Below are 144,179 nucleotides of genomic sequence, written 5' to 3'. Positions count from 1 at the left end.
ATCCCATTACGAAAACAGTTTCATGTGGATTTGTCATTAAAACAAAAACACCCTGTGTTTATTCATCACCGGAAACAATGATTAAATAACTTTAATTACACCTTGAAGGTTTAACTCAAACCAATCTTGTTGATGGGATAAGAAAGAACCCCTCCTGTGTTAATAACCAAAACCAACCTAGAGTTGTGTTTTTTTAAATAGTAATCATAATTTGTTTATTAGGTTTGATGTATTGAATATTATAGACATGTTTTTGTGAAAATAAAAGCAAATATAGACTACATTTAATGGAAAGGTTGCATTAAGATGGCATTAAGAAGCTTTCTGCGATTGTATGTTAGATTTCAATTAGCATTTTTGTTTAAATTAAACTACTATTCAAATATCCTAGTGCTTTGTGCTACAGGTAGTTATCAATTTTCTATTAAATTCCCAAGACGTTAAAGTGATGAACTGTGATTAAAGGCTCCATGAATTAACTCATAAACATACTTGGGAACTTCCCAGGGGTGGTACCCGTAGCTCCCCTTCTCCTGAGAGTATAACACATTTTCCCACAAGGGTTGCCAGATCAGATCTTGTCATTTATAGTTACATTTAGGTTACAGAAAGAATAGAAAGAGCCTACATTTTACCCAGGTAATTCTCTCTATTTTGGTGGACATATTAAGCTATTCATAGACACCTTGTGGTAGTAGTAGTACCATAATCCAATTCGCCATATGATTTACCCCCAAAATCCAAACCAAATATTAAAAGTGATGAAAAAATGAAATCATTTTCTTAAAAGCTCCCACCCACTTAGTAAATCTAATACATGTGGTTGTACATATATGTAGGGTGCACACTCAGTCCACATAGGTGACAGTACTCAATATTATACAGTTTAGGCACTGGCGTGGGACAAGAATGTCTGGCTTGCAATCTCCTTTCTATTTTATCCCAAAGGTGTTTTATGGGGTTGAGGTCAGGGATATGTGAGGCCAGTCAAGTTCTTCTACACCAAACTCATCCAACTATGTCTTTATGGATCTTGCTTTGTGAACTGGGCACAGTCATGCTGGAAAAGAAAAGGGTCTTCCCCAAACTGCACCCACAAAGTTGGAAGCATAACATTGTCCAAAATGTCTTGGTATGCTGAAGGAAAGCCGTCCCAGAAGAGTGGAAGCTGTTATACCTGCAAAAGGGGCCCCAACTACATATTAATGTCTGTGTTTAGAATGCAATGTCATAAATGTCCTTGTTGGTGTAATGGTCCCAATACTTTTGTCCATATAGTATATATACGAGATGTAGCTCTCGCCTCAATCTTGTCATATCTGTCTAATCATTCTTTCCGTCATCTTCACCTTTTCCACATTTGTGTTGGTGTCCCTGTTGGATCAGTCCTTTGGCCCTCTGCTTTTTTCTCTTTACACTTTATCCCTTGGAAAAATAATCAACTTATATGGCTTCCATATCACCTATATGATCACGATACTCAAATCTACCTGTCTCTCTCTGATATTTCTTCTTATTTCACGTTACCAGCTGCTTGTCTGCTATTTCTACTTGGATTTCACAACACTACCTGCAACTCAATCTCTTGAAAACTGAACTCATTATCTTCTGCACCTCCCTCTCCACCCCAGTACCTGAAATCTCAGTCTTTATTAACAACATGACTATCTCTCCTACTAACTAGACCCCATGCCTTTCACCTTCATCCTTCACATTCAATCCCTCACCAGATCCTGAAGTTTCCATCTTAAAAAATCGGAAGAAATAATCATTTATATCCTGGGACTACAAAGCTGAGCCACCTTTCCCCATGCTATACCCATACGTAACGTTTTAACACATACATTGCTTATTTTATTCTGTTAACGAAGTACGTTGCTAGGTTCTAAAAACATCTGGGACTAAGGTCCATTAGCTATCTAGAAACCTAGAATCCAGGGACAGCCAGTGACATACATGCACACGTGGAGTATTCATTGCACAATGAATGCACATGGATATTCTGGGCTACCACTAACGCAGCCATTTGAAGAAGACAAAGGGGCTGGCAGCCAGGGCTTTAGCTTAGCATCAATACACATTTCTTTATTGACTGTATATTTCTGTGTATTCACATTCATTGCATCTTGTAATTTATTTGTTGTGTTTGAAGCTTTATTTTGGTTGCTTTATAGTGAAAACAAGCAAACAAACAAAATTCTTTCTACAGTTTGCTAAAGCAAAACACACTTTTTGGGGAATAATCAAGGAGAAAAATCCACTACAATAGCATTTGTAAGAGTTGGGGAATGTTCTAGATTGTGGAATACCAATTAGGAATGGAACTTCCTGAAATCAGAAGGCCATATGAACAAAAGAGGAGCTGCTACAAAAATGTATATTTTGACATATTTACTTTAAATCCTAATAATCATTATATAAATCAGATGTGAGTAAAATTTGGCCGGTCTGCTGAAATTTAAGTGTTCAGCCTGTCTTGCCTATTGATAGATTATCTTTCTTCTTACCGCATTTGCTCGATTATAAGACGACCCTGATTATAAGACGACCCCCCAAAATCTGAATATTAACTTAGGAAAAAAAGAAAAAGCCTGAATATAAGACGACCCTAAAGGAAAAAAGTTTTACCAGTAAATGTTAATTCATGTAAACTATTTTTTTAAATAAAAGCTATGATTGAGAAAAATATTTTTTTTGTTTTTATTTCCTTGTATTTTCCAACCTGTCCCCCAGTTACGCACATCTGCCCCCAGGCTTGCCACACCAATATGGCACTGTGGCCCATGATATGCCTTTTAACCCTCTATATGCCACTGTGCCCCATGGTATGCCTTTTGACCCCCTATGTGCCACTCTGCCTCCAGAAATGCCTTATACCCCTATATCCCATTCTGGCATTTAGGGGGTTAAAATGCATATTATGGGGCAGAGTGGCATATAGGGAGGTATAAGGCATTCCAGGAGGCAGTGGCATTAAGGGAGTTAAAAGGCATTGTATAGAGCACTCTATAAGGCATTTCAGGAGGCAGAGTGCTCTATTAAATGCCCCCTTAACGCCACTCTGCTTCCTGAAATGCCTTATAACTCCCTATATGCCACTCTGCCCCATAATATGCCTTTTAACCCCCTAAGTGCCAGAGTGGCATATAGGGGTATAAGGCATTCCAGAAATGCCCTATGTCCCCCATTTAACACACACACGCACACACACTTACCGGTGCTTCCAAATTCCTGCTGTATTGCCGGGGCAGCGGGTTGACGTCTCCTTCCGCTGCAGCCGGAAGGAGGTGGAGTTGGCAGCGGGGGGTTGTCTGCGTCCGTCGCGGATACCTTTCCCGGCTGTCAGAGATCAGAGTTCCGGCACCTGTGCGGGGAACTCTGATTTCTGACAGTCGGGGAAGGTATCCGCGACGGACGCAGACAACCCCCGCTGCTAGCCACACCTCCTTCCGGCTGCAGCGGACGTTGTCTACGCGGATCGCGTAGACGTCAACCCGCTGCCCCGGCAATACAGCAGGAAGCACCGGTAAGTAAGTGTGGGGGGGGGAGACAGGAGGATCCAGGTCCCCTGCAGCGGTGCGGGGGATCTGGATCTTAGTCTCATAATCAGACCTCTATTTGAGGTCTGATTAGAAGACGACCCCGATTAGAAGACGAGGGGTATTTTTCAGAGCATTTGCTCTGAAAAAAACCTCGTCTTATAATCGAGCAAATACGGTAATTTCCCTTTGTAGGGTCAACGCCCAATGAACTGTATACTTAGACACGTTGCATGCCTGCACAGACAAGGCAAGAGGCACACAGTACCCAACATATTTTTCAAAAGAGCTTCCTGTTAATTTATCAGATCCTATGCAAGAAACCTCTACACTTTCAGTATACAAGCAAGAAAATTATTTTACTTTCATTCCATGACACTGTTCAATTAAAATTTAATTTTATTAAATTCTTCTTTATTATTATAAAGAATTATTATTATTATTTATTGATTTATAGCGCAATCATACTCCACAGTGATGTACAATAAGATTTGCACCTCAGTTTTACTGTAACACCTTGAGGTGATCAAAAAGTTCTAATTCTGATTTTTTTAAAAAAATCAGTATCACCCCCTCTTTTTTTAAATGTTTTATTCAGCTAGAATCATTTAGGGAGTCTATAAAAGAAACATATATAGGAAAGAAATGAAAGTTTGAGAATAATAATGCTACACAATAATACTATATACAGCGGTAACCGGGGCTGGACTAGCAATGACGAGGCGGCCCTGGCACTTTAAGGCCGGTGGCTATCTGATTATGTAAATGCAATTGGATAGGCTCATGTAGCATGCAACTGGGCATATCCTCCCGGCAGCCACACGTTGCTGCAGACGATCTGCCACTAGAAAGGGTAGATTGGGTGTGTATGGGCACTGTCAGGCAGCGCCCCATTGGACATTTGCCTGGTATTCCAGGTTGTCAGTCCGGGCCTGTTGGTAACCAATCTTTACCCAAACATCAAAATTAAATAAATAAACCCCATCGTAAATTAAATAATCAAATGTTCCTTAAGTGTAAATTACAGGAATATGTTGCTTCGTGATTAATTGACTTTATAAGGATGCATACATTTTAGTTTTGTCATTGGTCATGGATGATTATTGAAAGCTACGTAAATTCATATCTTAATTTGTATACACATAATATATCACTATTAAAACAATGGCTTTTTTCAGTTATGCAGCTGTTGTTGAACGGGAATATACAGTATGGAAGCTCATTTTAAGCTCCTGTTTCCGTAAATTAAATTGTCGTGTTATATACTGCTTGCTATATTTCCCCATTGTACAGCCCTGCGTAATATGATGGCACAATATAAAATAATACATATTAATAATATGAGGACTATTCTAAGAAAACCTTTTTTTGATGTGAAGCTCCAGAAAGTCTGTTTGATCTTAAAAGTAAAGCATTTGTCATTATCCAGTAGCTGAAGTTAGATATGACAGACCGACTTTAAAATCTATCAAACTGATTCGAATTGGAGTCAAAGATCACCAAACAATTTTCAGAATGAGGAACAAAAATGTATATAAGCAGTAAGCAGGCTGGAAGAAGGCTAACACCATTCTTAGGTTGGGTACAATAAATCAACATTCAGTTTAGTCAGTAATGGAGTTTGAAATAGCAAAAATGTTAAATGAACCAGTAAGAATTACCCTAAAATATCACTTATTTAAGTTCAGGTGTCAATTACAAAAGAGCGTAACTGCTACATAAAGTCTTACTGCAGCCTTTGTTCCATATTAAATATGACTATTATCTATAGGTACATATTATTCTCCGGATTTTACCATGTGATATTTGGCAGTTTGGTTACTTGGGATGCAGGGCCATATTGAACAGTAAAAAGGTGTTTTAAAAGTAAAAGGGTGTCAAATGAGTACAAAGATGGTTTCAATGATAATATTTTGCAAAAAAAAATAGTTACTGCCATTCCAGTAGCATCCTGTTATTATGATATTTTAGCAAGGTAACATGATCTCTTTTTCTGACAATCTTTTGGATCTGTGGATATTTTGATCTTTATCTCTATCAAGCCCAGACTGGCTTGTACCAGTTCCCGCCAGTCACTTACCTTTAGAGCTGCTCATCCAGCCCCTTAGTGTGCAGGCATATGCTGCGACAATGTAACAGTGTAACACGCAGCCACGTGAATACAGCAGATGACCATATTTTCAGTCGGGGGGCTGCATTTATGCCCCAATATTTGTAGTTCTAATTTTGTCCAGAGAGGGGCAGTACACACATCTGCACTTTCTTTAACCCCTTAATGACAAAGCCCGTACATGTACGGGCTCAAAATGCATTGTTTTCAATGGGTTTAGGGACCACCCATAGTCCTTAAGGGGTTAATGCTTACAGTAGTACTCAACTCATACTTCATTTGTTATTAGATTAGCTTGCAATTAGCAGTGGCCTATTTTGTCCTAGGATAACAAGGCCTAGAACAGCCCACCTGGTGGGGACTCCATTGGGCCAATCATCCTATTGGACAAATGGCCTCCCTCGTGTACCACAACTCTCAATAAGCAATTTGAGAAAATTAGAGACTTTTCCTGGTCCTGGCCCAATTATACTCAAGAGGGCTATGCTGACTTATGTAGTAACTTTTCTGTGCCACCTCTGGAGGAGAGGACGAAGCAGAAGTCCAGAAAAGGAGAAGAGTAAACAATGCATGGATGATATAACTGTGCGGTATAAGCCTACATCTTTATGTGAATAATGAATAAACCAAGACATGACGTGCGTCTTTGTGACAACAAAGGAGCTTCTTGTGTAGCGTGCTATTTGGTTGGAGAAAGGCCTTCACTGTTCTTAGTAAGGAATATATTACTGTGTATGTCAGTATTATACCAACTATTGCAATGTAGTCGTATGCTGGTACAGCTGTAGCCCCTTAACCTTACTATCTGTTTACAGAGAGCTCCAAATTGAAACCATAAACTGTTATTGTTATATACATTTCTTAACACTACTGCAAATATTAGGGGAAGTGTAAAACTATGTAAGAAAAAACAGTAATGGAACATGACATTTTTCTTTATTAATCGGACATTTTTACTCCTGAATGTGTTTTGTTATCATAATCCAAGTCACACACGGCAGCTCTACTGCTGCCAATATTCCTTCCTATAATCCCTCTGTGCACCGTTTACTGATAAAATGGATCAGATGCATTTTGATATTTGTTATTTTGTACATGGCAAACAACTCTAAAAAAAGGCTTTGAATCCTTCATAATACACAAATTGTAGCTTGAGCTATGAAACATTACTGATAACCACAAATGAGAATTCCACTTACAGATAAAGTAGATGCAGTTCAATATTATATAAAATAATCACTTTATTGGCAAATGGAACTAGGGACAAAGGGAGACAGACCAGAGATCCATTACAGGTTATTTCAGCTGCATCTAATAACATCTAATGAAAATGGTTCTCTGCAAAAACAGTTTAACATTCAGATCTAGGTGCTAATTGAAGGTTTACATTACATTGTTTAGCTTTACTATAACTCAAAATGGTGTTGCTAGCAGTGGTGTATTCTTGGCAAGGCCAACTAGGCTCACGCCTTGGATGCCAGGTCTATACTGTAGAGGCAGCTTCCCCTCTGCCGCATGACAGGGATCGCCCAATCACAGTGTCCCTGTAACACCACTAGTCAATGGGCCAGTTAAAAGATAGATCCCTAATCTCCCCAACTGGCTCATTAACACTATGGAGGGCTGCGCCGAGTCAGTACAGTCCTCTATAGTTTCTTTCTGCGGATGGGGTAAAAAGTTTGGCCAAATACACAACTGGCTGAGTAATGGAACAGATCCTGGATACTGGGCTCATTAACGTGGATAATAAATAATCATGTTACTGTGGAGTTTTGCCCAGAGGTATTCTAGAAGACCTTTTTTCACATGTTTTTGCTCTACTTTCTTTTGTAGCCTTTGTGACTACTGTGAGTTTTAAATGCATATGTGTGCTAGTGTGCTTTATATACCATGAGCAATCAATTTGCAATCTTTAAACATGAATATCACCATGGTATGTTAAGTCTATTAAACTACACTTACCTAAAGCATCCCTTTATTTATAGTCTACTTCTGCCACCTAATGGACAATGATGTGTATTACACTTCACCTTAATTTAAGCATCTTACTATATCTGATCTTTGAAATTTTGTGGTGGGATACCTGCACCCTGTTTCTTGTTGTGTGATAGACTTTCTTTTTGTAAAATGTGATTTTGATTTGGCAGTAACGTAACTTCTATCCATTTATATTACCATAATACCTTATAAACAATTCTCATATTTAATTGTAGTTATAATTATAAATCATCAAATACTATCTTGCTAACCTATTAGATCATTATTTTATTATTACAAATGAATGTTATTATGGGTTGAAATTCAAATTTGTTTCTTCTGCTTTTACACCGTGTAGGAGACAAAGTAGTTGTATGTAAAGTAAAAACTTTTCACACATATATTTTCCTTTTCAAAAAAGGCCTTGCCCTTTCACAACATACTCTTTTGAATTATACCAAGTTAAATATACGTTAACTTGTAGGCCCCCTCTCATGTCTCGAATAACTCTAACATTTAGAAGCTGATTAAGTGAAGAATATTCAATAAGGATTTGATTGAAGGAGGTGTTGATATTGTCACAACCAAACCTATAGCCTTTATCTGTTATTCATCTTTATATGGGTTGGCTGAAAAGCAAACACGTCCAATAACGTCAGTCTTTTAGAGATATTATTAATTATTTTTTTTCCTGACGAAGGCAACCCAAATCCATATTTTCCTGGTGGTTCAAATTCATTAATGACTCCAAGGACAGTTTATTTAATCCTTGGATTAACAACAATTTCATTCAGAATCAGGATTCATGTATGCCCTCTCATTCAAAAAACTTTTAAAAGCACTTAAACAGCACATCTATTCATAACTTGTAATGAATTTCACAGACTAATAATCTTATCTACTCATATCTTGAGTGACAGACCTTTAGACTGAGGAGATATATTATCCTGTCTGTTTTTCTAATTATACAGAGCAGAAAATAAGACTTCTATCCTACAGTCAGACTCCCCGGAGGATGGATCAAATATTTGTCAGAAGGCTGTGCAACTGCAAGCTGTAATTCAGGAAGACTTAGAACATGGTTGGGGTCACCATGGATGTAAAACTAGATACATGAGCACAAATCAGTCCATCTATTTTATCTATTTTACACAAGAAAGCTTGATTCTTAACTTTATATATATATATATATATATATATATATATATATATATATATATATATAAAGTAAAGAATCAAGCTTTATTGATATATATATATATATATGTTCAATTATGAATGTATTATATTTCGGGAGTTTTGTAAAGGAAGAACACCATATAGCTCATTCAGGTTGTATTCAGTCCCAGAAATCGCTCACAATGGTGTTGTTGAATTCTGTTTTCCAGTTCAGATTGAAATTATGAAAAATCATAATCTTCATTTCCCTAAGTAAAGTTTAAATGCTAACCTTTCGTGTGCTGCTGCATAGTTTTATCTGTGGGAGGCATGTGCTTTTTCCAGTCAGATTAAGTTAGTGTCTTTTTAATTAAAACAAGGTATGTGGCTGCATTCCTGATTGTGAATCTTAATTGTAATCTGTTTTGTGTTCATGGATTTGTATACCACGTTAGCTTGGTTTTATTCATTGCGATGTATTCATAAGATCCCTAAAAAGAGCTTTCTTTTCCCTAAAAAAGGGAAAGGGAAAAGATCCCTAAAAAAGGGGTTAATGCATCAAAATGTGCCCAAACCTCAAGCAATTGAATTATAATTTTACACAACCCAGGTTTTTAGATGTCGATCTATTCAAACATGAACATTAAGCTATATTAAGCTATTTTCACATTAAATATTCTGGGATGTCATATGGAAAGTCCTCTTCTGTTTAAGTCTTCTCATTCAATAAGACAGCTGCATACTTTCTTTGCTATTACAAATTACGTGGCTTCTTTATACATATCTAAGAGGAAAAGATGCATCTGTTTCATCATTGAGTAGAATGGCTATTTTGTATTTTTCTTCACAGCTATAACATGCTATATTTCTTGACCTTTATTAATTGATAATCAGCATTCTGCTAATAACACAATTTTGACACCCGAGCAGCGCCATTTCAAATTATGACACATACACATTGGCAAGGGCATAAATATAATACCCGTAGCCGTCAGCAACAATACCTGAACAGGTCAGTGTATAGACAAAATAGTTACCTGGCACACAAACTTTGTATATAGATGTATATAGATGAATGCATGCTGTCCAAGCCATTTCATAAAGTGAATTTCACCATAATTGCAAATGATCATGTGTTTATCACCGGTCATCGTGGTATAATCTACATGTCTGGCTGTTTATTTTGTTGATACCCCTGAAATACTGGACACACATTTCATAGTGAAATTACCCTACCTCTTTACCTCTATGTCAACCTGTCTTCCTTTTGGTATTGGTGAACTCCTTGCTTGGTCAAACTTAACTAAATCTCTGAATTTTCTTTGTAGATAGATTTTTTTATTGTTTTGCTATCGTAAAGTTGAAACCATGGAATTGTTTTGACTTGAGGATAACACACAGTGCTGTATACAGTCATTTCTTTTAGTATACTATAACTATCTGTCTAGTATGCACACTCATGTACATGTACAAGCAGTCTTCAAAGTCGGGTGCATCCCGTGCAATAATATAGATATCTTTTCCAACAAGTGAAATGGAAAAGTAAGGAAAATACTTATTCTTCACATGTTTTACTGATCCTTATTGTAGGTAGCACCCCATTTATTCTATGTCTGGAAATAAAATCTTGAAAATAATCTACTGTTTTGGCAGTTTCTTTAGATGATTTCACATTTTGTTTTGCAGAATGATCACTGTGGGATATTCTATTCCTTAATACCATAATTAATATTCTCACTGAATATCTTTTCATTTCATTTCAAATTGCCAAATAATGACATCCAAAATAATGTCTACTGTGTAAGATGATTGCAACACTACACATTTAACATGTTCCCATCACTGGCCGAGCCAATGTCCACTTGAAGAGATTAAGCCGCTTCAATGAACAACCACATTTGCAGACTGTGTATAAAAATTGTTCCCATTAACGTGATAATTGACTTTTGGGTTGTTCCTGGCATCCAGTACAAAACGAACAAATGGCTTGTATCTCAAAATAGTGTGAATATGTGGCTCACTTATGTTCATGTTATGCAGAAAAGAAACACAAGATGTCAATTTTGTACAAAATAAGTCAGTGTTTTCATAACTAATACCTTGGACATGTCTGGTAACAAAAAGGTACAATAACAATTACCTGCAGATATCACGGGTACCAGGGATAGGCACGCACATTATTCATGGTGGATTTTATTAAAGATACTAGACTCTGTGATGGACACTATCAAGACACACACACATATACACTTGCCCTTATGCAAGCCTGGCCATACACATATATTCACACTTGCACTTATACACAAATATCCCAACATACATTTTCCCTTACAGACACACTTGCCGTAACATACAAACTTTCCTTCACACACAATTTTAAAATACAAAACACACATACTCATTACTCATATTTTCTTTTTCTTGTTTGTATCTCTCACTTTCTTTTCTTTGTCTCTCTCTCTTCCCTTTCCTTCTCTCCCTTCCCTTTCTTTCCTTCCCTCTCTCCTTACTATTTGCGATAATCATTTGTGGCCCTGTGGTGGAAATGTTAGGTCTGTTCATATTCTGGTGTTCAACATCAATAGCCGCTGCACCTCACACTCTCTTCATTTTGGTACAGTTAGAAAGAGACACGGATCCTGCCAGCACAGGCAGTGCAATGGACACCACAAATTGTAGTGATGAACACCACTGTCTGGGTACAGACACCTTGCTGACATCTCAGTGGTACCAGCTTGAAGATCCCACTTCTGCACCAAGTAGCCTTGTTGAAGCACTACCACTGGCAAATTCCAGCCTAGAGCAACTAGACCTACATATTCATGCTAACCCACAAAACACAGGCACATTCATGCTAACACATGCACACTTATACACTCTCACTCTAACATACATATATACTCACTCCCTTCCTTACTCTCTCATCCTCTCGCTACCACGCTCTCTCTTACCCTCTTACGCACACACTTTTACATACAAGCTCACATACATACATACCCACTCCCTCGCTTACCCTCTCAACCTCTCACTAACTCACTCTCACCTCTTTACTCCAGCTGTCTTTCTAGCTGCTTGATTTTACTGCAGGGTCATGTAACTTGGTTTGTTCCTGCCTCACCGGACCGTTCCAAAATTCTTCTTTGTGAACTGGGAAGGTGATGGATAAGTGGATCAGCCTCCCAGAAGAAGTATTAGAGGCTATAAAAAAGTGAAGGAATTTAAACATACATGGGATAGGCAGATGGCTCAAGAATTTAAGCCAATACTGAGGACTGATTAATGATTAAGCCTTTACAGTAGATTAAACAGGCAGACTAGATGGGGCGGGTAGGTCTTATTTGCAGTTTCTGCAGGTGCACAGAGAGATTAGAGGAGACCATGTGTAACGGGTTCACCAAGAGAGCTTTAGTAACTCCCAGAGATCACCCAGATGTATCCCCCTGTTGTCCCCGGAATCACTTCCAGCACCAGTCAGCATGCATACCTTGGAACCCTGCTATGTGTAGCCAATAAGTAGACACAACTACCTTGAATTGAGTACAGCAGGAATGAACAGTTTATTGGTGTAAAACATAGACTCATATATCCACAGAACGGCATTAACATAAATTAACAGATACATGTATACAACCCAACCTTTACTTACCCTAGCAGCAATCCTATTGATTGTATTAGTTACATAATAGAGTTCCTACCTGTGCTGTCTTTGTTTGACAGCCAGGCTGGAGCCATCTCTGAGTATCTTGGGGCCCTGTATGACAGGGCAAGGACAATGATAGAGGGGATATTGCAAGGTACTCGTAGAGGTGTGGGACATGGATGCAAAAGGGTTGGTGGGAGGCTTCAGGGTTGGAAGGGGCATGGGGTTTAAAGGAGTAAGACTGGGAAAGTTGTTAGAAGGTAAATAAGTAGAGGAAAAAGAGTTATGGAAAAAGGGAAAATTACATGAGTAGGCAGGTCAGGGAAAAGGCCTGTTGGTGGGTGTGACAAAAAAATGCCAGGACCAGTCTACTTCCTCCCAGAGTTTACCATGATTTATAAAAATGGAGGGAGCACTAATTTGGATATCCATAAATTACATTTAATCCTACTTTAGGATGCAATAATAAAAATATTTACTGAACAATATGTTGTAACATTGTTACCAATAACGAAACTGATTTAATTTTATAGAATAGAAAAATATATACATATACACAAATAACATGACAGGTAAGGATTAGGCAAGGATACATAATATTTTACAATGTAGGTTGTAATGGCTTATTTTGGATGAAACTAAAACTTAAAGTTACTTTAAACAATAATAACTATGATGTCTAAAAAAAAGAGGATGAGATCTTATAAGGTGTTTGAACTTCAGTGTTTTTATGTACATAATTGATATTAACTGTGAGAACAACCTGTGATTAAACCAGAAAGACCAGTTGGATGGTTTTGGGGCCAACTGTGAATTAAGTAAACCTAATCCTCTTTGTTATTGCTAGTTTACTTCAACTTTTTTGAGGGTGGTGTGGCACATTACCTGAGGAGCCACCACGCCACATGGGACGTGCAATGGTTGTCTGTGTTGCAACAGCTCAGACATTCATAGATTTTACCGCTCATGGACAAGCCAGGGGAGATTGGGGGTCTTTACAACTGACCAATGATCCTCACTGCCTGTGGGACAGTGGACCAGCTCGGTGGAAAGTGCCACAAAACTAGATGGTTGGAAGGTATGAAGTTCCTTTTTATATCTTGCCACTGATGCAGGTAAAGAGGACTAAATGCTACACGTTGAATTAAAGATTTAGCGCTGGATAACTATAGAGGAATGAATTGACATTCAGTTAGCATCAGTACCTGGAATAACAAATATGTTTTAGTATTAACAAGACTGAGACTAAATTTTTAGGTTTCCCTGCCCTATAACACTGTCTCATAGAAACAACCCTAGAAAGCCTTTTAAAGGGCCACGCTTGTGTTAGCGATTATGGAAACTGCTGTCAATGCAATAAACTATAAAAAATATCATGGAAAATGAAGAAGATTAGCCTCAACAGCTGCTTGCTTTCAGATCTAAATCTTCAAAAGGAAGAAACTTGCATTTTTTTTCTACTTCACCAAGCAATAGAAAAAAAAATCCTATAGGGAACATTTTGAATCTGTAATCAGAACATATAATAGCCTCATTCTCATGTAGCATAAATTATAAGCAATTAGTTGGCTTTCTTTGCTTCACAATCTGCATGATCTAGAATGTATAAAATGTTTTCAGTTTAACTCACTAACTAAAGCTGTCAGTGGGGACCACATTGCTTTGACAGCTGATTTGGGGTTAAATGAACTGAATAAGAACGATAATGCTTTTTCTTTCTCTTTTTTGTCAGATTTTCTAGATGTCATCATGGAAGTTGTATATATCTGCTCTGATGGTTCATCAGTGTTAGACAATAGCTTTTGAATGTGTTAAACTGGGACATGTTTGTTAGCATTTCTTTCGTTTTGTTCCTGTAACTCTGTTCTAGTCAATTACTAAAGCAAGACTTCAAAGTCAGAACAAGGTATTTCTGTTTTGCTGCTAGGAATGTGTAAACATGCTTGAAAAAGCCTAAGCTGCATGAATAAATGTGTTTTAATGTGTGTTTTTGTGAGCATGATGGAAGGGCTGGCATCTCACCTTGCATGAGATGAGCAGGATTTCAAGGATAATTTCTGTAACGCACCATAGAAAAATCAAATCCTTTGATTCAGGACTGAAAATCAGACACACTATTGAGTGGGCATGTATGTGCGTTCTAGGTAATACAGGGAACAAAAAAATAGCCCTGATATCAAACCAAAATGTTTTCATTGCTACTGCAATTTTTAATTGCCAGATGCATGCATTGCTGTGCAAACATTGTTCCTAAGAACAAGCAAACATATTACTCCCACCATACTCATGTTGGAGTCATGTTGGAGTCAAATGTCTTGGTGTCCCAATGGTTCCACTTAGGCAACCCCTGCTCAGCCTCACTCTTGTCTCACCTCTGCCCCTGGGCTATGTGGCTTTTCCACATATAGTATTATGACACGTTCAAATCTGATATTACAGCAAACTAATTTTAATTTAAATAGAACTTTACTCTTATGGGACTGTTACAGAATTTTTTTTTATAAATCTGTATTACGATGCACATTTACAAATACACAACAGCACAGCAAAAGGGATGATTTTTTAAAAAAATGTATTTTGCAAAAAAACCTTCATTTATTTGGCTTTCCCATCCTTCTCCCAATAGAATAAAAAATAACTCATTTCAAAATCCTGTTGAATACAAATATTTTCCTTCACTATCAGTTATCCACAGGCAAAACACACCAATGTTGGTGAAGTAAATGCAAATATATAAATAATCATGAAAATACAAACATTTTAACAACCATTTCATTTTTTCTTTTACACAGAACATTAGCAGAACCGTATTAGGCTGCTAAACGCTGATGGTTTAAATCCCCTACATTGTGACTATAAATTTGATTTCTCCTTATATAGTTTCAGTGGAAATATTCTATGGCTGTTCAGTTGACATTACTTTTTTTTAACCTAGAAATTTAGTATTTATCAGCTGAAACAATGAATCTAGAAAAAAACATATCAATCATTCTTTATCAACAGCAAAAAGGTCAGACGCAGGGACTTATTTTCTTTCTGGGAAACGTCAGAATTATATTTCATGGTCATCAGGAGAAGACATAGTAAGGTATAAGAGCATTTTTGTGGGTTTCTTTTGAAATTACTTTGGTCATACGTGCAGAGTGTGACAAAAAACATTACTATTAAAAGATGTCTTGTGTACAAGACATTAACAGTGTCAGGGAGTTCCTGCTTCCTGGATTAGAATTTCCTAAGGAATGATTAGTTAGTGTTATGATATATTGGCAGCCAGGGAACAGGAAAAGTTGGATTGAAGTAAAAATCTAAAGCAAGATAAGAGTAAGTGGCAGAACCTTGGACTGAGAAACGCAGTTCAAACAACAGCTGCGGTTAGACAATATAAATTTAAAAGAAAATTTAAATTACTGTTGTTTTGTATCTTCTGTTAAGCATTGGGTACACAATTCTTGTTGTCTCTTGGAGCTGCTAGCTCTCAGACTTACCAATAGGCTCTTTTTCTATTTCCCTTGCCATGTCTGTGCCCCATTGGTGCAGATCTACATAAAGAATTCTAGAAAAAGATTTGTGCCTTGAATTGCAATGCAGGTAGTCTTAGGGCTTCTACAAATCTAAGGGACCATGCACCACTAAACCTTTAAGGGGAATTAAAATACTTATCTGGAAAATATAGGAAGTTGTGAGTTTGGTGCCTCCTTGTGGTACTTTGCAGTATTACAAGTAACCACAATGGGTTTTCTTTAGGCCAGAAGGCGTATTTATTACCTCAATAGAGGTTCCAGACATGGGTTAGAACTTGTCTTTGTGGTACACTGGCCCTTTAACACAGCACAAACTAAAAATGAACATCAAACAAACAAAAACCTATGCGAAGAACTTACTAAACAGGGCCAATGCCAAGCAATAACAAGTATTCAGCTAGTCTAAGCACAGAAAAAATAACATTGAATTTACACACAAAAATAAAGCCAGCCACCATGTGTACGTCTCTGAGGTGGCCCACCTCTAATGCTTGCAGAGCTTCCTCTTTTAAAATCACTGACTATACTCTTCCACTTTGTATACCTGATGGTTTGTTTTAACCTGTTACTTACCGGTGGTTATGATAGTGGTTATGCACAACTTCCTCTTTACATATATCTCCTGCCACAAAAGTATATTCTGAATGACATATTAGAGGCAGTTCATTAGTATTAGTGGTGTTCATGTCAGTGTTCATGTCTGTAATATAATCTGTCAAAAACATGACATCTAACTGTTTACCATTGTTTCCACTTAATTAAGCCGATTGTCAAAGTATCTAAGACAAAAAAAGACTTGGATATAAATAGCATATGTAATCTTAGCGATCTCCATTTTAAAATACATTTTTTATGGTTATTCATATATTTTGGTTAATTTAAGTAATCATTTTGTATTGGCAATTTGTAGAAAGTAATCCCCAAGATATTTCCTCTTTCTTGAGCAGTTTGATAAACAACCCTAATTAATAAATATAAGAATGCAAAGCACATGCTTCATCCTCAATATAGCTGTCATGTTATTTAAAACAGGCAAATTGCTGTAAGGCACAGAGCACATTAAATATCTGCTCTAATTAGCTATATGTATTATAATTACATTTTCTATAGCTTTCTGTTAAGAAAGGTAATGGGGTGTAGGCCTCTGCCTTAGGCTTAATACAGAAAAAAAACCTTATTAAGACCATCATTTGGTTATTGGACCAACCCAATTATCATCTTATTTTCTCCTAGAAAAACACTGACTTTTGATCTCCAGCAAACAAAAACAAAAGAATGAAAACAAAAGACTTAAATGTCATCAAGTTATATTTTCAATGAATAAAAGCCCATTTCTTTGATGTTTCTAGGGAAAAAGCTTCCATCTAGAAAGCATGGTGGACAACAATTTTTTAAAAAAGTACCAGGTTATATGTTATTTATTTCTATGGAAGATCCACCACCTCATTTGCCTACTTTCCATTCTTATGAAAAAACAAACAAGCAAACATACAAAAACGGTAAAGTGGCCTAACCTTCACCCTCTTTTTAATACTAATGCCTCTAGCTATACAGCCCATAAACCTTCTTGGTTTTTTTCAGACAGTTTGTTGCATTATCATGCAGACTACAGGAATTCATGTAGGAGGGTTACGTTATAGTATGGGTAGAAGAACTGGAATATCTCTGCCACCAGAGAATATCATTACGTTTCAGCCTATTACCTGCATCACTGGTGTATGACAGGCAGTAAGGCAGATATCTTGTCACAAATGGGTTCCCATGCTATCACATAACACAAGTTACTGCTCTCTTGTGCATCCTTAATTTTGAGGATGAAGGATATGCAGAGGTGACTGTGCCACCCACTGAACCTACCACAAATGGCAGTCGATTTATGTAAAATTTAATTTATTTTTCCCGAAAGGAAAAACAGGGTTAAACATAACAATAATATACAATTGAGGTAATGTCACTAACATAACAATATACTAATAATTGAACTAAGTTAAAAAGAGTCTACAGCTGTAGTTTCCAAAAACATGTATATCAGACAATGCTTAGTTAAACTGATGAAATTATTTTTATTTGAAATGGCAGACGGTTTATTGTAAAAAAAAAAAAATAATTACCTGGAAATTAGCCTGCTTTGCCGCTGAATACTGTTACATCGATTGGGATTAAAACACCTGATATTTTGTTGGGCGATTCTCTTCCTGCTGTTGCATGTCGAATGCCGTTGACTCTTCATAATACATAGTTTTGTGACATTTTTAATATCAACCTCACCTAAAACTCACAGTTTAATAAATCTTAACAGCTGGTTATTTTTTAATTATTTATTTAACTATATAAGTGTGGCTGGCCCATCACAATGAGTGGCTCTCTTACATGGTGTGTAATATAACCTAAAGCCTTCTAGACTGTAATCTTATTTGAACAGGGCCCTCCTTAACTCTTGTTTGTATAAATCCAAATTGTTATGTTAAAATGAGATTACATAAAATACAACAATTAATTAAATTCAAATTAATGATACAGACACTAGGACAAACAATATTATTTGTGTACACAAAAGCAAACCAAACTAAAAATGGTTCGGCAAATGGAGATAAGTTAGAGGTACTAGGGTGTCAAAGAGAGAAGGGAAAGGAGAACAGGTGGGAGAGGGAGAAAAGGAGGAGGTTAAAAATAATTCTATAATTAATTCTGTACTCTGTAAATCTGTGTAAATGACTTGGGTCCTTATTGTGTTTTTTTAAGAATTGGCTGTTTTTTGTCAAGCATCTACCAATATTACCATTGTACAGTCCTGTGCGATATGATGGCACTATATAAATCAATAATAATAACATGTGTTATGGTAATGAAGCCAGGTTTGCCATATTATACTTGTTATTTTACTTTATGTTAAATAACAGTTAAAGGTATCAAGAACAAGCAGAACCAAACACAAATGAACATTGGTGCAGCTTCCTTAGTCCTGGGGTCCACCACATCTTCAAATCGAAGTCACAAGAAATTATAGATAACAACAGAACATTATGAATTTGTATCAGTTGATTACAGGGGCCATTGATCCTCAATGTATGAAATATTAAAATATTAATGAAAACTGTCTTATTTTGCTCCTGGCAGACATCGGAGAATGATAATCAATGGAAAGATGTCAGAATCAACTCATTTCCCTTTGGCCATTAGTTGTTTTAGGGAACAAATGAAAACACGTTTATTTCTCTTATATTTGAGACAATTCTCATTTATGACAGCAAGCCTTTACTGTGCCATGGGTTATTGGAATTTCACACATGTCAATTACTTTCAGAAGCAGTCAATGGATAGACATAGTACCTCAATAAATATTAAGACTTTATAAATATAGATATGACTGTTTATATTTGTGATATTTGTTCTGCAATCTGTTTGCATTGGACAAATGTATTTTGCTGGATGTTTTCATATTCATGATTTTCCCCTGAGATGCTCACAAGGCAATATTAGTTTAGACTACTGGAGCAAAAATAGGTCAGATGGTGGACAAGTAACTAGTTAAGGAACAAGACTAATGGCAATAAGAGGGAGGGTATATTGAGAGAGACATTTTAAGGAGAATCATTTATATTGAGCAATTTGGTATTAGTTCAGAGGTGGTCATGTTGCAGAATATGGTGGCTAAGAATTTAGGGGATCCAGGTATGATGTTATGTAGATGATTTGACATGTAGATGTCAGACATGATAGAATATTACTCTGATCACAGGAAGAAAGTAGTTTATTATTCGTATAACTACTTAAGATTCAGCTGTTTAAAGTAAATACTGGTCAGAAGATAGTTGATCACAGATAATCTTTTCTGATTTAAGACATATGTTGATGAGGAGCATCATCATGTCAGCTTTTTATGAATTGTTACCTTTGTGTGTGCCAAATTTTCTGAGGTGGTTACTTCAATGTTACATAAAAATCTTTCCAAGTCTTCTTCTGATGCAAAGGTTAGCTTACTTTACATCACATTGTGATTGATGTAAAGTAAGCTAGTAAAGGGTAAATTCAATAGATGTAGCCTGAAATTACTAAATGGCTTTGGAGTAAACACAACAAAGTGATCATGGTGCAAGCTTTTCAAAAAGAACCTGTAACCATCATGTTTGATACGGAAGCAGAATCGCTTTTATACAAAACCCCAGTGTACTTAATGCGGTCACTGTGATTTTCTTTAGTTTGTATTGTTAGTAACATGTACATTAACAGGCAGCTTAAAAGTAATTAAATTACTCAAGAAGTAAAATGTCATAAAATGAAATTGTCATTTCAAACACATGCACAATGAAAACAGATCCATAAGAAAATCTGTGTCCGACACATGCAATACATATAACCATATTCATTTGTTCTTTCTTTTGTAGCAAAAAAATCAAGCTACAAAGTTTAAAAATATTAAACAATGTCAACCAAGAGGAAGTGATTCTGGTGAAAATCATACTCTGAGTACAATAAACAGGTAGTAAATGTTTAAACATTGTAAAACTCTTTACCACCTTCACCTTTAACACTCAACCCTTCCTTCTTGCAACTACCACAAGGTGGCAACGATGAGGATTTGTATTGCTTTGGATCCATCTGGAGACCCTTTTTAAGGTGACATGAATGTTTATAACATGCTCTCTTCCATCATCATAGAGTTACATTAAAAATGAGTTTTCTACTTTAAAGGGAACTCTCACAATGTTTATTACTAGGATCAGGTTAAAAATGAGTTCTCAAAATATAGTACTGTTTTCTTTTTTAAACATTTCTAGTTTATGCATAATATGTTTTAAGGCATTCACTGCATCTTAACATATTCCAGCTGTGTTATCTAATATATTAAGGAAACACCTTGATTCCTTCTTCCTTCTGGTAATGACTCTGGTAACCTGACTAATTAAGTTTTTGGAGATAAGTATTTAATTGTTTAATTAGAATTGCCAGAAAGAATCAGCTCAATGTGTTGTTTGGGCAGGGAAAGTAAACCAAAATATCCTACTGCCTAAAATTGCAGCATCCAGATCTACAAATGAAGGAAGTTTATTGTAACAAAATGAACCAAAAACACTTTTATGCAGTGAAAAACTACATTACTATATGCAGCACTGTATTTACCAGAAAAATACATTTTTTTCATGGAACTTCTCATTTAAGAACCCAGGTCTTGAGCAAGTCTCCTTGCAAGGCAGGTCTTCTTGCATGAATATCAAGCTCTCTTTTGTCCACAACTGCACAAAAGCCTTTTGAGAGCTTTTGCATGATGATAAGCAATGGGAGATGCTTTCAGTTGAATCTGGCTTTCAACCACATATTGATTTTGTCTAACATATTAGCTTTGTGTGTCATTCTCTGCTATTTATATAAATTGGAATTGCAGTTCTATTAAATTACCTTACTTTGATCATTATACTTAATTTACTAGGCTTCAGATTTTAGGTTGAAATCATCAACAAATTATTTACTGCCTTTTCAGTCTCATTTTTGGAACAAAAGGTTAACACCAATAATTAAGTAATCTGTCCAACAGCTAACTTTCAAGAAGCATTGGACAAATTAGTAATGAGATAACATACTTGACAAAAGCTATGAATTTTAATTAGATATTCCTTTTATTTCTGTTTAATATTTTGGATTTAGTGTAGCTTTTTTATTTTGCATTTTAAGTAACTACCTACTGGATAAAATATTCAGGAAGAACATCTTCTATGCAACCTGTATTTAAAAGTAGTGGGGAGTAACCTGATAAGGTATGGATTGTAGAACCAAGGTGACCTTTGTTATAAACATTTTCTATAAATATGTGGAATAAATGAATAGCTACCCTTCTGTATCTTTTCAACCATACTCATGCACCCAGTACCACCACAAATGTTGTCACCTGTTTCCAAGAAAAACAAAGCTCTTCTTTTCAGGCTTGGTCTGCAAATTCTGGTCTGTCATTTTAGTTATATTGGTCCTGATATGTTTGTAGCTATTGCAGCAGTTTAAAGTTCCATATACAGTATAGGTTTATAATGATTAAATAGTAGTTATGGTTAACAGTTTTATTAAATATTTATACTGTATTAACATCACAATACCTTATCTGCTCATTCTCTTATTTCGGCTATGAATACTATTTGAAATTACCATGCATTGCTCAAGGATCCACAGAGTACCTGCTACTAGATAACTAAATATCATTTAGATTCTTTATCGTATATATGAATTCAGAAGATATACCATATTTGCTCAATTATAAGATGAACCATCAGTTTGCATGATAACAGACTTCATAAATAATAAAGATAGACTGCAAGAGACACAAACAGGAAATAAAATATTTTTATTGAATATTTGTTGAATATGTTAAGATTTTTAACAACAATCAGAAAACTCTACTGTGGGGTTCACTACACAAAGTGAAACTAAATTGTAACCACTTCATCAAAAATGAAGGTAAACACAGCAAACTTTTGTTAGCTCGCGGGTCACGAGCAATATGGCAAGAGAAAACACCCGAACATTTCTACAAGATACAAGAGAAAAACTCACACATAGAAACACTCAAGCAGGCAGTAAGTGTACACAAAGGCAACTAGGATTTCTACAGCATCAGATTCTAAGACTTCACACAGCTTTGTCCAAAAGGTAGATGTGGCATTTTTTGTGTGGATAAAACCATATGTTCAATGGGTGGTATAAATTACTGTTTTATAATACAATTAGGCAGTATGGGGAAAAAACTACATAACCTTTTATCATGTACCTAAAGCATTATGAGCCTGCATTTTGAACATATCTTTTAGACATGTAAACAAAGAATAAATAAATAAATAGATAAATAAAATGAGAAACAAAATAAACTGAAATAGTATGGTGTGTTTTGGTCAGTTTGAACTATTTTAAATTAATATCACCTTACTATTTCAGATTATGCAGCATACAAGTGTAAAACCTGTTCTACTTTATTGTGCCTTTTTCTATAAAACCCAGGATCTGAAAAAAGAAGGATATTACTAAGACCTTTGATGTGATTTACAATCATACTTTATGTCAAGGTATGTAATAATAATAATGTATAATTAATGTCACCACATTTTTTCATATTCAATATTTTACCAGTAAATTCCTGAAATCAAAGTAAACTGGCTTTAGTCTTGAGGGTGGTTTATGAACATTATTGATATCATCTGTAGAATGCTTGGTGTTAGTAACAACCTTCTTTGAAAGTATTTCAAACACTTATGATACATTAAGGGTCTGATATAATGCCCTGGATATTTTCATGTTTTTTCCCTCATTAACATGATAAACCACTTCAGAAATCTGTGTCATTTCATGTCACGTGCACATGTTACATTGATGATGGTAATTTCAGGTAGTGTCACTTGAGGCCTGGTGATCATATGTTACAATAGTGCTAGGGAATTCACTTGTACTTTTGCTGTTATTAGACTACTTCCTAAAGTCCTCTTTAAGCCTGAACAGCTAAAGGGGATTGGAATCATGGAATCATAGTCCAAAGTCAGTCGAAGAATCCCCATGCTAGAAGGCTATATACATATATATATATATATATATATATATATATATATATATATATATATATATATATATGTATATTGTTACCATACAATGTTGATTGATATACAGAGAATCTGGGGATACGATTGCACAGTGCTTAATGAATTGCTGTGTGATCTACCTATTCTACATAACCAGATTCTGGCATAGCTCCCAGTTTCAAATTGGTCCATTGTAACCTTTTTTTGTGCTATGCTCTCCTTCAGCAGTGCAGTAGAAAGAGATGGCAGTATTAGTACAATATCACTATAGAATTGATTGCTATTCACTGAGAGAACTAAGTTTCATCTAAGCACACACGGCAGTCACAGTGATACACAGAGCAGTCTTTGAAGACTCTTATGGAATGACTAATAGCTTCATAATAGTGCCATTTACTACATTATAACATTGAAAACATTTAAAAACTCCTCCTGAAATGAGCATATAATATACATAAGAGGGTGCTCCAGTTTGCTAGCACTTGTTCTTTGTTTTATACCTTTTTTAAAGGACAAATTAAAACTTATTATACAAATATTATATAAAAAAGGTCACTAGCTGTTTTGGCTTACTTGAAGTGCATTCAGAATTATGGCTAAATCAGTTTATTCTTTATATATTGGGTCACAATACTGTTTGTTAACTATGAAAACGTAGGTGTGTAAGAACTGCACAATGCCTTGTTAACAATGTTCAGTATGCCTTACAACCTGTCCGTATAACAAGATATCTTTATACTTTGAGATACAACAGATACACACGTAGAAGATATGCGATGTGAAATTACGCAGACACCTCACACAATTTACATTGTATCTAAAGCTAAAATTCACAGAAATAGTTGGCTTATGAGTGATTGCTGTTATTACAAAAGCTAACCTTGTGTGCCATTAACAGTAATCCTGTAGTCAGTCATCCCTAACCTTACTACAATCTGTATATTGTGGTAAAAGGTCATTGCCCTTCAATGTTCCTTCACCTCCTCTGATCTAAAAATGCCACATTTTTAGTCTTCATTACTATGCATTTCACATGCCGACTAGCGACTGCGTATGTTTGTGTCTTTTGAGGTCAGTCACTTACTTACCATATCAGTCACCTCTGAAATAAGTCTACAAATGTGAACTGATTTCCTCTCTCGACTGAACATGTGAAATCCGTCAGTTCATTGATATGTTCCTGGTCAGATTTAAGTTGTCCTTTAAGATATCAGTACAACTTTACTAGTGCCTTATACGTTGGAATTTCTTCTGGAATGTGGACGATACAATAGTTAACCTGTAATATATTCTTAATTCTCATATATTTAGTCAATTTACATCATTTAAAATAGAACATCTTATTAAAATCACCTAAGTATACACATATTAAGAAACGTTAACGACATACAAATACACAGACTAGAAATAAATGTTGGCATACTGGTATATACAAGGGTGTGGTCATAACAAATTGAGTCATGCTCTATCTACACATCATATTGCTTAAAAGAATATAAAGAGGGCAATTGTCTGATGCACAATAAGTTTTCTTTTCTTAGGGAAGTCATAAGGACGTTTAAGTTTGTGCAAAGAAAATGAATAGGTACGAATGACCTGGATCAGGAATGCATGGTAAGACATGAAAGGACCCATACTACTGAGGTATTTACATTTACTGGCTAAGGACCACTATGTGGGCAACTGCAAATAGGTTTTGCTTTATTTCTTGACCCCAAGCATTACGTCTACTTCCTCCTCGGGTGCTAAAGTGTGCCACTGTGCAATGGGTCGCCTTGGGTTGGCCAACATATCTGACCAATGCCGGAGTTCCGCTCCGGTGCTGTTGTAGCCCACAAACACTTTTCCAATAGCATCATTTTTGCCGATCTTGTCATAGTCCAAAACAGTTACAACAATTTGCACTTTCTGAAAAAAAAAAGAAAGAAGCAGATACATGGAGTAAGTAACATTAATAAAAAAACTTCTCATAATACAACAACAACAAAAAAAACCCAAGCAAATAATAGAACTACAGAAAAATAAAATGGGCACTTTACTATTTTCTGTTTTCTTTTAGTTAACATCATTTCTCACAATTTCAAATTAAAATGTACAGATATATATACTTCTAGTATACGTTCTTTCTGAAATGTCTGATCACTTCTGATATTATTAGTATTATTGCTAAATACTGGTTTATTGATTCATTTAAAAATGTTTTTGTATTTAGATTTTTCAACAAATTCACCTCCCTATATACTTTCCCTGTCCTTGAAAATGTAATGAATATAATGATTACCACAGTCTAAATGGTTAACCATGAAATGGGCAAACTAGATTGGTCTAATGTTTCTAAGTTTTTATGAACCATGTTCAAGAGGCGCTGAAAATTTTTTAATTGAAATGGACTTATTTCACATTTTTTTCCCATTGTAAGTATTTTCATGTAATATACAATGTAGTTATATGTATGTATCAAAAGTCAAAATCCAGAAACGAAATTGTCAGTGTTGCTTTCTTAGGGTCATAAATATTAATAAAGTGATGCAACAATTATTCCCCAGAGGTTGTGCGTTAACGCTAAGACCTAAAAGGGTTCAGTTGATTGGATAATAAAGGAGACCTGTCACCATCGTAGCATTTTGCATAACTAAATTAATGTATTCAAACTATCTTTACCTCAGGGAAGCTCAGAACTGTTGAAGATCTATATATTTAAGATACAAATATGCAATATATATGTATATTAGAAACCCACCATACATGTATACCATGGGAGCAAGTCCTCTTAACTTCCATTTCTCAGAATCTGTATTGTCATGGAACGTGAAAACGTCCATTGCAATTAGATTTCTTGTTTTTAGTTCAGTCCTCCTTGAACACCTTACTATGGTTTAACATTTGGACTTTATGGTAATCACTATATGTATTAACTTTTCAAAGGATAAAAAGTACATTTTTCTTGAAAAAAAAATCTAAAAAAACAACAACTGTTTTCATTACTATTTTAAATATAGAGAGATCTCTTTCTTTATTAAATGTAGAGAAAAATGACAGCTCATAAAAATAATTCATAAAGTAACAAAATCTCTGAGCTGCCCATGTGGGGACAAGAGAAGGTTGTGCTAATTCTGGTTGAATGTAGGCACATATATATCTGCAAAATTCACATCACATTGCTATTCACTGCCAAGCAGATTATGATAAGGCAAATTAACTGTCAAACGTGATGTGCAGAAGAGAGGTAAAATCTAATTTACTCTTATCCACATAACCTTTGTCAGGACACTCATATTGTTGGGATTTTTTTAATAGAACCATTACGGTTCCCTCACATAATGTCACTTATGACTTTCTGCCGTAAGGTTTAACACTCTATAATGACACATTATGGAAGTCAATGTGAAAGAGAGTATAACGAGAAAGAGACCTTACTGTGTGGTAACCAATAAGTAAATAATCCCAATATATCTGTGAAATTAAGTAGACCCTTTTTTACATTCTTTGCTATTTTATCAATGTAAGGTCTACATTTTAAACTTGTGTTGTGTTGTTAGAATCTAGAAATTATTTTTTAGGAATATGGTTCCGTGTGCTAATTACTTCACACATACAATGTACTGTTTGCACAGTCTGGGGTTTTAAATTACCTGAATTTGTTCAAATGGTACTTCAAAGCTGAATGACTCATTGTAGTAAGGATTGAGAGTATTCTTTTTAATAGTGGTCTTCTTTTTCTTCAGCCTCTTGCCATTTTGCATCAGATGAATTTTCACATAGGGATCTGAAAAGAGGATTTAGATTTAATTAGATACAAGTACACTAAATTCTGAGGTCTATAAAATGCATTTAACATTCCCTTCAAATGTCAGTGCATGGCTGATTATTCAGAATTTCAACCCAATGCCAAAAGGAATGTTCTAACACTATATGGTTTAAAATGTAAGTATACGTTTATTTGTAATAATCGTAATTGGATAAATCACATTGTTTTTCATATTGGAGCTTGTTATTTACATTATACAGTATATGTAGTGACATCATAAACACAATTGAGTATGACATCAATATTGCCTGCCCTTACAAAGGCCATTTTGGTAGTCTGCTTTTCTATGTAGATATTAAATATTTTCACTTGCTTAACATGGGATGGTAGCCACAATTTATGGGTTTTTTTTGTTGTTTTGGGGGACTTTTGGGATAAATCCCATACCTTATACATCTTTCCGTTTGATAATAAATTCTAGTGTGTATATCTCTACCTTCCTTTCACATTACATCATAATGGCTTCCCTTTTTTTTGTTTTTTAACAATAAAAGCAATGCTGACCATATTCCCCTCTACTAAATAGTTAATATGGTGAAGGTATGTTGGAGTGAGAGTTGTGTTAAAGAAAGTTAATACAAAAGGCATTGTTAATTTTCAGATATTTCTGTAAGAAGCAAAGGGTAAACACTGCATGAAAATGCTATATGAAATTGAAAAATTTTGGAATTTTTGAAATGTACAACAATGGTCCACAATATCATGAAATGGTACACAAAAGTGCTACTTATTCTACATAAGCTTGTTTCTTGAACCTTTTTTGTTATGGAAAAGCACAGGAAATTTCTAGACCTAAAATAAATCATGATTTTACATTATTCATGTGGAACAGAGGAAATCTCAGGCACAGACAAATTCTTATGGTTATGTGGAATACAGCTTTTCCAGTACATTTGCAATCCCATAAAAGGCAACTTGTTCTGATCCTCCTTGTGTCGTCAGTCAACCTGATGTACTTATTGGTAAAAATAAAAGCTTTTAACTATTATGTCATGTACACGATGCAATGCTATTTCCCTAAAGTTATTTCTGTTTTGTAACTACTGTTATGCTGTTCATATAAAATAAGATCACCATCTATCTTTCTCTTCATCAATACAATTGTCACGAATAAAGATTGAGGGACATTTAAAGATTATAAACACAGTTGTAGGTAATATTCTTCGACGTGCTTCTACATTTTGTTGCCAGAGGAACACTAAGCTATGCCTAGCCAGGCAGTGGAAATCTGAAAAGTCTCCAAAAGTGATGGATGTTTCGGAAAATTTGTAGGGACACAGGTACAAGGAGGACATGTCTCATACCCTATTTAATACACAACGTATTCATGATAAGACATGGGCAGTGTATCTGTTTTCCAACGCATATTGCCCTTTATTTGGTGGTAGAGTGAGGTAACATACCGTATTTGCTCGATTATAAGACGACCCTGATTATAAGACGACCCCCCAAAATCTGAATATTAACTTAGGAAAAAAAGAAAAAGCCTGAATATAAGACGACCCTAAAGGAAAAAAGTTTTACCAGTAAATGTTAATTCATGTAAACTATTTTTTTTAATAAAAGCTATGATTGAGAAAAATATTTTTTTTGTTTTTATTTCTTGTATTTTCCAACCTGTCCCCCAGTTACGCACATCTGCCCCCAGGCTTGCCACTCCAATATGGCACTGTGGCCCATGATATGCCTTTTAACCCTCTATATGCCACTGTGCCCCATGGTATGCCTTTTGACCCCCTATGTGCCACTCTGCCTCCAGAAATGCCTTATACCCCTATATGCCACTCTGCCTCCAGAAATGCCTTATACCCCTATATCCCATTCTGGCATTTAGGGGGTTAAAATGCATATTATGGGGCAGAGTGGCATATAGGGAGGTATAAGGCATTTCAGGAGGCAGAGTGGCATTAAGGGAGTTAAAAGGCATTGTATAGAGCACTCTGCCTCCAGAAATGCCTTATACCCCTATATGCCACTCTGGCATTTAGGGGGTTAAAATGCATATTATGGGGCAGAGTGGCATATAGGTGTATAAGGCATTTCAGGAGGCAGAGTGCTCTATTAAATGCGCCCTTAACGCCACTCCAGAAATGCCCTATGCCCCCATTTAACACACACACACACACACACACACACACACACCCTATACCCCCATTTAACTAACACACACACACACACTCTCCCCTCCCCTCCCCTCTCAGCCCTCTCTTACCGGTGCTTCCAGCCGGGGCAGCGGGTTGACGTCGCCTTCTGCTGCAGCCGGAAGGAGGTGGAGTTGGCAGCGGGGGTTGTCTGCGTCCGTCGCGTATACTTTCCCCGGCTGTCAGAGATCAGAGTTCCCCGCACCGGTGCGGGGAACTCTGATCTCTGACAGTCGGGGAAGGTTTGCGCGACGGACGCAGACAACCCCCGCTGCTAGCCACACCTCCTTCCGGCTGCAGCGGACGTTGTCTACGCGGATCGCGTAGACGTCAACCCGCTGCCCCGGCAATACAACAGGAAGCACCGGTAAGTGTGTGTATGATGGGGGGGGGGGTGAGACAGGAGGATCCAGGTCCCCTGCAGCGGTGCGGGGGATCTGGATCTTAGTCTCCTAATCAGACTCTATTTGAGGTCTGATTAGAAGACGACCCCGATTAGAAGACGAGGGGTATTTTTCAGAGCATTTGCTCTGAAAAAAACCTCGTCTTATAATCGAGCAAATACGGTAATAGGGTGACTGAAAATTGAGGGTGACCTCCTTTGTTCATCAGGAAGAGCCCCCTGGCCATTAACAACAATAATAATTTGCCTCCTGGAATGGTCACACAAAAGAGCCTTCTGGAAATTGGAGGAATGAGGGAGAGGCTGTCCCTGTGGTGTGTGCTGTGGCTCCCTCCTTTTGCAGAAGTACTCCAAGAGACTAGAGTATTACAGACAGATTTGCAGAGAAAGAGAAGCGTTTCTTCACATCTCTTTGTCCGTGAACCTGGGGAGATGGTGTGCACAGAGGCTCCATCCTTTTGAGGAAGCGCTGTAGGAGGCCTGGTTAACAGAGTTGAAACTGGGGAGAAGCAGACAAAGAAAGAAGACCAAGAAGAACAAGAAAAGGCAAGAGAAAAGGTGGAGCTGCGGAAAAGGAGAAAGGGAAACGGAAGTGGTCGGCGGAGAAGGTAGCAAAACTTTGAGAGAGTGAGCAAGACTTCTGGGGGCCCATTTCCCCCCAGAAAATGTCAAAAATAACCACTGCTTTATAATGTTAAATCAATTTAATTCTACTATCTCTCACTTGGCAGTTATTGTACCTGCTTCATTATGTGTTCCTAACACATAATTTAGCATTTTCTTTTGGGGCGCCTTCAGCAAACAGAAATGTGCCCTGAACCCTCAGCATTTAAAGGGTTAAATCTGTGACTAGAATACCATGGGCATTGCAATCTTTCTGTACATTGTGCTACTGTTTTTTTCTGAGAAGGCATATGATACTAATTAATTTAATGGCAAAATTTACTTACAGGTATCATACTGTTCACGCAGCTAAACCTCTTTTCCTACACTAATCATCTCCCATGTTGTTGTTTTTGAAATCCCTAATTAAACTGTTATAACCACCAGATTTGTTTCAAAGATTTGTTTCTGACAAATAGTACAATGGTAATAAAGGTTAGTAAAATTCATAGCTGACCCTCAACGTTTTTTCGGAAAAGATAAACTTGTTTCACAGTGGTGGATTCACAAATAAAAAACAAGGCAGAATGTAGCAATGTATACAAGTAGTCTTTAGTATCTTAAATCAAGCCTGCCAACCACATATTTTTACATATACATTTACTTATAATAAAGCTAGCACAGTGCATAGGTGAAATTTCACTATTACACTCCATGATACACACAAAAACACTTATACAGTCACTCACTCATCCACTCTTTCATTTACACAATTCCTTCACACAATTATTCATTCTCTCACTCATTCACACAAATCATTTACACATATTCGTTAATGCATTCTCACAATTCATTCTCACAATTCCTCCACACATTAATTCATTCATTATTTTATTCATTCACACAATTTATCCGCACATTAATCTATACTCTCACACATTCACGCAATTCAGCCACACATTAGTTCATTTATTCTCTCATGGATTCACTCAATTAATCCACACACCAATTCCTTCCTTCTCTCACTGATTTACACAATTCATCCACACACCAATTCCTTCCTTCTCTCACTGATTCACACAATTCATCCACACACCAATTCATTATCTCATCCATTCCCACAATTCATCCACACATTACTTAATTCATTATTTTACTCATTCTCACTCTTCAATCTTTATTTCAATATTCTTACTACCCCCCCTTAAGGAGACTAAGGGGGCAAAGCGGTCGCTGAAAACATTTTTATGTGCGACCACTCCGCGCCCGGCTCTCTCCTCCTTTCCCTGCTGCCTGGGTGCTGTGCACCCCGTGCACCCACCTCGGCTCGGCCCTGGCTTAGGTGATGGGACGACTGCATGCCATGGTGCCCTGTGCGGCGGCACAACTCACTCACGACACACCCCAAAGGCCGGCCCTGGTAGCAATGGTACAATAATAATCTTAAATTGGTATACAAACCACATAAATACCAAACAAGCTGTCCCTTAATAGGTTTTTTATAGCTTGAATCATAGAAAATAAATGTTATAGTAAAAATGCCCCCATAATCCAGCACATGGTAAATCAAATTTGAGACAAATATATTCTTTTTAAAGTATGTTTCTGAAGAAGTTTGCTTGGGATTGTGTACAGAGTTATAAAAAGAAAGACAACTGGTATTTTTCTGAATAAATAGAGCAGCATTGCTAAGATTAGTCAAGGGGAAAAAAAAAACACGTTAACATTCCAACCATGATTGCTGAACAGGTCCATAATTATGAGAAGGCACTAATTTGAAAGCCTCCATTTCACTTACAATTAACCAAGATATCAGCTAATTATCTGAAGATGAACAATTGTCCTGCTTATCAACAGAGTAAAAATAGAAAGTAATACAAACAGCAAACTGCATATTTTTCTAGTTAAAGTTAGACGAGTTCATTTCGGGAATAATAAAAATACATCATAACATATGGTTGGGGAAAGCTAGCTAGTAATATGTCAAAATACTTATGAGAGGGGATGTACGATCATATCTAATACTGAAAGGCAAAACTGGAACAGTTTGTTTTGATGGAATATTTCAGATGATTACAGCAAATGTAGCTTGGATACCGTCATAGGTGTAGACACAGACTGCAGTATAGCCAATCAGCACCCAATACACATAACTGGGAAACAGGGCTGGACTGGGGACGATTAAGCAACCCTGACACTTTAAGACCAGGGGCCACTAATTGACGTACGTGCAGCCATTGGCTTATACCTGGGAACTCTCAGGGTTTTGCCTGGAGACACCAAGTGAAGCACTACTTCTCCAGGACACTAGAGGGAAACTCAAGAGTTCTTACCTAGACATAGCCAGCCCTGATAAAATCTCTTAGTTCCTTCTTTAGAGGAAAGTATGCAGTATGGAAGAGCATGATGGCTAATTGTACTTATCCAAATGGTAGTATAATATTAAATCCATTGATAATGCTTTATCTTACATCATATATCCAAAACCATGTACATTTTTAGAATTTTAACATGTTTGAAAAAACTTTTCTTTGAATCTATGAATAAAGAACAATAAATAGAAAAAAATATGTCTCTGGTTACAGTTTGTTTCTGATTTTTTTCTTCTTCAGTGTAAGAGGATTGAAAAAGAATGCTTTACTGCCTATTTAAAATTACCACATTTATTTACAACGCAAAGGAAATTACCAATCAAAAAGTTATCTGTAGTCGACAAAAGAAACGAATAAGATGAAGTTCTGATTTGATGAAACAATTTTAGTGCAGCATACTTTAATCAAAGAAGTCACATCCTTCCATGTTACAGAACTAGGAGTCAAAATAAAGGAAGTAGTTCTTTCTGATTACATTTTTAGTTGAACATTCTTGATGCCTCGGTAACAACATCACGTACAATAAAGAGATAAGCATCAAGGCTTGTTGTCTACAGAAAATGATTCAACTTTTTTTGCAAAAAACAAATATATATATATATATATATATATATATATATACAGTATATATATTGTAAGAAATATTATTTGTCACATTTTCCATTTGTTTATTTAGCTGATAAGATAGTTTGGTGATGCAAAATACAGAGTAAATCAAGAGTTACTAATCAGTTAAAAAAATCACTTATGTAGAATTTTTTTTATATTATTGTGTGGATTGAAGGCTTCATAATTTAACACCGCTTGGTTGATTAGCTATAACTTTTTCTGCGGTTCTACTTTACAGAATCATAAAGAAACTATAGGGATACATTATCCTACTGATTAAGACATATTACATCTCTGTGGTTCCTATCTCTTGCGTTTTCTGTTGACTATTAGCTTTTCCACTAGATAAAGCAAGACCATAGAGTCATTTATGTTGTAGCATTGATAGTGAGAAAAGGTAAGTATATATATATATATATATATATATATATATATATATATATATATATATGCTCAGATACTTATGAATGTGCAGCAATGACTGTGTCCATTTCATAAAATAAAAAACCCTGCATATTACAAGTTATACCCCCATTTTACCAGATAACATTTCATTTTAAGATATGTTGTGATGGTTATATATATATAGTGAATTGCTTCTAGAGCCGATGTATTTTTTTTCCAAGAAACTGCTGAAATAATAATGTGACAGTGTAATTAGCATATCCACACATTTAATTTTAAGCACAGCCGTTTATCATCCAGGGATTCACGGACCTGAATTCATAACGACAGTATGCAGCCAAAGCTTGGTTTGAGCTGCAGGCGCCGAGGCATGTGACTATGGGATGGATCTTTTTTGTTATTGCGTTGATAGTACACAGTTGGAATAGAGACATATTGTCTTGTAATATTTTATTATACTTATCTGTTACTTCTAGTTCTGTTACAGTGACTCTGCTTGCATTCCCATGATCGACTCCCCCATGGGAAACAGATGTTTACTTAAAACAGGGGTGAGCTTAGTGTTATTTATGCCTGGGTGCAGTGTTTCTTTGCCCCCCCAACTAACACACAACTTTGTTCAAATCTACTAGCCCTAACATCATACAATAACGCACAATCACTCTAACACTATACACATACATATATACACTTTAGCCCCTTTGATGACTGTTATGGAAAATGTTCAGACCCTTTTAAGATGGTAGCCTTTCATGTATATAGTTCAATTCTAGGTTTGTTAAAAACATAAAAAAAAGATTTATTTGCAGGACTTTAGACAAAGTAGGTTAATAGGATGGGTGCATAGAGATTGTAAAGCAATCAGAGATTGTGGTCTGCTCTGGCTAAAGAAAAAATAAAATCAACAATTTAAAGTTATGGCCTAAATAAATTTTAGAATTGAGGAATCCAGAGGGGCAATGATAGACAGAGAATATACAGGTGACAGTTTTATCTATGAATGTGTGTTAAGTGCATTTCTTGATTGTCGAGAAAGGAGAACATGCCTTGACCGTAGCACAACAGAATCTTAATGATGTCTCTGCTTAGTTGTCAAGTCTATTACATTGTAAGTCATAGTTGGTTAGGTTCCATACTAAACTGGTATGGCCATAGAATGGTAACTTTCAGCGTAGCTAGGAAAGTCATGGCCAAATGTAGCAGATATGGAAATATATTTTCAGAGGTTCTAAAATGTGGATTTCTGAATTTGCTGGGCTTTAAAAGGTTTTGCAATAAATGAGTGCAAAAAACCCCAACAAATCAAGTCACGCTCCATATTTTTCCTTCATGTCACATTTTCATATATCTTCGTGCTTAATACCTCACTGATTATGTTTAATTTATTTTATGCAAATACAGTGAATAACAACACCCCCCCCCCCAAAAAAAAAGATAAGAGCTACATGTCACTCAGGGCTGAAGTAAACTTTTGCAGAAACATACAAGCTTGGTTTTTGTGCTTTTAGTTTTCAGTCCTTTATTGGTAAAAATATGCATGCTGTCCGTCCTGATGGATTCATTTTTCTTCTATTCTTCCAGCAGAGATATATACTTCTGAACGAAGAGAAAGCATTTATTGCTACCATATTAGGAAATTAGTCTGCACAGCATAAGTCCCTAGCAGTTAGATGATAATCAGCAGGGAAACTGCTATGTCTGTAAGCTCAATGAGCAAAGACGCGACCTACGGTACAATCGACAGGTTGCAGAATGCTACTTTATCACATGCATCTAGCCATGCCGAACTGCTACGATAAGATTAGGCTCCATACTCTGTAACTGCTATGTGGGAAAAAAAGTCATTTGCCTTCATATATTTACACCTGAAATTATCATTAACAGGAAAAGTGTTTCATATACAAAAGATCTTCATTTTTACTATGTAAATGTTATTCTTCATAATTATTACTATTATTTAAGCTGATTTTTCTGTGCTTACCATACTATATTCTGTTTTATGGGGATGTGGATACCTTTCTCCTTAAGAAGTATTTTATACAGTATGCATATATGGGGCATATTATAGGGTGAGAGTTCTTGTTTTTTTTATTTAATAAATGTTGCTCTTAGTTTTGCGGAAACACATTTTTTTTGGTTGTAAAAACTGTTAAATTAATTTTTCTGTAAGAGGTGGTATAAAATGAGACTGTTACAACAGATTACAATAAATAAGAGTGTAAGAAAGGATGCAGTCAGCCTTTTAGGGAGAAGAAAGGTGACCAACTATTAGGGGAAAATGTAAGATGTATTGTGATGTATAATTTAAACTCTTACATATATTATTTCAGTTTTAAAACTCTTACAATGTAATTGGTGAAGAGAAGGGTATTAAGAGACACATTTGTTCATTTTATATAAAACCTCCCCTGCCACATGTGTATGATAATATCATTTAGCTCAACGCACATTTCCATATGCTGTCTTGGGAGGATTACAAAATATTTGAACATTGTATAAAACGATACAAACTTGCAATTGCATAATAGAAAACATAATACAAATGAACCACAATCTAATCACGCTCATTTGCAGTACAAAATGTTGCTAATTTACACCTTGCATATTATTTAGAACATACAATGGAACTAAATTTAAATTTACCATAATCTGCCTGAAGTCTTATCATTTTAAACAGCTCTTTTTAAATCCCCAATGCCGAGTGCAAATCTATTGTCTTGATGGCTCTGGTGGAAATAAAGTCTGCAGTGATTTCTTTCTTTCATGCATCTGAATGCTTAGCACTGCTCTGAACAAAGGTTTCTAATAAGCAGAAAATTTTCCATACATTATTCAAAGCTTGAAAATTAAGCATTCATATTGTTAACTGCTGCGCATGCAACCATTCCCTAAAGTGTTTTAGATTTGATTTTCCTTTTAACCCTGCCACCCCAAAATCATACACGACACATCATCAGTAGTCTACTACAACACTATTGTTGAAGGCAGTCTTGAGTTGAAGAAGTGCTGCAACACTCATCATCTTCAGTCAACAAGGAAAACAGACATTCTGGTCCAGTGAATATCTGCTTCAAAGGGCTTTTGGTCTACAAGCAGTGGAGCGGTATCTGGCCATACCTGCTACCCACCCAGGTTCTGCCTACTCAAGATGCATCATTGACTACTTCCCACCCACTAAAGGCTAGCTCCTAAATACAGCTAGCCCCACACCCTGCATAAAGTCACTTGTCAGAAGAGAGGGAGCAAACTCTATTACGTACATGGTACTTAGCACCATGTACATAATAGAGTTTGCCTATCTGTACCCCTGCCTAGTGTCACCTATGCTCTGTACACTTTGACCAACCAAAGCACTATTAAAACCCACATGCATACAAAAATGGGATCAAACGAAGATAATGCCTACCATTCTTTTTAAGTATCACAATGCCAAACTATATACAAAAGAATGATGGTCACGGGGGCATCAGTGAAATCAAAGTGTATATCAGAGGGAAATGCCAAAAAATAGTAGGACACCAGCAGACCAAGATTACCCTGACCTCAAATATAGATGTCCAGAAATCGTATACTGTTATTGATGTATTTATACTGATTAGCAGTTGTGGAGTATTTTTTACTATGGACAAGGTCAATGATGACTCAACTAGAGGTGCACAGGGAGCAGCACTGTCTTTTGCCAGGGACTCAATATTATGCTCTAAAACAATTCAGTCTACATCCCAAATGCGTGTTTCTATAGAAATACCGACCCTTCAAGCTATGTGACTTACACTTACCTAAAAGTTCATAGCGATATTACGTATATCTTTCCATTACATATTAATAGCTGAGGAAATGTATTGACTTTTGTGATTTGACTAGATATACTGTAGTGCCAACAATTCTGCAAATGCACATATTTCTAAACAGAAATGTTATAGAAGCACTCACGAAAAAACTACATTTAAAACTAATTAAAATCATAAAAGTTGAATCCCTCATTATTAACCACTGCAGTATATTACCAGACAACAGGAGAGGATGGTTGTAACAGCTCTCTTAAAGCTAAATAAGCTAGATACACAAATTAGCATCATTATCGCCAGTATATTTTAATAAGAAAGTATTTTATCATTTAATTGAATATAATGGGTTTTTATGTTGTATGTTACACACCGTATAGGTCATGGAGCAAAGAAATCCCATCTTCTGGGTGTTAGTTAGCATCTTTTGTAATACAGTATTATTTATAGGTGATTAGGAAACTTATCCCACAAAAAATATGTAACAAGGTTTGTCTATTTCACACATAACAGCCTAATGTAAAACATTGTGAATATGTTAAACTAATCTATGCTTATCTGTCTCTGTAGCAGAATCTGTTGGTTTTGTCCTTGTCCCAATTAGTTGGTAGCACAACGTTGGTTGGTCATTATGAGACAGCATGCAATTAGCTACCAATATGGCATTACATAAAAAATAATTAATAATTGCAACATTGCTGCTCTCACTACAACTAATAACACAGGGATATTATGTGTTTGGGCTGTTTGCCAAATCAGATCCGTTATATATGACATATTTCGTTGTATGCATTTTTTTTTCTTGGAAACACGCCCTAGAGGTGGGTCTAGTTTTTTAATATAAATTTTACTGCAATAATTAAGCAAAGAAAGCAGTAGTTGTATTTTTTCTTGGCGGATAAAAGTCCATTGGCATCTGCATGTTCACTTATCCATACACAATACATCTTATTAGGCACATGTTCATAAAATAATAACAAAAAAAATAAGAAGTCATGATTCATGTGTAGAGATGTGCCTCATAATTCCTTGGACCCTAGACTGCTAAATATTTAATATAATGCATTCCTACTAAATTCTTATGAACACATTCTCTATTGAATTCATGTGAACAAAACTTGACAGCCCCCTTAGTTTTTCAATTTTGTACCTAATACTGGCTTGCTTTATAGCCCCAAATTTTCTTGTATAAAAACCTTTTTATTTTTTGTTACCAATGTTATGTTATTTTGTTGCCTTACAATTGCTACGAATAATATAAGCTTAACATAAAAGTTCAGAAAGGGTTTATATTTCAAACTCAGTAATTTATTGTTTGGAAAAATATAATCTCTCCCTGAAAGAATGTGTACTCTTTCTTCTTATTGATCGACCACAGACTTGATATAGAATATTGCTTTTAGCATTTACAGGGCAAAACCACGATATATAGTGCGTGTCCTGTTCCATTTAGCTGTTCTATTATTTCCACAATGTGTGCTGACAGTTCACTGTGCTGTTTTATTTTTCGTCCCTACAGAATTAACGGTTTCCAATTATGTTCTTTTTTTTCTCAACATGGTCGACATTATGCAGCCACATTATGGAGAAACAAACCACGAATCAAAGTAAAAATATCAATATCTTCTCTCACCAGACATTAAACTGGATAGCTTGAGAGGATAACTTTGCAATTAGCAGTCAAGAAAGACTTTAGGCTGCATAATAAATGGGCCTATTCTGTGGCATACTATCAGTATGCAAAAGATTAAGCAATTTCCTGTGTGATGGGAGAAAAACACAATTTTACTTGGAAATTTGATTGTACACCCTAATAAAATATGCCTGGAAATCATTCCAAAGAACGTAAACATTCGCATTACACTATGATTTTATTTTTATTAGTACTGCATCTATGAGCACCAAAAGTTATTTTTACTAGGATTACCAAGATTGGGATATCTAGTTTTCTCAATATCATACTTCCTTTATGACTTAATTTTTTTTTTGAAAAATCCAATATATTAAATGCCATCATTTAATATTATGTCAGGATTCCGTTATCTAGGCCATACTTATATTACTGTACGACTCTGTCATTAAATCTTATTACTTTGATCATTCAAACTCTTATTATTCCCTTAGGCATTATATTTTCTAGATAAGTAACGACCTAGAACTAAATAACATAATAGAGCTGTGTCCTAGCCACTGACCCTAAACTTCACAGAGAGTAACTGACTTTTTATGTAATTGGAACAATCTCTACGCTAGACCTAAAGATCTTTCCACATATTCATCAGCTTCATTAATAAGCATTTTGTCTGTGTCAGCTATAAGTATTCTTTCTTTTCCTGACACCGTTATTAGGCCATCACTAATATCAACGCCATGAGTAGACGTTAAAGATACACAAAGTCCATACTACTGCTGAGTTAATCTAACGTGGTCGTTTCACTAATGGTGAAAGTTTTAAGCATTTATTTCATTCATTTACAATCACGCATAAACATATTTTGCTTTGATTCAAACAGTTTCATTTTAAAGGTATTTTTTGCAGGTGGTATGCTGTCCAATGGTTTGAATAATTCTGTATAATTTACCACCATGTATAGCTAGAGAGGATATGCAAAACACCACCCATTGAGTAAATAGTATGAGTGAGAACTAGCACTGCTTTAATCAAGCTGGGTTGTGGAAAAAAAACTGCCACATTCATCAGCACAAATACATTCTGTCATTAGAATAATTGCACTGTAACAGGGAACATTTACTGTTCCTACAATGCCAGCATTTCAGGGCTTATTTCTGACTCAAAAGAACACAAAGCCACAGCGGTTATAGCAACAATGAAGTACATTTTAGCACTCAGACGTTTACTGGGGAATGCAGCATATTTCCTTAAATGAACCTATCAGTATTAATGAGAAAAAAACTGAAATGGAATGTTCTTTGTGTCGAATGAATTAACATAAATAATGTTTATTTAATCAATAAAATAATTTTGCATTCTGAAGGAAGTTAAAACTAATACCAGATAACATTTAGAACATTTTACATTTTAGTGTGGGACAAAGTAAAATGTATTTAGTTCATGCAGAACTGCACACTTCTATAAACTGATAATAAAGAAAAGTGACTAGTCGGGAAATTAGTAGGACATGGGGTAGGGTGGCAGCTGCCCATGGCGCCACAAGGTCAGAGGACAGCCTAAGACTAGTCTAAGAATTGAGCCCTCTGGTAGCAATGCCTTTGTTTCCCCTTCTGATTACAGAGGCAAATGTGATGTCAGCTCTAGGCAGGACCTTTAACCCTACTCCAGGAAAAGAGGCTCTGGAAAAGTGAATATTTATAACTTGAATGACGTTAACAAGAAAAAGAGGCATCTCTCCATATCTATTATGAGAAATATTATATGTTCTTACCCAATGGTAAAGGTATTGAGAGGAAAGAAAATGTATGTAGTTCAGAATTTTAGCAGTGGCACTGGGCAGGGAGAAGTTGAAATCCCTACAATTACTTTATCATACTTTTGACAAGGACACTTGGCAAAATTTTTATGTTCTTTACTTTTCAGAGAGAAAAATATGAAGTTTTGAAAGCTTTCTACATTAAGATTCATTTCCTTTGACCTCTGATGTCAATGCGCTGGAAGGTACTTTAAGGTCCTCTGTGTGAAGTAAAGGTTATGTCATTTTTCTACACGTCTTCCAGTGCTTAGTTTGTAAAGTAAATAAAAATGAACCATTTATACTGTGATTACTCCTGCTGTCTGTGTTTTTTTGCCAACTTGCTGTAGCTAGGTTTAGGATAATGAACATATACCATGTGCCGAACAGAACAGAACATTTCAAAACATGTCGCCACTTTCCAGAATATCAGGGATCTATCTATATATTTCGTTTTTGGCAAAGAAACTGAAATGATTTGTCCTCTCCCTATTTTCTGAGTCATTGGTTTCTATTATTCGGCTTACAGTTGAAATGTTCTACAAACTTGAGCTTAAGCCTTAGCAATTTGTCGTTCTAGTTAGGATTTCCCCAGAATGACTTATTTTTTTCCGAAACATATTGTAGGTTTTTATCTTTCTCTGATGTGTTTGAATTTTTTTTTAAATACCTGCAAATCGCCAATGTGTTTTCATTGCTTTTAAAAATACCTGAGGTATCTTTTTTCATTAATGTTACCATGCGCCCTACATTTACCTAAGGAGAAAATGTATTTAACCCCTTAAGGACCGGGCTCATTTTTCGTTTGGTACCCTGTGGGACCGAGGCTGTTTTGACACTTTTGTGGTGCTTGTGTTCAGCTGTAATTTTCTCATCACCCATTCAGTGTACCCACATAAGTTATATATTGTTTTTTTCAGGACAAGATGGGCTTTCTTCAGATACCATTATTTTGATCGTATCATCTTATTTACTATAAAAAAAAATAAAAAAAACATGGTGAAAAATTGAAAAAAACCCACATTTTATGACTTTTATTTGAAAAATCTTTTACTCACCTAAAAAGCAAGTAAAAAAACTAGCTAAATAGATTCTACTACTTGTCCTGAGTTTAGAAATACCCAATGTTTTTATGTTTTTTTGCTGTTTTTTGTAAGTTATAGGGCAATAAGTACAAGCAGCGTTTTATGATTTCCAAATCTTTTTTAACAAATCTGGTCAGTCTGCCTCCATCTCCTCTTTGGAACATCTTTGAAGCCGGTTAACTCAATCTAACCCTGTCAAACCATATATTTTTGAAAGCTAGACACCCCAGGGTATTCCAAATGCTGTTATTTTAACCCTTTCCATGCACCAATTATAGAACTACACTTTGTCAAACTTTGTAATAGTAATTTTTTTTAATTTTTTTTTCACACAAATTGTACTTTAGTTATAGATATACAGGTTCTGGTATATGTCACTGTCAAACAACCCCCCAATGTGTGTTCAGGAACATCTCCTGAGTGCAGTGCCACATTTGGGAAGTGCTCTTTTTTTCTCCATTTTGTTCAGTCTGTACCTATGCCCTATCTTTGAGCTCGGCCACTCCAATTTACCCCATCAGCCATTTTTTTTATATATTAGACACCCCTTGGGTATTTGAAGTGCTTTTATTTTAACTCTTTGTTGAGATTTTTGAGAAATTTTAGCACTTGCTCAAAATAATAAACTTTATTTTTTTATTTTATTTTATTTTTTTAATACTTATATTTTTTTTACACATTTTGCTGGTACTGGATGGTTCATCAAGTGACATCACTGCATAGTTATTTTTAAATGTTAGCATTTTTTTTTTTTCCATTTTTTTATTTTTTTTATTTTTTTTTTTGAATATTTTACTAATCACATAGTGATTAGAAAGCTGGGTTCCATTGACTTGCTTGGTTGAATGCAGTACCTGTATTCAACCTGCAAGTGGAGCCAGAGTTCTCTAGAGGGTCAGGAGACCGTCTAGCAAACTCTTTCTTCTTTATTATTTTTTTTCCCGGGCCGCCGCCATCTTGTTGATGGCAAAGATCACCGGCAGCTGCGGCTGTGACCGCTCTCCGGAGCGGTCACAGCCCATCCAAAGGTAAGTGTTTGGTGTTGCTGGATGCCTCCTGATCGAGGCATTCCAGCGACACCATTTAAGTTTAGGAGGCGATCGTTGATCGCCTCCTAAACGCTTTTAAAACGGGCGTCCGCCGCCATACAATGTATGGCGGCTGTTGACGCCCCGGGGAGGGGCCAGACATGGCCCCCGATGCCGATCTCGGCATTACTGAATGCCTCGACATCGAGGCATTACAGTTATGCCGTTTAAGCGAAGAAAGTGATCGTTGAACACTTTCTAAGCTTATTTAATTTTTTGACGGTTCAGGACCGTCAAAGGTCATTTAGTGACCTTCCTGTCATGACGGTCCTGAACCGGCAAAGGTCGCGAAGGGGTTAAATCTTCATTTACATCATGCAAAGTCATGAGAGTGTTTGATGTCTACGGTTGTACTAGTCTTGCTCAGTATGAAAAACAAACATAATACAGGCATACCCCTATTTAAGGACATTCACTTTAAGGATGCTGGCGAGTAAGGACATAGTTGCATCACAACCATTCCCCTGTTCACATAGGCAGACATAACATCATGAAGCCAACACAGTTTGTGTTTTAAGTGTCTTTCGTGGTGTTTTTTTAGTGTATTTTGAGTGTTTTGTGTGTTTTGATGGCAATGACCCGATGAATGCAGTGCAGTACATGCATTGATACGTGCTTCACATTAAGTGCATTTTTGTTTTACATACATGCTCTGGACCCCATTGTATACGTTAATGTGGGGTATGCCTGTATCTCTCAAAATAAGCTGCAATTAACAATGATTAAACCATTAAATTCATAAGGTAGTTGAACTTGGAATATTAATGAGATTTTGTCGTGATAAAATAAAAAGAGATCTTTCTGGCATGAACACATGTGATTTCTTGATGGAAAAGGTAGATGGTCATCTGAGGTTACTTGGTATTGAAATGTATATAAAAGAAACAAAGGAAAAAGTTAGCATTTTTCAAAACCCTGCTTTAACTGGCATTTTGAAAAATTTTTTATCCGCCATTAATTTATCCTAGTACTATCATGGTACCCGCAATTGAGCAATAGGATATAAGGGCAGGAGGGTAGGTAAAGGGCAAGTGAGTAATTATACGATTAGGCACCCAAATGCAAAAGAAACTGCCACACTTGGCAAGAGCAGGGACATGTAGGATACAAATGTCAAAACATACAATTAGGAAGCCTAAAATAATATCTTGATCGAAAAACATTTCTGAGAAAAATCACAAAATTTGGTATTGTTTGTGGAACTATTGAACATATTTTAGTAGAGCCTGGGGAGATGCAGGAAGCACCATTTGACCATTGGTTGCTAGGTTGACATGACTCCTTTTAATTGTTTCTATCCAAACTGCATATTATAAACATAACCCAGTCTGTCCTAGTACCTCGAGTCACCATTAACATGAGATGAATGGTAGACAGACCAGAGAACTTTTTTTTCCCTAAAATGATCCATATATCTTGCAAAGCATTATAGAATTGTTAATTTAAATATGTATTTCATGACGGTTTGCAACTAAAATTGCAAGTTTGACCTATTTCTAAAATAAAACAGAATGTGATATTTTAGATCCAGAGCTGATAATGTGAGTCTTATTGTGATATGCGAGAAATAAAAAGCATTGTTAGCTAGCTTTGCTGTACACACTGGTGATTTTAATCATTCATTTCTGAAAACCTCACATCACTGTTTCCATTAAAAATATTCAGAAATAGCTTTTATAGCTAGTTCTACAACTGCCAAGTAAATTAAAGAAGTATATTTCTCTGGACTGGGATTCTGGGGGCATCCTTGTGTCTAGCATAACTACTGCAACTCTCTTAGATGGAACTATTATTTCATTACCCCAGGCACACTATATTCCATTTGGAAGTACTACATTGCTGCTTGTTTTGTATTGTATATTTCAAGAATATATCCACAAAACAAAGATGTATGTATAAAGTGTTCACATAAGAAATCTTTCACACTGCTGTTTGGAGTCAAATTCAGACAACTCGGCATAGAAACATCTTCCCTTGGCTGGAAAAAAATGTCCACATGACTACAATGTGATGTGTGTAATTGGACCTGCTAATTTAATCTGTGTTGGATGGCTACACATCTAAGTAGTAAAAGCTTTTCTATCCCATCCATATTTAATTAGAATGTCCACATTACTGGGTCTGGAGATCAAAAGAGGCTTTTGTTTGTGCCACATTTGTCTGTGATGATGCTCTGCCCGCTTCTTAGGGAAAATAACCAACTTGTATTTAATTAGCAAATCTATGCATTTTGGATATATATATATATATATATATATATATATATAGAGAGAGAGAGAGAGAGAGAGAGAGAGAGAGAGAGAGAGAGAGGGCGGGGGGTTAACACACACACACATATCCTGTACATAAATATTTGCACCAATATCTGTATAATATATATATATGCACATGGTGCATGCATTAACACACATATATCCTGTAACTAGATCACAGACATGAAAGCCTAATTAGTAAGACTGAATAAACACCATACTACGGGTTTAAGTATGAAAGGGATAGTCATGTGCATTTGTTTTAAAATTTGGTTTACTAGCCCCTGCTACTGTATTAAGTGAGAAGTGTTTCACACTTAATACTGCACATGAGAAGAGTAGGAGCTCATTACAAGGGTAGGAGTACAAGCAACTAAAACTGCCTTCTTATTCTGTTTATGTGATCCTGCACGTTTATGGAAGGGTGATCACAAGGATCCAAGCATTGGCTTAGCTCAATGCTTGTTTGGCTTATGTTCGATGATCTTATCACAGCAGGATAGCCCTTATCTGCAGGAAGCATTTATACATATTTGGAAATTCTGTAGGGTTGGCTTTGGGAACAACAGCTTATTATTGGGACTCTAGAGTAGCCACCCATCTTCTGGTACATTGAGTGGCATAAGGTTTCTGTCACATTAGTTTATTAATCTTATTCTGTCAATTCTAGTTTTGTCATACCCTTTGAATGTATGTATTGTAATACATGTATCTTTGGTACTGTATAAATAAAAGATAATAATAGAAACATCACTTAAACATTGGAAGTAAAATGCCCGGAATGTAAGTGTACAGTAATCGCAATTATATGCAGAAGAACTTTTGTTTCAAACTTGATTAAAAACCATGCTGACCTTGATGATTAAACCGTATGCCTGATAAGCACCAGTGGTACTTTCAGTACACTATGTTGTGTTTTTTCATAATTAACATCACTCTATGTGGCTGACAATGTGTATAGGTTTTTCAGAAAGTCTTATCAGCTACCTGGTACTTTGCATACCATTACCCTCTATAATCCTCCTCGATTTAAAACTCTAATTAACTTTTTAAAGTGTTATATTCTTGATAGGAAAAATATAGTTGTGCATGGATTCCCATGCACGGAATGTATTACAGTTCAACAAAATAATTTAACAAACTATTTAAAAGTGTTTTTTTACTTTTCAGATCCAGCAATGTGCCATTATTCCAACCTAATATATGGTCAAACAGGAAAAACTGTAGAAAACATATAACACTTGTACTTGTACTGAAAAATTTACAATAAAAACAAAACTAAAAGAAAACATATAACATATAAATTCCCCCTTAAGTAGTACAGAACAAACTTATGTCAATTGGGGTCAAGTGGGTTGCTCCTGTAAGATCTATACATCTGCTAATAATTGAGTTGCCACAATGTACATTTTTTAGCTTTTTAAATTGTACTCATGTTATGTTTGCATGACAGGAGCCCTTTAAATATCTGTCACTGTTACCAGTTCTCTGTCATCAATAATACAAACCCCACCTTAAAGCAGGCTCTCTAATTGTCTCTAATTTTGTCAAGTCAATTTGCTGCTCATGCACACTAAGACTTACAGCCTAATTTTAGTAGAGGCTAATTATGCCTGTGAAAATTCTATTTACATATCTCTTTTTTTGTCGCAAGCAGGCAGGCACACATTTTTAGATATGTGCTACGAATACAAAAGATTTATCTTGTGGCTTTGGAGAAGAGATCTTTGGATATTTTCTTTTTATTTGCTCAGTGATAAAATGATAAAGAAAATTGGCTCCTCTTTTTTTTATATAAAGTGCTAAAGAAAAAATAAATCCCTCCTTAAAGTAGTGAACCATTACAGTAAATATGTACTAGCTAATCTCTTGAACCCTAAGAAAATGTTCAACCAAGGCAAAGCCATGGAAAAGAATGAAGGGCAAGAGTGTATAAAAAACATAGGACAGGAATGACCACCCCTAGGCTTTGAAAGCCACATACAGGCCAGTATTTTTGGATTTGCCTGCGCAAGCATTTATAGCCCAATGAAAATTATTAAAATGATTAAATGACTTGAGTTAAAAGTAAGGTTTTACTAAAAATGTGGCCTGTTTGTGGCCCTCGAGAGCTTGGAGTTCCCTGCCATAGGGATTTATTTTCCAAACAGCAAGTTTAAATGCATTGTGAAGGGTCTAACTTAGTATGAGAAGTACCAAGATGGACGAAGATAAACTTGTTTCGTTAATTTGTAAATTATCACCTCAAATCACTATATTTAAGTGAACAGCATAGTCCTGCAACACAGGGTCAATGATGAAATGATTTATGAAACTATTGGCTGTTCTATAAACAAAGAAAAAGCAAGTTTGCAAACAATGCACAGTTAGATGATTCAATGCAATTAAAACATAATGATCCCATGCTTTGGCTGAACTGTTGGAATTTCTAATGAGGTAAAAACAGACTCCTATGAATATTACCTAAAATTTACCAGTTAAACGGTTAAGGTAACCTTATGTTTAATTGCCTGGATGATAATATGAAAGGTTGTTCTTTTATTGTAACTTTTGTCTCTTTTACCTTACATACGGGCTTTAATGCATATGATTGCAGAGTGGACCCTTTAAACTATTCCTCCCTCCATGCATTATTCCTTCCCCCAGGTGCCCACATGGTATACTCAATGTCAGTCAGTTCCAGCACCGGCTTATGTAAGATTTACAGGGGGAGTAGTCTACTGCGTAAATGACAAGAAAGTACTCACACTGATTTTAAACAGCCAATCAGTGGTGTGGATACAGTACCAGGGAAAGGAGCTGCAACTTCTCCTTAAGGTATGTAATTATTGTTTAACAGGTTGAAGAATGCATATTAAAGTTTACAGGTGGCCCACCTATGTTACACCAACTTCTGTATACCAACTGCCCGCCCCTCGCAAAATATAACTGGAGCTAGCCCCCATATGTAGTTAACCCTGCCCCCTGAGAAAGCAGCCAACCATGAAACACAGATGCATTAACCTTTCAAGGAACCTAACAGTAAAATAATGTGTATCTCTTTTTTCCTTCAACATGACTAAACGCCCGTTTTTTTGGGACAACGCTCATGATTACCGTAAATCCAAGTCCTCGGGTGGCAAAAAAAGCCAACCATCTGTTATCCAGTATTTACTACATCCAATTTATTTTGGCTTGTTACCAAGTACTGAAAACACATATTAGTTAGCATTCAGACTCCGCTTGTGTTATATTTGAAATGTCAGTTTAGTGTTCCATTAAAAAAACAAACAATCATATATCTCCCAAGAGCCCTTTACATTTTAAAGCAAATCTGATAAAAATGTAACTTAGCTTCTTATATCCAGCTAGCAATCTGTTCTCCCAGACATTGTGTCTCTTGTGTGAGATTATTTAGACATAGAGTTATGTCAGGGTGAATCTAAAGAGACTCCAAGGCATTCTTGGAAGATATGTGTCCTAGGATTCTCTGGTACAAGCCCACTGGGGTCAGAGTATTATTTATTTTCGTAAACTATTAGCATTCAAATATGCCAGAAACCCCCCCGCCCCCCCAAAAAAGAAACAACACTGTAAACATGAAAAACTATATACGAATGCCCAAGAGCAAAGAAAACTCCTGTGCAAATAGCAGGGATGCTGGCCTTCTGTCGGATGTTATGTTGTCTCTTCAAATCAAAAGCTAATATAATCTGCTGAAACATTTTCCAAAAACTCCGATAATTTGTATGATACAAGCCAAACATTTTCTTTATGTGATTGACTCCAGGATTCCAGCTTCACGCAGAGTGCTCTTAGTTTCTGTAATATAATTCTTTAAGGCTGAATTAGCTGATAGTGGAGTCTTTTTTTTCTAAGAAAGACTTCATGTTATCTTTTCACATGTGCTTTCAGGCTACAGGAGTACTTAGATTTGCTAACCTTACAGCACAACAGAATAAATCCATTCAATAAAAAAAACCAGAACGCACAATGCTTATTTTTCAATATTTAAATATTCAAAACATCTGGTGTATTCTACGGCGTAAATGCTATGTGGTTATACTGTAGATTATGATGGGGTTCTAATTTTAAAATAACTAGATTAAGAGCGGTTCACAGAATAAAAATGAAGTCGTTGAAACAAAATGTTACTGGAATTTTGTCATGGGAAAAGATGCACATCCGTATAAACACTTAAATAGGTCACATTCATAACTGCAGTAGTAATGAGGTTTAGTGACGCATTACAATAATCCTTTCAAATACCACATTACATTAACTGCTTTGAAAAGATGTTGAAATTTGTCAAAAAAAAAATGAAACAATGAAATAATATAATTGCGTGCTATTAAAATATAAAAACTGTAGGGTATTTGTAAATATTTTATTTATTGTAAAGGCATTTGTAGAGATCAGTATATAGATATGGGATCTCTAGTTTGACAGGTAGATAAAACGTGACAGACCATCACAGTCATTTTCTTTAGCTAATTGCAAAACAGATTACTTTATTTAAATTGAAAACCTATTCTTAATAGATAATTGTGAAACCATGGGCAAATACACATACAGAGAGGACTTCTTTATTCTTGATTCTGCATTTTATGTTTATATTGCTTTACATTATTAACACACCTGGGAACCTCACAGCCCCTGGAACTCTTCCTTTCACCTTTATAGTGAGGCGGGAAATGGGTATTTGTAAAAATAAAAATTTCCTGTACATGTCTAGCCCCCAAAATAGTTGAAAGTGGCACAGAATAGGGGTGGTCAAACATAGCTTCCACACTCCGAGGTTCATGACACTGACCCAGAAGGTCACACAGTTTGCTGCATATCTGATATACACTCTTTGGGAGTCTGACCATACCCTTTTTTTCTTTTGTAGTGTCCCTATTTGGCCATTTTCTAGTAGTATGTAAGGAAAGCTCTCTGTGGTCACAACAGTATTCTAGTAGAGATATCTGCAAAATGTTGACCTACCATGACTGGACCAGGGATTATTGATCTATGGAACCTACATCACATGATGGAAGAAAAGGTCCAGGATGTGACATAGCAAGCATTAACATCGTAATAACATAATTTTAAACAGATAACATGTGCTTTCTTAATTGACACATCAGTTTATCAGAACCAGGGTTCTAAAACTCAGGATATCCCAAACTCCAAACAAGCATCTCAATTAGCAATTCACTGAACTACTTGTTTTCAGGCAAGAATACCATAAGTCCTGATCTGTGTTTGGCCTTCGAGAGCTGGAGATGTGCACTCCTGCTTTAAGCAGAAACTGTACAACATTCACAAAATCATCTCGCATCTAAGTGCATTATACACAACATTTTACAAATTGTATTAGGCTTATATGAAAGAATTTGCATTTCAATATTTATCTGTAGAAGACATTGAAATATAATTCTATCTTAGAATAAATAGATAAATGCTGAACTGTGTGTGTATGCGTGTGTATGTGTTGAAATCTATATTTCAGTGTAGCAATTGACTGCCTCGACTAGCTTTATTGATCTGAATGTATTTTACACTACTGAAAAGTTGCTTACAACAGGATCCGCTGCGATCTGCAGTATGCCAACTAATATCAGTGTGTTGACACAATGGGTGGTGGAAGCTCTGACATGGTAGGCAGTTTCAGTTCTGTAAATATAAACATGGTGCAATGAGACTTTGGGTTTGCTGTTTTCCAAGCATTGCCTGGATTAATTTTGAATATTTGTATGGGCAATATATGCTATCCGTACTAATTAGGCTGAAATTTATATGAGATTCAAAGCCCAGTGTCTACAGTACTATCAATGTAAATACAATGTTTGTAATGGACTCTACAATTAATAATCAGGGCTGGATTTCCTACTAAGCAGATCATATACACATGCCAAGAGCACTGTGATGGGGTTTAACACAAGCGCCATCTAGTAAAACTCAAGACCCTTTGACCACCTGCCAGAGCCCCCACAATGTTGCTTTAATGTTTTTAGTGGGGACCTTTAGGGATGTGTGGAGAGGGCAACTGGTCTGTTTCTAAAGATCCATTTTTATTATTTTGTTTCAGAATCTCACCACTGGTAGTAATATTTCAGTTTAAGACTACAATTAATCAGAATCAATAAAAAAAAAAGATTCATATAATTAAATAGGAACCATAATACTATAGCAATTGGCAATATGGCAACTCAATAACTTTATTAGTCAGCATAAATCAAAGCTTGTGTATAGAATCATGTCACACACACACTTTTTTATGTATGTGTAAATATACATTTATATGCAGGCTTTGAAAAATTACATTAAAAAATATGGTCAACAAAAAATGGTGTTTAGTGTTTCCAAACATAAACTTGACATTACAATCTGCTCTGATCAGAGATAAAATCCATTCTTTCTATATCCTATGCTTTATTTTTTGCAACAATGTCTGTTTATGTGGAGACATTTAACCTCCAGCCATACAATTCCTATGCTGTTCAATTCCAAGCGTTTGGTTCATCACATGATTTTCCTTTTGGATCATTTTACTATCCCCAGGTATCATACACAAGCTTCATTTCTTTTAACTTTCCTTTTTTTCACCAAAAAAAAATTTGCAACCTCTTCTACTGCTATTAAAGTGCCTAAAGGGAACACTTGATCAAAGGCCTCAGCTACTCTTCTGTTGATCTTAGCACTTTCTCCTTAATGAAAACTGAAAAGCATGCCTTTTCAAGAGTGTTATATTTGAAGTTTTTGATCTACCAATCACAGTAAGTGAGCAGAAAAAAGGCAAAGCCTGCACTTTGTTTTATTCTATATGTGCCTCACCCATTTAGTCTTTTGAGCTTAATTCTCTTCTCCATGTTGGTAAGGTGGGGCACTTGAGAGTTATCTCATCGTATGCTTAGTTCTCTGTCTTAGCTCAGTTTTATTTTCAATATGGTTTAGATACATATGTTTTAAATAGTTCATGGAATAGTCTTTGTGGGCTTTCATGAACTGGTGGCAAGGTGAAATCTAATGGTCATTAGATGGAACCCAATCAGTACTTGTTTACCACAGGCACAGATTATACATTTGTTGCATGGTTGTAACTCTAAATGCATCATCTACAGTCTTAAAGAACAAGAAGATACCAGTGTGGCCTAACAGGATGAGCTTTTAAAACATTTTTATTTTGTATTTACTAATGAATTTTAATTAAGCAAACCTAATTATATAAAATGGTGATGCCACTTACCTGACAAGCCACCAACATCCATCTTTTTTAGGTTCTTTGCCTCTAGAATAACAACTGTCAGTTTGCCAGCCGTGGGTACATAACGGAGGGAGAAGCAGATGTCACCCAGTTTCTCTTGCTGAGAAAACATATCAAACAGTAAATCAATGAGGACGTTGGGAATTAAATGCTTTTTAATAGTGATTATCATTATAGATAGATTCCTCTTCTACGAAAATTTACATGATTACATTTATAGTCACTTTTTACCTAGATCTACATAATGGCCCATAATACATCCTTCTTTGGAATGTAGACTTAGATCACTTTTCTTGTATTGTTTTGTAAGTTTTGTTTAAAGCAATAGGAATTAGAAATACTGGAATTCACAAGCCAGTTCCCCTTCTCGAGAATGAACCTCGAACATATGTTACATATATAAGTAAAATCATCAGGTACATAATGTACAAAATGTAATTAACCCCATTTTCAGCCCATAATAGTTTTGCAACTTTCCCATAGTTTAAAGCTACTATAAATGCCAAAGAAGTTGCAGAAGATATTTGTATACATATTTGATTTGAATTGTTCCTCTCATGAAAAAGAGTTTAACATTTTTTCAAATAAGTATGTTATAGGCCTCCCTGGATTCAAAAATGTTATGAAGTAGAGAGTAAAGGTCTCTGGTGATCTAATTAGCTCACATAGGTATCTGGTGGATACCATGACATACACTTCATCTGGCCCTGTAAATATATATTATTTATGTGGGTACATTTCTTTGATCATTAAATTATAATTTTAATGTAGTCTTTGATGATTCCTTACATGCTAATCACAGACACAGCATTAACCTTCTCTTTAAGAGTATTTAACTGACACTAAGCTATGGTAACTTCTCCTTAACACGATCTTGAAGATTGTGATTACACTCAACAAATTGATTTCTACATGATCAAGTTTTATTGTGTTACACTGAAACAAATAAACATTATTTTAATGGAAATCAGAAGCCAATGATATTTATCTTTAAACTTAAGTACATCATCAATGGACAATAAAAAAAGATATATAAATGGCAACTGCCACCCAAGACTGATCCAAAATTGTTCACAAAAGGCCTGTCCAGGTCGGATCAGACTTTTGTGAACAATTTTGGACCGGCCCAAGGAGGCAGGAACAAAGTGGTGTCACAAAAAGCGATGTGACATGACCCTGCAGCCAGGGCCGGACTGGCCCACCGTGATACCGGGAAATTTCCCGGTGGGCCGGAAGGTCCGTGGGCTGGGCGGCCGGCAGACTTACCATGAAGACAGCCGCTGAGCGGCTGCAAATGGCAATGAACGCCTCCCTCGGTGCCAGGGGCGGGCTGGGCAGGGGGGCAATTGCCCCCCAGGCTTCCCGAAATCTAATCAAAGCGGCCGCTGGGCGCTGATGCGGCCGGCCGGCATCAGCACCCAGCAGCCGTGTGCGATGGCCGTCTAGTGATGGGAGCAGTGTGAGGGGTGAAAGCTCCGCCCCCTCGCACTGACCTTTCACCCCTCACGCTGCTCCCATCACTATGCGGCCATCAGATTTCTGGGAATGTAATCTGAACGGCCGGTGCGTGCTGATGCCGCCGGCCGGCTCTGCTTTAATACTTTTTTTTACTTTATATGGCAAGCCGATCCAGCTTACCATATAAATAAAAAAAAGTGTTAAAGTAGCTCCGGCCGGCGGCATCAGCACGCACCGGCCGTTTAGATTACATTCCCAGCAGTCTGATGGCTGCATAGTGATGGGAGCAGCGTGAGGTGGAAGCTCCGCCCCCTCGCACTCAGACTGCTGCAGCACCGGATGTCAGGTCAGTGGCATCCTGTCAGCATAGAGGAGAACAGTGTGCAGCTACCAGGAAGTCAAGAGAAGTAGAAGGTGAGTAAAATAATGTATTTTTTGTACTGTATAATGTTTTTTGTATTTGTTAAAAACAAAAAAAATCGGCATGTGTGTGTATGTAAGTGTGTCCCCCTATATGCCACTCTGCCTCCAGAAATGCCTTATACCCCCCTATATGCCACTCTGTCCCATGATATGCCTTTTAACCCCCTATATGCCAGAGTTGCATATAGGGGTATAAGGCATTTCTGGATGCAGAGTGACATATAGGGGGTCAAAAGGCATATCTGGAGGCAGAGTGGCATAAAGGGGGTTAAAAGGTATATCATGGGGCAGAGGAGCATATAGGAGGGTATAAAGCATATCGGGGAGGCAGAGTGGCATATAGGGGGCATAAGGCTTTTCTGGAGGCAGAGTGCCCCATGATATGCCTTTTAACCCCCTTCATGCCACTCTGCCTCCAGAAATGCCTTATACCCCCTATATGCCACTCTGTCCCATGATATGCCTTTTAACCCCCTATATGGCAGAGTGGCATATAGGGGGTTAGAAGGCATATCATGGGGCAGAGTGGCATATATTATTTTTTATTTAATATGGCAAGCTGGATCGGCTTGCCATATAAAGTAAACAAAAATGTCCCATGATATGCCTTTTAACCTCCTATATGGCAGAGTGGCATATAGGGGGTTAGAAGGCATATCATGGGACAGAGTGGCATATAGGAGGGTTGAGGCATATCAGGGAGGCAGAGTGGCATATAGGGGGGTATAAGGCTTTTCTGGAGGCAGAGTGCCCCATGATATGCCATTTAACCCCCTTTATGCCACTCTGCCTCCAGAAATGCCTTATACCCCCCTATATGCCACTCTGTCCCATGATATGCCTTTTAACCCCCTATATGCCAGAGTGGCATATAGGGGTATAAGGCATTTTTGGATGCAGAGTGACATATAGGGGGTCAACGGCATATCTGGAGGCAGAGTGGCATAAAGGGAGTTAAAAGGGATGTCATGGGGCAGAGGGGCATATAGGAGGGTATAAAGCATATTGGGGAGGCAGAGTGGCATATAGGGGGCATAAGGCTTTTCTGTAGGCAGAGTGCCCCATGATATGCCTTTTAACCCCCTTTATGCCACTCTGCCTCCAGAAATGCCTTATACCCCCCTATATGCCACTCTGTCCCATGATATGCCTTTTAACCCCCTATATGGCAGAGTGGCATATAGGGGGTTAGAAGGCATATCATGGGACAGAGTGGCATATAGGGGTATAAGGCATTTCTGGATGCAGAGTGAGGGTATAAAGAGAGGGTATAAAGCATATCAGGGAGGCAGAGTGGCATATAGTGGGGCATAAGGCTTTTCTGGAGGCAGAGTGCCCCATGATATGCCTTTTAACCCCCTATATGGCAGAGTGGCATATAGGGGGTTAGAAGGCATATCATGGGACAGAGTGGCATATAGGGGGTATAAGGCATTTCTGGAGGCAGAGTGGCATATAGGGGGTTAGAAGGCATATCAGGGGGGCAGAGTGGCAAGCCTGGGGCAGAGGTGCATAACTCGGGGGTAGGTTGTCAAATGAAAGGAAATAAAAACCAAACATGTCTCAATCATAGCTTTTATTAAATATGGAAAAAATAGTCTACATGAATTAATAAAGAAATAAAAGTTTCTTACCAGAATATCATGAAGAATAATGTGATCAGTGTTTTGTTCCACTAAATAAAATGGAACTCTTTCATCTAAAAATGTTCGCAGTAGTAAATGTTTTGATCCTATTATGTGTAATGTATTTCATTTATTAGGGCCTTTTAACACTTTTGCTTTCTGGCATTTTAATACAAATAATGAGATAAAAAGAATGGCACATAGTGTGACTCGGGTATGTATAAGGGGTGCGTGTGGGTATAAGAGCTTCAGCGTGAGATAAACTATATGGGGCTGGTCTCCAAATTTTTCCAGGGCTGCTTTTCAGTCCCAGTCCGGCCCTGCCTGCAGCAAAAGCGAGGCTGCTCCATGTGCATCATGGAGCAGTCAGAGAGAAAACTGTGGGTGAGGTAAGGAAGTGAGGGAGTGAGAGAGAGAAAGTATGTGTATGAGTATATGTATGTCCGTATGTATGTATACATTTTTGTATGCGACGATGAATGTGTATATGCAAGCCAGCATGGATGTAACATAGTAACAGTTTGTAAGGTTGAAAAAAGACCTAAGTCCATCAAGTTCAACCCTTTTACCTATGTGTATGTGTAAGTGTGTGTGAGCATAAACGTGTATGTGTAAGTGTTTCTGTGTGAGCATGAATGTGAGGATGTTAAATGTCCATTTAAAACATGATATATCAACATTTACAATATTTGCATTATTAGTTTATATACAAGAATGATTATTTGCAAATAATAGTCTATAAAAATAATATTTTATATTCATAAATTAATCTCAAAGTACCGTATTTGCTTGATTATAAGACGACCCTGATTATAAGACGACCCCCCAAATCTGAATATTAATTTAGGAAAAAAGAAAAAGCCTGAATATAAGATGACCCTATAGGAAAAAAGTTTTACCAGTAAATTTTAATTCATGTAAACAATTTTTTTAAATAAAAGCTATGATTGAGAAAAATATTTTGGGTTTATTTCCTTCTATTTTCCAACCTGCCCCCCCCCCAGTTATGCACATCTGCCCCATGATATGCCTTATACCCCTATATGCCACTCTGGCATTAAGGGGGTTAAAAGGCATATTATGGGGCAGAGTGGCATATAGGGAGGTTTAAGGCATTTAAGGAGGCAGAGTGGCGTATAGAGAGTTAAAAAGGCATTTCTGGAGGCAGAGTGGCATTAAGGGGGTTAAAAGGCATTTCATAGAACACTCTGCCTCCAGAAATGCCTTATGCCCCCCATTTAACACTCCCTCCCCCTCCCTCCTCCAAACTTAGTCCATCGCGCAGACCTGTCGGGAACTCTGATCTCTGACAGCCGGGCTACTAGCCAACCCCGGCTACTAGCCACACCTCCTTCCGGCTGCAGCGTAAGTTGTCTACGCGAATCGCGTAGACATCTACACACTGCCCCGGCTACACACCGGGGACTCAGAAGCACCGGTAAGTGGGGCGGGGGGGTTGGAGACAGGAGGATCCAGATCCTCTGCAGCTGCGAGGGATCTGGATCTTAGTCGTCTCATAGTCAGACCTATTTGAGGTCTGATTATAAGACGACCCCGATTATAAGATGAGGGGTATTTTTCAGAGCATTATAATCGAGCAAATACGGTAGAACATGTGCTAATTTTAATTCTCATATCAAAGCTGTCCCATGTAAAAAGTACTTATATATTTTATATTATAGCAGGATGTCAGTCACATTATTCTCCCAATGCACCACAAACTATTCTAAACCTCATAGGGTTAAATGTAGGGATTTGATTTGTTACAATGACATTTTATTAATAGTCATGCTCAGTGTCTTTGTCGGCAATCTCATTGGCCAGTTTACAATCAGCTTCATTAAATTAACAGAGGCACACAAAAGATTCTAGGAATAAAGTCATATTGTTCACAGTTCCTCCCTTACTACCTCTGTTCAAGTACTCAAAGTAGAGAATGATGGGAGTGGCGTTATCATCTCATAATATCTATTCAACAAATCTCAAAAGCACAACATGAAACTGATTATTCATTTGTGTTCTAGAATAAAATTAATCACAAAATGCAGATGCTAAAATACAGTGTGTCCAAACTGCAGTCCTGACACTGACCTAGTTACATAAAGAAAATGAAATGGAAATGGAAAAAATGTGATTCACATCTTTAATATTCAGAACACGTACATGAAAGCATCAACTATTTTGGCTTATTATTTGATTTCAACTCTGTAGTACTCACAAAACATGCATATAACTCTACAGGATATCATATTCACATTTGTCTTTAGCAGGTCACAAATGAGACTGTAATTGGGTTCATCAGCTAGGTAATCCAAATGTACTTAATCATGCAAATTAAATTTGACGCCCTAGAAATGTCAGTAAAAAGAGTCTCAAATTAAAAAAAACAAGAACTCAACACCAGAGTTTTGTGTGATATGGTACTATACAACAAATACGACTGGCTTCCTCATTAAAGATAAACAGATGTTTGGAATAATTTAAGTTCTGGTCTTGGTAAATAGGACATACAAACACACACAGACACATCATCACCATGAGATTCTGTCTGCAAAACTATTCTATTTTATACACACAATACCTTCTAGCTAAGATGGCATGATGTGCTTTACGTGATTTTAATAAAAAAGAGAAGCCAATACATTACACTTGTTGATGGCACTCCAATATGACATCTATGACTGTGACTTCCAAATAGCCAAAAATACTATGCTAAGATGTTATAAGGAAATACTATATAATAATTAACACCAATTATGTCAACAGAGTTTACCAGAAAGAAGTGAATGCCCTAATTTTCAAGTATGAGGATCTGACACACTAGTGAAAGGCAAACACAATATATAAGTCTGAATTTGGGTAATTGTGGATGCTATTCATCTGAATGTTGGAAGTCACTGAAGTCAAATAAAACAGTTGAGTGTAAATGTAATATAAAACTACCCTAAGCTCTTAGACACTAAAATAGTGAATTTTCATTCCATTACTACTTAAAAACGATTTTATAAAAAGAACCCAGGGGCTGATGTAGCACCGTATTTAATTAATGCTATTTCAGAAACTGTTCGGAAAAAGTTATTCATTTGCCACTTACTTCATACAACGGCATTTTGCAACCAATATATATTTTGAAAGTTCTGGACTGTGTACAGCAAAGGTCTACAAAATATCTACGAAGCACAATTATCCCCTGACACCACGGCACTTAAATATCAACTTAACTACGTCTCAGCAGAAGATTTCTATTTGGCAGAAATTTGAAGGTGCTTTATAAACACTGTCATTTAGGTTTTATGAAAAAGCTACTTCATTGTCATTAGTTGAAAAAGACGGTGCATTCATCTGTCTCTCTGCCTCTAAAAAGCTATGGTTGAAAACACCAGAGATTAGACTCCAGAGAAATGTTCTTTTATTCATGAATAGGGGTCGTAGTGTCAAATATCACATGTATTGGTTCAAAGAAAATGTTAGACACTAAAAAGGAAAGAAAAACAAGGGAAAAGGGAAAGGAATAAATTCTTTGAAATAATACAAAAATGGGATATCTCAAGGAATGACATTTAAGGGCACTCTACCACTAATGTCTTCAACTTGCGGCAGTTCTATTGATCCCAACCCACTCCATTTTACATCTTGGCTTTTTCTGAGCTTCTGCTTGATCATATTTCTAAATGTCACTCACGTTTATGTGGGCCATTGCACAAACCAAAATTAATTTAACTCAGAACAGAATGTTAATATTATTACTTTTGACAGCATGGAACACTTATTAACTATAGCTTGTCAAAAAAGCTTTTCCGTGACCGAATTAAACATTGAGCCAAAACATAATGTATGCTGAAGCTGTACTCTTTTAGAAATTACGAGATGTGGCAAGACACTAAAGCACACAGCTCTTCCGTAATTACAGAGAAATAATGTGGCTATTGTGTGATTGTACTGAGGAGTGGTTATCTTTGTCCAGTTATGATGGGAAATGAGAATGCACAATGCAGCAGCTTGCATGGAAAATAATCAACCTTGGATAAGGAGAGAGGTAATGACCAGGAATAGAAGACAATATCAGAATGTGTTTTCCTTTTCATGTAAATACTAGAAACTCATAGCTCCAGTTTTTTTCTACCCCTTGAATATATGTATTGTATGGAGCTCTGCGTAGATTGTTGGCGCTATATAAATAAAAGATAATAATAAATTACTTCCATGCTTGTAAGTCAGCTACTTTCAAAAATAAATCTCTCCTAGGAGTCAGTAGCACTCTTTGATAGACAAAGCAAGTTCATGTTAATATATCTTCTGTCAATGTTTTTATGGCGTAATATACTTTATTGTTAATTAAAAACTCTGAGAGAAACTGATCCTGGAAATCTGGGTTTTATACAATGTCCATCTCATGGGCTACAGCCATTGGTTGGCTCTTTGAAGGGGTTAAAAATGTTAGTGACATTTACTGAAAATGAAAAAAATACTAAGCTACAAATTATTTGTCACTGCCTTCCTCATGTTCATCATCACACAACTGACATGTGCCTAGACTGTCCACACGTTTTGCTTTCTATGCACCTTAGGCATAGGCATATTTAATCATAGACATGTAATCGTTTGTATGTAACATAAATTATATGTGAATTAATGAATTAATGAAGTTTAATATGTTCATGCTATTTTCCCAACAAAAGAGGGATAAATCTGTTTAGCCCTGTGCATCTCTCTAGCAGCGACATGGAAAACCAGATACAAAGTACAAAGTTGAGAGCTGCATCATAGTTCTTTCAAAGTAAAGTAAGGCTGTAGAGAACATTCTGTGCTGCAATATGATAAAATACACACAACACACATTTTATTGACTTTACTTGGGCTCTTAAAGTAATTGTTTGTCTGCTCCTTCTTCAATAATAATAGCCTAGACATAGCTTTTCGGATTTGCTTTTAGCAAAGAACGTTAGGGCTTTGTACCTGGCCAATGGGAAGTGTATGTTATTTTAAAGATTTTGTGAGTTTTCCTTTCTAACAAATAATATTTTTCCATAATGTTATCAGCCAGAAAAAATAGCTGGTTCCAAAAACTTAACAAATGTCAGCTAAGGCAATTATCGGTCTTAAATTAATGTTTTTGTTAGGGGCAAAAAGGGAGTCTAATAATACACAATGATATTATGAATCTGGCCAATAGAAATTAATTTCACTCAATAGGCAAATATTATGGATTTACAGATTAACTCTTGAATTTTAAAAATATTTTAAAAATTATTAATGGTGTAATCTCAATATTTAGTGAGTATACATTATATAAATAGCTAATTTATGATGAGTATAATCTAAGGGTTCTTTTCAACTTTTCATACCTCAATATAAACACCTTAATATCCCCTTTTTTCAGTGGAATCATCATATACATCTAATACCATGGAATATAATATTCTAGACAGTATACACCATAACATAAATAAGGGAATATATTCCCACTCCAACATATAAACTCTATTCTATTCTGTTACACCACACAGAATAAACCAAAACAAAGAATATGTCTGTACTGGCATTATTAAAAAAAATAATAAATTGAATTATCTAAATGAAATCAATGCTTTCAGTGCAGACAGACAGAATTATGTCCACATATATGCCAAACCAAACAGTAAAAAGTAACTAAAAGTAAATATTTTTTTTAAAAAAGTCTCTCCCCTCCTTAGCTATTTTAGACAACTGTCTGCTTTTACATAAATGTCAAATGCACATGGAGCCCATGAAAGTGAAATTTCACATATAGAGAAGGATAGGTATGTATAATAAGTTACATTCCATAAAAATTCTAAAGAAGTTATTAATGACTAGGTTAGCTCAGAAACTGACATGTTCTAAAATCTCTAGAAAATCACTAGTTAGAATCAGGAATGATTGTATGTATAATTTCATCTTTCCTGATGCATACTTCCAACTGCTAGTTGTCATATGAAAGTACAGCTAGGGAGTTCTGAAGGTGCAGATCAGGTGAGGTTTTTTTTGGCCCATGTCAAAAGGGGCATTAAACGGTTCCTTTTCTGCAGATGCCTTCATATGGAAATCTATAAATAGTTGGTATATGTGTATTAATACATACAGAATTTTGTTGCATTTTTTAGTACTTCTTACATATGTCTGTGCTGAGTTTATAGTATTTACATCCATCTTATTAATTAGTACTTATTGCAATATATATCCAACAATATTATTAATGTTGTACTTTTATATTCATGTTATATTTTTGTATTTAGTAACACTTTGCCACTGGATATGTCTCTATAGAACTAGAAGGCAGCAGTAAAAAACAACAAAAAACATATAAATAAAAAAACCCCCAAATAATTATAAATGAGAACAATACTGTTTTCTATTGGTGCTTTTAACTGACCCATACATAAATCTAGACAAAGAAAGCTAATAATGAAGATACTTAATGCGTATTGTACAGGCTTTTGTTGAACTAAATCCATTAGTAGCTGACATTTTTTAAGCGAGGTGTGTTGGTATAAAATAATACAGCCTTAAGGATTAAAATGATAATGTGTCCAAGGTAAGTGCATAATAGCCAAATTAAAAAGATGTATTGAACACATAATAGATCTTAATTAACTACTGAATTACCCTTAAGTGACTGAATCCTGCTGAGCCCAGTACCTATGTATCAGCATTATTGTGAAAAACACAAAATAAAATGTGCAACTATATAATTTTGCCTTGTGAAAAAAAATGTATGAAGGAAGACATGTTATTGTAAATCTGAGTTGCTGCAATTAGTGTATACGTTTATTCGTGTAAGGTTTGCGCCACTTAACAAAACATCAGCGTGGTCTGGGCAGACATTTAATTTGCAGCCATTGTGTTCTTTAAGGCAATGGCTCTTGTTGTGCTTATGACACTTGGTTAATGGACTGAAATATAATAAACACCTGCACCTGCAGTCATAGAACAATGTAGAGTTGTTATATACAGCCCAATGGGAATAACGTAACTTGTGTTATATGGGTTTATGCTTGTCGTCTGAAACAGCCTGGGGAAACCGAATAAGGATTAAAAGAATAAATATTCTAGCCAGATTAAAAAAAAGGATCTTTAGCTCTACTGGCCGGTACCTTGTATTTTTTATAAACAGGCAAGCTATTAATTATGCCTTTGCTGCGTAATGTAACTGTACACAACTGGGTTTATTCTCCAAAGGGAGAGTTGTGGTTTCAGCTCCCTAATCATTATGAAGGGCCAACAGTAAGGTTCTTCAGCAAAAATGGCTGAGATGGCCCAAAATAATACATAATTTAATGGGTAAGGAGACTTAACATGATTTAACTATACATTGGACAGGCCCAGCCAAGCTCTTCCTATAGCAGAAGCTCACTTGGATTGCATATTCATATTTAAAGCAAATTCATTTTAAATTGATCTTGTAAAAGGACACAGTCTTAGTGAATTTTTAAGGAGCCCATAACCAGGGGATATATTAGGCACAAATACATATAGACATAGTGGTGTATCCAGTCCACTAACCTGGGAATTACCAGGAATTTTGTTTAATCTTTTTTGATTCCTAAACGATTTATTTTTAAAGTCCTGATTAATTTATTTTCCTAATATAAAGCTCAATGGTCAACTCATTGATTGCATTTCAGATAAAATAGTAACAGATGTAGCAATAATTTTTCATCAGCAGCAGCCAATATATCTGATGGCATATGTTCGATTTCTCTCGCAGACCCCCAAAATCTCCCTGTAACTAGCACATTTTTTATTATAAATATCCAGTACAAGCAGGTCACATATTTATTGCAGTGAATGGTTTAGCCAGGAATGTTTCTTATTATGGCTCAAGAAACAGTATTTATAATCTCTAACATTCAAATTAAAGAGATTTGAGAACATGTCTCTGAATGGCGCTATTTATTTTAATGATTGCAATACCACAGAGCATTCAATGAAAGTGGAGGCAATCATTTAGTCTCCATTTTTTTTTAATAGTAGTCAACATGTGAATGTTTTGAGGATTGTATTAATTTTATTTAGCATGCTATGTTTTTAAAAGCTTAATAAAAAAAGGTTAATATCATACTAAGCAAGGGATTTAAATTACTCTTAACCTTTTAGTGGGCCTATGCTAAGAAAAAAATGTGGATTAATTAACAAAAGTGTTGGTGCTCCTGCCACCATTGTAACCAGTCATATAACGACAATTTGCTGGTAGCTGGAAATGTCAAATTATGCATATTTAGTACTTTTACGAAATTCCCCCTTACCCAAATGATATCTGTATTAACATTGTAATGGGTTCTCTGAATAATACCTGGGACCAAATCCTTTGGTCTGCTGTCAGGGCCCTGAGCTGCTGTGACTGTAGAGAGTTGCTACTAAGATGAAAGATTGAGTTGTTAATTTAGTGTTAAAAATGTGTTAAAAAAACTCCACCATTCTTATATTTTTCCCATTATTTTGTAATGAAACATTGAAGCAGGCCCATCTTTCCACAAAGGGAAACACTAAGTCAATGTTTCCACTCTTTGGTGAGACAATCCATCCTCACGTTCATTCGGAGGTACATTTGAAAATGGTATTCCAGGGTCGATTCAGTTCTGACAAAATGCCCCATAAAGCCTCACTAACAAAAAAATACTTTTTAAATTACCTGAAGTAGCTTAATATGAATTCTTTACATGTAAATAAATATTAATTAAAAATGTACCTTTCTAAAACACTGCAACCTACTGTCCCGTTTGTAATCGGTGCCCGTTTTGACCACTTGAAACTGTCTCCCCTGGAAATCTCACGTGAGAAAGTTAGGGCTGAATGCAGATCCTGCAAGCCAGGAGATGGGGGTACAACTGCATACAGATGATTCTGATGAATCCCTCCATGCATTTGCAGTGGAAAATTATCATTATTATCTTTAAGAGTGACACTCAGCTATCATAGTAAGAACAGGAGGTGCCGTAAGGCTATTAGCAATAAGTCTGAGGCCAGTGAAGGATGTAAGAAAACGAAACAAAAAAAAGTACCGTATACATAGGATAAAAAAGAATGAGATCCATTTCCAAAAGTCCTTGGTAACAAATGAAACAAAAGCCCTTAATATAGCAAGGTTTTTATTGAAGGTATCACAAGGAAGAGTTCAGATGGCACATTTTACCCCTTTCATGTTCTAGTGTTGATGTTTTCTTAAGTGTAAGACTTCTTGTCTTACACTTAAGAAAACATCAGGAGACCCACAAAATAAAATAGTGATAGAAATTCTCCTACCTCCTCTTTCTCAGCACTCAGCAGGTCGCGCCATTCTTCAGTAACATGGCCAAAATCTACTGTGTTCATGGGTACTTTCACTTCCCCAATGACGTCATGCTTGGAGAACCGATCAAAGTCATATACTGTCAACACCAATGTTTTTCCACCCAGTTCAGAGTAGGGCACCTTTAAAAGGAAAAATACAATAATTGTGATTGGATTCTTTATTTCATATAATCCTCCAGAGTGACAAAATACATTGTTTCATTCAACTGCAGTAATATGCTCCATCGCTCGCAGTGGACTTCTAACATCAATGACTAAACAGAATATTTATTGTTCTGCAGACTATGGTATGATTTACAAATGAGTGTAGTGACCAGAAAATATTTGGAAAAAATGTTCTTGTTAATATTATTATATATCCAATGATTATACCACCAACAATTTGTATGGTAATAGGATACCAGACATAAAAAGTATTGTATATAAATTTAAAGAATAAAACCATCAGGTGATAAATATTTTGTTAAATTATTATCTTATTGTTGGCATTTAAGCTTAGCTCAGTAAAATGCATTGGCATGCCTTGTGCTTGACTATTAACACTGTAGCAGGTGCAGAGGAAGAACAGTTCTGCTTTCATTTCCAATTGCTGTTATAATAGCAGACCAAAATCTGTCCATTAGTTTGTTTGATCTGCCCAAAGCTGCATAGGACTACCATGGTATAAAAAAATTCAGTAACTTGCAAAATCTAGTATATTATTTCTTCAGCGTTGCTAGAATCACACTACAGACATTCATTTTCAGACTTAGAGGGGAAAAAATTACAATCTCGTAAGTGCGTGTTTAAAATCCACATTTTAATTCCAAAACTATTGTTAATGATGATGATGCCATATGTTATGATATCATTGCAGCTAATGGGATGACTCATTTGGGATGACTCATCTGAGAGCTGCGTTATCTAATAATAATCTCACATTATTTGTGCCTATTTTCTTTTGTTGTTTTTGGCTGTCATTTGTATTTCTAATATTGCAAAAAAGTATTCTATTGTTATTTATGTGCAAATAAATAATGTGAATCTGCTTGCCCTAGCCACAATCTGTGAACACTGAATTCTATACCTACAATGTGCGATGTCAGTAGCTACAAAAACTCTAATTTTAGTATCCCAAGTGCCATGGCACTTAGAAGAAATATAACGTCAACCACGTGTCGAGTAATAAATTGAATCCTGGGGGTTCAGTTATGTTTGGTTGGAAATAAGGTAATAGAGCATTTTGTTAACTTAATGGCTTTTTCAATAGTCAACAAAATAGGTAATCCCTTTGGAGAGTCACCTAAATGTCACTTTCAAAATGTTTAGGCATTAAACCATGGGAAATGTTACCCTTGATTCTACAATGCATAATAAAGACTGCCGCCTTAGATTTTCTAATCATTTATGAATTCATTGACTAAAATATATAATTCATTCTAGCTCTGTATGCTTGCTAATATTGACCTTTTTAAATGTGTTAGCATTCATTATAGCACAAGTAAAAACCGTCCAGAATGGAACTGTGCATGAATTGATGAATTTTGTTATTTGAACAATAAACATACAAATGATTTAGAACTTTTGTATATTAGCGATATATTTAAATCCTTTCTTTTATATGTTAGTATTTTAAATAGATGTTTAAATTCCGAAGGAGGCTTTTGTTCACGTCCGTCGTTGTACCATATATCTAGAACTCAAACAATAATATTGCTGCCCATGCAAATGAGTAGAATCAATACCGTATTTGTTCGATTACAACCCTGATTATAAGACGACCCCCCAAAATTTGAATATTAATTTAGGAAAAAACTATAGGAAAGTAAACTATTTTTTCATATTTAATAAAAACTATGATTGAGAAAAATTTATTGCTTGTTTTTATTTCCTTTTATTTGCCAACCTCCCCCCCCAGTTATGCACATCTGCCCCCAGTTATACACATCTCCCCCCCCACCATGTAGACAACCTCCGCTGCTACCTGACACTTCCGCCTGGGCTTCTATGACTGAGCACCGGAAGGTCATGTCACGCTGGCTCTCCATCATCGAAGCCCCGGCGGAAGTGGCGGGCAGCAGCAGTGAAGGTTGTCTGCGCGCATCGCACAGACCTTCACAGGCTGCCAGAGAGGAGGATCCAGGTGCCCTGCAGTGCTGCAGGGGATTCTCCTCTCTGGCAGTCGGTAATGCGCACAGACAACCTCAGCTGCTATTGGCTGGCACTTTCGCTGGGGCTTCTAGGATGGAGTACCGGAATGGCATGTCATGCCAGTACCTGGTCATAGAAGCCCTAGTGGAAGTGCCGGGTAGTAGCAAATGTCTGTGCGCATTGCTCAGACCTTCACCAGCTGCCAGAGAGGAGGATCCAGATTCCCTGCAGGGGATCTGGGTCTTATAGTCAGACCTCTATTTGCTCTGAAAAATACTTTTCTTGTATTCAAGCAAATACGGTAATACCCAAATTTATAGTACAATTTCCCCAATAACTGATTTGTGTTTATTTTTCTTTTTTGCATGACAGGAAACATACCAATAGCAATATTCTTACTTCTGACAGTGTGGCAGCGTGCTATAGCTAAAGGTTGGTGCTTTTATTTTCAGGTTACTGGCTCTATCCACTGTGGCAAAAGATAGAATTCTCCAGGAAGTAAGCATTGGAAAGTAACTTTTTAGTGACTCTCTATAGCTAACAATTATGCATAATCATTTTCTGCAGAGTAAAAAAAAAGTTGCCAATAAAACTTTAAGATTAAGTAACAACCCTACGAATTATGAAAGAATCGAATAGAAGGAACTAGTAATTCAGGCCCAGAAAGCCTTTCTAGCCCATATGCATCTGATCTGCCAGGAGATGCAGCATATGGCCAGAGTCTGGGAATGCACGGATGCACTTTACCAGAGATAAACATGAAAATTACCACCACACATGTCCAGCCACCGGCTGCACCTATGTCATCAGGCGGTTGCTGATCTTAAAGTGCCAGAGTCACCTTGTGTTCCCCAGTCTGGCCCTGTACTCATTCTAAAACTATTAGTTTACATGCGAAGTAAACTAGTGTCTGTGGGTTTTATGGCACACTACCAATTCACCTCAAATTTGAAAAAAATATTTTCATATCTGGAATTACTATTGTGAAGTGGCAAAACATAATTTTTTAATGCTTGCTAGAAAAGCAGAACATCATAGAAATGCTACTTATTAAAACACTCATTTAATTCCCACTGTTTCTAGATATTTAGAGTGTTTATTTTTGGTAAAATATTACAATTATTTCTTTTGTTTCCATTCTCTTTATTTAAATTATTCAATGCTGAGGACAGAAAAGAAGGCAGAGAGGGAGGGTGCAGCTGTGCTCGGGGAGAAGATGGCCAGAAGGGTGGAGGAGTGTTTAAACTAGGTAAAGGGGGGGAGGGAAACTACAATATAGAAGGGGAATATAGAAGGGGAAGATAGTGTAGATAGAAAGCTGGGGCTTATAAATGTACCTGGGGGTGGAGCGGAGGGAGGGGTTAGAATAGTCAATAGGGATAGGCTTCATAGGGAAAAAAACCATACACCTCTAAATTGTATGCTTACTAATGCCAGAAGTCTGACCAATAAAACTGACGAACTGGAGTTAATAATGTCTGAAGAAAACTATGACATAGGAGTTTGCCTTTATGTAAAGTCCAGCCTAAAGGCCACACTGCGGGAGAATATATGTGAGGGAAATGATAATGTGGAGTCATTATGGGTAGAAATATATGGAAAGAAAAATAATAAAATACTGATCGGGGTTTGCTATAAGCCACCAAATATAATGGAAGCAGCAGAAGATCAATTATTAAAGCAAATAAACAAGGCAGCAAATCACAATGAGGTGGTTATTATGGGGGACTTTAACTATCCCGACATAAACTGGGAAACAGAGACCTGTGAATCTCATAAAGGAAACCGGTTTCTGACTATAAGTAAGGATAATTATCTGTCCCAAATGGTACAGGACCCGACCAGAGGGGGCGCCCTACTGGACTTAATATTAACCAACAGACCTGACAGAGTAACTAATGTGCAGGTCAGGGGGCATCTAGGAAATAGTGATAATAATATGATACATTATAACTTGTCCTTCAATAAGGGAACTCTTAGAGGAGCCACAAGAACCATGAACTTTAGGAGGGCAAAGTTTGATCAACTAAGAGAAGCCCTTAACACTGTAAATTGGGAAAATGTCCTCAAAAACAAGAGTACAGACACTCAATGGGAGATTTTTAAGGATATCTTAAATTCTCACTGTGAAAGGTACATACCGTACGGGAATAAGAGTCAGGAACAAGAGAAAACCAATGTGGATAAATAAAAATGTAAAGGGGGTAATAAATGGGAAAAAAAAGGCATTTAAGCTACTAAAACAGGAAGGCAGTGAGGAAGCACTAAAAAGCTATCGGGAAAAAAATAAAATATGTAAAAATCAGATAAAAGCAGCAAAAGTGGAGACAGAAAGACTCATTGCCAAAGAGAGTAAGACAAACCCCAAAATGTTCTTTAACTATATAAATAGTAAAAAGGTTAAAAATGAAAGCGTTGGCCCCTTAAAAAGTAATGAGGGAGAAGTTATAGACGGGGATCAGGAAAAAGCTAATCTATTAAATATATTCTTCTCTGCTGTATTCACAGAGGAAAATGAAATGCCAGGTAATATACAGCAGGATGAGATAACTGCCCCAGTACATGTCGCCTGTCTAACGCAGGAAGAAGTGCAGTGCCGCCTAAAAAAAATCAAAATAGACAAATCACCAGGTCCAGATGGCATTCACCCCCGCGTTCTAAGGGAGTTAAGTAATGTAATAGACAGACCCCTATTTCTAATATTCAAGGACTCTATAGTGACAGGGTCTGTTCCCCAGGACTGGCGCATAGCAAATGTTGTGCCAATATTCAAAAAGGGGACAAAAAGTGACCCGGGGAATTATAGGCCTGTTAGTTTAACTTCTGTTGTGTGTAAACTGTTTGAGGGTTTCCTAAGAGATGCTATTTTGGAGTATCTCAATGAAAATAAGTGTATGACGCCATATCAGCATGGGTTTACAAGGGATCGGTCCTGTCAAACTAACCTGATCAGCTTTTATGAGGAGGTGAGCTCAAGACTGGATCGGGGTGAATCGCTGGATGTCGTATATGTTGATTTTTCCAAAGCATTTGATACGGTGCCACATAAAAGGCTGGTACATAAAATGAGAATGCTTGGGCTGGGGGAGAATGTGTGTATGTGGGTAAGTAACTGGCTCAGTGATAGGAAACAGAGGGTGGTTATTAATGGTACATACTCTGAGTGGGTTACTGTTGCTAGTGGGGTACCACAGGGGTCAGTTTTGGGTCCTATTCTTTTTAATATATTTATTAATGACCTTGTAGAGGGATTGTATAGTAAAGTATCAATCTTTGCAGACGATACTAAGCTCTGTAACGTGGTTAACACAATAGAGGACAGTGCACGATTACAAATGGATCTGCATAGGTTGGAGGCTTGGGCTGGGATGTGGCAGATGAGGTTCAACACAGATAAATGTAAGGTTATGCACATGGGGAAGAAAAATCCAGGCTGGGAATATGTATTAAATGGGAAAACACTGGGGACGACTGACATGGAAAAGGACTTAGGAGTTTTAGTTAACAGTAAATTTACCTGTAGCGACCAGTGTCAGGCAGCTGCTGCTAAGGCAAATAAAATCATGGGGTGCATCAAAAGGGGCATAGATGCCCACGACAAGGAAATAATTCTACCACTGTACAAGTCACTAGTCAGACCACACATGGAATACTGTGTACAGTACTGGGCACCAGTGTACAAGAAAGATATAGTGGAGCTGGAGAGGGTTCAAAGACGGGCAACCAGAGTAATAAGGGGAATGGGAGGACTACAGTACCCAGAAAGATTATCAGAATTAGGGTTATTTAGTTTGGAAAAAAGACGGCTTAGGGGGGATTTAATAACTATGTATAAATATATAAGGGGACAGTACAGAGATCACTCCCAGGGCCTATTTATACCCAGGACTGTATCTATAACAAGGGGACATCTTCTACGGTTGGAGGAAAGAAGGTTTCTACACCAGCACAGACGGGGGTTCTTTACAGTAAGAGCGGTGAGATTATGGAACTCTCTGCCAGAGGAAGTGGTAATGGTAAACTCAATAAAAGAGTTCAAAAGGAGCCTGGACGTGTTTCTTGAAAGCAATAATATTACAAGTTATGGATATTGGATTAATAGGGACAGAACGTTGATCCAGGGATTTATTCTGATTGCCATATTTGGAGTCGGGAAGGAATTTTCCCCCTGGTATGGGGCAATTGGCATCTGCTTCATAAGGGTTTTTTTGCCTTCCTCTGGATCAACACAGTAGGGACACAATATGTATATAGGTTGAACTTGATGGACTTTGGTCTTTTTTCAGCCTTATGAACTATGTTACTATGTTACTATGTAATGGTTCAATTCACTTTTAATAGTTCTATACCATTTCTGGAATTACTGTGTTGCGTGGCTATATAGCCACTGAATGTTATCATGACTGCATTAGATTTATTGAAAAGTCTTGGCTTTGCATTTGTATAAATCAATACACACTGCTTATTTACTAGCGTTATTTTATCACAGGCTTAATTATAGAACCTGAAGGCTTTTGTAGATTTCTTTTTTAGCTAAGATGCGTACTTTACGCTGCATTCTTTGGCCTTAGCAATGTAGATGACACATCAAAAAATTGTGACAATCTATATGAATGAAATTAAAATATTTTAATACTACACCATATTTGCATGGCAAACTTTTTTTGACAGGCAGAAACAAACTGCTTCATCGGGCAGAGAAGGACCTGCTTGCCAATATTAAGGTTAACGACTTTGCTAAATTACAAGTTATACACTATATACTTTTTAAACCGTCTACTTAGTAGCTAATGTAAAGGGAAAACTTTTATTTTCTTCTCTTTTTTTGCATATATTTTTGTGATTATCATTACTGCATTCTTGTTTATATATAAAGAGCTTCTATTATCGTAGTAGATAAAATGCAGAATTATTTACCCTGCTGAATTGTGGTAAACAATATAATATCTGAGTCTTAATCTCCTCAGTCAACTAATGAATGAGTTTTAAAGCTGTGCCATACGGCAATCAGCAAATAAAGTGTCAGTCCCTTTCTAAAAAGCTGCCAAATTCCACATGGTAAACCTCAGATGATAAAAATAAGGAAAATTGACATCGTTATACTAGCTAATATAAGGAAACTAGACAAAATAGCTAAAAAGAGTTAATGTAGTTATATCAATTTTCCATATTTTGTCATGTTAAAACCAGCTTTTGTCGTCTAGGTTTCACCTGTGTAGGCTTATCATATGAAATCTGGCAGCCTTTCAGAAATGGACTGACACTTTATTTGCTGATTGCCATATGGCACAGCTTACAGAAAATTGTCTGGTGGAAAAGCCACTTCAAAGATCTCTTCATGTTTTAAAATAAATCTGACTATTTTCTTCATTGCACACAGAATTTCAGATAACTAAGTTTGATTTCCCTTGTTCTCAGGCCATAAAAAGGGAGGTTGACCAGTTGACACTGTTCTCTCCTGGCTTACTTCCTACTTCTCTGATCATACCTTCAGCGTCCCTGTCTCCGGTAACACTGCCCCTTCCCTTCTCAGCCGTGGTACCCCAAGGCTCTGCTCTACGTCCCCTTCTGTTCACTCTTTACACTACCTCACTTGGCAAACTAATTTTATCCTTTGACTTTCAATACCACCTGTATGCTAATGACACCCAGATCTATCTATCCTCTGCCAATCTTGTAACTAACTGTCTCGCATCTGTCTCTACCCGGATGTCTACCTCAATCTTTCCAAAACCGAACTTCTCATCTTCCGTCCCCTCAGTGCTAGGATTCCCTCATCAGTTTCCCTTAATGTTAATGGTGCTATCATCTCCCCGTCTCCTCATGCTCACTGTCTTGGTGTTACCCTTGACTCTGACTTCTCGTTCACCCCCACATTCAGTCTGTCTCTAAAAACTGCCATCTCCATCTCAAAAACATTGCCCACATCCGTCCCTTCCTAACACAGGATGCCACTATGGCTCTTGTTCATGCCCTCATTATCTCTCACCTTGATTATTGTAACTGTGTCTTAGCTGGTCTCCCTCTTACCTGTCTCATCCCTCTACAGTCCACCATGAATGCTGCTGCCAGACTTATGTTTCTCTCCCATCACTTTACTCTCCGCTCTCTATCATTCTCTTAATTGGCTGCCTGTGCATTTCAGGAGTCCTTTCAAAATCCTGACTCTTACTTTCAAAGCCCTTCAGAGAGGTTCCCCTACCTACATCTCATCACTCATCTCTTAATATACTCCTAACCTGTCTCTCGACTCATGCAGTGATCTCCTTATGTCCTCTCCTATGATTTCTAGCTCTCATACACACTTACAAGATTTCTCAAGGGCTTCCCCTATCCTCTAAATTGCCCCCCCCCCCAGCCTATCCATCTTTCCCTCTGCCTTCGGTACTTCAACAAATCCCTCAAGACCCGCTTCTTTAAGGACACTTACAACATTGCACATTAACGCCCTCCCATATTCCTTTAACCTTTCCAAGTTCCTTTCCTGCTTATAATAATGCAGCTAGTTTATAACACTAGAAGTGAGTATAACAACATGTCCAACACACTTAAAGGCTTAACTCTACTTAAACTCTACTTAAAGTGATAGAGGTTAATACAGTATGGAATGTAAACATGCATGTGGCAGGCACATGGCTATCCTGAATCTAAGACTAAACAGGAAAAACAGGCAGAGCAGATTGGTCGAATAGTTCTTATCTGCCGACTAATTCTATGTTTCTATTGTTGGTGCTTGAATTTTCAGAAAACACTACGTATCACCTGATATACACCACATTTTCTGCATCTGCCAGACAGCTGCCAGTAAGCACACATCTGTGTCTATTAGGTGAGACAAGAAGCGCTGTATTTTTCTCTCACTGCTCCTTCACTAGAGTAAATCAGTAGAAAGGATCTAGTATGAACCTCTCTTGATGTTTGGATTCTCTCACTACAGGACCAGTGAGTGACAGATGCGGCTCAGATCAAGAATACCTTATCAGTTACTTAGAGAAAACAGCTTGCAAATTCTAGAGCACAAGCGGCTTTCTCAAAATCCTAAACAACTATTCTAAAATTTTAGTGGAATTTTAATGTTCATCACATTTTTGTTACTATCCCGTGTATGTAGAGTAATGTGTGTACTGGGCACTGGGTTTGGGTGATATATTTTAGCACCAATGGATCCAAAAACTGCTAATGTGCACCTGGGTCACAAATGTTCTACACAAGACCAATTTAAAAGTTAAAAAGCCACATATAATTTGATATTTCACATTTCATTTGAAATGTGAGTTTGATTCTCAAAATGTTTTTTGGCCAGATTTCTCAATGAACTACAACTGGTTAATGAGCAACACTTTTCCATTAAGCAGTTGTAACAACAAAAATACAGCCATAACAACATGGTTTGAACAGCTTGGATGTAAAAATAAGGATTTATTTAATTGCAGAAAAACATAAGTAGCCGAGCCATCCATGTTAGAAGGAATACGTATTAGAAGAATGTGAACATGTTTAAATATTATGAAAAGATGATTGCACTTAGCTTGACTAATAGAGCTGTCTGAGTAATGTCAAAGTAGTATAAGGGTCATCTGAATTGTTGGAAAACCTGATCACTTATGATTAGAAAAGTGTCATAATTTTTACCCATCATGAAATGCTAATTAAGGTCAGTTTCAATCTCAATAAAAAAGCCAGCACAGTTTTACTAAGATTTTGAGGAGAATTTCTGACTGCTTTTTCTATGATTTTAGTCAGATGTCAGAAATGGCTATATGTAACAAAATGCTCACGTAGGCTGTTAAAAATAAAAATATAGAAAAAATCTATAGTTGGATATCAGTGACTAATAAATCACTTGTGTTCGATAAACACTAGAAGATAAACACTGAAGAAATGCCATCGCTACTGGCTACACCCAATTTAGTTTACAGTACCCATAACCCATTTAGTCAGTCGCATAATACCAAACCCATCTGATAATGTCAATTATAAAAATACTTCATGAAAATAACTGCACGTCTTCATGAAGAATACAAAACCCTTAAACTGTTATCTTTCTTTCACCTGTGAGACATTAAAAACCGTCATGTTGTGCTGTTGTCTCAAGGGGTTAAAGAAAATGAAAACAGAGGTTTTCTTATTTTTTTAATAATCTTCACAAAAAAAGCAGGAGCTTTTACTGTGGGAAGGAAGATAAAAGAATTATTGTAAGCGGAAATTACCAGAGGGGTCAAAAAAGACTTTAGCACACAGTAAAGGCTTAAGCCTTTGGGGATATCCATCTTACTGAGTGATTACTAAGCCTGAATCTTTTATTGTCTCTGTTTGGGAACTAAAGCTGTCACATAAGACTGAGGATGCTGTCGAAATGAGAATGGCCTACAGAAAAACAAATGGGATGCAAGTTAAAGAGATATTTAAAAGATGACATGGAGCGATGACGAATTACTGAAGGAAAGTTCCTGGTGACATGAACAGATTTAAAAAACAGCTAAGCTGACAGTAATATTTAGTCCTAGGGAGGTTTTAAAGAGCAAAAGCCCAGACAACAAGAACAAAAATAACCATCTCTTAAAAAGAATTGTTAATTATAGGCTTCAATATTTTGTCTTCATCTCAAAGCAGATTTTCTATTTGCTGCTTGTAGAATTTTATACAAATGAATATTCTTTCAAAAGGCTGAGCAAAGCAGTCTTATTTTACTACATCAACCCTTTTCATAAGAGGTATTATCCAACACATTAGCTGTCTAACTAATAGGTTTTAAAGAAACAGACCTATTGTGATTGATTTCATTTGAAAAATAATCAAAGTCTCCCCCACCCATTTCCTATACATCTGCAGAGTGTTTCCCCAAGAAAATCTAGATTAAGAGTATACATGTTAAAAAACAAAACCAGCGAGCTCAGTATGCATTAAAAGACATTTCATATATATATATATAATATATAATCGGTTGGATTCTATAACAAGTAACTGAACTAAACCCCATGACTTCTTCCACCTCATCACTCACTAGGGACATGCAATATCTTGCTCAAAATGCAGCCCAGGTAATTATTTCCCATTAACAAATATTGTATCCTTTGGACAGTGTTTTTTTTTTTAATATCAACACTGATTGGATTTATTTAAGCATCTCACTGTATATATATATATATATTGCATTAAAATGCTTTTTTGGCTAATCGTTTCAATTGAGAGAAATAGTATTCATTATAGAAAAACATAAATTTACTATTTTCATAAATCCATTTACCTAACATATTCTTTATATTCACACAAAATAACAGAAAGATAAAACCACTGAGTTTGGCAATTGTTGAATGGCTCAGAATGTAGGCAGAAAAAAGAACACAATTTCAAAATGCTAAAATCAGCCCCTTATTGCATTAATTCCTTAATTATAATATTTATTCAGGATTTTTCAACATTTGTGGTTATCTTTAAGGTGTGCAGAAAGACATTGCATATTAAAAAAAACAACTAACCTGTTTTCAAGCAATTTTTAAATTGACTTTTTCATATTAGACATTCTGTTTCTATGTTAATAAGATGGTGTCTTTCCAGCAATATATCCAATGCCAAACTACTGTTGTTATTTAAAGAATATCAGTTTATTCATATTTATATTAATACACCTTAGGCCTGTTGTTGACTTTTCACTTAACTGTTAATATACCTAAATGAACTCTTTGGTATTTTAACCCCTGTGTGAGTTCCAGTTGAACGTTCTAAAGTATGATATATGCTATCATAATATAATTCAAGCTGAATGAAAGCTATAAAAAATTGCTTGATTTTCCCTGCTACGGGCAAGAAAATCTATAGCTGTTCTGCACGCAGTGCCACCCTCCTCCACCATGAAAGTGACAAATGGATCTACAGTTACACTACTGAAGCGCTGCACACATTGTACTTAACCAGTAATGGCCATATGTCTAAAATTGCAGAAACACAACAGCAGCCAGCAGCACAAGTATGTGAAACGACCCTCATCATTTTAAACACTCCTGTTGCCTTAAAATTTCCCATTCCAGCTTGTGGTGAAGTTTTGAGAAATGGTCATAACAGATTTTCCACATAATGCGGCATGAAACCTAAAAGGCACATTGGGGAGACTTGTATATTTCTCAGCGCAATAATGTTTAAAAAGTGGTATATACAGAAAACTGTATTGTTGACTTCAAATATTCAGTATTGGGAAATTGTCATATCTATGACTGTATGCATAACATGTATATACACATGCATATTAATCATACTACATGATGTTTTACTTAAGTATCAGTATATAGACTACCTAACATAAGGGCCATCTCGCTACCACACGTGATTTACAGTCACAATGCAACTTTAATGGGGATTCACTATGGCAATAATGTTTTGGTCTGAGATGTGATATCCCTTTAAGCTTTGCAAGTTAATCCACTGATGATATTATATATTTCACTGCAGAAATGCAGATAATGCATAACTTATATACTAAATTATTAAAAGAATAAGCCTATTAAATATAGAATCATGAAGCATGAATCATATTACCTTTTTAGCATGCTTTGTCAGTCGCTGACTTGTTAGCATACATATTCACAATATAGAAGTAGTATACATGGTGGGATGCTCATGATGTCATAACCCCTGGAGTGCCTGGGTAAGTATGCCACTAAGCAGAGTTCTAATAGTGTTTCTTTTCCTGCTACTCTTTGGGCTACAAAACTAAAAAGATCTAGAATCTAGACTGTGACTCATTCAAGAAACCCTTTTCATTTGCATTATGAAGCACCAAAACTTCTGTTAATCCTGTAAAATGGTTTCTTATTACTTGCAGTGAGGTGACATTAAACTGCTCAACCTAAATGCACAAGTCACTATTTAAAAAAAAGAATTGACTATATATGTAATTATGAACAGAATTTTTATTTTATAAAAAAATGGAGGATTAATGTATATATGTATTGAAATGTTCAAATTAACCAATTTTAAATGACACACATGAACAATGTTTCAGCGAGCAATGAAAAACAAAAAAGTAATACCTCATATTAAAAAAATATTTGGATTTTCAATTCCTATACATTATTATTTATTGATTTACATAGCACCATCGTGTCCACTGGGATAGTTCAGTGGGTAAACAAAAGCAATTCTCTTACTTTCCTCTTACTTATCTTTTCTTTCATATCTCTTATTTGTCAGATTCTAGTTTACTTATTTTGTTATATCATCCAAATAATGTGTTTTCTTTTTGTTTAAATCTAGGTTTTGTGTTCATTTTGACCTTTAATTTCACTGTTTCTTACGTTGTTCTAAAAATAATACCAAATTCCTATTCTGTAACACTAATTAATTTATTCCATTCTCTTAGAAGGAATGTATCAGCCTAAGGCATCTTCAAAATTATTTGTGCATATTTCCATGCATATATTAAACAGGAACATTGATAAACACGTGTTGTATGTGTGTAGTGAAGACACGTAATAATCACTTTTTACATATTTCATATTCATTTTGTATCTTTCACTTGATTTTGATCCACTCTGCCATAACAACTTTCCCCTTTCTAGTCATTGTCATGCTTGTGCTTCAGACAAAACATTTTAGCCAATCAAAGCATCTAAGCTGGGCCAAAGCAGTAGCTACCCAGGTCTCAAGTGTTCCAAAGGGTCCATTGCATCTTGTGCCTGACTACAGTGGAGAAAGGAGATGGCAAAGAGCATAGAGATAGAGGTGAAAAAGAATGATGGGGAGAGGAATAGTGAGATGCTGGCGAGGGACAGACCTAGAGCTGGTTTGCCTGAAGAACATGTGAGATTCCCAAAGGTAGATTTACTAATAAGTCTCTTGTGTTGGTGTTGGTGTGAATACAGAAAAGAGACACACAGTTTTTATCACTACCCTTGCATGGAAAAGAGACATGCGAAAGCCAAGGAAGAGTGATTTTTTTCAATGGCCTCATAAGGCGAGGAATACTCCTTAGCTCATAAATTAAAAAATATACAGCACATATGGCAATACTACATATCATTGCACTTCTATTGGTCATATTCACATTCAAAACATGTTGATAAATTGCCTAATTTAACAATTTGGAAAAATAAAGACCTAAATACTTTACATTCTAAAGTGTTCAAGAACGCCTTGATTATGGTACATATTAGTATACAGTGTTCTTGGTTTTGTATTTATTATGGATTATGCTTACAATATCTTTTACATTGTAATCTAGCTGGTTATGTCTAAACACTATCCATAGCAGATGTATTGCATTTTGTACATCTGTCTGGATGCAGCCGACATCCACCTATAGACAGGATAGAACGCTAATTGGCAGCCATTTGTACAGAAATATTAGAGGACAGATTGAGATTACAAGACATTTGCACAACTTGCACTGACAGATGGAATGCGATTTCAGTGTATGTTATAAACTGACAGTTCATCCAATCAGACAGTGAGCTCTAGGGCATTGCTTGGGTAGAAAAAACTGATTTTAATTAACTCCAGTCAGCAATATATAAACTATTCAGTATCATTTATGAACCCGTTTTAAAATTGTTTCACATACAGATTATTATTTAAATTCCCTGTTGATATCATTACCTCTGTACAGTTGTTTGTAGGGGTGCTGAAGGAAGGGCTAATTATAAATGAAGAGTTTTTTTGGAATTGATGATATATACATATATATAGCTGGTTTATCTGAAGGGTTGAATCAGATGTTCTAGTCAGGTATTGTACATAGAACGGAGCAGCATGTGGCGTGCACAGAATCTGTGCCAACTCTGTGAAGCATCTGACTGATGTTCTACATCAAATGAATAACACGTCTTATAATATGTCTTTTCCATCTGGCATGGAAAATAAAAACAATTGCAGTTGAGCATTTAATGGTTATGTGCAGTATCCAGTAGTTACAACAGAATATATTAAATTGTGCCAGGCTTATTGCATACAGCTGTGTGGTCTGATGAATTCTTTGTGGTTACAGCTGCTGAATATTTTATCAACACTACGAATTGTACTATTTGCTTTTCTGCCGACAAGGCTCAAACTTGTTTTCTACCAACTATACATATATATTGTTTTAATAAACGATATTAACAATACCTTAAAAGTGAACTGCTCGTTGAAGACCGGGTTGAGAGTTTTTCTGTGGACCTTTGTTTCAAATTTCTTCTTTTTATCTGGCAGCAGGAACACTTTCACATAAGGGTCAGATGTACCCCCCATGTCTAAAGCAGGAAGCTCGGCAGCCTGAATAATCCCCACCATCAGCTGAAAACAGGAGAATACAAGAGACCTCACTCTCAACTTCACAGACATTAACAGCAACTGAGATTTATAGGTACATGTTACAACTTAATAATCACTTCTCAGAATTATGAATTGAAAGTAGACATAACTTATCCTGTACACAAAATTGATCCACAAGGTCAATGCAACACAGATGAGCAAGAGGATACATTAATAGGGTGGTGGCGCAAGAATAACCCTGACATTATTTCAACTATTACTAACAACTATTTCCCCTTATAACCTTTATTTCACTATTATATGTCCCTTACAGCTCTCGGTTTTGGTGATTGTGGTTTCGAGATGTCCAGTGACAACTTAAATTACTACATTTTGGCTACAAAAAGCAATTGTCCTCTCTGTTGTAAATTACTGTACTTCAAAGGATGATGCGACTGTAATTTATGCAATTCTGATTCCATTTATATTCAAGATATAGGTATGGCTCCTATGTTGCTGCATACGTACACCCTACTTGAAGGGCTGAACAATGAGTTTATGATTTATACCCATTGGAGTGGAAAAATTATTCATGTCTTCTGAAAAAGTATCAGCAGGAAATAAGAGAACGCTTTTTCCTGGAGTGCTTTAGTTGCAGATTACTGCAATGAACAGATTAAGGGGAATTACAATTATGATTTCAAAAATTAGAGATCCAAAAATCTGAATAACCGCAGAATTGTGCAACTAGTAGTACATTTGGTATTCCTTTTCATAGTCTCTATGCTAAATATTTTATAACGCGCAGTTAATTAAAATGTTAAACATATAAATAATATGGTTATATATTATACCTACAATATTATTCAGTTATATTTCATAATAATGTGTTAATATTATGCTCATTAATTGAGCCAGGCAATGGATTATTATGGCTCCATTTATTAATATAGAATACTAGCGGATGACCATTATTAAAATGATGTGCCTCTTACCTTTCTCATTGCCTCCTTGGGTCTCACGCAAATACTGTCACTTTTTGGTCAAACTAACTGGAAACTCAACTGTGATTGGAACTATGAGAATTGTTGGACCCATTGTACAGAATTTAGAGCAGAGGTCCAGTCATACTGCACTTACCACACTGATTTGGTCATTAGACCTCGACGTTAGCATGATTAAAATTCCCATGGTCACAAGGTTTATACAATATGTATATATATATATGCTCTATTTACTGTGCAAGTATGCTAGCTGTTTCTGAAGGCAAGCGAGCCACTGGTATTGACAGGTGCTGTTAGGTTTTAAGCCTGAATACTGCCGCTAGAGTGAAAACAATGGGAGTGCTTGCACTTCATCTGGAGCACAAAATGAAACTAAATGAAACACCTCTCGCTACACTAAAAAAAAGGCACGAGTGGAATAAACACTGTATCCTTACAGAAAAAATAGACATATACAACTTTGCTGGAGTTCGGCTTGCTGGACCCCTACCTGATATCCTTTGGCAATGGCGTGAGTCAATCATAGCTTTACCTTTCTCTTCAGGTACATAGAAAAGCATGATTTTACAGCACGCTATCTTATACTTTTAGAATCTTAGGCAATGGAAACAGTTTTTATTTATTATTGGCACAAGACTGGGTATTTACAATACAGTTCTTAAATATACTAGAATTGTTCTGCACATACTTTACACAGTGGGAGAGTTCAATGACTTTTTATTTGACTTTAAAGCATTGAGAGTCAGAACAACATCTTTCTTTCAATAAAGTTCACTAGTTTGTTTTCATCTTGAAAGAAGGCAAAATGTGTTTGTAAGAACCAATTTCATCCACTTATTATTCTTTGGCAGGCTTTTGCTGTTTGAGGTTTATAAGGTTCCCCATTGATTGAATTGTATTCTAGGGCTATTGAGTGGACCAGTCACAATGGAAGAGAACAGAGGATTTGTGCTATTGCATTTGCTCTGAACATTAAGATGAGGTCTCTTTGATCCACAGGCTTCTGAAATACTCTCTGTATTCCCTTTATTTGAAATGCACTTGTGTTAAATCAAAATGATAGGCTGCTTTTATTTTTTATTTTTAACTCCAAATAAGCTGTTGAACACAGAAAAAAAACGCTTTACGACACCTTCTTAATAGTGTTGATTAATGCTTTATCAAAGTATACCATGTTAATGTATATATATATATATATATATATATATATATATATATAAACAATATAAGGGGGGCAGCTGTTCTGATTTAATTGTTTGCGGCAAATACCTGAAGCATTTGTCATTTAGCCATTGGGAGGTCTGGTATTAATAAGAACATTATACAAGGACTAGATTGTTTTTGTGTTCTATGTGCAGTTACTCTTTTTCTTTTGCAGAATGTGTGTTGTACAGGAGTGGGGGACCTTGAGAGTTTTGTCTGCTACATATGTTTTAAGCAGTTGACACTTTGTTGGGCAAATCAACAACCGTCCCTTGCTTCTGTCCTATTTTAACAGTGTTTAAATAATATTTTTTTCTATTTTATCAGTGTTTAAATAATATTTTTTTCTATTTTTACAGTGAAGGAAATTTTATCATATGAACTAAAAACCCAACCTGATTATTCTGGAAATCATAATCCAAAGAGTACTGAAGTTTGCCCAGTTTTTCCTGTTCTTTAGGTTTTTCTTTGTCTTCTCCGTCAGTCAAGCCAGTTTCTGCATCATCATCATCATCGTCGTCGTCATCCTTTAAGGCCTACAAATTGAATATATAGCATGCTAGAGTTAGTGAATGTTATCAGTATACTTCCAGACATTCTGGCTCAATGGGAAGCCATTTCAAGGAAAGGCCAAATCGATCCAGCCATACTTTTGTGATGTGCATTTCTCACATTTAATGTAAATAGGCACTCAGCAGGCAATAATAAAGCAATGAATGGAGCTCAGATTTAGCCTTAGGAACAAAGCAGGCAGATAGTTAAAATTTTGATAAAGTATAACTCACTGTAAGAATTGTATCTAAATTTTATATTATGAAATTGAGTTTCTTGGTTAAAAAATCATCGAGTTCAGCCCGTAAACATGCTAATAGATGTGTAAGAATTTAAACTTGTATCTCAAGGATACTGAAAATTCTGTGTAGCATGCAATAAAAAAACCCAAGGCTGCTTGTTAGGTGCCTACCAATCTTAATATATCAAAAGGACACCTGTATTAATCTACACAAACATATAGTACCATCATGCGAGGGCAACTCACAGAGAAAAAGAGTTGCGATGCGTTAGGGTAATTATGCCATTTGTTTTTCAATGTAAATCTAGGCTGGGGTAAATTAATTAAAATACAAGCATGTTTTCAAAATGATGCCTGTTTAATAAATCAAGGAGAGGCTTTGAAATTTTGTAAACTACAGCGTTTACGAGTTGTAGTACAGAATTTTTTTGGCGTTCTTGCTGAATTAAAATAACCTTGAAAAGTAACTTTTAAAGAAAAAATATTTAACGTAATCGGATATCAAATATGTAAACGTTCAATAAAACCAGTGTGACTTCAAACTGTTTTTCTCTTTGAAAAAAACCATACAGAAAGATGAAGCATCACATTTTAGTAACAGGGTCTTATTTAGGTTTGTTGCAAATATGTGTTGATTAACTGAAACCAAATTTTAGTGGAATATTTTTGAAAGAACATGCAAACTATCATAGCACATGATCAAATATTCATTTGCCAAGGTATTCAACATGAAACCTGCAGTAAAGTATGTGATAGATGTTAACTAAGGAATATATTTGGCACGACAATCATTATCTTTTGCCAGTATGTTAAATGCTTTTCAGCGCTGTGATTTAGCTTTTGGGCACTGATTGTGATTTTATCTATCACACACGGAGGCCATTTGGCCCCACTAGTAATCTCATTGGATGGCTAATGAACACCTTCTGCATCTTGTGTCATCCAAACCACAAATTGCATTTCACAAAGTGTTAAAGTTGTAGTGTAAAAAAAACTTTAATGGGCCGCATTGTCCATGCTATTTATGGTATAATATATAGCCTTTTTTAATAAACAATGATGACATTATATATTAATACCACGGGGTGCAATATATTTAACTTTTATTTCACATGGTATTGTTACACCTAGACTAAAAGAGGTTCCGTTGTCCGTTGTAAAATCACTACGAGGAAATGGCATGTGGGATATTCACTCACTGCATAAAAACGCAGAGGGTTGAAAAGTAGGCTTATCGCCATAGCAACCAATGAAATGTTCCCGCTTACTGGCCCACTCCATTGCTTGCCTTTGTAATTAGACCGAAGTTCAAACTTTGCAACAAAACAACTCTTCATATATAATCCTGATAGTGATGGATTCATTTCCTTTAGGTTGCATTTCTTGCACGGTAAATAATATTAATAAAACGCCATAACATTAAACAGTTAACGTGGTGCATTTATTAATACTTAATGAAGGTCGATTGAAGTGACACTGGTAATGAAACGCAACCTACACTGAATTATTGCTCTGTAAATATAAAATAAGATATTCTTTGCAGCAGTTACACTTGTTTTAACTCTTTAATGCAATTCTGTTCATGTTTGGAGGAATGTCCCTAGTTACTTTTGAATGAAATCAATTTAGTTCAGCCTCTTGATGTATTAAGCAGAGTTAAGCAGTGGATTGATCTTAACTGAGAAGCCCCAGCTATCAAGACAACTAATCACAGAATGTTTTAGCTGTCTATATTATATCCAAATTCAAAAACAAACCTACCGCAAGTGACAATCCAGAACAGTCATGAGATACAACACAAAGAGGAAGGACACAGAATAAATCAAATTAAGACAGCCACACATTAACAGCAATAAAAACCATGGAAAAGTGACCATAACGAAAGTGTCTTTATGTCCCTGGTTGAGCACCTTGTATTAATATGTGCTGCCATGAAATAGGTCAAGAAAAGTGTGCTAAGGTGGGCAAAATGATGTCTTAAATTGTGACACATGGTCCGATCTCAATTTAATTAAAAGTATAACCAGTTTTGTAAGAAAAACATAGCACTTTAACAAGATTTGTACATCTCCATAAGTTTACCATCCATGAAATCATGGGAATAGCACGATGGCATGTTAAATAAGGAAGGTTATGCATTTCTTCATGTTTACTAGGGATGTCAATAAAATACAAGCTGCATACATATATTATACATAATGCAGCAAAACTGGTAACCTAATTTTAATATATACCATGCATATACCATTATATATAGTTATGATATTTTAAGAAATAACAGAATTATTCAAATAACAACATATATGAGAGGGCACAGCATAAGGCAAATAGTTGTGTAAGGTCTTTATAAAATACCAAAAAACATATAAACTTAATTTAAAACCAGCCTAGCTGTGTCAAGAATAAAAGCCTGACGATTCTCAACAGAACCATCTAAGATCGTGTTCAGATGAAATTGTGATGTTATCTTCCCTTCCTACACTCGTGAAACAGTTCCCATTCTCCCTAAATGTCACTTTTAAGTTAATTAAACATATTTTGTAACTCACTGGCATCTTCAAATAAGTGATACAATATTGATAACATATACAACTGTAATATAAAGCATACTTGTTATTGTAGACATAATATTGGTTTAAGAAAATATTGATAACATGAGCATGTGCCAGTTACCTAACTTATACTTGACTATTTGATGGCAGCCTCATTCTTACTGGACAGACACTAATATATTTAAATTATACCGTGCCGTATGAGAGGATTTATATGGTAATTTAGACTGAATATGGTAAGTCAGAAAAAGAGTTAATGAAAACAAATATTTGCAATGATTGATCAATTATTATAGCTATTTTTGAAACCCCTCCCATACTCTACTTGAAATAAATTGGTCAATTTTCCAGGTAGAAACAGAGATAATACAGTATATTTTACAAGACTATATGACATAATACAAAACAAACTCAACATAGTTAATAGAAGCGGTAAGCAATAGCACAATGTTAGTAATAAACAGGGAATCTGCATAAAGACCATTCAGACACAGTGAATTAATAAACTCGGTTTGCATAATAGATATAGTACATTGCAAATCAACCTGCTTAATAGGAATTACCAACATGTGAATGCTACATAAGTTATGACTACAGATCGTTTGTTGCTTGGAGGAGGATTTCAAATAAGGCAAAGGTAGGGAGCTACATACACTATATGTGCCTCGACGGGGGTTGGCTAATATAACATTCTGCCTAGGGTCCTATGGAAATTTGGTCTCTGCTGTTGGGTATAAAATTACGAGAGGCGCTGCAAACATTAAAAGGAATGCAAACCTCAACTAGTGATAAATGAGCACCATCAACAGTGAACATTACGTTTGGTGAAATCAAATTTACACACTAAACATTAGGCTGAGCATTACGATGTTAAGATATTCAATAATATTATGGGAAATTAACCTAAAGCTAAACCAATTTGTAAGGCTACTTGGTATTGTGGCAACTATAATATAATTACTTAGCATTTTCTAAAACTTGATATAGGTCACTTCTCTTAGTTTCCTAAGGTTATTAAAACAAATTAGAGATGTGAACTATTATTTTAAAGACAATAGCATAACTAGGATTAAAGTAAAGTAACTACAATATCTTTAGACATTGCCTTATGAAGTACGAAAGAACAACCTCTGTGAGGTACCGCCACAGAAACAGATAGTAAATCAGTAAGAGCTCTTTATATCAGCAATGCATTAAAAAAATAGCATACAGAAAAAATAACATTGCAGATCCTGATTTTTCTATGAAAAAATGCAGTATTAGTAGAAGTTAGTATTTTAGATCCATCTCTTGAAGTTTTTGTTAAACGATTTAAAACATCCTCAATACATCCTCAATCCGCAAAAACTAAAAGACCACTCAGATCTATTGTTTTTGTGCAAGTTACAACATGGAATCAATACCAAGCGACATGTCATGCCCTTCGGTTTATGAATGGCCTAGTGTGACATATTGTTTAAAAACTACATCAATATTAAATCAATATGTAATCTGCTTTGGATCATTTATGACTATAAGGTGCAACAGTACAGCTTTGAACTTGAAACACAGACTAGTTATATACCAAATGTTGCAGGATATATATTAGAAATATATATCTAATCAGTGTATTCGCTATGACAGCACGGGATGAGGGAATCGATCTCACTTGGTTTTGATTGAAGTTGTAATATATTCATACATAGATGTGTTTATGTGTAAGCATTGCTTTGTTGTGTATGAATTTTGTGATCCATACATTTACACAACACACCCTTACATGTTAATCAGACTCTTAGATTTAAGAGAAACTAAGCTCATCTCTAAAAATAATGTTTGAAAATTATACAGAAAATGCAGCTATAGATACACATACAAATAATACACACACACACACATAAATGCATACACAGTTAAAGTCTAATTAAATGTGAATATGTGAGCGAGCATTGTGGGTGATATAGAAAGCACAGCCTTTCCTTACCTGGTCTTTCATGGTCTTCCCTAAATCCTTAACATCCTTCATGTTAATAGCATTTTTTCCTCCCTTTTCTTTTCCCTTCTTCTTGTTCTTCTTCTTGAACAAACATTTCTTGCAGACACAAAAGCAGCAGGTAAGAATCAGAAGAACGGCAACTATGGCTATTGCTATTAAGGCCCAAGGTGGTACTGAAAGTGGAAAAACACAGTAACAGATTATAAGAATGAGGAACTATTATGTATTCAACCGTGGAGTGAAAAATATTTGACAGCCTAATCTAAATCAAATATAAAATTCATTTTTCATTACTTTACAAATCACATGCAGTGTTTAATATTTCTTAATTAAAAATTCAAGAACTTGAAAGGATGTTTGACCTATACATGTTCTAGAATAATCATCTTCCCAGTGACAGTCTTGGTAATTGATAATTAATTAAGAGTGTGTGATATTTTTTTAAATAAAATACTGTGGGTTTGAGAGGTTATTTTATATATGTGTAAGCAAGAAGTATGTTTATTTGACATACTTCCCATGCCTTTTGTAAATGCCTTTTGATGAAGCATTTTATATAACATTTCATAAAGTTAGTTTTGTTAGGTATATTAAATGAAGCAAGCTAAATAAAAGTTAAACATCAAGAAACCTATAGGGGTTGTGTAGGAAATTACTCGCAGGGTGCCATCAAAAAAGTTGCTCACAAATTCACCATGTAAAAGCTTATGCCAAAACTTTTGTATATGAATTAATATGCATTAGTTTCACAGCATGTAATCTAGAATTTACTTCCAAGTTATTAAAAACATAAAGAGGAAAAAAGTTGGAGTATTATATATATATAAATAAATAAATAATATCAATGTAATCAGGATTACTAAAAATGGCCTCATCAACCAGGCTGTGTCTATCTTAGCATATCGTCTAGTTATATTTTCCCTTTGGCTCTATGTTTGAAATGGACCCATGACCAAATAACCAGCTGGAAAAATAATCAGTGAGTCAATGCAGATCTCCAGCCACCCCAGGGACTCATCATCCATACTTCTGGTCGCTGGGCCATTACATCATACATGCCTCAGAACGACGCGTGGGGCTGGATGCAAAATGTTATGGAAGCTGTGACGGTTCCTCCTGTTGCAGGAACAGCTTGGCTGGTCCTTTTTAATATATAGTTAAATTGACCCCGGGTCACTGAATTATACATTATACAATGCCAGTGCAGCTCTTCTTTCTGAAGACATATGCTAGGTATGGGCCTTCATAATGAATAGTATATAGAGGGAGTTGAAGCTGCAACTTTCTTGCGAACTCTCTGGCAACTCTCCCTTTAGTGAATAAAACCCCGTTGTGAGTGTAACTGGATGATACCACAGGAAGTAAGTAACTTTCGGGCATCTCAAGGGTGGATTAATGGGCAAAAATCGCCAGTTGTGTGAATATATATAACAAAGTTGTAGGGCTCTACGTTTTATATTATCCCAAATCAAAATTTCTCGTCCATCAAGTTGAGTGAACAAATCCAATGAGGTTGATAAAATGAAAGAAATTGTTGGCAACGTTGTAACGATTTTGTTTAATGGAGGGGGCATATTATGTGAGCATTAGTGTTGTTAGTATTTATTGAGATTTCATGTTTTATATGTTTTTGTAGTAAAGTACACAAAGCGGTTTTTCATGGTGTTATTAGTATGCTATTACATGCAGTCATAAGCCCAAAATAGCCAGCCATGGAAGGATAATGTTTCTGGTTTCTTCAAAGGGTAGACAGTATATTATTGAGTAAAAGCAGTTTGTGTGCAACAATAGAAAACTCCACTTGAGTAAGAAACACCTTTTAACACAATTATTCTAATTTATAGTGCTGGTGGCTATTGATGCATGACCCTGAAGAGTTCATTCCTATAGATACTCTTGCAAAAATGCATACACACATGCAATTAATGCCATTTATATATTTTTAAATAATTTCCACTGTAATTTTCCATTTAAATAATTTCCAAAAGTCTATTTTGACCAATCCCATAATTCTGCTTTAAGCTTTTTGCCATAAATACATTCCACGTGGATGCATTTGCTTTTGCTTGTTTAATTGCATATTGAATAGTGATAAAAGAAAACATCCATTAAAAAACAGTGAAGAAGACAATGGTAACAATGGCCATAATTTTCTGCCTTGTCATCTTCTGTGCCTACAATATCTATTTGATAGCTCTCAAATAGACTTTTCTGAGATTATGCGTTCCGAAGAGACCGCAGAACCGTGCATGACATGTTGAAAGGAGCAATTTATGAAAAGAAAATAGAGGGTGGGAACAAGAAAATTGCTCGATCAAAGTAGTCAAATGGAGTGGAAATTATGATTGCAAGAAACTTCATAGGATATTGCCTCTTGAAGTGCTAATTAACATCTTCAGAGAGAAAATTAACACCTTCCCCAGTTTGGTACAACTCTCTTGCCTGAGAAAATAGCTGAGATGTTTACATGATCCTATACATTCCAGAGGCAATAATCGAAGAAGATGCACAGTGGAACAAATCCAGTTGTGATTATCTTAACCCATTGAGATCTCTAAACAGGATCCAAATGCACTGTCTATAAATAGAATAAAACACATTCATTTGAAACTCTTTTTTTTTTTAAACATCATTGGATAATTAATATTTCATTACTTTCCTAAAACACTTACCGTATTTGCTCGATTATAAGACGACCCTGATTATAAGACGACCCCCCAAAATCTGAATATTAACTTAGGAAAAAAGAAAAAGCCTGAATATAAGACGACCCTAAAGGAAAAAAGTTTTACCAGTAAATGTTAATTCATGTAAACTATTTTTTTTAATAAAAGCTATGATTGAGAAAAATATTTTTTTTGTTTTTATTTCCTTGTATTTTCCAACCTGTCCCCCAGTTACGCACATCTGCCCCCAGGCTTGCCACACCAATATGGCACTGTGGCCCATGATATGCCTTTTAACCCTCTATATGCCACTGTGCCCCATGGTATGCCTTTTGACCCCCTATATGCCACTCTGCCTCCAGAAATGCCTTATACCCCTATATCCCATTCTGGCATTTAGGGGGTTAAAATGCATATTATGGGGCAGAGTGGCATATAGGGAGGTATAAGGCATTTCAGGAGGCAGAGTGGCATTAAGGGAGTTAAAAGGCATTGTATAGAGCACTCTGCCTCCAGAAATGCCTTATACCCCTATATGCCACTCTGGCATTTAGGGGGTTAAAAGGCATATTATGGGGCAGAGTGGCATATAGGGAGGTATAAGGCATTTCAGGAGGCAGAGTGCTCTATTAAATGCCCCCTTAACGCCACTCCAGAAATGCCCTATGCCCCCATTTAACTAACACACACACACACACTCTCTCCCCCCCCTCCCCTCCCCTCTCCTCTCTCCTCTCTCCCCTCTCTCCCCTCTCAGCCCTCTCTTACCGGTGCTTCCAGCCGGGGCAGCGGGTTGACGTCGCCTTCTGCTGCAGCCGGAAGGAGGTGGAGTTGGCAGCGGGGGTTTGTATGCGTCCGTCGCGTATACTTTCCCCGGCTGTCAGAGATCAGAGATCTCTGACAGTCGGGGAAGGTCTACGCGACGGACGCAGACAACCCCCGCTGCTAGCCACACCTCCTTCCGGCTGCAGCGGACGTTGTCTACGCGGATCGCGTAGACGTCAACCCGCTGCCCCGGCAATACAGCAGGAAGCACCGGTAAGTGTGTATGATGGGGGGGGGGGGGTGAGACAGGAGGATCCAGGTCCCCTGCAGCGGTGCGGGGGATCTGGATCTTAGTCTCCTAATCAGACTCTATTTGAGGTCTGATTAGAAGACGACCCCGATTAGAAGACGAGGGGTATTTTTCAGAGCATTTGCTCTGAAAAAAACCTCGTCTTATAATCGAGCAAATACGGTATTTTTAGATTGCTAAATGCTAATTGTAGGCTTATGTGTAAGATGCATGGCTTGAAGTATTCTAGATGATCCGGTAAGAATCATCATTTTACATTCAATATGCAAAAGTTGCATTTCTTAAAGAGAGACAAAAAATGCACAACCAGATTCGTGTTAACAAGAATACTATGTATATCTAATCCAGCCTATGTTATGTTTATATCCTTGTTAAAGGATACAGCACATGTTCTTAATTCTATACTAGATCCATCAATCCAAGCAGAGTTTCAAGCATGCTCATTAGGTAAATGAAACACTAACATGGCATCACTGCTCATTTCCTTAAATCCCAGCACTTTATGTGACCAGCCATCGGTACTGTTCTCTGGATGGAGATATACAGTTTGATCATACTGTGATATTGTGCATCTTTCTCCTTGTAGCGGTGCCTTTGCTGCAGGTAACTACACTTGTGGAATTTTAACATGGATAGGGATGGATGAGTACGCCATCATTACTGATTGTTCGTAATGTCCAATTCGCTTTTACTTGTCATCTTGCCATCTAGTGATAGATGGTTGGTTTATGCTGTTAGAGCTTATAAAAGACTACAGGATTGCTAAAAGATTCCTAATTCCATTTTATTTTTAATTATTTTAACAAAATAAAGATTTTTAGATATAGGGTGATTTTATATGTTAATATATATTTATATATATATATATTCAAATTTCGTATAAATATTGTTTTCTTTATCATCCATTTCTAGAGCACTAATATTGGTTGATCTACTGATCAGGGAGAATAACAAGTCCACCTTTTGTATTACCTACCATATATACACATATGGTCCATCCATTGTTCTGTTTTATTTTTCACAACTAAAACATGGGTGTTGACCTCTTGGGAAGGCCATTATTATAATATTATTACACTATTTAGCTTGTGTTTCGGAAGTGCTTTGGTGACAAGACAACTATATATTATGGCCAAAGTTCGGGTACACACATTGAAGATCTTGGAACAACCTGATTATTTGCAAAGGAAAAACAATACACCATATGGTACTATTTTGACAAAGATTGTACAGTGTGTTGTATAGACAGTGCCATGTACTTGTCTATAGCACTGACCTAGTGTTTATCCCGCTGCTTTGGTCCACAAGTTAATCATGCTCTGTGGCATCATAAATGGTTTACTATTTATGAGAACCATGTTACAATGAAATGCATCAAATTTTTGTAAAAAATAAATATAGGGAATATGTATTATATGTACCAACTATACATGTTATGTTTGTACCAGAACCTGATTCATTTAACATCAATTGACATACTAAGTCATACAGTATTTCATGCATGTTATGCAGGTTTTCTATTTGGACATGGTTTCTAACTTTTTGTTTTACATGGATAGTTCATTTTGTTCTAAAAACCAGTGTGACATTAATCAACGTAAAGCCTATAATCACAGCACAGGAGCTGTTCCAATACGTGATTTTAAATTATATATAATTTCCTTAAATGTAGCTTTATTCTCAGCCAAACAATACCTCACCAACGTATCAGATATGAAAACTTTACTTTCTTTTAAAAGTTTCTATCGAATCACAATTGTAGATGTGCCATACTCCCTGTGGATAAAGGAATAACAAAGTGCATTTATAGCATATGCGCTGTCTTCAGGGAATGTCATATTCTCTGCTCAGATGTAATACATATTCAACATGGGTTTATGATGTGTAACATATTCATAACACACACTAGCAATACATGGTAGAGATCACTCTGGCATTCCTGGTAAGTTAACATTTGATTTCTAATAATCTTTAGGTGGAAACTGGGTCGCCATCTTCTCTTTAGAAGATGAAAAAGGTAGTAACCAATTTTTACTTTGGGGATCACAAAGACCATATCGGATTAGTGTTATGACCCACAGTTTTATCCTACATCCTGCTTTAACACGGTTTAAGTATTCGGAAAGTGTTCTTGAGGTAATGTACAACTAATACTTTCTTCATCATGCCTACTAGGAAAAAACACAAAACCATTTTAATAAATAATTACAAACTTGTATTTTATCTATATCTAAATGTTGATTTTGGGTTGTTTTTCTTCGTAAAAGAAACCACATCATTTAATATACTACTTCAAGTCAACAAGTTTGATTTTAGTGAGAGTGCTACAATTTCAAAAAACATCCTTCCATCTAATGTAAAAGCGCCATGGTAACAGGTGCTTTATAATCAATCCTAGCTTTTTTTGGCAATACAAGTTCAGAAACTCACATGGGAAAACATATTACATATGGCAAAAAGTACTTCCAGAAGTGTTTTAATATAAATCAGGGAAATAAAGAAGGCTGCCTAAAGCCACCATAATAGAATTTCCCTTCATGGAGATGCCTGTGAACTCTCTGGGTTTGACCCAGAGTCTCAGGGTAAAGCTCTGTTGCCCAGGTCTCCAGGGAGGGGTTTGGCTATGCCAACTACCCCCCCACTACCCACCCACTAAAGGCTTTTTGGATATTGCCCCTTTAGAAAGCCGCTTTCCCAGTAGAAGGAGATTTGTGGGTAGCCCACCCTGGAAGGTTCTCAGGAATCCGTATAGATCTTTGGCAAATGATATAAAACTTGGATACAACACCGTAATTGTATCTAAAAGTAATATAATATTACAATGCACCAGGGAATTTTGGTCATTTGCACCTTCAGTTCCACTACATCAGTTTATATATTGTGCACACACATATATATTTCTCTAAATTGGAACTTTCATACAAAAGTAACTGGCACCGCCTACATAACAAACCTACGTGGCGCCATGAATCCTTAAAATGCAGTGCGCCAAATAATGATGTCGTATTTGGTGGAGTATTTGGCTGCTGTTTCTTTCATTGATTTATTAGTGATAGTATTGCAAAATGAAACATGTGCAGCATATGATTTTTGTGATAATACAGTTTGGCACTTGAAAGGTTAAGATACATTTAGATTTTTCGTGCTACAAATTAAATTTGTTATTCAACGTTAATGAAATCTCAAAATCTGACACATCTAAATTGCAATACTAAATCTTCTAATGCATTGTTCTCGCTATGAAATAACTATGTACTCTTTCAGATTACACCATTTCCCTGACAGCTTTGAATTGGCTGTCATGCTTCATTCCACATATTTTTTATTTTAATTTTTAAATCAAGTTCTTTGATGACTGGAAAAGTCAATGTACTACCTCCTTATGCGAGTGCTAACCCAGGAGCCAAAAAGACCTGTTACGACTACAAATTAATCAGCACGTTATTATAATGAACCTGCACTGAATAAAAATGATTTCAGAATTTTCATGACTTGCTTTTTTATTTTGACTGAGCCGTATACCAAAACTCACACCATTATTTTTAGTCTTACTCCATTTTCTTCCTAACGAACATGTAAGTTTGTATGTATGTAATACCACTGATAGTATTACTATTTTTGTCTATTTTGTTTTGTTCCTAGGTCCTTCAAAATTGTTTATACTACAAACTACCGTATTTGCTCGATTATAAGACGACCCTGATTATAAGACGACCCCCCAAAATCTGAATATTAACTTAGGAAAAAAGAAAAAGCCTGAATATAAGACGACCCTAAAGGAAAAAAGTTTTACCAGTAAATGTTAATTCATGTAAACTATTTTTTTTAATAAAAGCTATGATTGAGAAAAATATTTTTTTTGTTTTTATTTCTTGTATTTTCCAGCCTGTCCCCCAGTTACGCACATCTGCCCCCAGGCTTGCCACACCAATATGGCACTGTGGCCCATGATATGCCTTTTAACCCTCTATATGCCACTGTGCCCCATGGTATGCCTTTTGACCCCCTATATGCCACTCTGCCTCCAGAAATGCCTTATACCCCTATATCCCATTCTGGCATTTAGGGGGTTAAAATGCATATTATGGGGCAGAGTGGCATATAGGGAGGTATAAGGCATTTCAGGAGGCAGAGTGGCATTAAGGGAGTTAAAAGGCATTGTATAGAGCACTCTGCCTCCAGAAATGCCTTATACCCCTATATGCCACTCTGGCATTTAGGGGGTTAAAAGGCATATTATGGGGCAGAGTGGCATATAGGGAGGTATAAGGCATTTCAGGAGGCAGAGTGCTCTATTAAATGCCCCCTTAACGCCACTCCAGAAATGCCCTATGCCCCCATTTAACTAACACACACACACACACTCTCTCCCCCCCCTCCCCTCCCCTCTCCTCTCTCCTCTCTCCCCTCTCTCCCCTCTCAGCCCTCTCTTACCGGTGCTTCCAGCCGGGGCAGCGGGTTGACGTCGCCTTCTGCTGCAGCCGGAAGGAGGTGGAGTTGGCAGCGGGGGTTTGTATGCGTCCGTCGCGTATACTTTCCCCGGCTGTCAGAGATCAGAGATCTCTGACAGTCGGGGAAGGTCTACGCGACGGACGCAGACAACCCCCGCTGCTAGCCACACCTCCTTCCGGCTGCAGCGGACGTTGTCTACGCGGATCGCGTAGACGTCAACCCGCTGCCCCGGCAATACAGCAGGAAGCACCGGTAAGTGTGTATGATGGGGGGGGGTGAGACAGGAGGATCCAGGTCCCCTGCAGCGGTGCGGGGGATCTGGATCTTAGTCTCCTAATCAGACTCTATTTGAGGTCTGATTAGAAGACGACCCCGATTAGAAGACGAGGGGTATTTTTCAGAGCATTTGCTCTGAAAAAAACCTCGTCTTATAATCGAGCAAATACGGTATATGTATGCCTATATGTGGTGACAAAAACGAGTTGCAACATTTTTAGTGGGATTATATGCTACTTTGGCGCCATTAACATGATTATGCTGATAATGAAGTTGCATAAAATGAAGCCCTACATAAATTATTAAAGAGAATAATTTCAGAAGCTCCAACTCTCTTCTATAGCAGAGGTAATTATTCATATAAGACAGTACATGGAGTGTGCGTCTACTTAATTCTTGATGCTGCCAGTACCCTAACCAGTTCAGATGGTATTAACATGCATAGGATTCTGTTCTTAACCAACTGTAAGATGGAATTGCATGAAGAGGGGGCATTGTTGCTAAATAATTATTATATATTCATAATAATTGATTTGTTTAAAAGATAAGATCCTCTGTGTTTCTGACATAAATATCACAGTACATGGTTCAATGTAGAAAAATTGCTAAGGTAATGGAAACCTTATAGAATACATCTGTATTGGAATTTCCATACTAATACAATATGGCTTTAATGTTGGCCAGACTTCTTTTATGATCCGAAAGCCCAAGAATAGTACAGATTATACCTATGTTTGTGTTAAAACCAGGCCCGGACCGGCCAGCTGATACACCAGGCAAACGTCTGGTGGGCCACTGGCCAAAAATAGTATGTGTCAGTAAGGTCTTATGTGCTTCATGGACATCTTAGTGGCCTGTGCACTCAACGGGTAAGCTAGTTCTTGTTCAGAAACATGTAGAGCTTTGTATCTTTCTAATCCTGCTTTTGCTTGAGTTAGGAGAAGCTAAATCCTGCTCCGTAAGCAAAACTATTAGAATAGGTATCTTATTTGTTGTAGCCGATATTACCATTAATTTGACAACTGAATTACACATTACATTTTAAATTACAGAAATCTCACTCTGCCAATGATAAGAAAACAGATCATTATTCCACGATGCTAGACACAATCATCTTATGGACTGATTACATATTGGTAAAATATACACAATAATAAAGAGCTAGTCACGTGCACATGTATTAGATCATTGCACTTTTCAGTTATGTTGAATAAACCATGAAACAACAAATAATTGTGACCTTTCTACAATCTTTTTTTAAAATTATTCACTCAAACATATCTCAGTGGGAAACACCATATAAAAGTCAAATACTTGAATCCTGACCTATACAAAGGATGCACAATATGGGCCCTCAAGAGCCTCTAATAATGCAGATATCAACCCAAAATGTCAAGGAAAATGTAAAGGGGCTGATACAATTTTGCTCCTACATTATTATCTTAATAATTAATCTCAGTATTGACTCTTGTGGACTGGAATTGTACAACTCATGTGTGTGTATACTTCAACCCAGGATTAGGGTAATGACACTGTACAAATTACATTATTACCATAAACCGAATATGTAACAAGTGATTGACATAATTTGTAATAATATGGTTTTTTATAATGTACAGAGAAATCAGTGAACTGAAATGTTTCATCTCAACTTCAAATTCACCTTTTGGTAAATAACCCCTATTTATAGTGTGGTGTCCAACATGTTATTAGCCTCTTGGATATAGGGTGCAATCAAGGATATAAACGTGACGACAACGTCTACACAATATACAGTATTTTCAAAACAGTCAAGATAATGCGTATACAATTGAAGTTGTCATTTTAATATCTAAAAATAAAGTCACCAGCAATTTGTACTATTTAGTTTTAATGCAGCAGTGATTATCTTTGCCTAATTAATTGTTTTATGAGCTAATAAAATGGGTGATACTGACACCATGTTAACATTAATGGACAAAATGTTAGCTATTAAGAAGTAAATAGTCAATAAATTAAACAAGGACATTAAAAAAAAAAAAATGTCCAATGTATCACGGGGGATATTTCATTAGAGCGTTATAGGTATTTATTTTATAGCTATAAAACACAGACTGCGCGTTGTCCTTGCTGGTCACTGCACATGTCCCAGTTAATGACATGCAGGCAATTGCTATTACAACCCCTGTTTCCTCGCAAGTGGGAATTTTATGTGACAGAGGAAAGCTGCTTGCTATCAATCCTGCAAACACGGCATCTGCCAGATTGCCAAGATCCATCTCGGGGATGAAAATCAATTAATATTCTAATGTATCTGTCATTATTGGTCACAGTGCATTATTCATCCCAATTTATAAGAGCGCAACATGATAATTCTTGAAAGACATATGCTGTATATTGTTTCCTTTCATCCTTGTTCCGAATTGAGCCACAAATTGATAACTTAAATAAAAAATATTGATTAAACCCAAAAGAGAAGAAACAGAGCATGAATTCCACTGCTCCATTAGTTAATTATGTAGGACACAGTAAAGGAACTCATTTAATTTAGTTCTTTAACAGGTGTTTTTACTGGATGATGAGACTGTATTCTTTTAAGGAGCTTATTCACTAACTAGCTTCCATTTTTGTGTGCTGTTCCATGGGAAGCTTTATTAGTCAGTCAAATTAACACAGAATGGTGCTTTTTAAAAATACTTATTTAATTCCTAATGTACCGATTAAGAAGCATGTTACAGATAAAGAATGCAAAAAGCAAACTTTTGTATTAGGTAGAGTGGATAGCGCATGAAACGGTTTTGCTTTCATCACAGAGTCACATTTGCAAACTGAATAAGCCTCGTAGGTCAAGGCTTACGTTATTTATTTCCAGAACACATAAAGAATCTGCTTAAATCATAACATATGCGGTAAAACCCCAGGGTGTCTCAAAGAAGTGTGGGAAAGAAGTATATTAGCATATGTGTATTTTATTTTACTTGTTGTACTCTATATGTTTGAGAGCTTTTTTGCTCATTGTGAGCATACTGAATGTATAACAGAATAGAAATTCCCTTCCTGTTATGGCTGAGCGATGTGAGCTTTCCTGGAAGTCCGTTCAGTGACTGTGACCTTTCCAAGCACTCTGACAGTATAAACTATAAAGGGTGATCCAGAATCTTTAAGAGGAATGAGCTCCTGATGCTTGGGAGGGGTGATAAAGGTTAAGATTAATTTGGGCCAATGCCAACGAATGCTAATAATAATCTTTGCTGCTTGAAAGCTTAACCTAGCAAAATAATAGCCAATTATTTTCCTTTTGTGCTAAAAGGGTAACTTCTGAATTAATCATTACTATGAATAATTACAGTACACAATCACTCCAACTCCTCAAGTTCCTAGGGGTAATCACTGATTGTTCCCCTTAAACTAAAAGGAATCACTTCAATGTTCCTTTTGTCAACAAAGTACAACAATTAGAATTTTGTATTGAATTTTTGTTTTGTAATCCTTTTTCGATTAGATTCCTAACTTGACTTTCCAACTCTAAGCTAATTGGAAAAAAAACTTTATAAAATGTAGAAACTGCCCAATTTGTAACCAAAATATTGTAAACAGCGTTATTTAGATTGAATGCACATGCAGCCCAAGCGCTACAGATTGTCCTCATCGCTTAGATGACATAAGTTTCACAGTTCACATTGTAGGTTTGTCTAGTTAATTTTCACTTATCAAAATACTTAATTTATCTGATTTACGGAACTCTCTATAATGCATGTAAATAAGTCATGTAAAAACAAAGAAGCAAAAAAAGCTATATATATATATATATATATATATTTTTTTTTTTTAGGGTGATTTATGAGGTTGTTTGCTAAAAGAGTTTTCAGCTATTCTTCTGAAGGAGACATTTTACAATGTAGGTCTTTAAAGCGGCAAAAATAATAACAAATTGTTTTCAGAGTCTTAGCATAGTCAAGTGAAGATGACTATTTTTACAAGACTTGCATACCGCAAAACAAGAAAGTCTTTCTAATATCCAAGCAAATACGCTGGAATCCAAGACTGAAGTACGGATAACCTATATAGCAATTTGTCATTCCATTACAAGCAGACAGATTAGATTTTACAACTTGACTGTGAATATCAATGCATAAATGTACTGTTCTACAGATCTGTTTAGAAGGTAATTGCACAATTATTTGAGCAATAATCACTTCCTTTTCTAAAAGTGCAAGTGAGCTATGGTACAGGGTAAGGTTTTAAGGTTTGATCATTTAACATTTACGATACAACAGACTAGGTACTCTTCTAGAGTGCTTTGTTTTCAGGAGGCTTAATGGCGTCAGACCTGCCCACGTTTAAACTCAAACAAACCATTGCCATTTTTCCTTAAGGACCATTGTATTTGCATAGAATGTTCGTTTTTTTTTCTTTGTGTGCCGTCGTGTACTTGGGTTCTAAAGAGGTCCTGGCGTAGCAGTCCTCGGCGACCTGATTGGTGGGAGTCATGTGATCACTGTAACTGGCGGGAGTCATGATTCAGTTTTTTTATAGTCTTCGATTTACTATTAGTGGGTGGAATTGTAGAATGTTTTAGAGTGTTTGCAGTAAGGAAAAAAACAAACTAAAAAGCAAAAAAATATATTTATAAACATATATAATTTAACTTGAGTTAAGTGCCTTTATCCTAGGTAGGGAGAAAAACCATATAAAAATAGAAAAATAAAATGGTGCTGGGCGCTCCTAAACTTCCCCAAATGGCATGTGACCCAGTATATACAAATTCTAAGTTCGAAACGAGGGAGAGAGAGCAACAGAGACATCTGTCTGTCTATCTATCTATCTATCTATCTATCTATCTATCGTATCTGTTCTAGGTAGCATGTTAAACAAATTCCGTTTAGCAAAAGTATTGCCAAAGAATTTTAAAAACAAGATATATAAAAGCATTGCCATCAAATGTATCATCTATATTACCATAATGTGTCTTTTGTGAAGTAATTTGCACAAAAAGCTCTTAAACATGTCAAAAACGATGCTGCTGCAATTCACAGTAATTTCTGAATATGCTGAAAGCTAATTTTTGAATATGTTATCATCATAAAAGATATTAATGTGATAAAAGTATATTATCATTAGTGAAAAAGTAAAAGTGTCATATTCTGCTTTACTTACATGGAATTTTGTTCAGCTCATTCATTAACCTTTCTTTCAACTTGGAAAAATGTTTATCTGTTCCTATGCCAGGAGTCATGGATTCTGTAGAATTGCTTGTGGCTGATGTAGGTGTCTCCATGTTTGTTTGGGGTGCTTTCAATGCCTCGTGTCGACTTTCGGTTGAATTCATTTTGGTCCCAAGGAATTACTACGGAACAAAAACAATCAAATGACATTTATTTCAACATAGTAAATAAAGGTGAATAGTAGGGTAGTGGTGCAGTGAATCATTGTACGCTCCATCTGTAGGTGCACCTGCTTACTAAATAAATATTACTACATCAGGCTGTTTCTTTGTTTTCTTCATATAATATTCATTAGCTTATAACAACACATTTTTTTCTTTTCCATTCACATCTGAGCCTATTGCATATGATAATAATTCAGCTAAAATCAAACTTAAGATAATCTTGTACAGAAACAGTTTAAAGACCCACAGAGATGATTGTGGAATCATCACTGCTATGGTTCCAACGTTCACCATCATGAGTTAGTAACATGAAAAGAGATGCCATGGAATCCTTGCTTGTAGCTTAAAAACTCGCTGTTGCCTATATGTTCACAGATTCATATATATATAAATCTACTTGAACATGAAAAAATATCATTATCAGCCAACAGAGCATGCTTAGAATATACATTCCTTTGAACCCTCTGGCATTTTCCAAGAACCTCTATGTCTTTTCAATAATTCATTTCCTGACCTATTAGAGTAAACAATGGCACTTAAAGGTACACTCCAACTATCATACACACTTTAATGCATTTATTTATTTTGTTTTGGCAAGCAAACGCGTAGAGGGATTCATCCAGGGTTGGTTTTAATGCCTGGCAACTCAGGCAGTTGCCTTGGGGTGATTGGACCATGGGAGCCAGCAGCAACTACAGAAAAATGCACCCAATGTAATGAAGTTTTATTTTAATTTTACTGAGATAAGTATTTTACTGGTAGATAAATGGAATAAACTCCCACCAGAAGTGGTAGATAATACAATAAGGGAATCTAAGACAAGATCAAGGACTGGTTAAGGCTACATGGACAGAATGGTTCTTATCTGCCATCATATGCTATGTTTCTTTGCTTCAATGTGTAGTCAGTCTGATACCTGACAGGGGTGCATACGCATTCTAAATGTATAAAAGTAGACATGATGTTTGCGCATTTGGGGCACCGAAGGGGCTTCTTGCCCATGGTACTACTTGGTCAAGTTCCAGCCTTGAATTAATCTATCCTTCCAAAGACTGCAATGGTAAGAATCTAAAAGCAGAGATATGTGGTTCTAGATTCCAAAACTAAAATTTACTTATGGAAGGCTTGTTATTAAGTTACTTTTGCTCCCGCCGTTAAAGCCAGCCCATTCAATACTATCCTTTAACGCCTACAAACAAAACCATGTTTTATTTACTGCCATCTTATGGTAGAAATATAATTCTGAACATGCTATTCATTATGGTTTGTAAACCGCTGCCATCTTGTGGGTGTTTAGTTATATTGCAACCCTATCCTGAAATGTAAAAGGAACACTTGTGCCATCCGTCAACCGCTGGAACACAAAAGTTTGGAGCGCACCCGGACAGATTAAGTCTGACATGTTCCTGGAGACTTGGGTAGATATTCTTGCGATAGATCTTCTGTGGATCTATGTCACCTTGTTAATGTTTTGACTATGAAATCCTCTTTTACTTTGCACAAAGAGAAATACGGTTTGCAATTTTTTTGTTAATTATATTGTTAAAATGGAGTAGATACACTCTAAAAAACTTTATAAGGCGTTGAAAGATACTGTGGAATACAAACAAAAGAACCCCAACCAGTATATTAATATTTTTTTTTCTTGTGGCCCGAATGGATTGAACTAATTAAGAGGTATATACAAATTTAGAGCTGTAATGAGTTGAAATGTAATATATGAAATAGGCAACTGCAGCACCTCGGGCTGAGATTTAAATTGAATGTTTGAGTTTTAGGGAATGAGCTAAAAACTTATAAAAAGGGGCCAAATATTTACTATTTTATTTAACATACATAGAGATCAAAATATTTTTATACACATTTAGTTTTCTTTGATATGTCAAATGTCAATATGTCGAATAATGTTTTTTTTAAAAATAGGAATAACATTTTAAAATAAATATGCACAGTGTATTTGATATCTTAATTACCAACTGTGATAGGTGGTCTGTTTTCTGTTTGACCCAAAATAAAATTAATAAATAAACAGTAAAATGAACTTGGATCAGCTGTTACAAACAATTAAAAGCTAGAGGTTAATACAGCAATGTAATTTAAAGCATGCATGAAATACAACGCCAATGGCCATGTAAGGTTTTAAAGTCTTAGGAGAGACAAAATGGCATACAGAACAGGCACAATGACTCTTATCTGAAATCAAATTCTTTTTCCATGTTTCTAAAGCTCAAGAACAAGGGCAACATTGCCTCTGAAATCTAATCTTTCAGGGGAGAACAAAATGCTGATTTGTTGAGCTTTACTTTTAAATATGGAAAATACATTTTTAATATTTGTATTAAATCTCTCATGTTTGGTTAAAATAGTTGACACAAACTACAATGTTGTTAACTATGGCCCTGGAAATGAAAATTCTGATAACTGTACATGGTTTGAGGGCACATTTTACAATAATATAGGTTGCAGCAGTAAATTCAGCTGCTGATTTATTTTGCCTATCTTCAATCAGGTAGTCTTTTGTTGATGAATATAATTAGTAATATAATTTGTGCAAGATCCCCCAGAGTTAAGAATAAAACCACTACTAATAAGTTGTTTATTAAAGCGTATGCATCATTACACTCAGGACACGTGCAGGCACAGTGAGAGGCTGGCATGCAAAGCCTCTGATATATCTTTTTATGCATGGAGTATTTTAAGAGTAGATAACTGACTTAAAGGGAACACAGTATGCCACAACATCTCGCCTTCCTTGTCTCAGATATTCAGTTCCTATTTTAAAAATGTTATCAAATAAAAAGATAAACAGGTAAGAGATAACCCCAGCGTTTTGTATGCATTTTCCTGTATATAATTTCTCTATATTCAATATCTGTATATTTCTCACTGTGCGTTGTGCCTTAACACATAGGATTGATCACCTATCAAAGTGCTAAAACATGCGGTGTGAAATAGCATATTAAAAACATTTATATGACAGAAAGGACTTTGCTTTCGTGCTTTTAATAGTCTAACAGGGACTGTTACTTTCGCGAAAAAGCATTATATAAAACATGAATAAATTTTTATGGAAAGAGCCGTCACAGGCTGCATGTATATCACCTTGCTAAGACAAATCCAGTGATGGGGCTTGCCCAGAGGACAGGGGGCAATTGCCCCCAAGGCTAGTTCAAAATTCTTAACAAAGACGCTACTCACAGGTTCATGAATGCAGAAATGTCATGTAACGCAATGTTATCTGACCCCACCGTAAAAGTAAGGGTGGGGTAAGAGGGTGAGGGGGAACTAAAGGGAGAGAGAGAGGGGAATGGAGGGAGGGGATATGTACGTATGTTAGAGTGAGTGTATGTGTAAGTGTGTGATGGCACGAATGCTCATGTAAAAGAGTGTGTGTGTGTTAGAATGAGTGTTTAAGTGTGTGTCAGACGAGACTGAGTATGTGTAAGTGTGAAATAGTGTAAGTGTGTGTTAGCGTAGGTGTGTAAATATGTGTGCCAATTCATATGTGAATTACAAGGGAGGATCAAGGTCCAATGGGGCCACTTGGCTTTACTGGCCCCCCGCGTCCAAATGTGTCAGTCCTCCCCTGGACAAATCCTTTATTAGCCTTTGATCTGTGCTTCATGCTGTCCTGGTTCCTTAATCCTACTTGATTCCTGACCCCATTTGCAAAATTACCTTCTTGGGCATTTATATTTTGCCAATATTTCATCATCCACCTTATGTTTGAAAAAATGCGCACAACGCTGCAACTAAAAATAAATAGTGACACATTTCCATTTGTGATAGATTTATTTAGAGACACCACACAGAGTCCAGAATCTAAGCACTCTACTTTGAAGAGCGATAGATAATGACTAAAAAAACCTTCTATACATGCAGCTCTATCATACAAGGTATACTAGAACTCTGATGGTCTAACTGTTTCTTTGCATGGCAAGAAAAACTACTTCTTAATATTTCATAAAACTATAGTTCAAAGGCTATACAAAATGGTTTAATATACATGAACATATAACATATTTAACATATACCTATACATTTCATAGGTTTAAACAGACATGCTAAGCATTCATCTCACACTGTTTATCTAAGCTATTCTTGGCTAACTGGAGTTGATTACTAAGGATGCAGCTTATTAACATATAGATGGTTTATTTATTGAAATTATGTAGTCGAGCTACTGTTGACTTGATAATAACTTTCTAATCTCTTCAATCTCGCTATTTTAATAACTTCTTACTGTACCTAGCCCCTAATTCCAGGAGAAAGGAGTTAATATCAGGGAAACTTCATTGTAATCTCCAGTAAAACGTGAAAAAAAAACATACTTTCCATGTTATCTTTTGGTATAATTCGTTTTGCTGCCAAATGATGGGTGTCAGAGAGGGTTTCTTTGTTCACAAGAAATCTTGCTGACTATATATAAATATGTATTATCCAGGATCATCCAAAATGATCCTGGATTTTAAGGTTACTTGGTTAATTCCTTCAAATTTACTACTTGTAGATTTTTTTTTTATAACATTTTGCATATTGTCTATGGTGTCACTAAAACACTACTTCACCTGGAGACTTAGAGACAAAATATTCCCCAGGTATGTCTGTAGTAGACCCTATCCAAACCAGGGAGTTGGATCATATATGCCAGGTGCATCATTCCTGCCTTATGCTAAATATCTACTTTTCCACCGTTTAACATAGGAGCTCCTCCATTAAATCATGCATCCACAAGCTGTTATGTAAAAACAATGAAATATAACATTGGTAAATATGATACTAAAATGCTGTATGTCATATCACCTTAATTTGGTCAACGCAAATGGCTTTTTGACGGTTTTTAGCTGTTGGCTCATGGATACATTAAATCTTGTTCCTCACAATGTGTTTAAATATAATTTCACTGTATAGGGCAGTCTGAAGGAAACCATCCCGTTTCAAGTGTATAAATATGAATCTATGAAACATGATGTTACCTTATTTTAAACTAAAAAGAATCAACTGTAATAGTAGAATTTCAACAATTACAACTAAGTTGGCTCCCTAATCAAAGGGGCTGTTACCAACACTTTTTCTCTTGCTGTGAATATTCCCATGATGACTTCTTTTTTTTCTGTAATTAAAGTCTGGTGCTGACATCACTACGCAATGGTTACTAGATATTACTCTCTAGTTCTCAGCATCTCACTGATGTTATATAAAGACATTTCTCACCCCTAATAATACACATTTCGCAATTTACAATTACAGTATAGATTATTATATCTATGTAAAGGCTAAAGGATTGCTTTAGTGATATCCAGGACTTAATAACTAGCACTAGGAGTGCCATACTGTGGAGTTAAAGCTGCATATTTGATACAGGCTCATTATAATTTAACAACTGGAGGTGATAAATAAACTAGATATATAAACTAAATGTACTAGAAAAATATATAATGATATTATTACATTTATACTGTTGCTAATGAGGAGATATTTATTCTATTGGCTATAATAAAAAGACACCTCTTTCCTTTCATATAATAAATTCCAACTCCAACCTCCAGCGCTCTACTTCCTGATTTGCTATTCAATGACCTTGGGGAGAAAGGGTACAGCAAATTTTCAAATTACTACAACGGTGCTGTTTACATATATTCACTGAACATGTCTGTAAATAGGTATTAAGGTAACATTTAGATACAAAAAAGAATATGAAATGCTCACCAAGGACAGGCAGCAGCTTAATACTATGTCCTACGGCACATCCCCGCTAGGGAGTATCTCACATTTTAGCTCTCTTAGCCATTACAGAGAACAATCCCCCATCTACATATCAGTCTGACCCAGTCCAGAACCAAAGTGGGAGGGAAATTTCCTCTGCACAAGGGAACCAACAACCCCAGACGTACGTTTCGGCCTTCAATGGCCTCATATCAGTGGGGTATGGTTGGTATCCCTCTAGGTGCAAGGGAGCAAGGAGGTCCATGCTTGGACTCACCTTTACACTTGGAGTGAACCCAAAAATATCACATTTTGTTATAGCTTTTTGGAGTTTAATATACATATTTAGTTTGTTTTAGCAAATACATAGAAACATAGAAAGTGGTGGGAGATAAGAACCATTTGGCCCATCTAGTCTGGCCAATCTCTGAATACTTTCCATAGTCCCTGGCTTTATCCTATATCTAGCTTAGCCTTATGTCCATCCCATGCTTGCTTACACACATTCACTGTATTAATCTGTATTTAGGCTAGTCAATACATCCACTACCTTTTCAGTAAAGTAATATTGCCCCTCTATCTTAAGACTATGTCCTCTTGTTGTGGTAGTATTTCTTCTTTTAAATAACCTTCTTCCTTTATTATGTTGATTCCCTTGAAGTATTTAAATGTTTCTATCATATCTCCCTGTCATGTCTTTCTTCCAGGCTATATATGTTAAGATCCCTTAAACTTTCCTAGTACGTTTTAACCTGCAATCCATGAACCATTTTAGCAGCCCTTCTCTGAACTTTCTCCAAAGTATCTATTTCCATCTACATTAGATAAATATTCAGTAGACGAACTTTTCATTTCCTTTTTGACATTTACAATTTCTGGCAACAAATGTCTTTGCCCGGCCATTTGGTTTTGATGAAATTCGGAATGATATCAATGATACCACCCCCTTATTTTTTAGTTACCTATCAGCCATTTATATGTAGCCTCCTACACACAGTCCCTTCTGGCTTTACCTCATTCAAAATAAAGTTTGTACAAATTTGAACGCACAAGTCTGGTACACAATTACAGTTTTCAAGAAAGTCACGTCATATACTTTTAAAAAAGCAGACTGCTTTTATCATATAAGTAGCACTTGAGACGAGGAGGAAAAAATAATTATCCTGTATGCACAAGTGCCAATTCTTCTGCTGATAGAACAACAACTTAAAATTGTCTGCTTATCAAGTGAAATCTGGAAAGCATAAATAGATCCCTAAATTACCACTTATTAGCATTCCTAGAATTGATTAGAGCACTTGGCTGGCCACGGTGTCGTGTAATCACAGCCAATCACTTCCACTAGTGATACTACTGAGCCCCTTCAACTTTTAAGAGTTGCTTGTGAGCCATTTATGAAGTTGTAGCAATGTCTAGCCTTAGTGGAAGCACAAAAAGATATTGGTATATCAGCAGTAAGTGTGCATACTGGTATACACTCATGATAAGCTCTAGGTGTTTTCTTATTCAAATTCTTACATTACATTCTTTTGTGAATGCCTATTGTACCTATTTCATAGATACATTTAGAAGGAAAAAATGGGCAATATTGTAGGCCAATGTATAGATGCAATAGGCCTAGCAGATACTTAAAAAACCCTGTCAAACATTCATTATTTAGATTATATTTTCTTTCTATTCACAAGATGTCCGCATAAGTTTTAGCTCATGTTACATCATGTTGTCTGAAGCCATTGCTAGGGACAATATCCTGTCCTGCAATCATGTTCCTCTGCTGAATGTATATGTACAGAGTTGGAAATTATAATAAGCCACTCTGTAAATGTACTCTGTAATTGGGTGACCACAATGTTAGCTTTGGAAATTATTGGCAATAATGGTTGCAGGTTCAAAGTAGATATGGCTTTATTTGAAGAGTAGTGTCAGTCACACATTAGTCAATAGTTCTCAGCTCAACCCTCAAGACACGTTATCAGTGCAGGATTTGGTTATTATTACATTTGGTCCTACAACATTCTTGTGCCATGACAACACAGGAGAAAGTTGCCTCAAAATAGTGACCTGATGGATAATATAAGTGTAATATAAACATATATATACATACATACATGTAATAATGGTTAGTAATTTGCTTCTCTATTACTTTGAAAAAGTTATAGTTACAGAAGGCTCCATTTCCACATACTTTTTGCTTTTGTTATTTTCATGTGTATTTGTAGATTGCTGCACACCTGGTTCTCTTTTTCTTATGGATCCCTTCAATTCTAACTATTTATGCAGACTAACCATAATTTTGCTTGCCACCATGCATGATTTACCCCATCATGAATACCAAGATTATCTTTCTGCATAAAGTGCCAAAAAGTGTGAGATTTAAACCTCATTGATACTAAATGGTCGCCAATTTAATTCCTAAAGAAAGAGAAAATACTAGACCCCAATACAACCAATAAATGGATAAAAATGAAGTTAATTAAGCAAATTAACACTTGATGACTATATGTGCAAGTTTCTTTTGATACTATCATTATGCGTATGCAGCTAACCTTTTTAATTGTAACAATATAAATCAGTTTTGATGGTTGATGCAGGTATTCCATCTATAATGATTGACTTATATATTTCAATTATTTTTTTAAACTGTACTAATACAAAGTGCATCTGATAAACTGTTGGATCATTTTCAGTTGCATCTATTTTGTTTCATTTATTTATATTAAGACTATTAAGACTGCTGCAACTTCATTTCATCCACTTTCATTTATTACAATTAAATATATCATGTGCTTTTTGTTTGTCAATAAGTGTAATTGTTTTGGAGATACTGATTGTTATTTAAGAGTAAGGGATTTTTTTCCTAGAAACGGTGAGATCTTGGGACAAAACAAATTATTGTGTATCCTGATCCGTACGGGAAAGTTATTTTAATATTCCAGTAGGATCTACAGGAATCAATCTTCACTCACCATTCAACAAAAACATGGGAGGAATAACATAATAACAAGAACAAAAGACAAATACCAGGAACAAGAAGTTAAGAAACTGACCCTCTTACAAATTACTAATTTAGTGTACTTGTTTGTAAAATGTATGGTTTCGAAAAGAGACACATTTCTTTTTACCGATATGGGATATCACATACAAAATATCCATTATTCACCAAATACATAGGGAAAACATTTTCTTAAATCCTACTTGCGCAAATGATTAGTTTAACTCTGGAATCATGAAAAATGTATTTAAAATGCTAATCTCTAGACATATTTCTGACAATTAACAATACTGCGAGTTGAAACTAATCTGCCTTTCTAAGATCCTGGTGCTTCGAACATCAGTGCATGAACCATCTTGCATGTTCTAATTAATTTTACTAATCCCATGGCTACGAACCAGTAACTTAAGATGTATATATGAGGGCTGCAAATTGTTCAGAGAAACAAATTAATTCCTAAGTATGACCCACATTTACTGAATATTTTAATTGGCTTAAGTTTTATTTCATGTCCTCCTTGTTTATAGCCAGGAAACAGAATGATTAATTTTAGGTGCTTCTTATGATAGATGAGTAGGTTTGATGTTTGGTTTATACTAATTGTCCACTTTGCATTGAGAGGCATTCGTTTTATCTGTCTTCAGAAAACATGTCAACATACGTCTTGTGACACGGGGCATTAAAGGCACAAACCTAGTTTACCCAATTTCCTACTTATGCTTTATATGTATTTTAAGACATACTTAATGTATAATGAAGAATTTGTCACTACTGTACCCGTTTTAGGTCCAGAGGCCAGCGTTATGTTAGTTGCATGCTAGGTAGGCCAGGTCCCATAACAAATCCATCCACAACTTGTCTACCATTACTTTGCATGGCCAACAGTATGTACAAACAGACCAAAAGGAGGAAAGCTCCCTGTAACCATAGTTCTTGGTTTTTAGATTTATTTTCTATTATTTCTGTAAATACACATAATGCCATGTGCTCATACAATGTTCCTATTATTTGTATGTAAATATGACTGCAATATTATGTGTAAAAATATTGTATGTTGAGAAGAAAATTAACTAAACATAAACATATGTTATGTATGTTTGACATTAGGAAACAGTAGTCAAGCATAAAGTTAAGGTTTTCCTCAAAACTACTAAAGTTCCCAAGAACATTTTTATGTATGTACCAAAATAATAATTTGTATTTTATTCTGTGAATGCTGGTTTGCCAAAAACTTGCACACATAAGAAAATTATCTAAAGCTGGCATAGCACTATTAGAAGATAGAAGATTACTAAAATGTAATTTAAATTTCATCTTCACACTAGTTGTTTAGAAGAAACTGTCTTCATCTCCACTGATAGGTTCATTAAATTTGTACAGAATGATAGTTGAAAAACACAATTAAACATAGTAACAAAAAATTGCCTTTCCCAAGCTATTTCTTTTACTAATTGCTTTCTACATTGTTGTCATTTCTTAAAAAAAATGAAGTAGAATTTTTGGTGTGACAAGTTCATTTATTTCAGTTCTGAGAAACATACCTTTTTAGTAATCCATGAAAAGCTTTTTGTTGAACTATGCTACATTACTCAAATGATAAATGAGAGAACAAGGAACCAGAGTCTTAGCTATTTTATTATACCATCTTGTAAATGTTTCTGCTAGCCCTTCATCATCCCATTCTTTTGCACAAACAGCAATTTGTCAGAATTTTTTTTTAAAACCTTGTTAACCACAAGTGAATCTTGCATGTCAGGATGGACGCATAATTATTCTAAAAGTATTTGAACCAATTTTGTTGACCCAGATGTACGCTATATGAGCTTCTTGGACATCCCATTCAAAAACCATGGGCATTAATATGGAGATGGCCCCCCTATGGGGGTTATAACAGGCTCCACTCTTCGGGGAAGGCTTTCCACAAGATTTTGTTGTGTGTCTGTGGGAATGCCCATCCTGCCAAAAGAGCATTTCTGAGATCGGGTATTGATATTGGCCAAGAAGGCCCGGCTCTCAATTGGCATTCCCATTCATCACATAGATGTTCAAAGGGGTCAGGTCTCTTTTTTAGGCTGCCCGAGTTCAGGACAGGCAATTCATTAAACAATACAGATCTATAGTAGAAACATGAATCATTAGTAAATAATTCAAATATGTATAAAACTAAAAAAGGGAAACGTTATAGAAGTATAAAACTACCTTTAACATTAAGAAAACCTAAACAAAATGTAAAAGTAACACAGTATATGTGTACATTAACTTCTAACATATACAAATCATGAAAACAGTAAAATAATATCTGGAAGATATAACAGATCCACCTCAAAGGACTTCATAGAAGATGTGAGTGGCCTCATGCAATTTTCAATACCAGATGTGTGAAGGACAAAATAACTCATTAGTCTTCGTGGTAAGATAATACATTTTACACAGGATTAAACCATTCATTTGCACCTTTACAGTAGTAAAGTGGATGAATACCTATTAATATATTTCATAGGTAATTCAACCTGTAAAGCGGAGCATTGTGAACTATGCAAACTATTGTATAAATTGTGTAATAATGGTAAAAGTGGAGCAATCGCGATAGCATCCAGCGACATGATGCTGTTGATGGCCCTACTTTTACAGTTCATACAAGTACTGATATTTATGAATATAAATTAAAGGCCTACCTTTTTCTGTGAGAGCCTAATTAGACAAATATAGCCAACAAATTAATATATACTAGAATTGTGCACATAGGGAAATCAAACCACAATTGTGTCCCATGTAACTGACAAAGCTGAGGTAAATTGAAACAGTTTTCTTTTTATTCCCAACACAACATCTTGCGCATGACAATTCCACTTCGATTTTCTTCTGCATGCCAACAAGCAAACTACAAATAGGCATCCTTTGCAATTTCAGAAGTCATTATCTTAGTTAACAGCTCAGTTTATTTTTGTGTGATACGTAAGGTGATATTAAAACTGTGACTAATGTACTAGTTTAGGCGAAGTAAAGCAATTGAAACCCGCATATTTTTATTTTTTCAGTGCTTCACATTCTGCTGTGTAATCAAATTATCTTTAGAGCAGATTTCATTAATATATTCTAAGCCACAGTGAGTATTTTCAAAGCTTTATGAGGCAATTTACACATTTTATAGATGGTTTTAATAGGGTTTTTTATGGACACAACTTTTGCAAATCTCCATTTTTAGTTCACCGTTACATTAGCCACACATGCTAGCTTAATGTCAAATTTAGCTTGTCTGCAGCTAAAAGTAGATCTTAAAATGTCAATTGACTAAAATGTCCATGTTCTGCTAACCAAGAATTTTATTTCTCGCAGTCCATTTGCTGGCCTAATGCAAAACAGCAAAAGGAGCACCCTTCCAATAATATTACTATATATTATTTTTACTGTGATCTTGTAAATATCCAGCATTCTTTTAGTCGTCCTAATACACCCAGTTAAGCTGTAAATTGTAAATGTAAATATTTTTAGTGAAGAGAAGAGTTTTGGTGATACTAAGAATTAGTGATAATGTGCATGTTCATACCCGTAAAGCTGGGTATGACAGAGCTATGGCCAAGCCAGACTCCAGGCATAAACTAAATATCATGAATTCTTGTGCATGCATCCATATGGATGGGTGTGAGGCCCAAACTACCAAATATGAGGAATGTGAAAAATGATTAAAAAATGATTCCTCCATTTTTATTGTATATCTGTCCTATTATTGCTTTGTTGCTCATGGTCCATGACTCAATTGCTGCCAGTCTGCCACATAGGACCAATATGATGTTATAACTGGAGTCTTTATTCATTTTTTTGAACAGCACAAGTGGGCTTTATAGGGGAGATTTCCATCATGGCTCAGATATCCACAAACACGAAAGAGCTATGCTAGATTTGGTGCACATCAATATCAGGTTCCACTGTGGGTACCTACGGTGTTGAGCAGGTGCAGGACTTAAAATATGCAGTAAAAATACGGAAAAATAAATTTTAAAGTATTGAACTGCATAGTTCTAGAGAACAATGCATATGAGAAAAAAACATTAAAATAACACTTCAAATATTCCCCATTATCAGGATGTCATAAATGCATTAAGAACATGGCCAGTTAATAAGTAGAAGTAAGATTGTAATTGCTATGTTAAAAGCTGAAAGACAAATTCTAATGTTATGAAAAGAATTATTCAGTGAAGCATACCAACATTGAGTTGTTGAAAATTCTACTGGGGTTATGCTAATGTGTTCATAAATATGAAAGTTAAATCTGAAGATGTTTCTTGACATGTCTTTAACTGCTTATGTAATCTGAAGTTGAGAATGTTGAATATGGAATGCCCGGATGGCTAAATCATTCACTGGTGTTTTAAAGGCTGTGAATGGGCTCAAAATGTTTCTTTAAAATGGTCCTTATTTTGAGTCATGTATATTTGCATCAATAAACAATAACAAATACTGAGGTGAGCAATAGTTAATAAATGTACTAGGCTAACCCTGTACAGTGTATGCCACCTTCACATAACTCAATGCTGTGATCAGACCAACGGAGATTATGAAAAAAGGGGAGAATCAAGCTAACCACATCTCAAAACAAACGAAATAATGACAACGCTAGAATTTTCTCTCCATGGATTGCTTAAATAATTGAAGTTAAAAAGACATTGATTCACTGCTCTCACCAAAGATAATGCACCACGATTTACAGAGTACGAGTAGAGTTAGAAAGTAGAGTAAGGTGACCTCAGATGTTTACATCTGAAAAAAGGCAGATCTAAGGTCTCATGAAATACATCTCATTCTAGAAGTTTGGTCCCAACCTCATAAATGACTGCCATGTAGCTTATATGAGGTCCTGCAATGTTCATAAGGTTCATTTATACATGTAAGTCTTTCATTTGCACAGATATTTCACTGAAAACTACTTTAAGACATAGTATCAACTGGGTATCACTCATAGATAAATATATGTTGCATAATTCATAACTCATAATTCTGTAAATCTATAAGCAGAATCAACAAGAATGAGCCCAATCTATAGGCATTTTTTTTTACAAGATCCAACATATTAATATTGCCTATTATCATTTCTCAACCAACTTACCATTGGCTGATAAAGTGCAAGGGGTGTTATAGGTGATATTGCTTTGTAAGCTGATCTTTACTTTGAGGGCATATGGTAGGCATATGAAAGGAATTTCAGTGTGCTTAGAGGGGTGCTGAATGCTTAGAATGATGGTACAGAGTGTAATTGATGAAAGCAGCATATTTCATACAAAAGGCTATGGTAGGAAAAAGTAACAATAGAAAAGCTACATTACATACTATGGATGGGTGCAGGAAAAAATAAGTTGAAGATAAGGACTTTGATGTAAAAGGTTGTTATCAAGAACCGTGTCACTTGGAACCTAAATTTGTTTCCCAAGAACTGAAGTAAATGAAAAACAATAAGTAAGATGGATGAGCATTGCAGAAACATTCAAGAGGGTTTCAGGAGAATGAGAAGAGTCACGTAGTAGGAAGGGTTTACATTAGTCTTGGCTGGTAATGTGGAAAGAGGCTTTGAGTGAATAAATCAGGGAGGAAAGAGAAGATAGGACTAAATACAACCCTGAACCAGAGGGCTTGTGTTGTTCAAGTGACTTTAGAATGTATGAGAGTTTAGGGGGTTAAGGTCATATTTTAGGGGTTAAGTACGAAATCAGCTCTTGGATTGTCAGATATAGGAAGCTTGTGAAACAGCATTTTGTTTGAGTGGCAATAACTCTCTTCTAAAAAAAATAATTAAACATACCAGGCATTCCAATGTCCATTGAGAGCTTTTTTGTTTGTTTTTTCTTTATCTATTCAATCTGATTTGTATATTGGTAACATTGTAAAGGGAGTATTAGGGTCAGGCAAGCTCTGGGATAATAAACTTTATGGTCCTGTAGTTTTAGGGTAAATCAAATTTTATTGTTTTTCAAACAGTCGAGGGAGGGATACAGAAAGTAAAAAAGGGGGGGGGACACAGGTAGCATCACAGTAGGTTACAGGAGTGGTACCCAGCATGCCGTCACAGAACAAAAGACGGGCCACGATGAAATGCAAGAGCAATATCACACAGAATGACATATGTAAAACTAACAAAACAAGGGACCAGGCACATGTCCCTTAAAAAGAGGGTACAGCATGAATGAACCCAAAAGCACACAGGCGAACGTTAACACAGGTTCCAGAACAGCAGAGCAGGTGGACACCATGTAGTAGTGTAACGTGTGTGAGGCAGATGGGCGAAAGTAGGAAAATGAAGGCAGCATCCGCAGGGTCGTGGAAACAAAACAAGCGGACCATGAGACAAGGTCCAGGACCAGCTGGTCAAGCGCGTGAGAAAGAAGGAACCCAGTAGCACATAGGAAAGGACTGAGAAGAGGAGAGCAATGGTCGTGGCACCACGAGACCGGGAAACCTGATCACGGAGCAACAGTGACACAGAGGGGAGGGGTAGGAAGGATAAGGAGTGGGAAGGAGGGGAAAAAAAAAAAAAAAAAAAAAAGGGGAGGGGGTTAGGAAAAGGGGAGAGAAAGAAAGAGGAAAGAAAAGGAGGGGGAATCCAGGAGAAGTGGCGAGACAGCAAACGTAGCGGATTCAGGTAAGCAGAGAGCGAACCAGGGGGCCAGACATAAAGTCCAGCCAATAGAACCACATTTTCTGATACCTCTCAGCAGCCCCCGTGGCCAAAAGGGACAACTCCTCCAACACCCGTATCTGTTCCACCCGAAGGATCCACTCCTTGGTAGTAGGGGGAGCAGGATCACCCCAGTGCAGGGGGACCAACGCCTTAGCAGCCGTGAGGAGGTGACGGACAACAGACTTCCGGAACCAGGACGCCGAGTACGGAATGTGATGGAGAAGAAAAAATTCAGGCGTAAATGGGATTTCTCTATCAGTAAAATGAGCCAGCTGGCGATGAATAGATTCCCAGAAAGGAACGATGCGGGGACAGTGCCACCACAAGTGCAGAAGAGAGCCCGGGGCAGCATCACACCTCCAGCACTTGTTCGGAATGTCAGGATGATATCTGGACGTGACAGAGGGGGGCCGGTACCAACGGGCAAGCAATTTATAAGCCATCTCTTGATCCCTGTTACTCCTGGAGCAGTGGCGGGTAAGGTCACAGATTTTCCCCCATTGCTCAGAAGAGAGAACAATCTGAAGCTCAGACTCCCACCGCCCCATAAACGGGGGGTGGTCAGGGTAGGAGGCCTCAAGGAGCAGGCCATAGAGACGCGAGATACCGTGGGCAGGAAGTGAGGGCGCGGCGCAAAGGTCCTCAAACCGCGTGAGGGCACGCAACACATTGTGCTGAGGAGTCAAGGAGCGAAAGAAGCTGTGCAGCTGTGCATAGTGGAAGACATCAGTGAAAGAGGGAGGCGAGCGGGTAGCAAGCTGACCCAACGGCTTAAGACCCCCTGCAGTCACAAAATAGCGCATGTCAGACCTCCGCGCAGGAGGAGACGAGGGGAAGAGGGTGGCACCCACCCCAGGTGGAAAATCAGGATTATCCCGAACAGGAGTCAATGGGGAGGGGATAGAAGACAGCCGGGACTTCCATAGAATGGAAAGCCACTCCTTCCAGGTAGCATGAATAAAAGGGTGGGGCAGCGCCGCACAACGAGCCGTCGGAATGGAAAGCCAGGGCAGAACCCTCGCAGGAAAACCCAGCAGGGTAGACTCAACCTCAACCCATTGCTTATGGCCCGGGAGGTGATACCACTCCAACACTCGGAGCAGGTGGCAGGCCCTATAATAAGAGCGCGGACAAGGCAAGGCCAGCCCACCCAGGGGCTTAGGCAAAATCAGAGTAGTGAAGCGGATCCGGGGGGTCCGCGAGTTCCACACAAACCGCATGAAAGCCGTTCGGAGGGAAGCGAAGAAGGAAGACGGGATAGCAATAGGGAGGGTCTGAAAGAGATATAAAACACGGGGCATGACATTCATTTTAATCGTATTTATCCTGCCAACCCAGGAGATTGTTAGCCGCTTCCACGACCGGAGATCAGCTTGAATAACAGTCAGCAGAGGCACGAAGTTATACGAAAAGAGCTGGGTGAAGTCGGGAGATAGCCACACACCCAGGTATTTAAGCTTGGGGCAGCACCAAGAGAAGGGAAACGAGGATTTCAGAGGAGAAGCAACAGCAGGGGGCAAATTTATGTTGAGGATCTCTGATTTGGAGGCATTGATTTTGAAGTTGGTAAGCTTACCATAGACCGAAAATTCCCGGAGAAGATTGGGGAGGGTGATGGTGGGCCGGGTGACAACAAACAAAAGGTCGTCAGCGTAGCCAAGAACCTTATGATGAGTCCTCCCAACCTGAAGCCCGCTGATATCCGGGTTCATCCTGACGGCCTGAAGGAACGGCTCCAGAGCAAGCACGAAGAGAAGCGGGGAAAGCGGGCATCCCTGTCGAGTCCCATTCCGGATATAGAAGGGATCGGAGAGGGAACCATTGACACGGACACGAGCCGAAGGAGTGGTATACAAAGACCCTATCCAGGCGAGCAGGCCAGGGCCAAAACCCATATGGGACAGGGTGGACAGCAAGAAGGACCAGTCCACCCTATCGAAGGCCTTTTCCGCGTCGGTGGATAACAGCAGAGTCGGAGCGGAGGTATGCTTTGCATAGTGCATAAGGCTCAAGGCCCTGATAGTGCTGTCTCGAGCCTCCCGGCCAGGCACGAAGCCAGTTTGGTCAGGATGGACCAAAAAAGACATTAAAGGCTTCAACCGATTGGCCAGAATCTTCGCGAAAAGCTTCAGGTCCACATTCAGCAAAGAAATGGGACGATAGCTGCCACACAGCTCAGGATCCTTACCCTCCTTGGGCACCAGGGCTATCGAAGCCGCCAGAGTGTGTTCGTGGATGCGACCACCATCCAAGATGGAGTTGAAAGCCTCTACAAAGTGGGGACCCAAAAGCTCACGGAACACCGAGTAGTATCTCAAGGAGAGCCCATCAGGGCCGGGACATTTCCCAGACTTAGAGGATTTAAGGGCCAGGACAACCTCCGGTAAAGAGATCGGAGCGTCAAGAAGGGCAGCCTCGTCAACTGTCAATTTCCTACCGATCGTCCTATCTAGATATGAATGAAGGTCTGGCGAGACCCCCAGCGGGGGCTGGGAGGGCGCAGCAGATCGGAGGCTGTACAACCCCTCATAGTAATCCCGAAAGCAGTTGGTGATATCCGAGGGCAGAGAGCGGGAGAGGCCATCAGGAGAGCGGAGTTTGGAGACATACGTGGATCTCCGACCCACACGAAGCGCACGGGCCAAGTATTTACCCGTCTTATTGGCATGTTCATAGAACAAGGCCCTGGATTTCAGAAAGGAGCGCTGCATGTTAGAGTTGAGAAGAGTGGCCAGGTCGCTGCGCAGGGATAAAAGGAGCTGAAGATCAACACTAGACAGAGAGGATTTGTGTGCCTGTTCAGCCAGAGCTATTTGCTGGTAGAGTCCCTCTACCCGCTCCGTCTCGCGGCGCCTTCGCAGAGAGCAGGCGGTCCTGTAGTTTTAAATGCGAGTAACAATAAATTAAATCATACAAAACTATTTTAACAAAATTCATAGACTATACAATAAAAATGTTTTTTCATCATATTACAATCTATAGCTCAATCACATGAATAAATAATATTTGGAGTTAAGTTATATTAGATATAAGATTATATTTGTTGAGAATGAAAAGTGCATATCTGTGCTAAAATGAAAGAGCTCAAAATGCTATAAATTTATACATAAAATGAAAACCTTCATCATAGCAAACTGATAACATAATTATTCTAGATGGATATTCGATGTGAAAATTAGAGAGACTGAAATAGAACTAATTTTGCCTCTTCAAGTTAATGGAATACATCTAAAACAATTCACAATATATTAGAAAAAACTTCTTAAATCGTGTCTAATCATTAAAGGTTTTTGACTCAAGCCCAATCATTTTTATTGTCTTTTTATACAACAGCAAAAATTGTTCACCATCATAGGTAAGATTCAAAATAAAATACATTAGAAAAATCACATAATTTCTAATAATTTTCTAAAACATTAAAAATAGAAAGACCTATGTTACTAAATACCATTGCAGAGATTATTTATGACAGATCAGAGTTACAGTCAGGTAGATGTACAAAAATCAATAACAGGTGACATCAATACATGAAACCCAAGTTAATGAACTAGATAATCATTTGCCATCAAAGATTACTAGCACCAAATTATCTAATCAATGTACGGACACCAGATTCATTTGGAAGTGTATGGTCAGTAAAGTTTTGGTGGAATATGAGCACTATATTGTATACTGTATTTTTACTTTATATTTACTATATAATTTTAGCATGCCCTTTGTATTTTGTCTGCACTGTGGCCTGATGATTAGCACCCGTTATTGGCTGCTTGATTTCATTGGTGTCATTTTTCACACATGCGCACAGCGGGTCAAGACTCAATGAGCCAGTGCTGGAGCTAAATGTATCACATGCCTGGAGATGAGTTTAGTTGACCACATCTCCTGCATGGCAAATAGCTTGGAGGGTGGGAAAGAGGCCAATGCATATGGGGGATCCCTTTATTTGCAAGGGGGCACCACATACACTTAAAGGGACCACTCAGCTAAGTGTGTTTGAAGGCTGGAGTTTCCCTTTAAAAAATGTATCAGAATTAAAATCTTCAGCACATCAAAGAGCAATGGGGAAAACACCTGTTGCTGTTTCGTTAGAACAGGCAAACATTTTCATTTCTGGGCTAACAGCTTTGTACAAAAGGATTAGGAACTTGGATAAAGCAACTAGAAATATGTTGTTTAGTTCTTCTAAGATTAATTATGGTAGGGTATGCATCAACTGATTGGCATTAACTATTCTACAACCTAAAAAAGAATTAGTTTACAATTGCTTTGTGTTGTAAATAAAGGTAGCAGAAATTAAGTGAAATTTAGTTAAAATTTAAAAACGTATTAAATCTCAAAGCTGATTTACTTTTATGGAACACAGCTCTTAACAACTTACCAATTTTCTATAAAATGAAATGTCAGTTATTTAACGAAACAAGGAAACTTCTGAAAGAAACACAGATTGGGAATTCCTGTAACGATGCCAAACTGCATGCTAAACCCTTTCTTAGTCGTATTAGTTTTGTGATTTTCATGGTTGAAATGCCTGTAACACATATATGCTAAGTTTAATTTCTCCATTAGTAGCTGTAAAGAAGATTTGTGGTTCTCAAGAAAAAAACAATCAAATTACTTCTGCTGAACATGTGCAACATGACCTCAAGTTATTGGGGATTACAAAATTAAATGGCTTGTTTTCTTATTCTTAAAGCAGTTATGTGTCTAAATTGCAGCAACGCTCAGGCCAGCTCAATACCCAGAGCTCTAAATTGCCATCAGCTGCTTTTCAGCAAAGAAAGCAATTCTCCCATGATTTCCAGATGGTGAGTTGGTGAGTTACATATTTTTCTAAAATACAGTGTGTCACTTATTCCAGTCATTGTTCAGCAAACCTGATGGGAATGGAGAGTGTCTGCTTCCAAGAATGTTCTTATTATTTAAAAAATATTGCATCTTTAAACAAATAAATCCAAGCTAGACCCTCATACTGAATGTTAATTCGGAGTTCTGCTAAAACACACACATTATTGCCCATTCCTTCAATACATGCTATATTATTTGCCGCTAATAAGAATAATGTTAGATGTAATAAAAAAATAATCACCAGCAGACTATTATATTTCATATATTTGTATTGATATGCATTACATTACATTAATTTATAGAGCACTGGTATATTATACAGCCTTATACAATAGTGGGAGAGTGAGAATGAACAAGAACATTAATATTGACAATATACAGTGTGACAAAGTGACTCGTAAAGAAGGAGAGGACCCTGCTTTTGCAAGCTTCAGTGTAAATGCATACATTAAAAATTTCTTGTAATTCTGACCTAGCACCGGAAGGTCATTATTACTTTTTCCAATTTATTTCCCAGTGTTGATATGGGATTGATATTTCATATATTTCATTCTTTTGTTTATTTTATTTTATTAACTTTTTGTATTTGATTGAATAAAATGTATTCGATTTATTAACTATTCTAGTACAGTGATTTGGTAGGAAGGGGCGAGCATATTCCCATGTACGTTAGGTTGAAGAGGTTTATAAATGATTCATGCAGCCTTTACATTTTCACCATTATCCTTTCCTGATTTCTGCACCACATTGGAAACACTTAAAGACATGCAATATGAGCAAGCAGCAAGGATTGAATATAATAAGTATTTATAAAGTTACATAACTCCCTCATATTACGCAGCCCAGTACAATAGATAAATAGGACATAATGCAGTGCACCATGTCAACTGTAAGATGGTATATAGCATGTTCTAAGCACAGATAATCTGAGTAATGCAATCTTTGAAATAAAATGTATTCTGCAAGCAAAACAATTGTTTTCTTGTGTTATTTCCCAGTTAGCTCAAGGCAACACATTTTATATGAAGCTGCTTTTCACATCTTTTATCCCAAGAAGAAACAATATGTAGACAAATAGAACTTTTTACTTACCTACAAATTATATTCCAAAAAGAAGGCCAAACTTTATACAGTGGGGATATTGAATTAATGTATAAAGAGTTGTATAGATCTGGAAAAGAAAAAAAAAACAGAATTTAATATCTAAGTAATATCATGTCACATTTGGCAATGCTGAGAAAACAGAATGCTTTTATGTCAAGATTAATAAAACAAATGTTAATCTATTCTAGCAACTCTGTAGATTGCTGGATCAATCATTATTTACTATATGTATTAATTTGATGTGCCTCAGATTCATATTTGAATTGGATTGAAACTTAAGATATTTGATATTCCATCTGCAGACAATGCTGTTTCACAAATTGTTTATATTGTGTTGTTCTCTTTCTGGACACGAGACGTTGGTTGTTAAATTAATACAACAAGATTCAATCCACCAACTAGAGTTTGGTAAACCAAGTGAAGACTGCAAAGCTCAATTACATACTTTTTGATCTATCTATCTATCTATCTATCTATCTATAAACATATATATATTGTTGCATTACAACAAAACATAGCATTCTAGTTTATAGCTGTTTAACAAAGTGTGTTAAAGTGACAATTTAAGTAGAATACCATTTAGAAAGTATTTGAAATTATTCTACAGATGAGTGTTTTGGTAGTAATTTTAAGGAAACAACTGCTTTACATAATAGTATAATTTATATGCAAAAATGTATAATATGCCAGATTTAATATGCTTGTCAATCCTTGTACTAATTAAGGTGAAATTATCTTCCATGAGCAGTTCAACTTAATTATAGTCATTTTAAAAGAAATGAACTTGGTGTCAAGCTAATCTCTAAACTATCAGAGGAAAATAAACTTCCTAATGCATACCCAAGTCTTTATCCAGGCTAGGATATTTAACCTAGTAGATGAGCATAAGCATGAAAACCCTTTTTAAAAATATGCAGTAACATATACATTTTAAATATACATAGATACACTATACCAACAAAAGTACACCTGACCATTACACCAATGACATAGCATTCTAAATACATAGACAGTAATATGAAGTCGGTCCCCCCTTTCCATCTATAACAGCTTATTTTGGTTGTTATTGACACATTCAGCAATGTATAATGGGTCACAGGTCCAGGGGCAGCAGTCCCCATGCCGTAAAACCAGAACACATGTGGTCTTCTTTAGCGATTTTCCCCTCCGCTGCACTGCGTAATGGGCTGATTACATGGGGGATCACTGATCTTCCCAAATGGCCATTACACTGAGCTGGCACAGCCTTCATGGGATACATTACAAGACCCTTCCTGGCTTTAAGACTCAGATAACCGAGATATGATCATATCTCAGCACTCAGTAGTAAGGACAAAGGATAAAGAGGGGTGACTAAAGATAACATAAAACAAGTTTATTTAAAAATAATACATATGTTGCTTATTTCTGGATTCTGGGGATGTTTCCAAACAGAAATTAAAGGTTTTTCAGCAGTTGCACCTAACCAGTGAGCAAAGTCATAGATAAAAGTACAAAATGTTTTTTTTTTGTAATTTTCTTTTTTTTTTACTATATTGTTCATGATAAACTATATATTGATCATGAGCAAGGAATTTCCAAAAAAATGAGTTCAATCGTTTTATTAACCTGAGTGAGGCGTCCATGATGTGTTATTGTATGAAAATATGAGCTTATTTATATGAGTTTATATACTGGGGCATAGTGTAGGGTATACGGTTCTACCGATAATATCCTTACCTGTAGCTTAACCTAACTTGTTACAGTCAGAAATCTGGAACATGGTAAACTGATCAGGTGTTTAAATATAAATGATATTTACTCAAATACTTAAAAAGAACAGTCAATAGAATATTAAACCCCATGTTCTGGCATACCTGTATTGAACTATATCTACATTATAATGTGAATTCTGAATTAAACACGATAATGGAATAAATAATTTACAAAGTTGAGTCGCATTTGCATGTTATATAATCTAAAGGTAACTTAAAAAAATAATATACAATAAACTGATGTTACAACCACTAAGTCAAAGTATCATATTTTACTATGGTTTCTTGAACATACCATATTTGCTTGACTATAAGACAAGGTTTTTTTTAGAGCAAATGCTCAAATAGAGGTCTGACTATTAGACTAAGAGCCAGATCCCCCGCAGCAATGCAGGGGAGCTGGATCCACCTCTCTGGCAGCCGGTGACGTCTGTGCAATGCGCGTAGACAACTTCTGCTGCCCATTGGTTATGCCAGGGGCCTCTATGACTGAGCACTGGAAGGTCATGTCACGCTGGTGCTCTGTTATAAAAGCCGGGGCAGAAGTGTTGGGTAGCATATCACTGGGGCAGAGTGGCAAATAGGGTGTATAAGGCATATCTGGGGGCAGAGTGGCAAATAGGGGGGTATATGGCATATCTGGGGGGGCAGAGTAGCAAGCCATGGGGCAGATGTGCATAACTGGGGGGCAGGTTTACAAATAAAAGGAAATGCATTTTTCTCAAACAAATATGAAAAAATAGTTTTCATGTGAATTAATATTTACTAGTAAAAAAAATTTCTTATAGGCTAGTCTTATATTAAGGCTTTTTCTTTTTTTTCTAAAAATTGTGAAGTACTGGAAGAAATTATATTTCTTTCTCGTGAAATTACATTGGCAATGGCAAACGTCACACTAAGGTATTTTATTTGTCTTTGTACGGATCAATAGCGACAGCAACCATTGCATTTATGAAAAGGTTGAAATCAATGAACATATGTCCTTTCCAACCTCAAGTTTATTATTGGGTATGTTATTATGTTTCAAATAAGAGATTGGCTGATTTGTAGCTTTTGGATTGCGCTAACATGACCTTAATATTGTAGTCTCTCATGAAGCATGTTCAATATAGCATGTCAAATATTTATCTACACCTTTTTTCTCAATGTATACATTTTGATTTTGATTCAACATTATATTCATAGCTAATAAATAAAATATGTTTGAATCCATAGTACATTTAAATTCTTAATCTGAAAATATGAAGATGAATTTCATCAAGTTCTATATTAAACAGATGCTTGAAATACATTCTTAATATAACATACATGTATGACATGTAATGCCAATGTAAATAATATGTTAGTTTGTATTATACAAGTTACAAATACAAACTCAAATGTAAAATATTGTATTTATTGGAAAAATTTAAATGAATTGAAATTACTATTTTCTTAATTTAAATTTGTTTTTAATCAAGACCCATTGCATTTTTAAGTTGTAGAAATCAGTGACAAAATAATTATAACTTAAATGAAAAAATGCTAATCAGTGTACAATAATGAACTACCTAATTTGATTTCACATTTGGTCCTAGATAACGAAATTTAGTTTTGGCATCTTTAAAATAAACACCAGAAATGGTCTAATATGTTTCATCTTTTTTTGTGCAAATCCCACGCCTCAAATTTCTTAGGTTTCTTGATTTTAAAAGGGAGTTATACTTTTACTATGTGCTCACAGCAAATGTGAAAAATTATTACAATCTCACCCTGTTCTACAACATCCTCAAGCAAGTAGTATCTTTTAGAACAACACCAATGACATACACATTTTTAACTAGTTTAATCTAAGAGAACTCCTGGCAATTGTCTGGGAATGTTTTCCTTATTTTTATATAAACTCTTACTTGTTGTGTTATTAATTCTAATATACATTTTCTGATGGATTTTTTTAAATACAAATATTTAGCATGCGGATAATATAATATAGTGTTGTAACAATGTTGTCCCGACAAAATTCTGGCATAGTTAACTAAATTAGAATTCTTGACAAAGGTTTTGCTGCAGATTAATGAAAAGGTAACATCACATGGAGCAAAAGGACACTTCATTTAAAGATATTAAATATTGCCATATTTTTACTTAAAAAATGCACAGTAATTACAAGCATGAAGCTGAACTCGATGGCAACTTAATGTCTGCATTAAATACTGTTAAATGGAAATAGTTTTGTCTACTATCATGTAACTGTGTTAAACATTCACTACATAAATGAAACATCTTTTCAATTTTTTATGTGTTATAGATCAGAGGGCAATTTACTAAATGTCATGAAATCAAGATTTTATACCTAAAACTTGGATGAACATAAACTCACCCTAGATGGATTTGGACAAGTCCAAGCACTCGACCGATTCACTATTTACCTAGCAGCTTCCATTTAGTGACCTCAGATTGCTATATAATGCAACATTTGGGCAATATCAGTTCAGCAGCCTAGAAGGTCTTTCAATATTTAAGTCAGAGAAAAGGTCCTAGATCCTTGGACACCAAACCAAGCCTAGGCCAAGGTGGACTTAAATTTAGTGAATATTACGCTTCATAGCTCTGACTTGCACTGCCTTACTTTTGTTATATTTATATAATACATAAATATATATATATATATTATTTATTGTTTTATATAGCACCTTCAAATTCTGTAGCGCTGTACAATGTATATGTATATATATATATACATTGTACAGCGCTACAGAATATATATATATATATACTGTATATATACTGTATATATATATGTAAGTATATATAAATGTATGGGAACACTACGCATACATTATATTATCTATGCAGAGATAGAAAAGAGCTTGCAATGTCATTTTTACATTAATTGAAATACATATTTTACCTTGTTTTTCATGCAAATGAATTAGGTTTCTACAGACTTCTGAAAACCTCTACTACTATATTCAGGCTCAAAGTACGGTATAATTGTGCTTGGTGTTTTCTAATTACCATACAGTTTTATTAGTAATTACTTATTTTATCTAAAGTCACAGTGCTTCTAATTGTTTATTATATATCTGCATAATTACCTTTATTGCATCCCAGGGAAACATAATTGTTTCTTGCATTTTGTTATTTTTTTATAGTGGAAGAAAATTGTGATGTATTGCATTGTTTAAACCTTCAATTCAGTTGCATACCTGCCAACATGCACTGTTTTTTTAGGACATTCACAATATTCAGGTACTGTCAAACTAAGCTGTGTCACTGTCCTACTTCTGTGGGAAGTAGGGATCATAGGCCAGTTTGGGAGATCTGCCCTGACCTGCCTACTGTGCTGTGAAACCAATAGAGGTCTAAAATGTTTGGACAGGTAAGGTGGGTACCCCAAATTACCCCAAAACAATTCTGTTAGTTAGGGTTGATTGGTAATTTTTAGGACCTTGTTTAACTTTAATGGGCCCATGAGCAAACCGCATACATATTTGATGTATTTTGGTAGATAATATATGCTCATATGATCTCATAAAAGCCTGATTTTGTAAAGGCCAATTCACCCTAAGCAGATGAGATGTCCAAATTCCAATAACTGTTGAAATACATATAGCCCATGCACGTACATAAAATATACGTGTACGCTATTTTACATGTGGGTGCACCATTTTTTTTTAAATAATGCATAGTTTTTATGCATTAGATTTCAGGTAAGAAAGAGTGAAAAGAAAGTTAAATGGACAATCAAATGTCCTTCGATGGATTCTTCTGAAACGAAACCAAATTTAAAGCTCCATATACAACAACCTGAAACAAAGAAAGAGTAAATAGATGTAGCGGTATTATAGCCTTCTTCAAAAGGGAAAATAATGTTGGAATGGCAGATAAGCACAAGTTACATAAACCTAACAAACCCATTTACTAAACCTACGATATGAAAAGGCTGTTGGGAAGTAAGTTCACAATACCCTCCAAATTAGAAGATAGCAATTCTCTACCAATGTTATTTAGAGTTTAATACAGTGCATTCTGTCACGTACACTTTCTAATTAGAATAATATTGAATAAAACGTATTTTGTGTTACACACATTCCTAATCAGATAATGGTGTGTTAGAATCACAATATGCTACTCATAACTTAACATATGAAATCACTGTAGCTTTCAAACTCTTAAAATTAATTAATTTTACTGCAATTCAAAACATAGTACTGCAGGGCTTTGCCATAATATTATTTACGCAAACCATTTACATATCCCCTCCGTCCATTTAATAAATTTACACACTTGGTACATGTTATACAATGAGTTATCATCTGTAATTGGATGATAATAAGACCTCAAATGCCCATAATGGCAAATCTGCTAGAATGGGCACCAACAATTTATTATAAAGTCTAATTCTAGACTTATAAATGGAGCAGTCAAAAAACTGGCCCTATAAACTATATGTAAACAATATTTTTAATCTTGAAGCCATAACATGAAATACATCTTTGTTGAGAGTAAGAAACGTAGGAACCAAAGGAAATAATAGAAAAACACATATTTACATATTTTATTAGATTCTTATGGGATTGGTCCATATATGAACAAAGCAGTATACATTTTATACCATTATCAAATATGCACAGAAATGGTCAATTTCAGTGTAAACATTTTTTACTATAAAGCAATGTTTAGTTCACTGTTCACTTCGCTGTTCCTTTCACTGTCCGCATGCTCGTTATACCAATTCCCTATGAAAACAAGCTATCACATTTGAACAATTCTTTGGTTTAAATGTGATAGTTTCCTATTTTCCTAACCATCCAGTGGAACATATGTTCTATTCCACTATTTAGATTTTTTAAATCCTGATCTTTATGACAGCCCAGAATATTACTGAAAGATATTAGCATATGTATAGTCATTAGCAGCCAGGTCAATTTAATCATAATCTAGTTATCTATTAGCTATACATTTTATCTATATCACCTTATTATATCATTATATTATATCATTATATTATATCTGGCTATACTTACTACATTATCAATATCTAAAAAAAACTAAAACAATGCACTAGAACAATGCACTGTGACAGAATAAAATAAGGGTGTCCCCTGGGTTAGAAGTAAGGATTGCAATTCATGAAAGGAATTCTAAGAAATATAGCCGGTATCCCGCACTCCATAACATTTTGCCTGTGGCCAATCAAATTCAGATACAGACAATATTTACAACAGAGGCTCCAGAGCAAGTGTAAGTAGTTCGAGACCTACCCTCTGCACTGCTGATATTTGCAAAGCAACATGCAGCCTCATTCGTAAATGACACAATACATGCAGAACAAAAGGGTCCAACTGCAGTTTTTATCGCTACCATCCATTCCTCCCATTATAAACTATTTTTTCATCATTCTTTGTACAACTGTATACAGTAAACCTGCACGACAGACACATGAGTGGATAAGTGTATATTTGGTATTAATAAGTTAAATACCAATAACCCAACATTTGGGGTGTTCAAATCAGGAGACCATTGGGCAAAATGTTGTTAGAGGTGGCATTGGAGGCAGGGATCACCCTCCTACCTTACCTGTTGGGTCACACAAGAGTTATGATTGAGGTATGTGTTAAAAATCAATGTCACAGCTTATTGGGCTGATCAGTGCCAAAAATAGCAAAACATTGGATGTCAAGGATGTATTAAATACTAATGGTTTTCTTTTTAAAATTGGAGGACAATCAGAAGAATGGTTACTACATAGGTATAAAAAATTACAGTAAATGCAGGCATTTTTTGGAAAAAATACATTAAAAAACTACACGATACCTATAATATCTACTTTAATTATTCATGTTACTTATAAAAGTAGGTGATGATATCAGTGCAGGCATTTGCTATAAGTGTTGTTTGCATCTCCTTTATTAAGAAGGGGTGACATTCTCAAGGTAGACCAGAAATCTGTAGCTCCAACATATCCAACATACCCCATTAACATTTCAGGTGTCCAAATTATAACACCTTTGTAGAGATCAGGATAGAGATGGGGCTAGGGGCAAGGTTAGAGACCAACCATATTTTTTATTACCTGTTGGGCCATCTCAGTGCACTCAGCCTCAATGCATGGTAAGGTGGCAACATGGAAGCTGTAATAGCACAGACCTCTGTCAATTTCACAGCATGGTGGGCTGAGTGAAATCAGAGGACTTCTCTAAAGGAGATTACACAATCCCCAATGCTTGTAAAATCGGGTAAATAGGCCAGCAATACACAGAAACATGGATTGAGAGCAGTGGCATCTCCAGCTGTCATATTTAGGGGGGGGCCAGGGACCAAAGTAGGGGGGGCAATTATAAAACGGCACATATATATATTATATATATATATATATATATATATATATATGTGTAACCCCTCAAGGGATTTTAGTGATTGCTGCTGTGTCACTGACTCACCTGCAGTTCTCATGGAGTGACCAGCAGATGGCGAACTGCAAAGCACATGGATGAGGTGAAAAAGGGGCCATTGGAGAGAGGAGTTGAGAGTTGGATGCCAGAGGTGAAGGACCCTTGCTGAGAGAGGAGAGTGAGAGAGGCCTAGGAACAGAGGCCTGCTTGAAATCCATGCTCAGAGGAAAGTTGCAGCATCCTGGCAGAATCTTCCAGCAGACAGAGATACAGAGCTGTTTGCAGCAGAGTTGGCAGTGAAGAAGTTAAAGGCTGAACTGCCCTGATTGCAGGGGGTAGAGTGGTAAGCCTAAAACCTCTCCCCCTGTCTCCACAACAGGGCACCCTGAATTCAGCCACACACCAATAAAAGCTTTTGATCTCCAGTCCCACTGACATACTGAAGTTTCCAATACAATTCAACCCATACTGTGGAGTCAGTTACACATGGGCCCCAACTGTGTTATGTGCACCAACTAAAGGTACCCAGCGGCCACTAGGGCGAAGATTAGGGTGGGCCGCAGTGATTGTTGTGGGTGGGTGAACCTTGTATTGTATATTTCATTTCTGTATATTTTATTCTACTATATTTCATGTTTAGACCCTGCTGCCGATATATTGAAATATTACACCCTGCTTCCGATATATATGAATATTAGCCCCTGCAGCCAATATATATTAATATTAGACGCTGCTGCCAATATATATAAATATTAAACACTGCTGTCAATATATAAATAAATATTAGACCCTGCTGCCAATATATAAATAAATATTAGCCCCTGCTGCCAAAACATATATAAATATTTGCCCCTCCTGCCAATATATATATATAAATATTAGAACCTGCTGCCAATATATTTTATAGTGAAAAAATTGGACCCTACACAAGCATTTCCTTGGGCCTCGCTCAACGCTTCCTTGCATGCAATCACTCCCTCCGCTACCATACCAAAAAAAAAATATTTGCCACACTGACTGCAGATCAGAGGAAGACCGTGAGAGTCAGTCCTGCATTGAGTCAGTCCTGCCGTGACATTGAGAGGTCCTCTCCCCTGTAATCATCCCCAGAGTCCCTTTGTCCCCTCATTCACTAAACCATACCGCTCTTTTACTTACACCCTGTAGTTCAGGTATAGATCAAATAAACAACGCATGGAAACAGAATGAGATAAAAAAAAACTTGTATTTGCAGGTATACATAAATAATGTATGGAAACATAGCATTGCCGGTATAAACCAACAGAACACACAAACCCAGCATTGCAGGTATATATCAACTGGAAATCACATGTACACTCAGCACTGAAGGTATAGATCAAATAAACAACACATGGAAACAGCACTCCAGGTATTGATCAACTGAATAAGACATACAAATCCTATATTTGCAGGTAAACATAAATAATGTATGGAAATATAGCCGAATAACACAAAACCCAGCTTTGCAGGTATATATCAATTGGAAATTACATATAAACTCTGCATTAAAGGTATAGATAAACCCCCCTAAATTACAGGCATAGATCACTGGTCACACACCCCAAAGCCAACCCTGGCGTCCACATTGCCCACATAGAACCTGACCAGCACCCAAATTACACGTACATAGGACATGCCATCTTTGTCGCCAAACAGCCCAGCATGAGTCAACATTGTCCCCCAAACATCTGAACGTACGCCATGTTTGTCCCATAAACACACTATCTGTGCCATCTTTGTCCCCATTGCCTAAACACCCTGCTTATACAATCTTTGCTTTTTTGACAAATCAATAATACACCTATGATTCACAAACACCTTTACAGTCACTCACTAATTCACACAATCATTTATTCTTTTACACAAATTATTTACACATATTCATTAATGTATCCACACATTAATCCATTCATTCTCTCTCTCATTCTGACTCTTTATTTCAATATTCTTGCCACCCTCCTTTCTCCCTATCTACCCCCTCTCCCTCGCTATCTACCCTCTCTAACCCCTCTCCCTGCCTCCCTAATCTCTCTCCGTCCCTCCCTACCGCCTCTCCCTCCCTCCCCACCGCCTCTCCCTCCTTATCTACCCCCTCTCCCTCCCTATCTATCCTATCTACCCCCTCTCCCTCCCTATCTACCACCTCTCCCTCCCTATATACCCCCTCTCCCTCCCTATCTACCCTGTCTAACCCCTCTCCGTCCCTTCCCTATCTAACCCCTCTCCCTCCCTCCCTACCACCTCTCCCTCCTTATCTATCCTATCTACCACCTCTCCCTCCCTCCCTACCACCTCTCCCTCCTTATCTATCCTATCTACCACCTCTCCCTCCTTATCTCTCCCCTCTCTCTCCCAATCTATCCTATCTCTCCCCTCTCCCTCCCAATCTATCCTATCTCTCCCCTCTCCCTCCCAATCTATCCTATCTATCCCCTCTCCCTCCCAATCTACCTCTTCTCACTCTCTAACCCCCTTCTAACTTTCTACCCTCTCCCCCCTTCGAAGTTCACTTACATTGGGCTTGTAGAAGTCCAGCGGTGCGATCGCAAAGTCCCTGTCTCCCTGGTTCTGCCGCAGTGTGCGCGGCTTCACTGTTGAGCGCCGGATATGACATCATATACCGGCGCTCAACTTGAAATGCCGGCACTGCGACCAAGGCAGAGGACTCGCGGAGAAGAGTGAGAGGCGCCGAACGGTTTCTGAAAACTCATTCCTCAGCGAACGTTCAGCGTCTCTCTCTCTCCTCCGCGTCTATTACAAAAAAAAAAGACGCCGTTGCAATTGGGGGGGCACACGGGGGGCACAGCATGATGTAGGGGGGGCCATGTCCCCCTCTGCCCCCCCTGCCGACGCCACTGATTGAGAGGTATACTCTACTGTTTATTCAACGTCATAGGAAGCAATTGAACATAGCACCATTTTCCAGAAAGTATCTACCAATCTTCATAGGCTACTACAGATAAATAAAAGGTACAAAGTATCATGATACAGTAGTACTTGAAGTACTTACAAATATTTGATATTTGGAATCACTTGTGGAGCTGCCTACTGTTTACTTGATAATTGGGGGAAGGTTTTGAATACACCTTTTTTCAATTATTTTTTTTAGTTGTTATATTTTAGTTACACAATAATTAATTATTTCAATGAAATGCTCTCTTTAAATTTTCGGAAATAACACACACTAACCAGGGGTGCTTAAAAATGTAAAAGAGATACAGTACCTAAAAAAATAAAATAAGTGGCCTGGATTTTAATTAAAGCTCACAAGAGCAATACACTTTAATAGTGTATTTGCTACAAGCTGTGGTATTTTTTAACGTTTACTTTGTTTCTTTATTAATCCATAATATTTAGTATGCAGCATGCAGTATATTACAATTTCTAAAGGGTAATATGAGCAATTACCCTTTCCATGTTTATTCTGAATATATATGTATTATATATATATATATATATATATATATATATATGTATTCTATATATATATATATATATATATATACACATACATATTAGCTTCTATTCTTGTCTTCATACTTTCTAAAGGGTTTCTTAAATATTGTCTAGTGGTATCCTTCAGGAATCCATTATACTATAGTAGATCAAATTATATTTGTGTATACCGAAGCCATCATTCTATTACTCCTCTCAAAACTCATGAACTTTTCTGATTGAATGCACCTCTCATGTATGTACGCAGAACGCATGGCTAATCCATGAAGAACTTGGTCAGTTTAAAAGACCACATTGGACTTTTATTTTAAGCAATTATATAATCCAGCCAATCATCTGCATAAATTTTTGCTAAATTACCAGGTGATCACATTCTGGAAATAAAGACTCCTGTGTATCTTCCCCAATTAATACTAACTAAAAACCTGAGTAGGATGAGTTTCTTAACAGGAAACAAAAGAACACAATCTTCCAGTCTTCAAATCATGTCAATAAATTGTCTTCAAAACTGATGAAAGCCTGCAATTCCCCTGTTCTTTCCAACCAATTTCCTTTTTCTCTTCCAGTTTTACTTTTTTTAAATTGTTGTGATTGCAATCCAATTTTGCCCACACAGGTTTCAAAAAAAGCCATGTTTCACAAAATGCTTCCTATTGTGGCATCTGAGATTTTATTTCCTTAGAAATCTATTTCATTAATGTTTACCTCTCGTTCTGCATTACAATTACTTTCAGTAATTACTACCTGTGGTGGATTACATTAGCCTGCATTGAGACACTGCACCAAAAATTCCATCTCAAAGCAATTACGCATTCATATACGTGAGCAATTATCTTTTGCTTTCTTTCTGCTTTTAAATCCTTCCCATACACGTAAGTGATTCTGAAATATACGTCAAAAAGGCTATAAAAATTGGTATTGGTTCCAATATAAATGGATATTCATTTATAAACACAAATTATATCGTTTTTACACAACAATTTATATCTAAATGAAAATAGAGGTCTATGGAGTGTATTTCGATATGAAACATATTACAGAGCTGTGTAGCCTTTCCTCTGCCCATGATCTCACATTTCAAACATCTGCTCTGTGTGCCTGATGGCTAGTTGAAGCCTGCTATAAAATCAGAAAAGTCTCAGCTGATCGAATGATACCTGTGTACTGATACTGATGGACAGGATAAAGATGAATACTTTGATTTGTATCTCAGCTTTAGCACAGCTTCCAACATTTCAGATGGTCAAATTGCACACCTTCGTCCAAGCTGTTGAAAGCATGGCTTGTACAAGGAATAGGTACTTACAGAGCATTTACAAAGCATTTTGGCTACCTGTCAAAGTAATGGGCAGAGTACTGCAGGACTAAATTGGTAACCAGAAAGGACTATATATACACATTTTCTTTATATCAGATCCTATATTGACCAAGAGGGCTGTTATTACATATATAGTGGAATTAAGTTGTCTGCTTTCAGAATAGGTTGTGTTAGCTTTTACTAGCCATTGTCTTCCTGCATGATTTGTGAAATCTAACCAGTAGTGAAACCCTGTTGTAGATTGCCAAACAAATTGACATCAAACTTATCTAAACATCTTAACTTCTAAAAAAAAAAACCCACATCAATCTAATTAGACCATTTACTAAGATAACATATATATATGCTTTAATTAAAACTTGTGCTTTCGGATTTGTATGAATTACAAATTTACCGAATTTCTGTAAATTCTGTGAGGCTAAGGAATTGCACAAAAATAAAGCAAAAAACCTCAGAATTTTCGAATTTAGTTGGTCCATCTTCACTCACACTCTCATTCACTCTCTCACACTTGCATTCTCGTTCACTCTCTCTTTCACGCTCTCTGAATGTTTCCCTACCTTCTCTTCTGACCACCTCCGCTTCTGCAAACCACTTCTTTTTATGCATCTTCTTCTTTATCTTCTATCCTTAATCTGCTATCTTCTTTGTTTGTCAGACAAAACCCGTAACCTGGCATGAACTTCCGCCTAAATGGCGGAGCTGCAGTGGGATCTTCTTGGATCATCTAACTGGGGAAGAGGACATAACCAAAAGCCATGACCTAAGGGCAAAATGACGGCTCTTGCAGTGACATCCTCTCTCCCAATTGGAGGATCAAGGAGGGCGTCACTGCAGTGCCACCATTTTGGGGGAAGTTTCCGGGTTACGTCCGTAGAGATGCGGAAGAAGAAAGAAGATTAACAATGGAAGATACAATAGAGAAAAGAAGATAGAAGATGCGGAAGTGGTAGAGAAGGTACGGAACATTTAGAGAGCGTGAGAGAATGAATTTCGTCCCTGAATTAAAAATGCCCCGTAATTTTCATCCAAATTGGTCAGGGAACAAAATTTGTTTCCCGAAATGAATGGGCCACAAATAAACCAAAAAAATGTGTCGAAATTGCTTTTGGCCCATTTGTACACGTCTTTTAGATATATATACACATGTAATCTAGCTTTCTTGAAATCATCCTGCGCTGCTGACAAATACATCTCTTTACAAGAATAATTCACTGCCTACAAAAGAATGGCCTTTGGCTCATCAAACATTAATCTATGTGTGAATACTCCATGCATTTAACAGTGATAATCAAACACCTTTTTTGCTATTATACTTTAAGCTGTACATAATTTGAGCTTCTAACCTTCTTGCCGCTTAATATCCCCGTACTAGAAAATCACACACGTTCGGCAGTTGTGGACACTTTCCACTTATTCGGAATCTTCTCTTTAAATTGGCTTCTCTGATTGCCTACACTGTTGCAAGCTAGATGACATTTAGGTCCTAAATAGTGTCAAGATAAGTGCTTTGCTCCTGCATTCAATCTCTATTTTATATCAGGGGAAAACTGACACACTTTCCTGTCTCTCTGCATTAAGTGGTTGTTTTAGAAAGATACAGAACCCTAGTTTAGTACGTACCTTGCACGTGACTTTATAACACCAGTAGTAGCAAAGATTAATTTTTTGGTTTTCTTACCACGTTGAAAATAATTTTGCAATGCAAAGGCATTAAAAAACACATATGATAAAGTATCCCGTTCAATTATAACATTACAGTTGTCCATAGATCAGTGCTCTATTTCACTTCCAGATTCCCAAAAATGCCTTAAAGTGTCATTGTCCAAATGGTGGCTTGCTAATGATCATCTAAAGGTTTGCCCATAAACCCAAAGCTTAAACTGCAGTACACAATTTAATGTTTCCCACAAGCCCCATGGTATTGAAAAATGAACCTTTAAAACAACATTTATTTAAATTAATGCCAGTAGTTGTTTCTTTTACCAAATGTAGCTTCCAAGTGAATGTGATCACAGGCTCAACAAGCATACAAATGAAATATGTGACTGATTTTGCAAACTGCAAGCATGATGAACCTGACTGTTCATCATATCTCCAAATATATTTTACAAAATACTGGATAATCAAACAGATAAGTCAGCAAACCATCATTTTCCCATATATCATTAAAACATTTGTTTCCTGACTTAGCTTTCAAATAGATGTTTTCATTAGAACCTATACATTGTTATGTTACTGGAGCACCACTGGAGAAGAAGGTGTTTTAATTATTTAAAGCCATTAAATACCACATTATTTTATTTTAATGGTATTATTTTCCTTTAAAAGAAGGAAGCCCATTTCACAATATAAAATATATTGTATAGGTTGCTTTTTTTCTTAAGTCAGATGTCTTACTACCAATTCTTATTGGGCTAAATTAAATGCTGGAGATACATTTACAATATCATAAGTAATTGAATGGTAATGCTTGCATGAATCGTAATGGAAAACCCTCATTTTCATCCTGTTTTTTTGTTTGTTTCTAATGTGATAAATTAGGGTATTGCTGTTCAGTTTCATGAGGTCATACTTTTATTGGACCAACATATAAAAAGATATAACGTTACAGGACTTTAGAAATCTATTCTTCAGATGGAAACTGTGTTGGCCCAATAAAAGATATCATTTTTGACTAAAGACTCCATCTTATGTTGGACCAATAGGGCTACCTCCCTTTTCCTTATTCAGTTACATGTAATAGATTTATATCTCACAATGAATCTATGCCTTTGCCTGGTTTCAAACAACATAAATAATGTAACTTCTTCATATTCAGGCCAAGTGTCCCCACGTTTGTACGTTCTTTAAAAAGCACTCCCAGGTAATACGGCACCTATTCTTTGGATGGACAAAACGAAAATATGTGCATATTAGGAGTTACATTAAACACATATTATGTTTTAGAATATGGTTTTGGGAAAAGTTGCCAGTTTATCTAGGCTCCTGTTTTGCAATGGGACTGAGAAGATGCATAGTGCAGTTTTAAGTTTGTTTCTTCTAAAAGGAGGATGCATACAGAATGCATGCTGCATTGTTAGCAAAGGAAGACATATGGTATGATCTCCTTGTTCATAATGTATCATACCTCCATATGGCCAAATGAAAAAAAACAGTATAGATACTACAACATTTAGATGATAAGGTCGTGGAAGCAAAGATGTACTCTGGGGCATCAGGTAGAGGGGAATGGTAGTTCCACTACAGCAATACTAGGGGACAGATGGCCCTCCTGGACAATCAGCCCCCCATGTGCTCTAGTTGAATGGGCCTGTTGCAAGGTAGATCTCTGGTCTTCCAACTGGCTCATTTATACTATGGAGGACTGTGCTGAGAGGGCACAGGCACCATGGCACAAAGTAAAAGGTGCTGTGCACCTTTAAGACCCCCCCCAGATATTACATCATCATGGCTCATGGTATTGCCAAAGTTCAGGCCTAGGGCAGGACCCAAAGTGAATATATCACTGTGTGGATCCAGAAATAAATGCATGGTTATCAACAAAATCAGCAGAAAAGTAAATAAACCATTATCACTGAAATGTTATCACAGAAAATAATATATATGTATATATATATATATATATATACTGTATATATGCCATTTAAAACAGGCATCATTAGCATTCTGTCGCTTCCTAAGTCTTCTGTGGCAACTTGATTACCATAAATAGATGTACGAGCTAGAACATTGCAGGCATGCACAGGCATTTAAGAAGTATACCTGTAAGTATTTTGACCTGAAAACGTATCCACATACAAAACCATTATTTATATAAATAGGGAATGATTACTATCGTCACCAGCATTATGTTTAAGTTTGCAAGATTTAATTGATCTGATATTCATAATTTTCTTTTTATATAAAAGCAATTGCAGTATACAAGCATGTGTCCACATTGGTTCTCTTCTATGCTAATTCTGTACAACATTAATGAGATTTAATGTTTAGATGATCTGAGTGCTATCCCAATTATTTTAGCTTATGGTTATGTTACAGTTATATCACATGAATCAAAAGGTGTTTGCTGTACACAGAAAGCCCTCTAGGAATTGAAGGTACTGAAGGATTAAACTATATATTTATGCTATTTTATATACCCCCAATGCTATCAGATAATTAAAACTAAAGGTTAAGTCCTTACCTGGTGCAAACTGTAGGCTCGGTATACATATGTAGTGAGAGAGTTATGCCTGATCCCAAGGTGCAAGCCTCAGACCAGTACTTGATGTTCGTTAATCACTGAACAATGATCCTGACATTTCTGTAGAGCTTTTCTGAGCTTTAAAACTAGGCACATTCACCTAGGATTTACGCACAGTGCCTGAAAACACATTAGCTTCCTTAGTCTTTTACCAATGCAGCTCACGTCTAATACAAGACAGCTACTCAAGCACATTCAAGGGCATTCCCCGAGAAACAGTATGCTAATTCTACATCGCAAGCTGCTGCCAGCTAAACTGGGCCCAGATGTACATCACAGAACTGGAAAAAGAAATGGGACTCAATGGCATATGACGTTAAATCGGGTGAATAATGAAGCTATATGTTTGTTTTTTTCATGTATAGATCATTACTTATTAACAATAAGGTGTGATCAATAAAGCATTGTAACTTATTATGCTACTGATGTGCAGTGTTCAGTGCCTGGGGTCTGTGTTTAATTTTATACAACAAAACATGATTTTATGTATTTTTAAATACTTGCAGTGCTATTGATTTTCATTTGCTTAAAATTATTTAAAAAGTAAGGCAGTGTAACTTGTTTGTATCAATAAATAATGTCTGCATGTGTTGCTTTTCATTTTATGAGAACAATTTAACAGACAATCATCTTTTATGACCTTGTCTGTTATTAAGCCTCTCCATAATGCTGCTTTGGATGCACCCTGCCCTGGCATTGGGCTTAGTATGCCGGTGGCTAACATTGGACTACATGAAGTGATATATTTCCAAATCCAATTGTAAATCATCAAGACAGAGTGAAACAAAAAATTTGTGAGAAAACAAAATTTGGCATAAAAATAACCTTATATCTGAAATAAAAAGAATAAATTCTTCACCATGGGTGTCTGGAGGATATTTTTACAGGAGTAGGGACCAAATATCCTCCCTACCTTTCCCAGCACAATACCTCCTTACCACTGTCTACCTTTGTTGGCTCCAGAGAGGGCTTTCTGGTGGGAGGCAAATTGTTCATTAGACTTAGTATAGCCCCAAAATCCCAATCTACAGGCACTAGCTACTATGACTATGATAATCAACTGTCATCTAACTAAACGTCCTCTCCCCCAATTGGAGGATCGATAGAGGACGCAGCCACCGGTGCCACCATTTTGGCAGACATTCCTGCCAGGTTATGTCCCTTGGGACTGGGAGGAAGATTGACGAACTTCGTCCTGAACCAAACGGGCAGGGAATCCAATTTGTTAACCAAAAACGAATGGGCCAAAACCCATGAAAGGCATCAGTGACTATGACTTACAGAATTGCTTAGAGCAAAAATCCAGAAAAAAAGAAGGTTCCCACTTTTGGCTCCAATTATGCCCTATGATGAGCCACCAATAACAGGATTTATAGAGGTACAATCACAAATGGAGGTTCATATTTAACCAAAACCCTGGTAGTGACTCTGTAATCATTGAGCCTCATCCACATCACGTTATTGCTTCAGGGGATTATGTTTGGACTCAACGCGTCATCACTTTTCCATCATTTGTTATTTTGCAAATATCTGCAATAATTTATTATGGTATGATAATCATACTGCATGTTGATCAGGGAAGCAGATTTGTCATCTGTGACCATATGGGAATATATTTGAAACCTAAGCTGCCTGAGTCCAATTTTATTGAAATCTAAATTAATTGATATAGCTGGTGTTTTTTTTTAAATTATCACAACCCCTTTGCGCGCATGCAATATAGCGCTGGGCATCTCGCTACATGTGTTTAGTAAACAATAATATAATGGTCTCAACTGCAATTTTAACAGCTACAGCTTTCCTGTTTTGTGTTTCATTATCTTTATCAGTCACTAGCTTTTTTAAAAAAAAAAATCTTATCAGACATCAGTACATTTTCACTCAGTGGTTCATCAGCCAAAGCGGTCTGCAGCAATATCCCCGCCGATTGACTCACTTAACTGCAAAGACACTTAAACAGATCTGATCACACTGATAAAACAATAGCAGGAAAGTGAATGATAGCTTACATTTACTAACTACTTAATATTATCTTTCATGCTGCGCAAGCATTTTATTATCCATGATACAGCATTTATTTCCGCGGAAGAAGTATTTTTAAAGAGATGCATATTTTTTTTCCTGAGGAGTAAAAGATAATTTAATAAGGCTATTATTGCTAATGAACATTCTAGTATGGTGAATGCACTGTATGAATGTTAAATAATCCCCAGTGCACACATTTTCTCATGGTAAATATGTTTAGACTGACAGGCGCCAGTGCTACCATGTGAAAATATACACAATTTAAAGTATGCCACTAAATAAATAAAAAAATGCTCATAAAAAGTCAGATAGAATATTGACCAACCCCTCCATTTCACAGGGTCACACACTTTTGTATATACATAGTACCCATTTCACTGCCATATAGTTATGCCTTTTTTATTTAAAAAAATCTGGTACACCCAATTTTTTCTTTTTCTTCAATTATATTGTATTCATGTTAACAAAATTATTTTTTACCTCATGTAATCAACAATCATCTAAATGTACTAAACATCCTTCGACATTTCAATTTCAACGGATACTCTTACATTTTACCAGACTGAGATTCCCGCCAAACCATGATAGACTATGCTCTAAAACCATGCTCGATCGCTTTTTGGTATGACATTTAATGTCATACCAACCCCTAATGTCATATATATACATATATGTTTTGCTACATTTAAGTGCCCACCAATGGAACTAGTGATGTTAAAGGCAAGTTCCTCCTTCTGAGTACGTATTACATGTAATAAGCCGGTGTTTTTAGTTGATAATCATAAGGCTTCTTTCCTATCAACGCTTCTAAAAAGTCCATCGAGTATAAAATGATAATAAAAACAGTATATTACACCACTGCTATTTTTAGATATTACATATTACACTTATGATTATCATCTTCTTAACCATCCTTGAGGTCAGCATTTTGTACAGCCATTGTACAAATGATAATCTTAAACGGGCTGAGGTGGCTTCACGTTGTGGTGTAAAAATGTTGTAAGGACACAACAACTTCTGAGTGTTTACACAAGGAAACTTTTACATTTTGAAAATGTACACACTAGATGGGCAAGCGGGTTCTTATCTGCTGTCAAATACTATATTTATGTTTCTATTGATTGTGGTATTTTTGTGTATATTAATCACACATGTACCACATGTGCATAGACATTGTACATGGCTGTGGCTTGTGGCCACTACAAAGAATCCTTTGAGGGCCACTGCTCTAGGACACTGACCCAAATTAATTAATTTCATTTTTTTTACTTTACTAAAGTCATCAAGTCATATTTTATTTTTTAAACAAGGTAGCAATGTGTCCAATATAGACAGCTAAATACAATATGTAATTTGTTCTAAGTATATGTACGCTGAGTAGTTTTGTTCAACTACAAAGATCTCTTTCAACAAACGTTACTTTACAA

At 36.3% G+C, this 144,179-nt stretch overlaps 1 protein-coding gene across 1 annotated transcript; it reads right to left on the bottom strand.

Annotated features, from left to right (window-relative positions):
* Positions 1 to 25,199: 25,199 nt before the first annotated feature.
* On the bottom strand, positions 25,200 to 102,127 carry LOC149302741 (synaptotagmin-1-like). Its single transcript, XM_089481959.1, has 8 exons — positions 102,007 to 102,127; positions 88,390 to 88,574; positions 83,477 to 83,617; positions 80,749 to 80,916; positions 65,473 to 65,640; positions 52,688 to 52,805; positions 27,131 to 27,264; positions 25,200 to 25,406 (listed from the first exon to the last, which is right to left on the bottom strand). Exons 1-8 carry the CDS (start codon positions 102,125 to 102,127, stop codon positions 25,200 to 25,202), a joined length of 1,242 nt encoding a protein of 413 aa, XP_089338085.1.
* Positions 102,128 to 144,179: the final 42,052 nt, after the last annotated feature.

Source organism: Sceloporus occidentalis, unplaced genomic scaffold, assembly GCF_023333645.1.
Source record: "Sceloporus occidentalis isolate IW3139 unplaced genomic scaffold, rSceOcc1.0.p SCAF_17, whole genome shotgun sequence".
Lineage (NCBI taxonomy): Eukaryota > Metazoa > Chordata > Lepidosauria > Squamata > Phrynosomatidae > Sceloporus > Sceloporus occidentalis.
This window is presented reverse-complemented; position numbering and strand designations above follow the sequence as displayed.

Excerpts from the sequence above, each read along its gene's own strand:
- LOC149302741 (XM_089481959.1), bottom strand. The coding sequence starts at position 102,127 with ATGGAGACACCTACATCAGCCACAAGCAATTCTACAGAATCCATGACT. Across the intron at positions 52,806-65,472 it reads TGAGTGCTGAGAAAGAGGAG|CAAGAGAAACTGGGTGACAT; the intron begins GTAGGAGAATTT and ends ATGTTTTCTCAG. Across the intron at positions 27,265-52,687 it reads GGATGTTGGTGGCTTGTCAG|ATCCCTATGTGAAAATTCAT; the intron begins GTAAGTGGCATC and ends TCCTCTTTTCAG.